This window comes from Petaurus breviceps, unplaced genomic scaffold (assembly GCF_028583685.1).
Source record: "Petaurus breviceps papuanus isolate PSGF00001 unplaced genomic scaffold, PetGlider_PUasm1.0 90808, whole genome shotgun sequence".
In the NCBI taxonomy this organism is placed as follows: domain Eukaryota; kingdom Metazoa; phylum Chordata; class Mammalia; order Diprotodontia; family Petauridae; genus Petaurus; species Petaurus breviceps.
This window is the reverse complement of record NW_027187349.1, coordinates 3,240,077-3,379,415: the sequence shown is the minus strand read 5'-3', so window position 1 is coordinate 3,379,415 and position 139,339 is coordinate 3,240,077. Positions and strand designations below refer to the sequence as shown.

Below are 139,339 nucleotides of genomic sequence, written 5' to 3'. Positions count from 1 at the left end.
GGGGAGGGATTATTTTTTTAACAGCTTATTAATACAGTATTAATTTGTCTTCCCTCTGTCAAACCCTGAGCCCATGGCTTTCCCCGGGGCTGCCTGGTAAGATGGAGGTGGAGGTGTACACAGGCTGGAAGGACCAGGAGGACAAGGAGGAACATTTAGAAATGTAGGAAGACAGAAATGGCTCCATCACATGGTGAAGAGGATGAGTTAGGCTACCAGCAAGCAAAAGAACCCGATGGCCTCAGACAGGGCAAAGTCCAGGATGGCACAGGAAAAAAGCTGCTGCTTCAGGGAGGGGTTCCTGGAATAACCCATGATGAGACTTCTAAACACAGCTCTAAACCCAATCCCCACTCCAGAGCCGGCCAGCCACAGTGGCAGCCCCAGCCCCAATGAATGAACTTGGCTGCTGTGTCAATGTCCCTTGAGACAGCACTAGTTTGGAATCCACATGTGGGGACAAGAGAGGTCAAGGGGACCTGAAGCTGCCAAAACTCTGAGGTTCTCATCTGTCTGAACCTCTGGCCATTTTAGCACCACTAAGCAGAGAGTAGTCTACTCAGCAGCTGAGAGTAGTCTACTCAGCAGCTGAGAGCTGCTCCTCACAAGGGCAGGGGTAGATATGAACTTGGAGCAGGCGTACATTCTCAGAGGGTGAGGAGGAAAGCTGAAGAGCTGCTGGCAGAGCAGAAGACACAAGGGGGGGTGGATTCTTTATGCACAAAAAAATATTGATACTAATGGTGGAATTCTAGGCATCGTGGCACCTGGGTAAGAGGGATGATTTTGGATTAGGGGAACCTTTTTGACCCCAAATAATATATAGTCAACTGACTTTTATGTATTAAGGCTGATTCTACTTAGGGCCTAATTCTACCTAGACCACAGAGCACATGTCCTTGTTTGGGTAACTTAGTCTTTCTCCCTGATAACATGAAGATAATACTTCTTAAGACATATTTCTCAGAATGGTTTTAGGAAAATACAAAGACACACTATGATGAGGGAATAACTAAATGAGATATATGACTATAATGTAATAATATTGGTCTCCAAGAAATAAATGAATATGAAGAATGCAGAAAAACATGGGAAGACTTGTATGCGCTGATACAGAGCAGAAGTAAACAAAGCCATGAGCATCATATGAGCAATGACTACAATAACATGAATGCAAACCACACAAAAAGGCAGCAGAACACAGATCAACTCCAACATTGAATTCTGATGAAACACACTTCCCTTCTTTGGGGAGACAGGTGGAGCAAAGTGTTGCATGAACTGTTAGACATGATTATTTTTTTTCAGGTGGATTGGAATAACTGATTTTATTACAAGGGAGTGTGTAATGGGGGGGGGGGGTAATCAGGAAATGACTGTACCATTAAAAAATCAATAAATTTCTGTCAAAAAGTGAAAACTTTCTGGGGCTGGTAGGTGGCACAGTGAATAGAGCACCGGCTCTGGTATCAGGAGAACCTAAGTTCAAATCTGACCTCAGACACTTAACACAAAAACTAGCCATGTGATCTTGGGCAAGTCACTTAACCCCAACTGCCCTCCAAAAAGCAAAAAAAAAAAATTTTAAGTGAAAACTTTCTTAAAAAGAAGAGACTATAGAGCACTTTGGCAATATCTTAGCCTTTTATATATATATATATATATATATATATAATGCCAGGTTATGAAAATTATTCGATATGCAAGGAAATGAGGTATAAATATTCCTTTTAAAACTGAAGTTTGATCAGATTGTATCCCAGTAGATGTGTAGGCTATATTTACTTTACTTTTCTTTTACAAAAATATATTGGGGTGAAGTGACTTGCCCAAGGTTACACGGCTAGTGTTAAGTATCTGAGGCTGGATTTGAACCCAGGTCCTTCTGACTCCAGGGCTGGTGCTCTATTCACTGTGCCATCTAGCTGCCCCATTTATTTACTTTTAAGTCAGAAAGAAACTAAAAGTGGAAAACAAGAAAGAGTAGAAAACAGAAAACTAGTGAAAATAATTCAAGTGAAAGTGTCTCTCAAGTTTGTTGTTGTTTTCTCTAGAGACTGAAGAAGCTAGCAACTCCCCTTCAATACTTCCATTCTACTGACCTCTCAAATTCCCAACCTGCTTCAGGGGCAGTCCAGAAATATAGCTCCTGTTTTTAGACCTAACCTTATAATGCTAACCTCTTATAGTACAATCCTAAAAAAAGGGACAAATTCTGTTGGGTTTCTCGAGGCAAGCATTAACACTTATTAACTATCTAAGGCTGGAGATAGAAGACACCTTTGAGATCATCCAGTTCAACCCATTCATTTTACAGATGAGGAAAATGACCCTGAGATAGTCAAAGCTAGAGCTAGTTACCAAGCCAAGATTAAAATTCAGCTCTTCTAACTTACAGTTCCCTTCAATGATACCAAGAAATGGGATTTCCATAGATAATGATATTATATAGGATAGGAGCATTTTACCTGCATTACATGACATATTAGCTGTACTTCTTTTCTTCACTGACTGCCCCTGCTACCCCCAAAAACACACACAAAACCTCTGTCATACCTACATGGAGAAGGCAGAACACTCTTTCCCAAAAGATAACAGAAAGATGAAATTTGTAATGATGCATTATAGCCTTCTTGCTGTACCAATTATTCCTAACCTAAATCAGCACCAGCACCTTGTTAAGTCAGTATCACTAAAATGCCTACATTCGAGATCAAGACTTAGGAAGAAATTTCTTTTATCAGAAACTTTGCCATCAATAATTGCTCTTCTGATTTTGTAAACCACAAAGCTAGTGCTAAAGACTTGTATCCAAGAGGAAAGGCAGAAGCCAAGTAAATTCCGCTCTTCTTTGATCATCCATTTGGAGCTGGAAGGAAGCCTAGAAATCACAGGTTCACATGGAGCTGGAAGAAACCTCAGAAGCCATTTAGTCCAATCCCCTCATTTTATAGGTAAAATGACTCACCCAAGGTAAAAGAGGCAGTGCATGAAACCATTCCCTAATCCAAAGTCAACACTCTTACTAACACATTACCCTCCCTCCCTGATATGTGCTATTGTATAATTTGTTCAAGTCAACACTCCAAAATTTTCCCTGGTAATATCATTGGGGGATGGGCAGGCAAAGAGAGCAACAATCCTCTCCCAACTCCCAACCTTGAATGGGTCCAAATACCTGGCCAGAAGGAAATTATTTAGAAAGTCACTTTTACAACTTGAGATTCCACCAACCAAGATTTGATCTTAAGAACTTCACCTTCTGATCTGAGTCAAGGAGAAGTTGCCTAATTGCAATTTGGGGAAGGTAATAAACATCTGACCAAAAACAACTAACACGGAAGGACAAAGCACTCCAAAATAACAGTGTGGAACTGAGAGGGCTTGTTAACCACACACACCCAACAAACATCTAATACATGACAGAGTGATCAGCACAGAAGCAGTTCTCTGAGTGATAGTTTTTTTTCTTTTTTCTCTGGATGAAAAGAAAAAGCTCAAATAATTAAAACAAGAGTAGAGACTTACCAGTATTATTATCATGGGAGGGTCCAGAGATGCTCATGGGAAAGATCCTCTTCAGCATTCTGGGGCATCCATGCAGAGGGTGTGGATTCCCCCTCCTCCCTCAGCCTTCAGTCAGAGGTTCTCCAACTTCAGCCTCCCCTTGAAGTGTGGCTGGAGCCTCCTTTCTCTACTGAAATAAAGGGCTGCTCTCCCACGACTGAAAATATTTGTGAAGTGCCAAGCAGATGGTCCCACGCTTATCAGCAGAAGCTATGCTTCCAATGGCATCATTCAGTGACACATCTGAGGGAAAATCTTCACACTGAACTGCAGTAGGTATGAAGGAGAGAGTGACATGAAAAAGGACCTGCTTCAAACCCCAGTGAGGGCCAGCAGGGGACCAATCCCATATGGTATGAAGGATGAAGGGATGAATGACCTAAAAACATGTTGATAGGAAGGGCAAAATTTGACAGGAGAAAAACAGGTCCTTCCCATCTCCCTTTTCAGGCTACCATATGCATAATTCAATCTTTAAGACCAAAGTGACCCACTGAACAAATACAAGAAAAACCACTTAGTTAGCCAGGAGGTTGGAGACAGCAGTGAAGGCTATATATCAGGGAGCTCTGAACATTCCCCTATCTACCTTATTCTGGAAACGTCTTCCTGGGAGCAAACACTAAAGTCAGAATTCAGATCTCTTCCTATACAATCAGAAACCTATGGTCTGTATTCACTTACATGTAAGTTTTTCTCCCTTTCCTATCACCTTCCCTTTGTCAATATAATGAATGGCAATTAGAACCAATCCAAACCCCTCTAGGGTGAGAGGAAAATATAAGAGCACTTTTGTCACAGAGCAAATAATAAGAAGGACCAGAATCACAATAAATGGCAAAAAGAAAGGTTATTTTCCCCTTTTCCTGATTATATCTTCAAGCCAGTCATATGCCGGTGGACAAAGTCAACAGCATGAGAAATCGCAAATGACCTAGAGAATGGATCAGATATAAAAAAGGAGAGAAATTAACTCCACATTCTATGGCAAACAAATAGCTTTGAAATCACATTTCTTCAGTTTGTTTTCCATAGTAATCAAGATCAAACACACACAAAAGAACGGGGGCCAAGACTGTCATGGGAAGACGGACCTGCTGTTCTGGTCTTCCTATAGAAAGAAAGAAATAAAAAAAGGAAAGGCAGTCCCTAAAATCACTCAATCCCAAACCCAAATTGGGGAACTCCAAATGCCTACCAACATGCCTGTGTCACATAGAAGCAAAATTAGCCAAGTCAGTCCCACAAACTCATGGAACACACTTCCATTACCTGATTCTTATTCCTCCAGGTAAGTGAGACTCCTGTTCACGGGAGCAGTTGGCATTTTTCATCAGAAACTGAACACAGGGAGCTATCAAAACAAGGCAAGCTACAAAAGGGAAGACTTCCGAATGCAGATAGGGATGAGACAGATACATATGACACTCACATACATACACAATGAAGATAGAATAAAAATAATAGGCCAATTGGGGGTGAGATGGGGGCGCAGTTACAAATGAGAGGAGACACTAAAAAACGAAGAGAGGGGTAATGAGAAAGAAAAACAGAAAGAACTTCCCTGCTTTCTTGTTTTTCATTCATTTTTTTTTCAGGGCATGAGAGACCATCCAGACTTGGTGAAAGATTCATTCTGTTCCTCTTGGGGCTGTGAAACCCTAGGCAGAGCTTACAACTGGAAGAGAGCCTATGATATCATTATTTAAGTCAACAGAACTGATTGACTTACCAGTTTGCTCTACCAACTCTTAAGAGAACAGAAGAGTCTGTCCATACTGGCAGCAGAGATTAGTAGTACAATCCTAGCCAGAGAGTGAAAGAGAAAAGGACCAGCTGGAAGCTGGAGTGGCAACCTGGTTAAGAGAAGAGAGTGACCAATTGTGAGCAATGGAAACTCTGGGTGAAATGAATCTTTTTTTTTCCTCCCTTCTTGAGTGGGTAGGAGAAGGTGACAATTGTTTTTGTGACTAATTGGCACCACTAGTTAGGCAGGAACTGTTACAGATGGGACTTGAGTTTCATTTGTGGTAGATAATGATTTATACTTAGGGAAAATACAGCAAGTCTGTAAAAATAACACTGCCAGCATTTAAGCTACAAATAGGTTGGCTATTTCTGTGCTTGAATTGTCTTTGTGAGTAATCATCTTTCTCACTGAGAGGTGGAAACGAGTGGTAGGAATGGGAGAGCAAAGAGAAAGGCCAAGAGAGGCAAGGAAAGTTTGTAGAGAAGAGCAATCTGTGTCCCCCTGCTTTCCAGCGTGATGGGACCAAAACCGTATCTAGGATAAGGTCACTGGAGCTTTGGCTCAGGACAATGAATTTAGCAGGTGTTCCCAAAATTTGAAGTATTTCAGCAGGTAGAAGTAACAGAGATCAGCATTTATTTAGCAGGAATGGACCAGACCCATGATTTTACTGGTTTAGGAATCTCCCATTGAAGAGCTTTCTATGCCAATACAGAATGGCACATCTCTGGCAATTTAGAGTCTTAGAAAATTGCTTGGGGCGGCCAGGTAGCACAGCGAGTAAGAGCACCGGCTCCAGTGTTGAGAAGACCTGGAGATCAAATCCCGGGCTCAGACACTTAGCACCCACCCAGAAAGAAACACCTGGCCGTGTAACCTTAAGCAAGTTACTTAACCCCAATTGCTTAGGGGCGGCCAGGTGGCTCAGCGAGTAAGAGCACTGGCTCCAGTGTCGGGATGACCTGGATCAAGTCTGGGCTCAGATACTCAGCACCACACCCAGAAATAACTGGCCGTGTAACCTTGAGAAAGTTACTTAACCCCGATTGCTTTAAAAAAAAAAAAAAACTTGCTTAGGAGTACTGAGATGTTAATTGACTTAGCCAAAGTTTTATGGACGGTACATGGCAGTAGTGAGACTTAAACCCAAGTCTTCTACCTCCAAGACCTGTTCACTCTCCCCACTGACACTCATTTAGCAGTTAAACTGGAATTAAACAAAAATAATTAGTCAAAATAAGAATCTAAAACATGTAGGACTAGGACCTGCTTTACTCTGCTCAATTGAGGGCATGCTTTATATCTCTTGCCCAGGTTACCATTTGTTTCACTTGCCCTGAAAATTTTCTAGATAGAGGTCTCTTTAGACATGGGACAGGACAGATGTTCTCTCTCTCTCTGTCACACACACACACACACACGCACACGCGCGCATATATTGTGAGCACTGCCTCAGATAAAGAGGATTATGGAAGTAGTCTTATTGTCAAGGTCATTCACAAATGGGCAACAGGAGGGCCATTTGCCCTAAGTCTCCAATTAGACTTTAAATTTAGCAAGTTAAGAACTATTACTGTTCAACTAAGGGCTCTGAATATTTGGATAGCCTCCTCAGGCTTCATAGGAATTTTGATATTGCACAACAGCTAAATTTTAATCTCGATAATTGTAGTAATACAATTGAATAAAGAAAAAGCATTTGATAAAAATTTTAGATAAATTCTTGGTATACCTAGATACAATTAAGTATCTTTTTCTCACTTATCTTTATTTTTAAATGAAATTTTATAGATATGTTTTGATTTTATCTTACCTTTCTTATAAAGAACAAAAACTGTAAAAATTTTTTGAGAAAATTAACCAGTATATTTTTTTAAATTGATATTACAGGCAGTGCTCCACATCTGCAGTCTCATGCCTCCCATTTGTCATTTTAAAATTAAATTTATTTTTTATTTTAAACATATACAAAAAGAACATTTTCATATATATACATTTGAACACAAAAGAGTAATTTTTATGAAACCATGAATCTCCATTTGATATTGATGCTTTTGTTTTTTTTAAGTATATAATAAACCATACATTATTTTCAAAGCTTTTCTGTCTGTTTTTCCTTTTAAAGTTCTTCTGATCTCTCCTGTCTATTTTAAAACAATGGCCCTAATTTGGGGGGGTGTCACTTTTACTAACCCTTTCCTCCCTCTCAATACTTTCCTCCAATGTAATTTTTAGAAAAGCAAGAGAGAAGAACAAAAAAATCTCAACCTTCTTAAAACAAATAAGAATAATTAAGGAATGGTAAACCACACAGTGGCCATATCCAATAACGTGTGTATCTTTCTGACTTTGAGTCCAACCCAGCTCTTGGAGGAGGTAGCTTCATCATAGGTCTTCTAAAGATAAAGTGGGTCACTGCATTGTCCAACATCCTTAAGTCTTTCACAGCTGCTCTCCTTGTAGGTTCTCCTGGCTTGTCTCATTTCATTTGGCCTCAGTTTATGCTATCCAGATCCACCTGAAATCATTTCTTTAATATTTTCTGACAGTGCAATAACATTCCATCATATCCATAGATACCCCTTAGGTTATGGTTCTTTTCTTTTTTCTTTTTATCTCTCCCCCTTGCCTTTAAGGATCAGGAAGTTTTTTGCTTGGGATTGTTACTTTTCCAGCTATATATATTTCTTGCTCCTTGCTCTGAGAGACTTTGTTGTTGGTGGTGAGTGATTTCATTTATGTCCAATTCTTCTTGACTCCTTTTGGGGTTTTCTTGTAAAAGATATTGGAGTGGTTTGCCGAATCCTTCTCCAGCTCATTTTACAGATGAGGAAACTGAGGCAAATAGGGCTAAGTGACTTGCCTTGGGTCACATAGTAAGTTTCTGAATCTGGATTTGAACTCAGGCTTTCCTGGCTCCTGGCATCCTCTATGCCACCTCAGCTGCCCTCTGAGAGGCTGCCAACCTATTGTCCTACTCTGCAGCTGTTTCTGCTCCTTACTTATGTCCATGGGCTTCTAGATGACTTACTGTACAATACTCAGGTGGACAAAGTCACTTAATGTATTTTCTCACTGGACTTCTTGACCAATATTTGGCCTGGTGTGAATGCCAGGTTCTTATTAGAATAAGCATGTAGGGGGAGCTGGCTAGGTTTAGACTGTGAGTTTCTCCATCAGAATGTGAACTCCTTGAAAGTAGGGATTTTTTTGGCCTTTCTCTGTATCCCTAATACAGAGATATTAGATGACAGATTGCATCCTGTTTAGACAATTAACTTAGCAAGCTCCTCAGAGAAATATCTTTTGGTCTCTTGGTTTTGGCTTTTTTTTTAAACTATCATGTCAGGTGGCCTCAAAGTCTGGAGGTGACCTAAGCTTCCAGAGACCTTCAAAAACCCTTAGTCAAGAGACAATAAAGAACCTTAATTTCCCAGAAGGATTAATGTAGATGAGGCTTTCCTCTCATTCTATCAGAGACAAAAATCCCAGTTTGGAACGTTCTCCATGCCATGGAGGTGCCACTGTCGGGCTATAAGCATGTTCTACTCACACCACGAAAATCCATTATCATCTGAAAGGAAAGATGACATCTGTTTTAGCTCTAGTGCTTAGAAACATAAAGATTTTGATGATGGCTGGCTAGCCAAAGGGTGGCACCCACTCAACGTACTTTGTTCTACAAAGGTTAGAGGGGTTAAACAGCTGAGAGTTTGACTCATAAAACAATAGTGACTAGTTTTCCATACTGGTGAGGACAATAACTAACAAGGGAAAGCTTATAGACTAATATGATAATAAAACAGAACTTAAGAGAGAGAAGGAACCTTACAAATCAGTATAATCTCTCCCAGAAAGGCAATTGTCTTCAGAGTCAATGTTAGACTGAATGTATGTAGCCTCATGTACCTGGTAACTAATTTAGTCATAACTTTGTATGATGGAAATATCACTGGATTAAGAGTCAGATGGCTTGAGTTCAAAACCTGAATTTGCCACTTATTGCCAGCTTAACATATCTGTAAAATTAAGGGGTTGAATTTGATGATTTCTAAGGTTGCTTCTAACACTAAATTTATGGCCTTATGAACTTGTGATTATATAAATTGTCTCAGGCTGCACTCTAACAACCTTTGTGTGTACTCCTTCAAGCAATGATTCTTTATCCTGTCCACTTATCTTAATATTAATTTAGAGTACTCATGGGTGCTATTGGTAAGGATCAAATACATACTAGTTCCTACTTGATGGCCAGCATTTTTTCCAGCCTGAGGCCTTCCAGTCTCCAAGATCCTAGCATCCCAGAATTTGAGGACTGGAAAAGACTTTAGCAGATATTTAGTCTAGTCAATAGTAGGAAAGATAACCCTCATATAAAATGCCTGACAAGCAGTCATCCAGCCTTGCTTGAAGACCTCCAATGAAGGGAAACCAGTTAGCTCCCAAAACAGTCTATTCCACTTTTGGTTTTCTCTAATTGATAGTTCCCCCCCCCCCCCATATCAAGCCTAAATTGATGTCTTTGTAACTTTCACACATTGCTCCAGGGTTTATTCTCTGGGAACAAACAAAATAAATTTATTCCTCTTTTCACATGAAAGTCCTTTAAACCTTTGCCTGACTGACCAACCCCCATCTATTTTTTTTTTGACACGTAGAACAGGGAAATCGCTTCATATTGCTTATATACATGTCAGCATCTGATAAAGTCATTCCGGCTATCCTTGTGGGGACAAAATGGAGCTATGGGAGCCAGACCAGTGGCATCCAAACTCTCTGATCATGTCTACTTGTCATACATATCTGCTGGACGGTGGAGGAAGGAAGCAGAATTTTCCCAGTGTCGCCTGTGCCGCTAATATGAATAGTAATTGTGTTTTAATTGCCCTAAGAAGCTGGACTCAGAAGAGGAGGCTGGAAGCTTTCATAGGAGTGAGAGGAGGTCAAATAGAGGACTATTGAGCTACAATGAGAAAAAAGGTAAATGTGATTATGATGGAGACAAGCCCCATGGCTGAATATCTCAGGAAGGGTAGGATGCAACCCATCTTTCCATATTCTGAATGGTTGATCACACATTCCTTGGGGTTATGCCTCCGCTTTGGAAACCACTAGGCTAGATAAAAGTATGATTGTAAAAGAATCCAGAAATGGTTCATTGATTTGCCTCAAGGAGTAACCACTCTTTTGGTCAGTCACCACTCATTCTGGGCACAAAATACTCAGAGCATTGAAAGTCTGACTCATAAAACAATAGTGACTGTAGTTTTCCCTACTGGTGAGGACAATAACTAACAAGGGAAAGTGTACAGACTAAGAGGTTAATAAAACAGAACTTGAGAGAGAGAATAAATAATGAATGAATAAAAATAAGTTCATGCAGAAGGCCAAACTGGCTAATTGGAATGAAAAGATATGGTGACATGGAAGCCCACATTTAGTGTCTACATAAGGAGCTGGATCATTCAATGAATCTTCTCTGCTGCTTACAAAAATGTAGGAGCCTAGAAGTCATATTGGAAGGTCACATCAAGTGTTAAGTCAGACATGGAAGATGCTGGAAAAAAAAAACAGCAGATGGGCATGAAAACACAGAGAGATAACTGAAACCAAACTAAGTGATCTGTAGCAATGTGCTGTCTCCATTGGCAAAGTTCTTAATTCCTAATGCTTTACAAGAAGGAAGCAAAGCTTTTTATCTGAAAAATGAAAGGAGACTACTAATACTTGGCTGAAGTTAGTACTAGATAAATCCTAAGTCTATTAAGAAGTATTTTAAATCAGCAAAAAGAAGATACAACCACTGCATCATATAAGATTGAGTCTGGCGCTTTGTTCTCTTCTAAAAGCCTGAACTTTCCATAGAAAGCTTGTTCCCCTGTGAAGATGCTTTTTGGCAAAGTCATTTCTGTACTTGATACATTAAAAGAAGAATCATACAAAGATAGCACTAGTACAATTCCTGAGAAACTACTTGACATTGTGGATTTCAAACATCCAAGGAAGATGAAATTGGAACAGAGGAAGGAAGGAACAATTAACCAGTCTTCCAACTTTTGTCTGCCTCATTCTAGAACTTACACAGTAGCCCATTTGCCATCCTTGTTGTCCCTGGGATAATTTTTGTTTATGATTCAGGACAGGTTTATGTTACTTCTATTTGGATTTCTATACTTCTATATTCCTGAAATGAAGGGAGAATTAATGAGTCTTCCAACTTTTTGACTCATTCTAGAATTTACATAGCAGTTCATCTGTCATCCTTGCCGTCCCCCCTAATCATTTTTTGTTTATGATTTAGGAAAGGTTTGTATTATTTCTATTTGGATTTCTACATTCCTAAATGTTATGCATATAGAAAAATGTTTATATTTGTATATATGAAAAACTATGTGGTTTTTATATTTAATATTAGCGGAATAAAGTCAGTTTAACATTTGGGAAATCTAAAATGGTCAATATAGGGAAGTTCTTAAACACATTTCAAATGTTTGATTTTCTGTCTGTGGAGAAAATCAAGAGAGTCTGGAAATTTCTGACCTATATTACCCAATTAATAAATGGTCAAAAGATATGAACAGACAGTTTTCAGAGGAAGAAATTAAATCTATCTATAGTCATATGAAAAAATCCTCCAAATCACTATTTATTAGAGAGATGCAAATCAAAACAACTTTGAGGTATCACATCACACCTATCAGATTGGCTAACATGACAAAACAGGAAAATGATAAATGTTGGAGAAAATGTGGGAAAGTTGGAATACTAATTCATTGTTGGTGTAGCTGTGAGCTGATCCAACCATTCTGGAGAGCAATTTGGAACTATGCCCAAAGAGCTATAAAAATGTGCATACCCTTTGACCCAGCAATACCACTTCTAGGGCTCTATCCCAAAGAGATCATAAAAATGGGAAAAGGACCCACATGTACAAAAATAGAGCAGCTGTTTTTATGGTGGCCAAGAACTGGAAATTGAGGGGATGACCATCAGTTGAGGAATGGCTGAACAAGCTGGGGTATATGAATGTAATTGAATACTATTGTGCTATAAGAAATGATGAACAGGCAGACTTCAGAAAAACCTGGAAAGGTTTATATGAACTGATGCTGAGTGAAGTGAACAGAACCAGGAGAACATTGTACACAATAACAGCCACAGTGTGTGTTAACTGACTTTTGATAGACTTAGCCTTTCTCAGCAATGCAAAGACCTAAAACATCTCCAAAGGACTCATGATGTAAAATGCCATTAACATCCAGAGAAAGAACTATGAAATCTGAATGCAGAGTGAAACAGACTATTTTCTTTTTTATTTTTTTTCCTTTCTCATGGTTTCTCCCATTCATTATAATTCTTCTATACAACATGACTAATGTGAAAATGTGTTTAATAAGAATGTATAGGTAAAGCCTGTATCAGATTACAAGTCATCTTGGAGAGGGAGGGGGAAAATATTTAAATCTTACGGAAGTAAATGTTGAAAACTAAAAATGAGTAACATTTTTTAAAAAAGAAAAAAGAGAAAACTCTGACTTACTATGCCATCTTCCCAGAATGCCTCTGGCATAGTCCTTTAGGTACACCATGATTTCACAAGACCATATCTAAGCAAATAAAACTGCCAACCTATTAAACACCTGAACTACAAGGGGTGGGGTGTGGGGGTGGGGAAACAGGAGGAAGAAATCATTGGTTCTAGTCACAGATGTCATTATCATGAGTATTTCAGGGTTGGAACACTCATAGAGGTAGAAAAAACAGGGGTCCTCTAGCTAAAGCATGTCACACTACGTTAATCTGCAAAATACATAATTTCAACCTGTACACTTTTATGATTACAGTTACAGAAGTGCTTTTCAATACAAAGTTTTAATCCAGTGTGATAGTAATGGCAATTAAAGATTCCCCTGTATTGGCTTGGTTTTCAAATTGATTGTGTTAAAACCCAGAGTTTGTTAATCCCACCTGTGGGATGGGCTTGTTGATGTGAAAAGAAAGTCCTGAACTGGGAGGAGCTGGTGATGTAGATTTGGAGAGACACTAGAGAGAGGCGGAAGATCTTTTTGGAAGCAGCACCTCATGGAGAGAGAGAGAGACTAAGAGAATTGCTGGTGGCCGCTTTGAATTGCCCTGGACTTTTGAGACCTGCCCCCTGAGCTGCCAAGGACTGAGGAGACATGGCTGTTTTGCTGGTACTTTGTCTGTCTGTTTTGATGTTGTTTTGCCAGATTTGTCCACTGGTGAAAGACAGTCCTTTTGTTGAAGAAGTCCTGGAACCTGGCTGTTCGCTAAGAAGCCCTGAGACTGTCCTGCAGACAGAGAGTGAATACTGTCCACTGGTGAGGGACAGTGCTGTTGTTGCAGGGGTCTGGAGACTGTCCTGCAGACAGAATGAATACTGTCCACTGGTGAAGGACAGTGCTGTTGTTGCAGGGGTCTGGGAGCCTTTCTGTTGGTTCAGAAGCCCTGAAGAAGGATTTTCTTGTTGTATGTTTACAGAAATCCTGGGAGAGGGCTTTGCTAATGTGTTCAGGGGTTCTAGGACTGTTCTACAGACAGAGGATAAATTCATGAAGGGACTGGCAATGTATCTTATGGCCTTGCTAAGCCTTGTCTCCCCAGGAACTAAGATTGCTGAGAACTTGCCTCATGTCAAGATGAAGAAAAGACCTCCATTTGGGTATTAAGTGCTGTGTTTAAACTTGATGTAACTCTGGGGTAGATTCAATTGTGATCCAGGGGTGGGGAACTTTTGACCTTATTGTGCTCTGTGATTGACAAATGAAGGTACTTTACCTATGTTTGGAAACTAATCTCCATTTGAGAAGAGGGGTTTTGTGGTGGACTTAATTAAGGTATAGCCTAGGGGTGGAGTAGTATTTAGAACAGGGACTTTGTAATTGATTGAATGATTGGAAGATCCTGGGGTGGGGTAGTACTTGGAGATTATTTAATCACACTTAGTAAATGCTGTATTTTGAATGATGTCATGTTTTAATCTTCTCTGTTCTTGGTTGGTCACTGAATAAAATGGAGAGCACCTATGCTGGTATTCTGAACCTTGGGAAGTTGCCTTTCCTTGGCATTACATTACATCCAGTCAATTTACTTTAGAGAGGTGTCTAACAAATAATGCCTAAACCACTATTTGTGACTACCCACTGCTCATATTCATTACTTTTGTTCCATTCATTTTCTTTGCATTTAAGTGACTTAGGTGACCTGAGAACAAATGTGCAAGTAAAGATACAGTAAAAATGAATTAATTGGGGCGGCCAGGTAGCACAGTAAGAGCACCGGCCCCAAAGTTGGGATGACCTGGGATTGAATCCGGGCTCAGACACTTAGCACCCACCCAGAAACACCTGGCTATGTAACCTTGAGTAAGTTACTTAACCCCAATTGCGTAGGGGCAGCCAGGTGGTGCAGTGAGTAAGAGCACTGGCCCCAGAGTTGGGATGACCTGGGATCGAATCTGGGCTCTGATACTTAGCACCACACCCAGAAATAACTGGCCGTGTAACCTTGAGCAAGTTACTTAACCCCAATTGCTTTTTTAAAAAATGAATTAATTGCTTGAAATTTATAGTCACTGCATATCAAGTACAGCAATGGAACAAAGATTCCGTGTTTTAAACTTTTAGTATTTTTTGGTGATTTTATAAAAATCATTGCTTAATATGTATGTACTATAAAAATATTTAACAGGGAAATAATTCAAAATGATGGTTAGATATGTCTAATATCTGATGAAATTTTTATGAAGAACCCACTCATAATTGTTGAGAATATATGTATTAAATTGATATAAATGGAAGAAACATTTTTGAATGGACTTTTCAACTACTTGTCTATAGCTTTTCACATAAATCAATCTTTAATTATATAAGTTCTCTAAGGGAAATTGTGAATTTGTCAAAAAAAATTGCCAAAATAAATTTTAAAGATTTACTTCCCACTTGATAGCTAATGAACTTTTAAAAAATGATTACATACAAAATTCATCATTTGTCAACAGTTCTGTATGGTTTCAAACATTGCTCCTCTCTCCATCGCCCCCTGATTTTCAGTTTCTCTTTGAAGTCAAAGGGTAAATAAAGTCGAATGTTCTATTTAAAATTTTTGGTATGGCATTTTTTTAACTTTTGAAAGCTACAATGCGTTATGGCCCATGGTGACACTGGACTATATCACATAATCAGAGTATGCAAGTAGACAAAGAAGAGAAATGGGGGAAACGTTTGATACATGAACGTCAGTTTCATTTGAACTGGTCAAATAAGGAAGAATATAAATACACCTAAATATAATGGAGTACAGAAATACATTCACTCAATGGGGAAGCAGGAGGGAAAGGAGAGAAGGAAGGAGATGGAATTAGAAGGAAGGTAGATTAAGGAAGAAATTAGTCCTAAGAAAAACCTCAGGAGCAGCTAGGTGGTGCAGTGAATAGAGCACCAGCCCTGGAGTCAGGAGGACCTGAGTTCAAATCTGGCCTCAGACCCTTAACACTTACTAGCCGTGTGACCTGGGGCAAGTCACTTAACCCCAACTGCCCTTCAAAAAGCAAAAAAAAAGAGAAAAAGAAAAGAAACCTCTAAGGATGTACAAAAATATTCTTTTTTAAGAGCAATGGTTCTTTCTAAAGTGGCAAAGAATGGGAATCTGAAGGGTACCCATAACTTGGGGAATGGACGAACAAGTTATATTCCATAAATACGATGAACTACTGTTGTGCAATAAGAAGGGATGGTTTCATGAAGACCTGTCTAAACTGACTCATAGTAAAGTGAACGGGACAAGGAGGACAATTCATATAATGATAACAATATGAAAAAGTCAAATAAACTCTAAAATAATTAGGAATTAGTAATAACCAACTAAGATTCCAGAGGATTAATAATGAAACATGCTACCCACCTCCTAATAAAGAAGGACTCAGTGCAGAATGAGAAAATACTACATGAAATTTGTTCTGATGTTTGTAATGTATATGTATGCACATATGTATATGTATTTGTCTTTCTTTTGTTCTCAGTTGGAGGTAGACTGGGAAGGGAGAAATTTGCCTTCTGGCAGATTTCTGCTGACTAAAGAAAAAAATTTAAGACAAAGTGGTCACTTCCCCACAAGATTTCTATCATTTCTACTCTGGCAACCAATTACTTCCTGCTGGTGAGAATCAGACCAGAATAGAACTTCCCCTTCTTGGCTTCTCCGCCCTTTAGCAGAGGAAATTAACATTAAGGCAAATCAAGAAATTATTAGCTGCTCTTCTTTTGGCAGAGAAAAAGAGAGAGAAAGAGATGCAGCAGATGTCTGGATGAACAGAACATTGCAGGCCACGAGCATTTCAGCTCTAAAAGAGGTTTCAAACCTCACTTGATGCAGACCTTACTAAGAATAAGCTCTTGAGAATAGAATGTTGACAAATCGCTATCAGCCTCAAAGGCTCTAAGAGCCCTTCTCAGTCACATGGGCTTTCTGCAGAATCCCAGAATTTAAGAGTTAGAAAGGATCCCATAGGTCATCTGGTCCAACTCATACGTGAAAGGAATGCCCACTATAACACACTGGACAAGAGATCGTCTGTCTGAAGATGTCCAAGGAGGGAGAACACACCATCTCTCAAGGAAAACCAGTCCACTTTTGGACAGCTCTCACCATTAGGAAGTATTTTCCTGACATCAAACCTAAATGAGCATTTTTCCAGGCATCGCTTTTGGTTCTGCCTGTTGGAACAAAACAAGTTCTAGGCCCCCCTTTACCTGTTAGCCCTTGAGAAGCAGCTATCATGTTCCTCCCCTCAGTCATTCCTTCTCCAGGGGAGAAGCAGTTCTTTCAAGCAAGTCTCATATAACACAGACCCCAAGTCCTTCACCATCACTGGCTGCTTTCCTCTGGACATTTATTTAGTGCTGTAAGTGTTGCAAAGTGCTTTACTAACAGCATTTCATTTTATGCTCACAACCTCCCTGAGAGGTAGGTGCTATTGCTATCCCTATTTTGCAAATGAGTAAACTGAGGTGGAGAGGTTAAATGATTTGCCTAGGGTCACAGTGAAGTATCTGAGTTTGGATTTGAACTCAGGTCTTCACGATCCCAGGTCCAACATTCTATCCACAGTGCCATCATTACTGAACACAGTCCTTGAGATGAGACAAAGACAGATAATCACCTGCTTATGTCTGAAGGCTATGCCCCTCTTAACATAGTCTGGGACCTCATTTGCTTTTTTTGGCTAACACATCATACTTCAAACTCATGTTAAGCTTGGAGTCTACTGACTCCAAGTGACAGATAGTAAATATTTTAGACTCTGTGAAGCAAAATCAAGGAAATTGTGTAGGTTCCTATATAACAAGAGAGAAAACAAATTTTCACAAATTTTTTATTGATGAAATTCAAAATATAATAGTAATAATTAATGACAATTTTTTTGTAACTCTAGTCTACTAATGAGAATAGAATTCTTTTGGGGGGATAACATTTCGTTTAATTATGTTCAAAGTGTTCCCTATCATTAAAACTGATTGCAAATGTTCATCTGTTTATGCTGATCTGTAATGAGATTTTACCTCTTTCATCTTTAAAAATCTCTTCACAAAAATGAATATTGCCAAATATGGATATCACTCCATGATCATATAATTTTAGTTGAATATATTCATTGCTTGGAAGGCATTTAGAAAATTCTATTAGATTCTTATCTTGATATTTGCCTTTTGGCACTATTGTTGAGTCATTTTGGTCATGTCTGACTCTTCATAACCCCATTTGGGGTTTTCTTGGTGAAGATACTGGAGTGGTTTACTATTTCCTTCTCCAGCTCATTTTACAGATGAGGAAACTGAGGTAAACAGGGTTAAGTGACTTGCCTAATGTCACACAGTTTGCAAGTGTTTGAAGCCAAATTTGAACTTAGGAAGAGAAGTCTTTCTGACTCCAAGCCCAGCATTTTATCCACTGCACCTTTCTGTCCATTTGGCATGTCATTATATTATAAATTAATCACTTCAGGGGCGGCTAGGTGGTGCAGTGAATAGAGCACCAGCCCAGAAGTCAGGAGAACCTGATTCCAAATCCAGCTTCAGACACTTAACACAAAAAAACTAGCCATGTGGCCTTGTGCAAGTCACTTAACACCAATTGCCCTCCAAAAAGCAAAAAATAAAAAAAATAAATTAATCACTTCCAATTGAAGTTTAGGTAGAAGATTCTTAATTGCACAGTTAAATAGATTCTAAAATATAGAAATTCCTTTAGCATTTGTATCAAGGTCCAAAAAACACTATAGGATATTCACCCCAAATTTGTGTAGGAATGGAGATTTCACTTCTTGTTTTAACTTTTGATAGCACAGGACATGTATAAAGCAGCTTGACATTTTGTGATTCAAACGATATTAGTTGTCAAATTGGCTTCACTGTGGCATATGTTGTATATCTAAGTGCTATTGTGCCTTATAATTTTAGTTGAATTCATTAAAAACATCATGTCTGCAGCTGGTTCTTTGTAATGACTTTTCCCTTTAAAGATGTTCTCTAGCTATCTGGTGAGTGATCAAAAACTTCCCAGAAATGGAAGTTAAGCTTGTTAGTTTATAGTTTGAAGGCATTCTTCTTCCTTTACTTAAAATTAGGAGAACATTTGACCTTCTCCCACTGTTACCTCTTTGATTTTCTGTGCTCTTTCAAATATCATTAGTGAGCTCAGCAATAATATCTTCTAGTTCTTTCATGATGAGAGGACGTAGCTCATTGGATCTAGGGACTTGAGTTCCTCAACGTCCTTATTTATCTTGGCCATCAACTCCCTTTTCGTCATTTTGTTCTCTTATTTCTGGTTTAAGGGTGTACAGTGTCATTTTTCATAATCCCAAACACTCCAACCAAGTGTCCAATCCCTTCTTTGATTCTCTTCTTTTTCTCAACAATGACCCTTTTTGTTGCCCTTAGTTTTTCTCATCAGACTTAGCTCTTTCTGAATTTTAACAGTCTTGACACCATTTTTTCAAGACTCTTTTACATTCATCTTCTGTAACTCATCCTTTCTTCTGTTCTTTTCTACACTTATTTAAAAATATAAGTTGGTTGGTCAATTTCTATGCATCCATATCAGTCTCCAGACAAGTATGATTTTTATTCCTCAATGGAATTGTGTCTTTATGGAACCGTGCCCAAAGGGCAACTAAACTATGCATACCCTTTGATCCAGCAATACCACTAGATCTACATCCCAAAGAGTTCATGAAAAAGAAAAAAGAACCTACATGTACAAAAATATTCATAGCAACTCTTTTTGTGGTGGCAAAGAATAGGAAATTGAGGGAAAGCCCATCAATTTGGGGGATGTCTGAACTAGGTGTAGTATATGAATGTAATTGATGAGCAGGTGGATTTCAGAAAAACCTGGAAAGACTTGAATGAACTGATGCTGAATGAACCGAGGAGAACCAGGAGAACATTGTACACAATAACAACAACACTGTGAGATGATCAACTATGACAGACTTAGCTATTCTAAGCAATAGTGATCCAAGACAGTACCAAAAGACACTTGATGGAAAATGGTATCCACATCCAAAGAAATAACTGATGGAGTCTGAATACAAGTTGAAGTATACTATTTTTGCTTTGTTTTTTTCATGGTTTCTTCCCTTTCTTCTGTTTCTCCTTTCACAATTTGACTAATGTGGAAATAGATTTTACATAATTTCACATATATAACCTAAAAGAAGGAATTGTGTCTAGAATTTTATCCTTCAGAATCTCCCATCCCTCTTGGACTGACTTCCCCTGAAGCATTTTACTCCATATACCATAGAAGTCTATCTATCTTTTCTGTGAACACTTTGAATTCTGCTTCCCTAAAGTCATTCCTAAATGCCAGATGATGCTCAGGTTTTATCTTCTTTATCATAAACTCTGACTGAATGGTCACTCCCCCCTCACTTTCCACCCCAACAACCAGTTCTTCCCTGTTAGTTAAAATCATCTCCAGAACAGAATTTCTTCTTTTTGATTTCTCTACTTTTTGGAGGATGCGATTATCACTAAGTCAAGTTAAGAAATTATTGGTCGCTCTACTTGTGGCATAAAGAGCTCTTTAGAACTTTAGAAGCTCTCGATAACTGAACTCCCATCACTACTATATCATGTCTCTGAGATAGACTTTGTGACCTGTTTCCCAAACTCTTCAACTATTTTCTTTGTCTAAATTGGTCAGTAGGACACTTAAATGACAAAACACTTCTGTTTCTAACTTCTTCTACCTTTACTCAAATACTCTCCATCATGCTTTTTACTTCATTTCTTTTTAGTTTAAAATCATTTTGATTAGATGACACCTAGCAATTATTCTTACCAACCTATTTTGGGTATACTCCATCTATGGCTAGGAATCCATCAACCCTAAACTAAAAACTGTGTTTCAGAAATCTAAATCCTTTTTGCAGACATCATCTTGTTGGTTAGCTGTTTATTTCCCAGATTAATTTTCTCTTCTATATACCATATTTTCAGTGAGCAAAAAACAGGGAAACAAAAACTACGCCCTTAGAATCTTCAAGTTTCTTGCCTAATATTTCATAATTATTTGTAATATTTTAGGGTCCTTCTATAAATGTCATTTGTGCTTATGTGAATCTTCAGACATGGGCAATTGTCATCTATTTCAATAACCCTTGGGAGCTTCTTTCTTATGTCTTATATACATGCCCCAAGAAGACAACAGAATTCTTGATGTCGGGGCCTGACTCTGGCTGGTTCCTTGGCAGTTTATCAGAAATTCACATTTTATATTATCAGAATGCAATGAGACACTTATAGGTCAACAAGAGAAGACATTTGTACAGAAATGACAAAAAGGATGTAGCACTCATCTTGATTAGACCTTTCTCCCTTCTATAGGAAAATACATCTGGCTAGCAAGTACCTTTCAGGTCCTTAGGACAACCACCAAGTCTGAAGGGCCCCAACTCCACATTGTCTGACATTTATATGCAAACTATGAGACTATGAACAGCAAACTATGAAAATAAGACATGATGTCACCAGGAAGCTGCATCACCAACAATATTTCTTGAGCCTGAAACCTCCCCACCTCCCACCCTCACTCCAATTACATCCTGGGAACACCTTCCTTGCTTGTTAGAGAAATAACCAGTCTAAACTGGGGTGGAGTGGAGGGCAGTAGATCCTGATCCTATCACATCTCTCTACTGTTACCAGAATGACAAGTGACTGCTTCATTATTCCTGGGCAGAGAGTCATCTACAACTCCTAATTTTCTCTTCTTCCTCTGCCCTTGCCTGGATTAGCTCTTACCTGGGAGCTTAAGTGGTTCTATTATATTATTCTTAGCAGGACAAGTAGCTTCCTCTTTCTCAAAGCATCCAGTTCTCTCTTTAGGAAGAGCCCCGACTCTGGTTTTAAGTTTTAATTGTACAAGAACCTTTTCCTTCCTTTTTATTCTGTGTAATATTCTTGTCACTTGACACTTTTGGCCAACTAGGCCAATCTTATTCACTGGAGCCTTTGAGCTCATCATTTCATTCTTCTCCTCTCTTCTTCATAAGACCATTCCTCAAAAGTATGATATTTGTTATCAGCCAACAAATTTAGGAACAAATTATGTTCAACCCCACTTAAGATTCTATATTTATTATGCGAAGGAGAACAGAAAGTAAGGGCTATTTGTGAAACCACTATTTTCTATTACATATAGCTTGCTATATAGCTATATATATACATACATACATTCATAGATAAACACACACAATTCAAGATGTTACTTTCAAAGCTATCCTATTTGTCTGTTTACTTCTGAACTTGTTTATCTTTCTTAATCAGAACCAAATCATTTTGAGGATTATTGCTTCGTAAGTAGAATATGAGAACTAGTACTAAGTCACATTTTTTCCATTATTTCCCTCCCTCTATATGAATTCTGTTATTAGTTTTCCTAGCTCCCTAAAGTAATATTTCAGTAGTTGGATTGGCATGGCACTGAATAAGTAAATTAATTTATGTGATGTTGTCACTTTAATTATGTTTGTTCAGCCTACCCAAGAGCAATTAATATACTTCCAATTATTTAGGTATGTCTTTATTTCTCATAAAGTGTTTTATGGTTGTGTTCACATAGTTCTCATGTGTCTTAGCAAATATTCTTGAGAATTTTGTAGTTATTTTGAATGAAATTTCTTTTTCTATCTCTTCCCAATGAGATCAGCACTGATCCAGGCCTTCACCCTCTGTGTCTCTCTTTAGCCCCAGGGTCTTCTCCAGTGCTTGGGATGGAGGCTGTTCCCTGACCGGATTTATCTCAAATTGCCAGTTCTTGCCTCCTGTCCATCTTTCTTATAGCCTATGTTGTCTCCTGCTCTCATCTGCTTTATTTTGGACCTTCTGGGCCTCACAGAACACTATGCCATCACCAGCCACAAAGCTGAACATTAAGGGAAGGCCTTGAGCATTCTAAATCATTTTCCTCCCTCAATGTACTTTTCTCTAACCATTGATAATCATCAGCACAGGCTCATCCTTGGGGGTTAGCAGATTGTTACCTGACAATACTCTCCCCATTCTAGTGGTTCCTAACTTCCAGATGCCATAATACAAATCCCATATTCCGTTCCCCACTGCCTGCTCCCTTATCCCCATCCTCTCAACCATACCACTCAAAGATCTCATTCCCTACCTATCCACTACTATCTGTACTTTCTGGAATACCTGTTCCATAGTTAACAAACAATTTCATCTTAAACATTTTCCTTTCCCATTCCTTCCTTATTCTGACTCTTGTTGGGACCTAGTTCCTTCCTGGTGACATAGCACCCTGGCCACCTTTTCTAGTACTGGTTGCACATTTATTCATATCCCTTTAATTCACTGATCTTGGGGCTCCCCAATGGCACTTCCAAACTTTCCCTCCACTACCATCAGTCAGTAACCTCTCCTCTTTTAAGACTCATTCAACCCAAATTTATCAATCAAGATTCTGTTATCTACTGACTCCTATGATATCCTCCATCTTTCTCAATGAAGACATTCCCCCTCTTCACTTCCATCTTCTGGCTTCTTAGATTTCCTTCAAGACTCCTCTCAAATATCAACTTCTATAAGAGGTCTTACCTGGTCTTTCCTTACCTAGTGCCTTCTCTTTGAGATGACCACCCTTTTACACTATATAATATCATGTAAGTACATAGTCATCTACATATTATCTAGTTCATCAGAATGTGAGCTCTTCTAGAGCAGGGATCATTCTTTACCCTTCTTTGATCACTTAGAAAAATGCCTAGAACATAGTAAGCAATAGTTTTTCTGGTTTTATAATTTTCATTAAGTAGCATGTCCAATTCATTGATCTGTTCTTTCTCATTTTCACTGACCAAAGTGTTTATAGATACAAATTTCCCCCTCAGAAATACTTCTCCTACATTCTCAAAATTAGGATATGTCATTTCATTGTCATTTTCTCTAATAAACTCTATTGTTTCTATGATTTATACTTGCTGAAAATCTTAAACAAAGGTAGAAACCCCTCCTTAACAACTGTATCTTTTTAAAATAGCTTTTTCTTGACATCTTTCTTACATTGCCTCAGTTTCTTCCTTTTATCCCTTCTTCTCCTTCCCAAAAAGCCCTCCCTTATATCAAAGAACTAACAACATTAGTATTGACAGGTATATTATACTAATTGACTAATCTGCCTACTCTTCATATAATAACTTTCTTTTATGTAACAATTCATAAGGTATCTCATTTGAACCACATAACAAGCTTATAAGGTAGGTAAAGGTGCTATCACCCCCATTTTACAGATGAAATACGTAAGGCTCATAAAAGCACAGTGCAGTGTATCAGCAGTATCCTAGAACCAACTGTACTGGCTCGAGCTGATTGTTAAATTTTTATTATAAGCACTTAGTCCTGGAAAATAGGTAACATGATGAATAAGGGCTTGATATATTGTAGTGATTGTCTAGACTTAAGAAAGTACTAATAATTCTCACTTAAACTTTTAAAAATATGTCTTACATACATTTCCCCCCTCTCTCAGAATGCCTATTACTAAACAATTATCAGCACACCCCAAGAACCAGGAAGACTTGATTGGGTCTAAATATGGCTTCAAATACTTACTAGTTGTGTGTCACTAAGCAAGTCATTTAACCATTCTTTTTTTTTTTAAAGCAATTGGGGTTAAGTAACTTGCTCAAGGTTATACAGCCAGGTGTTTCTGGGTGGGTGCTAAGTGTCTGAGCCCGGATTCAATCCCCAGGTCATCCCGACACTGGGGCCGGTGCTCTTACTTGCTGAGCCACCCGGCCACCCCTAATTTAACCATTCTGATCTGCAGTTTTTTCCATTTGTAAATTGGGATTAATAATAATACATGCTTCAAAGGCAATCTACTGGTGTTTGAGCATGGGAAAAGAAAAAGGTAGTGAGAGGAGACTCCAAAAGACAAATTGCCTGTTCACAGTTCTGCTAAGGCTTGGTCCACAGGCTAAGCCCAAACCTCCATCTTACTTTGGAACAATCCTCTGACCTTTCTCCTCTCAGGTCTTTTTGTGGGAGTGTCCCATGTAGCAGAGCAGTCTTGAAAACATCAGCCTAGGAGATGTTATTTTTATCTTAATCCTTCCTCTTCTCTGCCTCCCTCTCATCAGGTTTCCATTTTGAAATAAAGTTTTCCACATGTATGATCTAATGTCCAGTTTTCCCCAGGGCTACATACAAGAATTTTGTACTAATGGGATTTCAGAAAAAGTTATTGAGGACATAAAAATAGAAGGGCTGTCTGGCTGAGGACTGAGTTCTCATCTGCAAAGAGGGCAATGTCCCAGGGTGGTGAGGCCCTGCCTTTCTCCTATTCCACATGAGATATTGGGGAACATGAAAACTGCCCAATATGGTCATGGAATGTCAGAGTTGGAGAAGACCTAAAAGGCATCATCTGGTTCAAGTCTTTCATTTTATATGGAGGAAACCAAATCCCAGAAAGCAGTTAGTAGCTTACTCAGGGTCATCAAGAGGTCCCTGAACTCCTAAGTCAGTGTTCTTATCAAGCTGCTTTTTTCATCTACTGAAAAAATTCAGAGAAGTTTATCCCAACAATCATGTCTGTCATATAGCTAGGTTCAAAAAGAGAATTTTAGTTGGAAAAGGAGAATAAGGTTCTCCTAGAGGAAAGAAACACAAGTCAATTTTGAAGGCAAAGATGGTATACTCTGAAATAATAATAAATTTTTTTTTTGCCTTTTGGAGGGCAATTGGGGTTAAGTAACTTGCCCAAGGTTACATGGCTAGTTTGTGTGTGTGGGTGTGGGTGTTAAGTGTCTGAGGCCGGAACCGAACTCTGGTCCTCCTGACTCCAGGGACGGCACTTTACTCACTGCACCACCTAGCTGCCCAAAATAATAATAATATTACTGACTAGTAACTAAGGCTTAGAATGAACTGATGTTAAAGAAGCTTTTCTCCTCTTTATATCTAATTCTCCCTGAGGTGCCTCTCCTTTTTAAAGAAAGGAAAGAAATCCTAGAAAATAACTTATTTGTAGGGGTGGAAGGAGAAAAAGAAAGGGGTTTTATGTATTTTTCTGTCCACAGATGTTTTACAGAAACTGTCTTTTAAAATTAGTTGACATGTCATGGCATAATGAAGAGACATCTAGCCTTAATGTCACAAAGATATATAGGTAAGGTCTAGCTCTGCCACCTGTGTGACCTGAGGTAAGTCACTTGACATCTCTAGGCCTCAGCATCCTCATATAAAAGAAGGGATTCAGAATAAGGGAAAACAGCCCAACCACATAGACAGTTCAGGGTTCCCAAGCATTTACATATGTGTGTATGTGTAGACAAATATGCACATGTACATGTGTATAACTATTTACACAAACATCTATGTATGTATATACACATATATATTGTTTAGTCATTTCAGTCATGTCCAAGTCTTTGTGAACCCTTTTTGGGGGAGAACAGGAGCAATCTGCATTTTCCTTCTATAGCCCTTTTAACAGATGAGGAAACTAAAGTAAACAGGGTTAAGTGCCCAGGGACACACAAATAGTAAATGTCTGAGGCAGGATTCTAATTCAACTCTTCCTGACTCCAGTCTCAGCACTGCATTTACTGCATCACCTAGCTGTACATACAAATACACATATAGATAGGTAGATGGACAGACAGACAGATATGTTAGAATAAGGGTACAAGTATAAATGGAATCTTACCTATAAAATGTCCACACATGTTAGAGCGCTGTTCATGTGTATAATTAATTATTGTATATAATTAATGTATCTTGGGAATAATAATGCATGTTGATTTCCTTGAGAGATTTGATGGGACCAGGCTTTGGTGCTGGAATTCCTCTGATAGCAGACATGGCTAACAGCCACCTCAGCGATTTAGCAGCTTGCTGCCCCAGTTCAAGTGGGTGGGCTTCAAAAAGATTAAAGTCAAACCAACTACACCCTCAATAGTTGCTGTTCCAATACCTCAGGCTAAGCTTGGGGAGAAATGAAAGCCACAGAACCTAAATAACCTAACCCTAACCTTGCATTAGGATTTCCTATATCTGTGGGTCACATGTAAAGGAAAGGAATACACATATAATGTAGAATTAGAACACATGCATATGTCATTAAGATCTCCCACTTATGATGGGGTCTATGGGTGATAATAATAGTCCTGGATGTAATGATAAAAATATATAACATATAACCTCAATTATATGGGTTGATTTTTAAATTTATATATCATTTCTCTCCTTGGGGACTCAGGGGCCAGCTTCCCCACCACACCTTAGCCCACACCAATAAAAAATAGTATCCACATTCAATTAGGAAAATGGACAACACCTTAACTAATAAATAAATAAAATAAATGTAAATATAAAATAAAATGACTAAAAATGAATAAATAAAAGTATCTCTTTCTTCTTAAGAGCAAAAGAAGTTGTCTTTCTCCCCATTGCTATAATTAATCACCCACAGGATTGCTGGCTTTCAAATTTTTATTTAAAAATAATCAAGGTAAGGGGTGGCCTGGTAGCACAGCGAGTGGGAGCACCGGCTCCAGTGTTGAGAAGACCTGGAGATCGAATCTGGGCTCAGACACTTAGCACCCACCCAGAAACACCTGGCCATGTAACCTTGAGCAAGTTACTTAACCCCAATTGCTTAGGGGTGGCCAGGTGGCTCAGCGAGTAAGAGCACCGGCTCCAGTGTCAGGATGACCTGGATCAAATCCGGCCTCAGATACTCAGCACCACACCCAGAAATAACTGGCCGTGTAACCTTGAGCAAGTTACTTAACCCCAATTGCTTTAAAAAAAAATAATCAAGGTAGCATAGAAAATTAAAAAGTTATAGTCAATATAAAAAAGTATAAATACCAACTACATTTGGCTGGCAGCCTGGCTAGGACAGATTACCTGTGTGTCTCCATCTCTCTCTGTCTTTATATGCATGTCTCTGTCTCTCTGTGTCTCTATGTATGTGTCTCTGTCTCTATGTGCATGTTTGTGTATATTTCTGGATATCTCCATCTCTCTCTGTCTTTATGTGTATGTCTCTGTCCCTCTGTCTCTATATGTCTATCTCTGAATGTTTCTATGTCTCTCTTTGCATTTGTCTTTTCATAGCTTTCTCTCAGCTATCTCACTCCCTGTGGCAGAGCTCATTCATTCTGTGTGTTGCATGGTCTTATCTTGGTACTTTCTCTGATTTTTGTTTGCAAATGAGTTCATTTACTATTTGCCAAGTATGTTCATTGTGAAACTGGCATATAGTGGGAAGGGAGTCAAGTCATGGATATATATTTTGAGTCACTCCTTGCTCATTAAAGGACAGTGATCAGCAGCATAGCTTGAACCTAAAAATTATCTCACCTAGACTAATAAGTTTTGGAGGAGCAGGTATATATAATTCTAGCCTAGGAGCTTTCTTTGAAGGGAACAGAGGGTATCCAGCTTCTATCAACCAATCTCTTGCTTTCCCTCTGGCAAAAATCAATCTCCCTTGAAGAAGGGTACATGGAGGAGACTAAAGATGTATCTACTTATGCCTCCTTCAAGTCATATCTAGACAGACTCATGTGACTACCCCCCCACACACACACATCCCTATTTGGGCTCCACCAGGACAGCGTGGAAGGTTTGGAGCTCCAGTTCACTGCTTACAGAATTCTGCCAATACTCGGAACAGACTTGAGTTGTTCCCATCCCTTGCTGACACTAGAGATGTTCACTATTTCTGGACATACCAGATTCACGATAGCCACGTTCCTTGCACCATCCTCACCTGCCTGAAGAACTTTCAAGCCCACATTCAGAAAATAAAGGTAATTCTTCTCGCCTGAATCCTAGACAGTTTCTTTCTTTGCTCACCACAAGGAAGAGTGCTATATGTGAGCAACATGTGCACATGCTTATCTGAAACTTCGTAGGTTCTGCCATGTTCTGGGATTTGATGTTTGATGCTTGAGGCAGTCAGCACATCCCCAAACAGAAGCATACATATGGAGGATCTATTCTGCCCTGGACCTTTCCTAAGACAAACAGATGTTTCCCTGATTTGTCCCCTTGCCTCTGGGTGTGTATATACATATGCACACATATGTAGCTCTAGGAAGAATAAAGCAACTGGGCCAAAGTTGAAAGGAAACTCAGTTGTGAACATATTTGGTGATGAAAGGAAAGTCCAGTGCTGCAAAGACCAGTACTGCATGGGAACCTAGAATGTAAGATCTACGACCCAAGGGGATCTAGAGGTGGTCAGACAGGAGATGGAAACTTCAAACATCGACATCTTGGGTGTCAGTAAGCTTCAATGGACAAGAATGGGTGAATATACTACTGTGGGCAAGAATCCCTTAGAGGAAATGGGGTAGCCCTTATAATCAATAAGAGGGTGGAAAAAGCAGAACTGTGGTATAATCTAAAAAAATGAGATAATGATATACGCTCAAATCCAAGGCAAACCATTCAACATCATGGAAATACAAATCTATACTCCAATCACTGATGCCAAAGATACCAAAGTTGCTCAATTCTATGAAGATCTACAACATCTAGAAATAATGCCCCCCAAAAATGTCACATTCATTATAGGGGACTGTAATGCTAAAGTGGAAAACCCAAAGATAATTGGAACAACAGGCTAGTTTGGCCTTAGAGTACATAAAATAAAGCAGGGTAGAGACTAAACAGAATCTAATAGAGTTGTCAAGATAACTCACTGGTCATAGTAAACACTTGTTTTCAACAACCCTAAAGGTGACTGATTCTACCCCTGGGCATCAACAGATGATCAACACTGAAATCAGACTGATTATATATTTCACAACCAAATGTGGAGAAGCTCCACAGCCACTTAAAATAAGACCTAGAGCTGAGTGTGATCATGAGCTTCTTATTGCAAATTTCAGACTTAAATTGAACAAAGTAGGAAAATTATCAAACTGTATATAGGTATGACCTAAATAACATCCATTATGAATATGAAGTGGAGATGATGAGTAGACTTAAGGTATTAGATCTGGTAGACAGAGTGCCTGAAGAACAGTGGACAGAGGTTTGCAATGTTATAGAAAAGGTGACAACAAAAAAAACATTCCAAAGAAAAAGAAGAGCAAGAAAGTTAAATGGCCATCTGATGAGGTTTTACAAGTAGCTGAGGAAAGAAGAAAAGCAAAAGAGAAAAATATACCCACATGAATTCAGAAGTCCGGAGAATAGCAATCAGTACCTCATCCTTCTGACCCTTTCCACCTGTGTGACCTTGTCCAAGTCACTTAACTTTTCTGAACCTCAGTTTCTTCATCTGTCAAGTGGGGATAATAAGATATGCAGTAACTATACTTTGGCAGTTTTGAAATACTATATAAATGTAAACAATTATTATTATAGGTATCAGGAGATGTGGGTTTAAGATTACTGCCTCTGAGAGGCAGCAGATAGAGCACAATCCTGGAGTCAGGAGGAACTGAGTTCAAATTTGGCTTCAGATACTTGCCAACTGGGTTACCCTGGGCAAGTGACTCAACCCCAATTGTCTAAAAAAATTCTCCCTCTGCCAATAACTAGCTGTGGAAACAGGGGTGAGCCCCAACTTCTCTGAAACTCAAGCTCTTCATCTAAAAAAGGAAGTAGTTGGACTCTGTGATCTCTAAGCTCTCTTCCACTTATGATCCTTTAGCCTTGAGACTAAATTACTGCTTAGCACTGCACCTGGCACAAAGCACCTTAATAAACTCTTGTTCTCTTGGACTCTACTGCCAAAGAACTGGCTTCCGTCCTGTGCTGCTCTATGTCCAAGCCAAGGCTCTCCAAGGTCCATAATAGTGCAGACTGCTACAATTTCATCTGGAAAAGAGATTTCAAATCTCACTGGGCATAGATGCAAGCTAAGATAAGCTTCTGAGAGCAGAATGTTGCCAGACTGATATTAACCCTGAAAGTCTTCAAGAACCCTCCTTGGTTCCTCTAGTCCAAACTCTTACTTTCCTTCTAATTTCATCAGGTGCAATCTGAGGGTGATTGCAGGTTAGTGGTGGTCTCTTTATCATCAAGAGATGGTTATATTGTTCAGTTAGACCCCAAACCAACTTGCTGAAATGGTAATTACCGAGTCTTACTGGCTGCTTCCCCAAGAAGCATCTATGGAATGAAAACCAACCTGTCTGGCTGACAGTCCTGGATAACAAAGCTTGACCAGGATTCTTTACAGTAAGTTTATGCTCTATTCATCATCAGTTCAGAGCTGTTAGAGATCTGAGTCAACCCTTCAGTTTACAAAAGAGGAAATGGGGGGCTCAGGGAAGTGAGTAATCTGACCCAATACAGTCAATTCAAAACTGAGACAAGAGGCTGGGTCCTTGGCCCCCAGAGCAGGTCTCTTACTCCTCCATGGGAGAGCAGGTCCTATTCTCAGCAGTCATCTTAGCCTCTTGTGTGCTGGTATCAATAAAATAACTAGACCATTTTGGGCTTATTTGTGCTTATAAACCATTCTTAAAGTATCCAGTGTTACTCTAATAATTTCATTTTTTTCAACTCTCTGAGACTCAGATAACTCTTTAAGGTTAATTTAGCAGTCTAGAGAAGGGCTGGGATCTGCTTTGGGGTTCCATCAATGAAACTGTAGCTCCCTGATGTGTTTGTGTATTAATCTAATTTCCTACCTTCCACTTTTTCAACAGAACTGTTGCTTTTTTGCAAACTTCTCTTACTCAGCTCCCACTCAAGGTCTGGTTATTTTGGAGGCATGGGCAACCTTCTAGAGAAAATGTTATCTTTCCATGAAGACTTAGTATTTTAGAATTGTACATCTGGGGTAGGGAGGAGGTTGCATCTCAAGTAACTGACAGGTAAGTATCAATGTATTGATTCTGATGTCAATATTTTTAAGATCATAAGAAATTTGTTACTATCAGATTCTTATTGGATTGACAGTGCTTAGCACATAGTAGGTATTAAGTAAACTGACTGATTGACCAATGATCATGGGTATTTATAGCTATTGATGGAAGGTCTGCAAGGTTCATAGCATAAAAGAATTTTTAAAAATTCATTAATAATAATCTGATGTTTACTTCTACTGCCAAAGTATTTTTATTTTCCAAATTCTTTTTCTGCCTTGCCCTAAGGTATTATGACTTTAAGATATTTATAGGATCATGGGAATTGGAGCAGGAAGAGATCTTGATGATGGTCTAGTCCAAACTCCTAACTTTTTACACACTTAAAAACTGAGAAATGACTTTCCTCAAATTTTATAATAGCAAAGCTTGATGTGTGTTGGGCTTCCTGGTATCATATGGAGTTCAAATACATATATATGTACATGTATATGTGTATTTACATATATACATATGTATGCACAGATACCTGTGGAAATATAAGCATATTTTCATTTACTAATGGTCTTGAATAAAGGCATTAACCATTCTTTAATAATGTTGGTTTTGATGACTAATATGTAAATATGCTTTGCATTTTACATGTATAATTTATATTTCATTACTTGCCTTCTCAATGGGTGGGGGAGAGACTGGAGGAAGGGAGAGCATTTTTAAAAATAGTTTCGACAAGTATTCCACATCAACTGACTGATCCACTACTCTGCAAATGACACTGTAATTTCTGCAATATTCCATATATTGTTTCATTTAAGTCACAACAACTCTGAGGTAGGTGAGAGCATTATTGCTCCCATTTTTCAAATATGGAAACTGAGAGATATTGCAGCAAAGTTAATAGGATGCTATGCTTGGATTCAGGAAGACCAGATTCAAATACTGCTTCAGGTCTATGGTATTGGGCAAGACACAGTTTCTGTAATCCTCATTTTCTCATTTGTAAAATCAGAGTCATGTTAGCACCCCATGTCAGGCACTTTGTAAGGATCAAATGAGAGGATGTGTGCAAATTGTAGGGTGCTCTATAAATATGAGTTGCTATTATTATTGTTACAAACATGCTATGTTTGAGTTAAAGACTCAATTATTAAGTAATGTTCCAAGCTGAGAAAGATAAGTGAACTGAGTTTCTGCTTGTATACTTAAGCTCTCCTACCAAACTTACTAGTGACTGGAAATTAAAAGATGTAAAATAATAGTCTCTGCCCTGAAGGAAATTACAGTCTGACTAAAGATGATAAGACAAGTAGAAAGTGATAGGGTCGGGGGTGGCCAGGTAGCACAGCGAGTAAGAGTACCAGCCCCAGAGTTGGGATGACCTGGGATCGAATCCAGGCTCAGACACTTAGCAGCACACCCAGAAATAACTAGCTGTGTAACCTTGAGCAAGTTACTTAACCCCAGTTGCTTAAAAAAAAAAAATGATAGGGTCAAAGTAAGTAGCTAGACAAAGTGGTATTAAAAAAATTAAAGGGGCAGCTAGGTGGCGCAGTGAATAGAGCACCGGCCCTGGAGTCAGAAGGACCTGAGTTCAAATCTAACCTCAGACACTTAACACTTACTAGCCGTGTGACCTTGGGCAAGTCACAACCCCAACTGTCCTCCAAAAAAAAAATTAAAGAAGAAGAAATCATTTTCCCTGGGGGTATTAGGGAAGACTTCAGGGAAGAGGTAGCATCCAAGTTAGGCCTTGAAGGCTGAGAAGCATTTCAACAGTCAGAGGTCTGACAGAACTTTGATTTAGGCATGGTGAACAGCCTACATCATTGCTCAGAGGGTAGAAAGTACAGAAGATTCAATGTCAGTGAGTAATCTAGTTTTTCTAGAACAAAATCTCAGCAAAGAATTGCTCTAAGATAAAGTAATTTGGAGCTAAATGGTATATGACCAATCTAAGTAAAAAACCTTGCTCATAACCCCTCTGTAGTAAGTTCTATTTTCAGTTGTGAGACACAGTTTTATAACTTTATTATTTATTTAATATTCTTTTCTTTCTACATGTTTGAGTTCCAAATTCTCTCCCTCCCTTCCTACTCTCTCTCCCACCTACTGAAAAGGCAAGAGCAATATATCAATTATACATGTGAAACCGTGCAAAACATTTCTATATTAGCTATATTTTTTAAAAGAAACAAACTGAGAAAATTATACTCCAATTTGCTCTCATAGTTCACCAGTTCTCTCTCTGGAGAGGGATAGCATTTTTTCATCATGAGTCCTTTGGAATTATCTTGGATCATTTTGTGGATCAAAGTCTTTCACAGTTGATCATAATTACAACATTGCTTTTACTGTGTACAACGATTTGGTTCATCTCACTCCACTTTGTATCATCTTGCTATGGGTCTTGCAATAATTTTCTGAAACCACCCACCTCATCATTTCTTCTATCACAAGAGTACTATATCACAATCATATGCCACAACTTGTTTAGCCATTCCCCAATTGATGAGCATCCCCTTGAGAGCTGTTTTTATTTCCATTTCTCCAGCAATATTCTTTCAAATATCTGAAGGGTAGTCAGGTAAAGGAGAGGTTGGAATTGTTCTGTTTGGCCCCAGATAACAAAACCAAGAAAAATGAGTAGGAATTACCCAGAGGTAATTACATACTATGGAAGCATAATAGAAAGAAGAAAATGACAGCTGTGGGAAGAACAGGTTAAAGAGACCAATAGTAGGGCATTCTAATAGGCCAGGAGAAAGGAGATGAACGCCTGAACTAGGAAGGTGGAAGGGTGGAAATAAAGGAACAGGTGTGAAAGAATCAGCAGGTTTTGGTAACTGACTTGAGGAGCGGAGGATGAGGAAGAACGAGGGCAGACTCAAAGAGGGTTTGGGTCTTTCTAAAAGAAAAATATCCCTGGGGATATACCAATCATACTTTCAGATTTGCTATGAGCTTCCTTCTGACAGGAAAGACCCTGACTACTGAGAATCAGGACAGAGATAGGTAGGAAGGAGGAAGAAGATGAAGGGAGAAGTACTGACTCCTGAGAAAAGCCAAGGAAGGAAGAGGATGAGGGAAGATGGGCTAACCTCCCAAGGCCCCTCTCAGTTAGTCCCAAACTTCACCGTTCTTTGTAACAGTCTCAAATCCTCCCAATTTGTCTTCTCACAGGTAGGAAGGTCGTCCTGAAAACGCCAGCCATTTTTATCTAACTCTTTCCTTTTCCTCTCCTCCCCCATTCCAAATTTCTACTTTGGAATAAAGCTTTCCACAAGCCTGACCTAAAGCCCCTTTTCCCTGGAGCTACACACAGGAATTTTGTCCTAAGAGAGACACAGAAATAGTTATTGGCACACAAAAATGGAAGTTGCTGGAGAAAGCCATGTCTAGCTGAGGTCTAAGTGTCCATCTGCAAACAAGGCAATGCCCCCGAGTGTCCCAAGAGCCTCAGGGCTCTGCTTTCCTCCTAAGTCTGCACTCAATGCTGGAAAATAGTTTTTTGTCATGTGAAAACAAACCAACTTTGAGCTGTACAATCATGGGATGTCAGCACTGAAGGGTCACTGAGAGATCCTATGGTCTAACCCCCTCATTTTCTTGCTAAAGAAACTGAAACCCCCAAAGTTAAATAATGGTGACCCAGTGATTGCGCCAGGACCAGTCTCTCTCCTAGTCTAGCTCCTTTCAAAGAAGCTGTCGTAACAGAGATGTATGTCATCATATCTAAATGTGACTTTACTTTTAGATCACAGAGGGGTTTGTCATCACAGCTAGATGGGAAGTCACAGAATGGGAAGGACAATAGCATTTTCCTAGAGATCACCAGCAATCCTGTATCTAGCAACAGTATATTCTGAAATGTTAAAGTTACTGGACGTGATTCTGAGAAGGCTCTTCTCCTGCTAGATTTTCTCTTTGGCATTTCTCTCTTCGACAAGGAGGAGAGAAATCATAGTGGTGGCAGGGATAAACCAAAGAGATGTCAGGAGGGTGACTTGCTGTTGGAGTACAGCTGCTTTGCTGAAACAGAACAAAAGGTCAGTTGATAATGTGCTGTAGTGGAAAGAAACCTGACCTTAGTTCACAAAGGTTTAGGCTTAGACCCAGCTCTGCCCATAAGCTGCCAGTTTTGTGTCTTCAGAAAAGTAAGTTAACCTCTCTGGGCCTCAGTCTTCTCACCTGGAAAAAAAGAGAGAATCTGGCTAATGTGATAGCATTTTAATATGCACTATCCCATTTGATCCTCAAAACTACCCTATGAAAATAAGTGCTACAAACATTCTTCTCCCCCCCCCCATTTTACAGGTGAGAAAACTGAGATTAAAAGAAGTTAGTGAGGTTAGTATGCTCAAGGTCACACAGCAGAAAGTGTCAGGTAGAATTTAAATCCAATTTTATAAAAAACTGGCAAGACTTCCATGAACTAATAGAAACTAAAGTGAGAAGAACCAAGAGAACATTGTACACAGCACAGCAACATCTTCTGATGATCAGCTAAGAATGATTTAGCTCTTCTCAGCAATACAGTGATTCAAGACAATTCCAAAGGACTCGTGATGGAAAATGCCATCCACATCCAGAGAAATGATGGATGGAATCTGAATGCAGATCAAAGCATACCATTTTCACTTTATTTGGTCAGTTTCTTCTTTCACAACAAGACTAATATGGAAAAGTTTTACATGATTGCATATAGATAAAACCTACATTAAATTGCTTATTGTTTTGAGGAGGGGGAGGGAAAGGAGGAAGGGAGAAAATTTGGAACTCAAAAAAATTTTAAATGAAGGTTAAAAATTATCTTTCCATGTAATTGGAAAAATAAAATACTATTTAAAAAAGAATTTGAATTTAGAACTTCCTGACTGGTCTAACATTAATTACTATACTTCATCTCTCATAAATAATTTCTAAAGTCCCTTCAGGCTCTAAATCCTATGAATTTAAATTTTTTTTTCAAAATTGAGTGACATCTACATACACCATTTTCCATCTCTGCTGACAGGTTTATGGAAAAGAACTGATGATTTCTAGATAATGGAGCAGCCTCCAAATACTGTGAGTTCTCCAGAGCCCACATCAGATGCCCAGATCCAGGTGAATGGGTCCTTCCTAAAATTACCATCAACAGAAGATGTTTCAACCTATGTTTCTCTGCTTATCTCCATACTGGGAACAACTGGCAATGGACTTGTCATCTGGTATCTCTTGTTGCACTTCAAGAAGAACTCTTTTACTGTCTACATCCTCCACCTCTCAATGGCTGACTTAACCTTCCTACTTTGTACTTCTACCAATACCATAGTTCACATGGTTTATTCCAAGAATGACTCAACCAGACTACAATTATTTGACTTCATCTTCTGTGTGCTGATTCTGTTTGGCTATAACACTGGCTTCTATCTCCTGACAGCCATCAGTGTGGAGAGGTGTCTTTCAGTCCTTTACCCCATTTGGTACCACTGCCAACGCCCAAAGAACCAGTCTGTTGTGGTTTGCATCTTACTGTGGGTACTCTCCATTTTTGTGACCTGGTTAGAAGGCTTTTTCTGTTTTCGGGGTACACATCCCAGGTTCCCCATTAGACCATGTGCTGTTGTGGAAGTACTTTTGCTTATCTTGAACTTCGTCGTATTTGCCCCTCTCATGGTCTTCTCAAGTTTGACCCTCTTCATCAAGGTCTCCTGTAAAATGAAGCACCGCCAACCAGCCAAGCTTTACATCATCATCATAACCACAGTCATTCTGTTCCTTCTCTTTGCTATGCCTTTGAGAATCTTGCTGATGTTATTTGACTTCCAGAATGAAAACTATGAATTTCTACCAATAGTTTCTATATATTTGAATTTATTATCCTGTATTAATAGTACCGTCAACCCAATTGTCTATTTGGTGGTCGGCCGGTTCAAGGGGCAAAGATCCAAGAAGACCTTGAAAGACACATTACAAAGGATCTTTGAGGATAAGCCGTGCTCCCATGAGAGAGAGAAAAGAAGGCACCCTAATTTCAGTGCCATCCAATGGGACCATCATTAAAGAAACAAGTCATGTTCTGAAAATAGATTATCAACCACTGTAAAATAGATTAATGCCTACCTAGCTCATAAAAGTGTTCTGTACAAAACACATACAAAAGTGATTTTCCTTAAGCACAGATACAACTATGTCACACCCCTACTCAGTAAACTCCAATGGTTCTATTGCTTCTAGTATCATAAAAATATAAACTCCACTGGTTCAGCTTTTAAAACTCTTAACAACCTGGCTCCAACTTATCTTTCTGAACTTATTACACATTACTCTCTTCCTGAATGTGGAACACTGGGTGGAGTGCCAAGCCTGGCCAAATCTGGTTTCAGACACTTAGTAGTATGTGACCCTGGTCAAATCACTTAACCCTATTTGCCTCTGTGTCTCATCTGTAAAACGAGTGGGAGAAATGGCAAACCACTCCAGTATCTTTGCCAAGAAAACCTCAAATGGGGTCATGAAGAATCAGACTGAACAACAACTCCTACATTCTGTGATCCAGCTAAACTTGCCTTCACTTTGTTCCTCACACACCTTTACTACACATCTCTGTGACTTTGCATGTGAGCCCCCATTTCTGAAATGTATTCTTCACCTTTGCCTCATAGAAGCCCTCTCTTCCTTCAAGACCCAGCTCAATCACCATCTTCTACATGAAGCCTTTCCTGACTCCACTCCCTCATCCCCAACTGCTAGCACCCTCCCTCCCAATATACCTCGTATCTAACTACTCTGTATTTGTTTGTATTTATTTTCTTTATGTTTTTCCTGTACAGGGAATAGGGACAGGTACTGCCCCTATAATTTCCTTGGTGTAAGGAATTCTTAGTCAGAAAATTCCCTCTACCAAAGCAAGTTGGCATTTTTTTCTGAAGTTCAGGGTCTTAAGTGACTCATTCTGGTCCTGTAGCCAGGACTTGGCAGAGGCTGGGCTTGGATGACCATCTTCTTGGCTTCAAGGTTGTTCTGCTGTCCACCACACAAAACTGCTCCTCATTTTATTCTGAAAACACAATGCAGGTCAGGATTGTCTTCCCTGTTAGAATGCAGGTTCTTTGAAAGTCGGGATCATGTGACCTCAGACACAACACAAAAACTAGCCATATGACCTTGGACAAAAAAGGAAAAAAGAAAAAAAAGAAAGACTGAATCATGTCACTCATTGTATCTGTCTCCAGAACACCGAGCACAAGTCTGGCACGTTGGCTGTTCATCCATTTCAGTCACGTCTGACTCTTCGTGAGCCCATTTGGGGTTTTCTTGGCAAAGGTACTGGAGTGGTTTGCCATTTCCTTCTCCAGGTGTTGTATATAGTAGGTACTTAATAAATGTTGGGAGGATAAAATAAGATCACATTTGTCAAGTGCTTTTAAAGGCACAGTATAAATATGAGCTACGAGTACTACTACTATGCATAATGGAGCGAGGAGAGTGTACACAGCACAAGAGAACAAAATATACGAGGACAGCACTGGAAAGAAAAACAATTTTGGAAGGCTTAAGAACTCTGATCAAAGCACTGACACAGGGGACCTAGGGTGAAGCATGACAGCCACCTCCTGGGAGAGAGCTGACAGAAACAAAGGCACAGTGTCAAACGTGGTCAGAAACGGACACTATAGAGATTTGTTTTGCTTAACTGCACATATTTGTCACAATGGTTTCTTGTTTCTTTTTTTGTTCTTGGTACCTTGGGGAGGGTTATTGTATAAGAGGGAGGAGAGAATGGCAATAATGAGACCAACGGAAAGAAAGCCCTTATAACATTTTTTAATGCGGAAGAGAACAGAAGGAAGTTCAGAAGGAAACACAGACAAGCAGGCCAGTTTTGAAATTAACACAGAGAATTTATTATGTACATATTTTTTAAGCAGCCAGAGTGAAATGGGATCCTCTTTTCGCGTTCTACTGTATGTATATATGGAAAAGTTCTTTTTCTTTGGTGTTTAAGTTCAGAAAATTTTCAAAGTATTTTTTAAAAGAGTCAAAGGTTATTAGAAAAGGAGTCTGACCCCCTCTTCTATATAGTCAGGCTTCCACAGAATTGAACCTAGTCTGGACTACATATGTGGGTCCAGTGAGAGGGCTACCTTGTAGTGGAGAGAGAATAAATAATGTCACAGCCCTCTGCACCCAGCAGTTGTTCTAAATGTTCCATATTTATGATATACAGACCTATGTGTGTGTATATATACTCATATGCATACATACATGTGTATATATGTGCAGGTCTATAGATACATTATGCACATGTGTCTGTGCATGTGTGCATGGGTATATACACCTATATACCTGTACACATGTGTGCAGATATAAGGTACTGCTCTTTAATACGTGGTCAGTTTGGTTGCCCAAAAGGGCAGATAATGAACTTTTGCATAAATAAAAAAGATTAAATCACTTCATAAAGAATGTAGGGTGATGCTTCTTTCATATCAAGAGTTTGGTGTCTGAAGGAGACAGAAAAAGAACTTATTAAAATATTACAAAATATAAGTGTGAGAAAACACAGTTTTCAAAGACATAAAATATTAAAAGCACTACCTTGAGGCCTGAGAACCTTTTGCCTTTGATTGCTTAGAACCAGATTGCCAAACTGGACATCTCCACACCATGTGCAACTTAATACCACAAACCTCCTGTATGTTCTGTCTTCCTCCATTATTACATAAGCTCCTTGAGGTCAGGACAGTCTGATTTGTCTGTATTTGCATTCCTAGCACTTAGCAGTATCTGGCATATAGTAATATCTTAATAAATTATCTACCTACCTGTCCATCTATCTATCTTCCTATCTATCTACCTGTCTATTTTTTGTTGTCGCTGTTCAATTGCTTTAGTCGTGTCTAAATCTTTATGACCCCATTTCAGGTTTTATTGGCAAAGATACCTAGAGTAGTTTGCCATTTCCTTCTCTAGCTCATTTGACAGATAAGGAAACGGAAGCAAACAGGGTTAAGTGACTTGCCCAGGGTCATGTAGCTAGTCTCTGAGGCCAGATTTGAACTCAGGTCTTCCTGACTCCAGGCCTGGTACTCTATCCACTGAGTCACCTAGCTGTCTTACCTATCTATCTATCTGTCTGTCTGTCTGTCTACCTACCCATCTACCTATCTATATTCCTGTCCAGCTATCTGTCTTCATTTTGGAACTCTTCAAGAACAAAGGATAACAACCAACCATAAAGTATCTTAGGTTATACTGCTAAAGAACTGGCTTTTTGTTTATTTGTTTGTTTATTATATTTTTTAATATAACCATTCAAGTATTTCAGAGTCATTTTTCCAGGCAGTCATTCTATGCCCTGCCTACTTATACAGACTTTTTTTCCAAAGCAACAATTGTCCCCATAGCGTGGGGGTGTCGGACTGTTGGGGAGGAAGGAGGGAAGCAAAATGATGCCAGCTTCTTCCCCATGAGCAGCTATGTCCAATCCAAAGCCCTCCTATGTCCAGAATAGCACAGACCACTAGAATTTCAGCTGCAAAAGAGATTTCAAATCTCACATGATCTGTAAACACCAGGATTGTTGCCAGATTTAATATCAGCCCAGAAAGGCTTCAAAAACCTTCCTTAGTCATTCCATTTTAAGTTCTTGCTTCCACGGAGATTGTTTGCTCCATCAGGTGCACTTTTGGATAATATTGTCTTAAGAGTGAATGGGTGCTTTGTCCAGCTGCCAGTAAAAACGAACTATCTAAATTGGCAATTACTCAGTTACACTGGCATCCTACCTCTCAAGAAGCTGTCTGTAGAGAGAAAAGCAAGTGGTTGGAGGATAACTCAAGACTGGACAGGATTCTTGACAGTAAGTTCATCACTGTTTCAGAGCAAAAAGGGACCTGAGATCTCCCTCTAAATTTACTCTGAGGAGTGAACTGTGGCTAAGGGAAAGGGGATGGGGGAAAGAGGTGTGTATGTGTGTGTATGTGAAGTGTTTGACCCAACTGATGTCAACGAGAGGCAGAATTAGGATGAGAGGCTGGCCTCTTGATGCTCCTGCTAAGGCTCTCACTTCTCTCCTATGGGCAAACACCTACCTTACTCTTACCATAAAGGAGCCTCTTTACTGCACTTTCAATGATGCAACCATTGGCCTCTTGGGCTTATTTACATATATCAACTTCCTCTTCCTAGGATGCTGGTATTGTGTCAATTATCTCCCTTTTCCCACCTATACTTTCATTTCTTTTTCAAGGCTCTGAGATTCAGCCAAGTCTCTAAAGCTTAGCTACTAAGTTAGAAAAGAATTAGGATCTACTTCAGGGCTCCACTTATGATTTCATAGATCCTGGATGGGTTGGCATATTAATTTGATTTCTTATTTTTCATTTTCCTCACTGACTGATATTGTTTCCCTCATAGGCTCCTCTTTTTTTTTTTTAAAGCAATCGGGGTTAAGTAACTTGCTCAAGGTTACACGGCCAGGTGTTTCTGGGTGGGTGCTAAGTGTCTGAGCCCGGGATTCGATCTCCAGGTCAGTCTGACACTGGAGCCGGTGCTCTTACTCGCTGTGCTACCTGGTCGCCCCACCTCATAGGCTCCTCTTACTTAGCACATACTATCATTCTGTTTGCATTGGGGCATATAAGCAACCTTCTCAGTCGGTCAATAAGCATTTATTAAGTGCCTATTCCTCTATATAATATCCCCTAAGATATTGCCTGACAATATTTATGAAAAGTGCACCTGGAAGGGACCTTAGATATTGTTTACTTCAACACCCTAATTTTACGAATTTGGAAGTGGAGACTCAGGGAGGTAAAGGGACTCAGCCCCAATCAAAGATGTCCCAGATCCTTTGGGACTCCACGGTTGAGACTGCAGATAATTGACATGTTAGTATGTTAATTTCACTTCTTATTTTTCAGCTCCCTAACAATACTGTTGCTATATGAGTCTCCTCTTACTCATCACAGGCTCTCAGTCTATTTTATTTGGAACAAGTCATGAGCAACCTTCTTAAGAATATTTTTATTTCTCACAGTCTTTCCATTTTTAAATATCTGTCTGGGGAGAAGGAGTTGTATCTCAGGTAAATACAATAAATATAAACATGTTGAATATCCTTCACTTCTCTAACATGGCCATCTTTTTTCTACAAAATTCTAGGAATCATTCAGTCTCTTTTCCTTTCCATCCTGACCAGCCAGGACTCCTGTCTAGCATCTCTCTTCTCTATTGCAGAATGGAACTATAAATTCAAGTCACTTATTAAATTAATTGCAAGTTTCTTAAAACACCCTAAGAAAGATGTAAGTATGAAATCAGGCTTGACCCTGCCCTCAAAGAACTTACAATCTGTTAGGGGAATGTAGCCTATGTTTCTATTCTTGTTTCTGTCAAGACTTCCAGAATGAAAACTGTTCTTATCAATATTATTTATATATCTGAATTTTATCTTATATCTATATACACATAATTTAATCTTATATATAATACCAATATATTAGTACCATTAATCTGATTGTCTATTTGATGGGTGTTTGGTTCAGAGGGGCAGAGAGCCAGAAAATCCTTGAAAGACACAATGGAAAAGGTCTTTGAGGATAACCCATGTCATGTGGCAGAGAAAAACTTAGGCACTCCAAAATCAGTGCCCTCCTTAGGGGCACTGACAGAAAAACAAGCAGTCTTCAGTATTAAACACCAGCAACCCAGAAAATAAATTCTTAGCCAGGAAAAGAAAAGATTGCTGCCCACCTATGAAGACAATTTAAAAAATTCCTTCTGCACCTCTTAGGGAAAGGACAGGCTTACTAAAGTACTATAAACATATGTGCTGATGGGGCTGTTCTTACTGCTCCTAGTCCATTCCATTCACCACCTTCTAATCCTGTCCTCTATAATAGATACTGGAAAATTATGTTACTTATTCCCAAAAAGCCCTGAATCTACCACTAACCCCATCTACCAATCAACATTGTCTCATAAATGATTAAGCTCCTAGCTAGGCATTATAAAATGACTGATGATTGACAGTCCCTTTTAGCACTAAATCCAATTAATGTATGATTTAGTAATTAAATAGCATTAAATACAATCTATATAGACACTATTTTCTATCTCTGCTGACAGGTGTGATGAGAAGAAATGATGGTTTTCTAGATAATGGTGCTGTCCTCAACCAGCAGACCTTCTATGGAGTCCACGCCAGATGCCCTGAATCATACGAATGGGTCTTTTCTTAATTTACAATCAGCTGAAATTATCTCAATTTATGTCTCTCTGCTCATCACCGTGTTGGGAACAGCTGGCAATGGACTTGTCATCTGGTTTCTCCTCTTCCACTTCAAGAAGAACCCTTTTACTGTTTATATCCTACACCTCTCAATTGCTGACTTGACTTTCCTTCTTTGTATATCTACTGTAAATACAGTAATAATAATTTCCTATAATTTTAATATTCAATCATTTGGGCTACAGTTATTTATGATCATTTTTTATGTGCTGATTATGTTTGGCTATAACACTGGCCTCTTCCTCCTGACAGCCATCAGTGTGGAGAGGTGTCTTTCAGTCCTTTACCCCATTTGGTACAAATGCCAACGCCTGAAGCACCAATCTGCAATCGTCTGTACTTTGCTATGGATACTCTCTGTTTTTGTGAGCTGGCTAGAATGTTTTCTGTGTTTGTGGACAGCAGAACCTTTTAGACCATGCAAGGTTGTGGAAGTATTTTTGCTTATCTTGAACTTCCTCGTGTTTGCCTCTCTCATGGTCTTCTCAAACTTGACCCTCTTCATCAAGGTCTTCTGTAATCTAAAGCACCACCAATCAGCCAAGCTTTACATCATCATCATAACCACAGTCCTTCTATTCCTTTTCTTTGCTATGCCTTCAAGAATCTTGGTGATGATATATAACTTTGAAGATGAAAACTATGAGCCTCTGAGATTATTACATCCATATTTGAACATATTATCCTGTATCAATAGTACTGTCAACCCATTTGTCTACTTGGTGGTTGGTCGGATCAGGAGAAAGAGAACCAGCAAGTCTTTGAAAGATATACTGCAAAGGGTCTTTGAGGATAAGCCACACCCAAGAATGAGATCATAGGCTCATACCGTGTTTCCCCGATAATAAGACACTGTCTTATATTTTTTTTTTGGACAGAAAAACACCAGAGGGCTTATTTTCAGGGGAGGGCTTATTTTAATGAACATTGACAGCAATTTTAATAAACAGGTAATAAACACGCAGCTCATAGCGCAGCGTGCGTTTCACCCGGGGAGGGCGGTACATACAGAGGGTACCGTAATGTAGCGTGTAGTGCAGGGGATCACCTTCACTACAGTAGCAATCTCAATAGGGCTTATTTTAGAGGAATCTTACACAGTAAGGGAAGGGCTTATTTTCGGGATAGGTCTTATTATCGGGGAAACACGGTAGGCTCACTCCAAATTCAGTGCCCCTCACTGGAAACAAATGCTATTCTGTATTAAACTAAGATTACCTAGAAAGTGTATTCTCAGTCAGGGTAAGAAACGATTGCTGCCTATCTGAGTAGACAACTTTTAAAATTCCTCTTGCATTTTCTAGGGAAGGTGTGATAAAGCTATCTTTACTGTTCTTAACCCATTCCACTTCCTCCTAACCTTATTCTCCACACTAAACACTGGGAAATAATTTTAGTTATTTTCAAAAGATCTGTCCTGGAAACCCTTCTCTTTCTGTCTCTCTTTTCTGATTAGGGTGTTATTTACTTTTAGGCCGAGATTGACTTTTTTGTATTTTAATCCCCATTTTTTCTTTTGATGATATCATCTACTTCCATAGATTCAATGATTATACAGCAGCAGAAAATTCTCAAATTTACATATCTAGCTCTCATCTCTCTTCTGACCTCAAGTCCCATGCCACCAACTGCCATCCAGACTTCTCCACCTGTATGTCCCATAAGCATCTCAAATTTAATATCGTCAAACAGATCTCACTGTCTTTTCCCTTAAATTCATTATATCTTTTTCCTCCCAATTTCTGTGGATATCAGCCTTTAAATTGCCCAAGTTCCCATCCTTGAAGAGAGTCTTCCTTCTTCCCTCTTCCACCTTCCTTCTCCTCTCACAGAAAGGTAATGTGATATGGCTGATAGGCCACTGGACTTGGAATTAGGAAGAGATAGATTCAAATCTCACCTTTAACAGTTAAGAAGGGTCACTTCACTTGTCCATCTTCATCTATAGAAAGACAGTGCTGGACTCAATGGCCCATAAGAACCCTTAACATTAAATCTATTGATGGAATCCTAATACAGCTGCTCCCAAACCCCAATATTCTAACTTCCTCATGGGCCTCACTAAACAGTAGGCATGTCCTGATCTAACCACACAGCCTGGTTGTCACCACACCACAGACCCCCAGACCCAATATCCCAAATATGCCTCACTAGAACATCAGGCACGTCCATTGATGGAATTCTAGCCATTGCCTCTAGCCAGCCACTGCCCCCAGACTCAATATTCTAACTTCCTCATATGCCCCACTGAGCAGCAGGCATTACCTGACCACATCATCCATTTAGACAATCAGAAAGCAGTACCACCAGGATGTTGACCACCAAACTTGTAGAATGGGCTTTCCCTAAAATGGCACCTGCACAGTAATAGTAAAGAACTGCCCTAAAGTGAATTTATGATGCAGAGAGAGGTTTATTATAATATCATTATCAAACATACATGCCTGCCCACCAGTGGGCTTTTCTGTATGCATTATGGGTAATCGAATGTACAGTGCCACCAAGGCTGGGACCCCTCCCTTATTGCCTAATCCTTAACAACCCCCTCCTATATTTTAATATTCTGTTATATAATTACATCTTTTGCTCTATAAAAAACCCTGTCTTGTTTTCACTAAGCTGCCAGTTCCTTCTTGGAGCTCAGCCTACTTTCTGAGAGGTGCAACTCTCAATAAATGATTTTACTTGGTTTGAAGATGGTCTCAGTCTGTGAATTCTTTCAAGATGACCCCAAAACACACCTTGAAACCACAACAGATACAATGACTATCCATGATATCCATCATCTAATGATGAATTACGCTATGTACTTCCTGTCAGAGAGGTGACAGCCTCAGAAAGCAAAATGAGATTATATTCTCTGGACACAGCCAACAAGGGAATATATTTTGCATGACTATGAATTTGTTGCAAGGATTTTGTTTTTCTTTTTTTACGTTTTATAAGGTACTCTCTGTCACAGACCTCTCTCTTAGAAATCAGTTTTTTTCTCAAATAATTATCTTGTATCCAGCAGTTTTATTCTATCTAATTTACTATTTTACTCTTTCAAGTTCCACTTATGCATACTTGTGGCAATCATTGACCATTCATTATCTATCATGCCAATGCTTATTTTAGAGAGACATCACTGCCTTCACCTAGAAGAGAAAAGAACAAAGGAAAAGGCCAGGAGCTAAGAGCCACATGGACACAAAGGAAAGAAGGCCCATCCCCCTCGCTACACCAGTCACTAAGGTATCCCGAGAGCAACTGAAACCAAAGAAGAAATAGCTTTTCAGCTATCAGGCCACCTCTCCGATTCAGGCTTCACCCACTGGAATGTGTCACAGGCTATCCACACATGCTCCATCTCCAAAGGCACCTCCTTCCATGTTGCCAGGATTCTTGCTTCCCAAAGTAGGGAGACAATAACATGTGCCAGATCCCCATTACACCACTGTTTTCCAAAAGTTCTTCTGTAGAGAGGCCATGTGATATGGTATAAAGAGCACTGGATTAGACATCAGAGGATCAGAGCATGAATCTGGACTCTGCTAATTATTCCCTGTGTGATTTTGGGTAAACTGTTTAAATTATCTAGGTCCAAGTTCACTCATCTGTCAAGTGAGGGCACTGAACTAGAAAGAGTTCTATAGATATGCACAAGATTCTTTCCAGTTCTCATATGCTATGATCTAGTGAAGTCAGCTATTTGGAACTCAAAAGACATTGTCCCATAGGAAAAACATTACACAAGGCAGTTAGTTTCCCAGGCCAGCACACAAAAGTCTATTTAATCCATAAAATAGTTGAACATGGAAACTAATGACCACTTACAACTATATTCCAATGAGAAAATGCATTCAGAATGACAACTTTGGATGCTAGGAACACATCTCCTTTGGGTGGTCCCCTCCCCAAGAACAGAATCTGACATCCACTCCCTACTTATTGCTAGCTCTGGAGTGGGGGAACCTGTGGCTTTATGCGTCACATGTGGCCTTCTAGGTCCTTGGGTGCAGCCTTTTGATTGAGTCCAACTTTTACAGAACAAATTCTTTTATTAAGGGGATTTGTTCTATGAAGCCTGGATTCTGTCAAAGGGCCCCACTTGAGAACCTAGAAGACCACAGTGGTTTCAAAGCTGCAGTTTCCCCACTCCTGTGCTAGATAATGGAAATGGAGTCACTCAGTTCTACTCCCCATATGGAATAGGGACTTTAACACAGGAAGAGACTGAAGGGGGCTTGAGAATCAGAGATGGGGTTTCCAAGAAAATCTCAGAGTTAGGAACTGAGGTGAAGTCTTTGAAATGAGGAGCAGGTTGGGGAGACGGTGGGCATGGAGTTGGAAGATGGTTGGGAGTGAGGAACAAAGAGGTAGAGGAGGGGAGGAGAGTACTGGACACACTCCCACAACAAAAACTTGGGGTTCTTTCTACTGTTTCTTCTATTGGGGTTCACAAAAGCCCTACCTAATAATCACATAATCAAAAAGATTGAGGGATGGTTTGTCTATATTACAGAGACCAAACCAGCTCCCCTCCAATCCCTTTTTAATCACCTAATTTTGGGGGCGGCTAGTGGCACAGAGCACCGGCCCTGGAGTCAGGAGGACCTGAGTTCAAATCTGACCTTAGACACTTAACACAAAAACTAGCCATGTGACCTTGGGCAAGTCACTTAACCCCAATTGCCCTACCTTCTCCTCTCCAAAAAAAAAAAAACCAACAAAAAATCACCTAATTTCTTTAAACGCTTATCTATCCCACTTACACTTCCTTCTGTCGCCTTTCTTCTCACCACCTTTGCCTCTGTGGCAGATGCCATTCCCAGACACTTAAGGGTACAAAAGCAAGGTGAGAAGTTGAGGAGGGGCTAAGTAGGTGGAGAGGCCCTTTAGGGATGGGTGCTATTCCTTAAGGAATAGCAGAGATGGAAAGAGGGAAATTTTTCTTTGGCTGCTGTTACATTTAATTGTAGTAGACTATGTAAGCAGGTAACCCAGGGTATGTATATTTGTGTAGATACACTGATACATATGTTCTGTTAGACCTAAAGACCGAAGTGTTGGATGATTGTCAAAGTAGAGAAATTAATGAACTTTGTTTTCTGCTGACTTGCCAAATCTCTTATACCATACCTACTAAATGCCAGGAACCAAGAATAAAAAACCTGTCTCTATCCTCAAGGATGGGCAGCTAAGCAGTACGGTGAATAGAGTGCTGGGCCTGGAATCAGGAGGACCTGAGTTCAAAGGCAGCTTTAGATACTTACTATCAGGATGACCCTGGGCAAGTCACTTAACCCTGTTTGCCTCAGTTTCCTCATCTGTAAAGGGCTAGAAAAAGAAATGGCAAGCCAACCTTTGCCAAGAAAACCCTATATAGGGTCACAAAGAATCAGACAATACTGGAATGACTGAACAACAACAACAAAAAAAAAAAAACCCACCATCAAGGAAGTCACAATCTAATAAGGGAAATGCATAATAGGAAAAGCACAAAGTACTACCTCCCCCCCCAAAAAAAAAACTACTTAAGGGAGAAGTCACTTTTGGGTGGGGGTATCAAGCAAGATTCACTGAGGAGGCAGTTGTCCCTAACCTGAGTCTTGAAGGCAAGGTTTATAAAAGACAAAGATGTGGAAAGAATGTGATCTAATTGTGGGGGGATAGACTACATCAGTGCATGGACTGGGAAAGTTTAGAAGACTGAGCATCAAGTAGTTTTAGTTTCTGTGGAACATAGTGTGTTAAGGAGAGTAATTCAAGAAAGGTAAAGTAATTTGGAGTCAGACTGTGAGGATCATTAAGTATAAGGATAAGTAAAAAGTTAACAGTTTATCTTATAAGCAATAGGGAGCCAAGGAAAATTTTTGAGAAGAGGTGGGACCACGTAAGAAGCAGCATAGTATGATAAGAAAATCAATAGACTTGGAGTTCTGACCTGGATTCAAATCCTGACTCTAAAAGTAATTCCGTACTGGGCCTTGGGCACTTTGCTGATCCTGGAGCCTAAACGTCTTCATCTGTAAAATGAGATGTTGCACTAGAGGATAGCTGACGACCTTTCTGCTCTACATTATGGTATAATTCCACGACCTGTATATTAGGAAGAACAATGTGGGCTGTGTGAAGGAGGAGTAAGAGAGGAGAGAGCCTGGAAGCCAGGAGGTCGGTTAGTAAGCTACTGGAATGGGCCAGGAGAAGGGGATGAGGCCTGACCCACAATGGTGGCCGTGAGTACAAACGAAGAGCAGCTGGTGAGAGATGGTCTGATCCTAGAACCAGGCAACTGATTGGATGAGAAGTTGAGGGGTGAGTCAGAGGTCCTGTATGTGCTCTGGGTCTTCTTTTTTAAATGCTGATGCCCTTGGAAGAAGCAGTAAGGACACTTAAGTGTGGCTGACTACATCCACTACTTTCTTCTAACAAGAGCCCATCTGCTGAGTCACAGGAGAGAACTTGAAAGGGAAGGAACGTAGAAAGAGAAGTGGTGACCAGTCATATCCTAGCATCTGCACGACAACCCTGTAAAGTAAGTAGGTGTTATTATTATCCTATTTTACAGATGAAGAAATTAAGGTTGAGAAAAATTAAGTATCTGAGGCAGGATTTGAATTTGGAACTTCCTCACTACTAGTCTAATGCTCTATTTACTGGACCACCTGGCTGCCCTGGGGAGGGAAAAGCCAGGAAGGAGAAAGGCAATGACTGGTGGGTGCCAAAAACAACTTTTGCCTGTTAACTGTGAGATTAGCCCCAAACTTGCATTTTACTTTGTAACAATCCCGAGTTCTCCTTTCATGTGCTTTTGTGGGAATGTCCCAGGTAGCAGAGAGGTCCTAAGCCTAGGAGATGCTATTTTTACCTAAAAAAAAAAACCCTTAACCTTTCCCTCCTTCCCCTACTTGAAGTTCCATTTTGGAACAAAGATTTCCACATGTCTGAACTAAAGGTCATTTTTTCCCAGGTCTACATACAGACATTTTGGACTAATGGAACCCCAGAAATAGTAGTTGGCCACATAAAAAAGTCAGTTCCTGGAAAGAGGCCCATATAGCTGGGGTCTGAATGTCTGTCCCACCATGGAATGCCCCCCAAATGTCCCAGGGTGCTTAAGGGACCCTCCTTTCCCATAGGTCTGCAGTAGATATTGGAGAACATTTTTTGCCACATGAAAGCTACAGAACTTGGCATATGTTGCACATAGTCACAAAATGTCAGAGTTGGAAGGACCCTGATGGAGCCTTTTGTTCAAACATCTCATTTTATCACTAAGGAAATTGAAGACCAAAGAAGTGACTTTCTCAAGTTGCATAGTGACTCCTGGTCCAATTTTCTTTCAAGATAATGGGATCACAAATTTAGGGCTAGAAAATACCTTAGAGGTCATCTCCCCCCCCCATTTTACAAATGAGGAAACTGAGACCAAGGAAACCAAAGTGATTTATCTGCCCCAAACCACACAGTAACTAGTTTCAAAGGCAGGATTTTAACCCAAATCTTCTGATTCCAAAGTCAATGTCATTTCCACTTAACTGTCTCAGAAAAAAAAAAATCAATGCTGTATGCTATGTTTTAGGTACAAGTTTTCCAGAAACAATTTTTTATTAATTTAACATTATTCTAAATTCAAGCTTTCTAACTTAGAAAGAAAAATGTCCAAAATGACACAGGCCAGCCACTTAGTCTTTCTGGGCCTGGATTTCTCCATCTAGAACATCGTGGAAGCATTAGCATTTTTAGGGGTTGCAAAGCACAGTGTTCCAAAAGTCTTAGTGCAGTTTTAAGCTTTCATGGTCACCTTTGGGACACCCAGTATACACTCTCTCATTTGATCCTCACAACTACCATGTAATAATATGCTACAAATATTATTATGCCCATTTTACAAATGACAAAGAAATTGAAGTTGAAAGAGTGATTTATGCAAGATCAAATATCTAGAAGGGGTCAAGGTGAGATCAGGATCCAGGGTTTCCTGGCTCTAGGTAGAGCCATCTCTCTACTCTGCTATGTTCCCTCTCACATGGTATTTCTAAGATTCCTTCCAGTTCCTTAAGGGCAAGGACTGGGCTTTTTTGGTCTTTGTATCCTGAACAACCTAGGTCAGTATATCACTAGCATTTAGTACACGGTAGGTACTTAGTAAATGCTTAAGTGAATTATTGAATTGGTCAGGACTTATTATTAGTTTCCAAAGTATTTGGTATATTGTTAGGAGTAAAGGAATAGGAAGTCACAATGACAGAGAAGGAAGAAGTATAAGCCAGGTCTTAAAACATACTTCCTTCACAAAGATCTAGAAAATATACCAGCCCAAGGTCTGGTGGGGAAATACAAGAAAAAAAAATCATAATGAGGCATTTTCCTAGCCAAGGTCAACAGAGAGAGATAGAAAGAGAGATCTATGCACACTGGGGATAAGATATGGCCAAGAGCACCACACAAGCTTCTAGCGCCCAGGGACTGAAAGAGGATGGAGACCATACACCAACAGGAAGAACCAAGACAGGAAGGGGTCTCAGGTCAACCCCGATCTGGTGCAGGTTACAGGACCTGCTGCCATATAACATCTCTGTCACTCACTACCCAGTTCTGGGTCACAGATGCAGGGTGGACTGGGGAGGTGACTTGGTCCTAGGTGTGGCAGTGAGGAGCAGTCACAGTCCACTCTAGGCTAGGTACTGAACAAAGAACAAAGTTAAAAACAAACCAGTAGCTCTGTGGTTCTGAATCTAGAATCAGAGCAAGGACTCAATTTTATTCTCCAGAATAGGCTAAAACCTGCAGTATAATAACAAAGACAGGAACCCAGGAGAAAGGGCAGCCTGAACTTTGTCACACTGAGCTTGCAGAGTTTCCAAGCAGGCTAAGTCTAGCATCAGCCTACTGGAATGCCCAACCAGTGACAAGCCAACAGACATTCTGCTAAGACTCAAACCTGGAACTTGTAAAATCTTAGAACAGAAAGATAGCGAACATTTCACCTGAGGTCACATTGCTCTGGGAACACAAAGTTTGCAGGTCTCCAAATTAAACTGTTTCTGAGATCCTTGAATAATATAACTCTCAGTGACCCCAGAAAGCAGCAGAAGGGTACAAAAAGACAAAAACCCAGCCCAGACATTGCCCCCCAAAGAGTGGCAGAGCCTGGCCATAAAATAAAGTCTAAAATAAGAAATAGTTTGGGATAATGAGCAAACAAAAAATATCATTGGAAAGTGCCATTATAGTAATACAGATGCCCAAGGCATAACCAGAAGAAGAGAATTACACCCAACAAAGCACCAAAGAAAAATACAGCTTAGGCAAAGACCCAACCAGAATTCTGGAAGAAATAAAGTGTAAACTATCACTTTCTGTAGATGATACAATGATATACTTAGAGAATTAACTAAAAAACTAGTTGAAATAATTAACAAATTCAGCAGAGTTGCAGAAAATAAAATAAATTCACATAAATCATCATAAGCATTTCTATATATTATCAATAAAGTCCAGCAGCAAGAGATAAAAGAGAAATTACATTTAAAACAATGGTAGATAATATAAAAATACTTGAGAGTCTACCTGCCAATACAAACCCAGCAATTATATGAACACGATTACAAAATACTTTTCACACAAATAAAGTTCGATCTAAACAATTGGAAAAATGTTCATTGCCCATGGATAAGCCAAGCCAATATAATAAAAATGACAATTCTATCTAAATTAGTTTATTTATTCAGTGCCATACCAATCAGACTACCAAAAAAGTTATTTTATAAAGCTAGAAAAAATAATAACAAAATTCATCTTAAAGAACAAAAGGTCAAGAATATCAAGGGAATTAGTGGGGAAAAAATGTGAAGGAAAGTGACCTGTCTATACCAGATCTCAAACTGTATCATATGGCAGTAATCATCAAAACAATCTGGTACTGCCTAAGAAGTAGAGTGGTGGATCAGTGGGATAGATTAGCATACACAGTACGAAACACCTATAGTAATCTAGTATATGATTAACGCAAAGATCCAAGCTTTGGGGATAAGAACTCATTATTTAAAAAAAAAACTGCTGGGAAAACAGTTTGACAGAAACTAGGCATATACCAAGATCTCACACTGTATATCAAGATGAGGTCAAAATAGGTATGTGATTTAGACATAAGGAGTAATACCATGGGCAAATCAGGGGAGCATGAAATAGTTCACCTATCAGATCTATGAAGAAGGGAAAAATTTATGACCAAACAAGATAAAGAGAGCATTATGAGATGTAAAATGGATAATTTTGATTATGTTAAATTTAAAAGGTTTTGCACAAATAAAACCAATGCAGTCAAAATTGGAAAGGAAGCAAAAAGCTGGGAAACAAATTTTAAAGCAAGTGTCTCTGATAAAGGCCTCATTTCTCAAATACATAGAAGACTGAGTCAAAAGTATAAAAATAGAAGCCATTCCCCAATTGGTAAGTGGTCAAAAGATATGAACAGGCAGTTTTCAGATAAAGAAATCAAAATTATCTAAAGGCATATGAAAAAATGCCCTAAATCACTATTGATTATAGAAGTAGAAATTAAAATAACTCTGAAGTACCACCTATAAGATTGGCTAATATGATAGAAAAGTAAAGTTATAAATATTGGAGGGGATGTGGGAAAATTGGAGCACTAGTGCACTACTGGTAGAGTTATGAACTGATCCAACCAATCTGGAGAGTAATTTGGAGAATTATAAGACCGTGTATACCCTTTGATCCAGCAATATCACTACTAGGTCTGTATTCCAAAGAGATAAAAAATTTGGCACAGGGGAATGAAACATATCTGTACAATAATACTTATAGCATCTCTCTTTGTGGTGACAGAACTGGAAATTGAAGATATGCCCATAAATTGGGGAATAACTGAACAAGCTGTGATATATAATTGTAATGGAATGCAACTGTACTATAAGAAATGATGAGCAGGGGGGTGGCTAGGTGGCACAGTGAATAGAGCGCCAGTCCTGGAGTCAGGAGGACCTGAGTTCAAAATCCAGACTCAGACACTTAACACTTACTAGTCGTGTGACCTTGGGCAAGTCGCTTACCCCCAACTGCCCTGCCTTCCCCCCTAAAAAAAAAAAAGTATAAAGGAATACCTAATGGGACAAGCCCAACAGAGCTCAATGTTTAAACCAAGCTTGAGAAGAAACAAGGATCTTTGCATATTGATTTTGCTTCGAATACATATCCAAAAGCTTAGGAAGTAAGGAAGAGGTCTCAAAACCATCCAATAAGGACGTTTCCATATATAGGGGACAGAACACTCATTCAAAAAGAAAGATCATGGCCCACCTTAGTCACTCAACTCTTCACATCTTTTTTCCTTGATTACACTGGAAAGTGGCATGTTCCTAAACTGCAAAAGGAATATTATAACAAATTTAAAGGAATCTCTTTTCAAGTAATATGAAGAGACCAAAATATAGATAGCCCCCACCCCCAGATAAAGCTGGAAAAAGATTTTCATGCTGAAGTTGTCTAACATCTTTTTCCCAATCAATTTTTAAGTAACTTATTTTGTCATATATCTATAACATTACTGAGGGGGCTAGTATGTTATCTTAACTAAAATGTATAACAGTGTTCAATAATATTAATGACCATTGTGAAGAAAATTCAATACTCCATGTTTTAAGTATAAGTCTACTTAGAAACAATTTTTATTAATTTATTCTAATCTAAACATTTCTGATTAGAGAGACCAAAGACAGCCACAGTCACCCTATGGCCCTGAAAAATCACACTCTGAAAAGCTATCATTGAGTTTCCATGTATGATATTCTCAAAACAATAGGCCATCTTCCACAGTAAGGTAAAACATAATTTCAAGTCTCCAAATAAAGTTCAGTTAACATTTTGTTCATCAAACAAGAACCATTTAACTTCCTGCATGTCCTTGGAGAATCATTTTCCTGAAATCATTCAATCCTTCTTTGAGGATTCCCTTTAAGCAGAAATTCTTAACCTAGAATTTGTAAATTTTTAATTTGTTTGTTTTATATTTTGATAATTGTTTTTCAATATAATGTAACCCTATGCATTTAAAAATTTAAAAGGTCCATAGGCTTCACCAGACTGCTAAAGGGTCCATGACACACAAAAAATTTAAGGATTTCTGCTTTAAGGATTCTTTCTTGGTCAAAGGTGAAGTCAGAAGAAAATACTTCTACTAAATGAAATAACCAAAACTTTTTCCTTCTCTTAGGTGAATCTTTACCCTAATCCTTTCACAGCGTGGGGACAGAGATCTAAACCAGACAGCAGGAGGGCTAACCGAGAAGTTTGCCTCCTGAGATAGAAGATTACAGAGATAAGTATCCTAGGCATGGATGTGCTAGTAAATGGTTAACAACCAGTTCTCTGGGAGGCGAGGGGGTCGGGGGAATACGCTCAACCACTTTTAAATTTAATCTGCATTAATTATGTTTTCTCCATGACTTTCTTAAGTCTAGACAACCAAAAAAACCCAATAAATTCAGCCCTGATTTTCACCACATAAATAGTTTGAGCTGGCCCTAGCACACCCCTGATTATAGTTGCCTTGATGAGGCATTTTATGTGATATTTTATTCTTTTTGAAGAAGTGATAGTTTTCCTTCTACCTACATAGACTTGTAGAATTAGAAAGAATTTTGAAAGTCACCAGTCCAATCCCATTATTTTATATTTAGGGAGACAGAGAGCTTGTTTACTGGCCAAGATAAAGCTTCCCAGACAGATACCTTGGTTATGTTCTTGTCACTGCCTCATCAACATTGATCTCCAGTAACCTAAGTACCAAAGATGGAAGTACAGGCTTTGTTGGAACCCTTTCTTCTAGGCCATGTTAAAGTAATAGCCCAACTATCTGGGGAATAGCTAAGTCTAAATAAAACAACAGTCTGTAACAGAGGACTTTAATACCCTCCTAATCGTAGGGAAATAAAAAGGGGTATGTTGGTGCCAGTTCAAACCATGAAGGCAAGTTTTGAATTTTCAATGTGAACATTTACACCTGGGAAATCAGCAGATGCTATCCATCAGGGTTTGGGCTTAAGAAAGGGATAGAGAAAACATAAATAAGGCAGCTTAAGCTTAAAAGTGTGTTATATATAATTTGGGGGAAGAGACAAACTAGTTGTTAAACATTTACCAACATATCCCTGGATAGAAAAGTCTTAATTTTAGCCCGAGAACACTCTGCCAAGCTTGTGTTAGTTGACTGTGGTAGCAATGATTAAAAATTCTGTTGACCTGATTTTCTAAGGAAAAAGATCTAGCCTACCCTAGCCAATTATAGCCGACCAACGGGTGACCCTAAAGAGGTGAGTCTAAAATGCTGGTAACAGGGAACTACTCCTTGACACTCCAGCAGTTACCACAAAACCAGTGGAGCAACTCCCAACAGAGAATGTGTGCCCTATAGACACCAGGAGACTTGGCTAAGTCTAGCAGAAAATTCTCCCAGTAGAGATGCCACACCCAACAGGGATCTAGCCCAGAGAGCAGAGTTTATTAAACATTTATTAAAATTGTATTTTGTGCCAGGAACTATGCTAAGTGCTTGGGATAGAAAGGTAAAAATAGTCCCTGCCCTCAGGGAGCTCACATTCTAATAGGAGAGACAGGTAAATAATAAGGTACATAGAAAATATAGAGTAAGATAAAAGGTAATCTCAGAAGGGAAGTATTAGCAGCTGGGAGGACTGGGAAAGGTCTCAAGAAAGTGGAATTTGAGCTGAATCTCAAAATCTCCAAGATGGAATGCACCAACTTGTTCCTTACTAAGGTCCATTCTGCCCAGATGTTTAAGGGCACAGGCTGTTTCCATGCCACTCACTCTCTAAGAAGGACCATAGTCCTACCACAGCTGTGAACTATGCACAGATTTGTGTTACCATTGGCAAAGATACCCCTTCATTGCCATGGAAAGAAGTAGGCAATGTGGAACAGTGGAGAAAGCACTGTATTTGCATTCCAGAGACATGTTTGAATCTCATTTCTGCCTCTTAATTACCTGTGTGACTTCTAGGCAAGTGACTTCAACTGTCGAGTCTATTTCCTCATCTGAAAAACAGAGGGCTTAGACTATACGACCACTATTCATTTCAGTTCTAAAATCTTAATTATGCGGAAGGAGAGGAAATATTTGCAGGAAATCAGGACAATCCTATAGCTCCATCCTGTTATCTCTACTCTTACTAACTGAAAATCCAGGGAAATATGCTTGGACCTATGGCTAGTTATGAGGGTCATGACACAAACTGAAAGACATTTACTCAGCTTAACACAAATATCAGACTAGAGTGGGGAAGCTGCCTCTTAAAAGGAAGCAAAGATTTGTCTTGAAGGACTCATTATTCAGGGAAGAGTGGGGGGGAGGAGGTATATGTGAAAGCTTGACTTGCAAGAAAACTGCCAAAGCCCTATGAAGCTATGGGCTTTCTTCCCAAAGACTTGTCCTCACTTCCCCATGAAGAGAATGTATATTAGCTGCCACTCAATGGAGAACCAAAGTGACAATAGCAACTGCTCAGTGGAGAACCAAAAGACAGCAGCCTAGAAGAGGAAAGTCTAGGTGACATCAGCAACTCTTCGTGGACACACCAAGCAGCAGCTTCAGAGGCAGAGGACTGCTCCAAGTGGGATACAACCCAAGAAACACGAGAGTGCCAAGCTACATGTGTGTCCTCCTTCCCCACTGGTAACTTGAGAATCTGTGAGAGAGTGTGCCCCTGCACATACAGGGCAGGGGAGAGAACAGATTTCCCCCATTATTTATCTTACTATAATATTTAATTAAATGCCTTTGCTTTGAGTTTATAGGTGTTTCTTTTGGTTTAGGAACACTGGATAGGGGCCACAAGTGTGGCTTTGACTACAGAGTAACTCAAAACATGCTTTGAACCTGGGCATAGCTTTCATGGGCTAACATTGAGAAGTGCCCTGATATTTATACAAGGCTACAAAATTCACAAAGTATTTCATCCAGGCTCTGCCCATTGACCATGGGTGTCCCTCAGGACTATGGCTTGGGCCTACTTATCTTCTTCCTCAATTCTACTGGACTTGGTGATTTCATCAGCTCCTAGGGATTCAATTACCCTCTCTATGCAAATGATTCTCAGATTAGTTCATCCATCCCTAACCTCTCACCTGACCTCTCAAGTTTTACCTATTCTGGAGAATCAAAAGGTCAAGAATATCAATAGAATTAACAGAAAAAAAAAGTGGGAAGAAAGGAAACCTAAGAGTACCAGATCTCAAACTATACTATGAAGCAGGAATCATCAAATCAATTTGGTATTGGGGTAAGAAATAGAGAAACTGATCTGGGAAGCAGATTAAATACCCAGTATACAGAAGCAAATGGGCACAACAGTCTAGTGTTTGATAAACCTCCAAATCCCAGCTATTGGCTCAAGAACTCACTATTTGACAAAAACTGTTGAGAAAATTGGATAGCACTCTGGCAGAAACTAGGTATAGAACATCTCACAGCGTATACCAAGGCAAGCTCCAAATTGGTAAGTGATTTAGATATAAAGGGTGATATAAACAAATTAGAAGAGCAAGGAAGATGTTACCCATCCAATCTATGGATAAGGGAAGAGTTTTTGACCAAATGAGATAGAGGGGATCACCAGAGGGGAAAAAAATTTTGATTACATAAAACCAGGGGGGGGGGGATTTTTGCCCTCAAAGAGCTTATATTCTATAAAGTAGGGAGGTGCCATTTAGTGAGATTGCATTAGGACAAGGAAGTTACCAGAAAAGGGAAGGGATGCCAGGTAGCAGAAACCTGTCTCCCCTTCCCCCAAAAATAAATTCAGAAAACCAGCTAATAATTTTGAAAATAAGGCTAAGTATATAAGAAGTCAGTTGTTAGACTTACATATGATGCACCAGGTAAATCTGTAAAGGCTTATATATAGCTCAATACCATTCTTTAATAGGTGATAGGTTTGTATACAATTGCCATTTGATGCTTTATTTTATTCCATTTGTTTATATGTATGTTTTATTGGTTGAAATGGTAATATATGTGTATTATTGCTAATTTATATGTACATAATCTTATGTAATTTGTACATTTAGTTGCCTATCTGCTCATATGATTGTGTGTATATATGCATATAGATATAGATATACAAACACATTGTCTCTCAAGATTATTTTTGCCCATATATGTTGATTGCCTGGAATGAGAAAAAAATGTTGATATAATATAAAATATTATGTAAACTATTTGGCTTTTTTTGTTAGCTGATGCTGTACACTCCCCTCCCCATTTTTGAATTTTAATTTGCAGAGGAGTAAAAATTCACAGGAAGGAAGATGTAAGGTATGCTGTTTCTATAAGACCATTTTCATATAAAACAATTTAGCGATGAAAATGGCAAAATAAGCATTTTTGAGTAACAGAAAAGATGTATATCAACTGACAAAAAAAAGAAAAAATATCATCACCAATGAATATTTTGATTTCTACATAGAGCAGGAAAACAATTTTGTTTTTAATAAAAGCTAATACTTGCACATGAAGAAACATCTTTCAGGTGGGATTTGAGCAGTTTTAGAGAGAAAGTTAATTGTAGGGCAGTATAAAAATTCTCAAATGTGAATAATGCAGAATAATTTTCCTCTGTGGGAACAATTTGATGTTTTATTTATTTTATTTTTTTGGAGAAGGAAAGGCAGGGAAATTGGGGTTGACTTGCCCAAGGTCACACAACTAGTGTCAAGTGTCTAGGGCTGGATTTGAAGTCAGGTCCCCCTGACTCCAGGGCTGGTGCTCCATTCACTACACACCTTGTTGCCCCAACATTTTGATATTTTAAAAAAAATGAATAAAGAGCTTATATTGATTAAAAACTGGAGAAAAGGTAGTGTAAAGAGATAGTTTCAAGAACACCAACAATTTAGAGCTTTCAGAGCATTATGGTCCCTCACACCATCTGTATATGTTTTACGATTAAAGAGGGTGAAACTAACAATGAGGTATCATATAAACAGTTGGATAATAAGGTAAGATTTTTAAAGGATTATTGATTGGAAAAGGGAAATTTGGGGTTACTCCTTTATAAGTGAAATGTGGGTCACTGAAAGATAGGAGCCTATCTTTTAAGCTACTAAAGTAGGCAGAAATGGGCATGGGATGCAGAAGAAGGAATCCGTGAGGACACACAGCAGGGGGCCTAAACCATGTGCTGTCAAAGCTGAGTCAGTTAAGGATCTGTCAGCTGATAGATTTCAGCTAAGTGATCCCTGGTTGGTAGAAGAGACTCGACTTAATAGGCCTAGGGCTTCCTGACATCTCTTGCCCTTCAGTGCCACCTACAGTTGGAAAGAGGTGAAGAGTCTCATAAGGGCTTATTGCTCTCTACTGCCATCTCTGGCTTGAGAAAGAAAAGCAGAGAAGGCTTTATAGTTGCTTTCCATAGCCTGGGTAATCAGGTCAGGTCAATTTGCCTGGCTTAAAGAGATAATTTAAACTGTGTTGCTATGAGGTTGATTACACAATGCAACATCTGGGTGAGGGAATCCCAGAGATAACCACTCAGATGAGCTTAGCAGTTCTCAGGCTTAAAGGGAATTGCTATTCATGTTAGTAGGTTAGCACTTTCTAAACACCTTTCTAACGGTGATTATAAATTGAAGGAGTTTGCAAATGCTCTATTTGAGTAAAGAAAAGGACTTCCCTAGCTGAAGTGTGGTGAGGACTAAGAAAGGAGCAGAAAAACAGTTTCCTGTGGTGCATGTTGGAGGATGACTAAAGCATGTCTAGAGCAGTCTTAAAGCAAGATAATTTCCAGTCTAATTGAGGTGGATACAGAATAATGCAACTGATGATGGATGCTCCCAGAGCACCTAGACTGGCTTAACTCAGTTATTCTCAACTTTTTTTTTTTGGTCCTAGCTCAGTATTCATGGCACACTGAATGTTTAAATTGCCACCCCCTCCCCCCAAAAAATATTCCTCCAATAAATGCAAATCACTATCTTCTCCACAACTTTTAATCTCAGAGAATTGCCTGATTTACCCAGGGACACATACCCAGTACGTGTCAAGAGGGAGGACTTGAATCCAGGTCCTCAATCTCTATTCACCATGCTGCTTCTCATTTTCAGGTCCAGGGATAGATAGATAGATAGATAGATAGATAGATAGATAGATAGATAGATGGATGGATGGATGGATGGATGGATGGATGGATGGATGGATGGATGGATGGATGGATGGACGGACGGATGGATGGATGATGGACGGATGGAAGGATGGAAGGAAGGATAGAGATGTATGGATGGATGCAGGCCAGTAATTATTAGTATGAAAGTTAGTAGACTACAGTTTTAATGTAATGCCTCTCTCACTAACTGTGTGACCTTGGCAAAGTCATAAACCTTTCTGGGTCTTAAATCCCTCATCTATATTTGTTGTTATTTGTCCTTTATTATTGAAAAAGACCGATGACATCAGGAGGGTGATATCTAAACTTAAAGCTGAATTGGATTTAAGTGAGGCAGAGCTGTGCAAAGTCATTAGCCTCACTCTCTCCTCCAGTCATCAGAGTTCAGTGGCAAGCTCTAAGTCAAAACCACTGACAATGGCCCAGGATACAGTGGGAGACCTTGGCCTGTTTAGGCTAAAGTCTTTCCCAGGTCTCAGTTTGTCTGAAGCAGCAATGACTCAGGTAAGGATTCTTCTATACACTGAGAGTGTTTGCTGGCCTTTTGCAAAAATGGACAAGGCTGTAAATTCTATGTCCAACCCTACAGACAAAATTCATAAAAGGAAAAAAATCCATTTGTGAACATCAGGATCACATTACTCACCAGTCAGTATTTAGTGAGCACTCAGCATGCAGGATGCTGTAAGACTAATGCAAAACAAATGGCTTCATAGGTATAATGGGTATTGTTTTTCTTGCCTTTACAATGGAGGGAGGGGGAAAGAATTTGGCACTAAAAACAAAAATTAATTTTAAAAAAGACTAATATAAAACAACATACAACATATTTTCCAAATCATCCTGGTTCAAAGAAGCATACTCAAAGGAATCTTTGATCTCCTTAATGTGCATGTTTCCTCTAACAAAACTTGTTCATTATCTCAAACTCTTGTCCATATCCTTCCAAGGAAGCCATCTCCAGTCCCTGGTTTACATGTTGCCACTGCATCCAGATTCCTCTGGAGACTAAAGTGTGGCTGGTGACTTTGCACAGCCCTGCCTCACTTAAATCCAACTGATTTGCAAGTGGGGGCAAAATCTTACAGATGCCACAGTCCTTGAGAACAAAGGACAAACAACAAGGTCCTTCCATAGATATGCCACAGGGTGAAAACTGTCTCTTGCCCAGATTCTGACACAGCTGGAGGAGTGCCCTAGCAGGCCGGTCCACCAGCACACAGATCTGCGGAAAGCAGGACCAAAGGGCACATGGGGCTCAGAACTGGGCAGGGGGAGGAGAGGGTCCTGGGCTGCTTTCAGGATCCTGCAAAGCTTAGGCACTCAAAAAGCCAGGGAGGAAGAAACAGGAAGCCTAGGAAGGAGCCAGAGCCAGTCTGCACTGGGCCGGTCCCTCCAGCCCTCCTGCTGAGGCTCCGGCCTCACGCGGGGCCGCAGCTCCCAGCCCACAATAGGGCTCCCGGTTAAGGGCGGACACTTTCGGGCCGGCAGGGGAAGCCTTAAACCAAACCCCGGGAGGGCGCAGGTCGGGACGGGAAGAAGGAGACCACCGAGCAGCAGTGAGCTCGGATCCTGCCTCTGCCACTGACCAGCCGGGCTTCCCACTCTGCGCCCTCCGTGTCGGGCCGGTCCTCGGGGACGATCCACGGCCCCGCCCTCTCCCTCCCTCCCTCCCCCCAAGTTACAAAAGAGGAAGCCGGGCAGGAGCAGCCGCGGCTCCCCGGAGGCCCCGAGGGGCCAAGCCGGGCTCCGAGCCGGGTCTCCCGCCCCTCCAGCCCGGCGTTCCCGGAAGCAGCGCACAGCTGGGCCGGCCTGCCTCGACGCCACAGGCCCCCGCCCCGTCGAGGCCCGCAAAGGAGCAGGTGGAGCCGGGGCGCCGCGGCCCTGAGCGGCGGCGCGGGGGCTTCTTTACCCAGAAAGTCGGAGCCCAAGATGAGCTCCTCCAGCAGGGGCAGCTTCTGCTCAAAGCCGTCGGCGCCCAGCTCCATGGCCGACCACGTGCGCACTGAGACCTGCCCCGCGGCCGAGGTCGGAGACCCTCGGCTTCTTAAAGGGGAAGCGCCCCCCGCCCCCCGGCCGAGGCCGGAGACCCTCGGCTTCTTAAAGGGGAAGCGCCCCCCCGCCCCGCGCCCGCCCCCACCCGCCGGCCCCGCCAGGCCGGGGCAGGGCCCCCTTCCCGCAGCGCTGCCCCAGGGGCACGTGGGGCTATGGGAGAGGGGAGGGGAAAGGCACTGGAGGAGGGGGGACGCGGGGGAGGGGGAGAGGGGGGGGAAGGACGAGAGGGTAGAGGGGGAGGGAGGATGTGGAGGAGGGGGAAGAGGGAGAGGAGGGGGAAGAAGGGGAGGGGGAGAGGAAGATGCAGGAGGGGGGAAGATGAAAGGAAGGAGGGGGGAGGGGGAAGAAGAAGGGAGAGGGGAGGAAAAGGAAAGGAGGAAGAAGTAGGAGGAGGAATATGGAAGAGGGGGAGAGGAAAGGAAGATTAAAGGATGAAAAAAGGGGGAAAAGAGAGAAGGAAGAGGAAAGGAAAGAGGAGAGGGGAAAACAGGGAGGAGGGAGAGGATGAGAAGAACAGGAAGAGAAGAGGAAGATGCAGGAGGGAGTATGATTGAAGGAAGGAAGGAGGGGGATAGGGGAAGAGAAAAGGGAGAGAGGAGGAAGAGGAAAGGAGGAAGAAGCAGGAGGAGAGAGATGGAAGAGGGGGAGAAGAGGGGAAGATAGAAGGAGGAAGGAGGGGGAAGAGGGGAAGAAGGAAGAGAGGGGAGGAGGAAGAGGAAAGGAAGCTGCAGGAAGAGGGAGGAGGAGGAGGAGGAGAGGAAGAGGCTCGTCTATGGAATGAATAGGTGGCACTCTAGAATTGGTAACATTCCCTTCAGCTCTGGAGACCTAATAATCTTGTGATTCTCAGGTGGAGAATGAGACTCCTCAGCAGAAAGCAGACAGAGTGGCTGGACAAAGGAATGGTTAAATGAGTTGTTTCTCTAAAGACCCAAGTGCAGCTTGGGTTGTCCAAGGATAAGTTGCTGGTGGGGAGAAGGAGGCCAGCTAAATTTAGAGCAAACATTTTATTTTGGACTGGGCCTCCCTGAGAACACTAACTTTTCCCATTTCCACTTTCCCAGGTTATGGGCAGAGACCCTGGTACAGGGAATGCCTGCTCTGGAGTTGGGGGGGGGGGGAGGTTCTGCAAGAGAGATTTCCCCAACTACCCCTGTACATTTTACCACTTAGCTCCCACTTCATTACAGCTGTCACAGCCCATCCTGGAAAGGTGGGTGGAGCAAATTACTTAACCTCTCTGGTTCTGACTTCCTTCATCCATAATATAAGAGGTCTGGCAAGTCAGAGCCAAGCTGTCGGAGTAAAAGCACAAACTTGGCTTAGGCTCCAGCTTCAACCATCTCCAATACCTGTAAAAAAAAATGACTCTAAACAAATTTTAAAGCTACAGAACCCACAGAGTGACAGAGAGAAACAAATCTCCTGCTGAAGGCAGCCTGGCAGGCCGGCAGGAAGGTTCTGTCAGGGCAGGCTGGGAGCCAAACTCTGTCCCCATGAGCTGTGGTTACAGCCCCAGGGCGGCCCAGACCAACCAGAGTAGACTTCAGGAGAGTGAATCACTAGCGGCTGTGGTGGTTTACAGATTTCTCAACCCATAAATGCCAACAAGAAAATAAAAGGTCAGTGCAGAACTCTGTTGGAAAGGTGAAGTAAGATTGTGGTCCAGCCCCTACCCCAGAGGAGAGAAGTAGCTGAGGTGCAGCAGGTGCAATGCTGCCTCATGGCTGCTTCCAGAGCTCCTGGCCTGCAGATTGTAGAGGGACCAAGTGACCATTCACAGGGTGATCATTCTTGCTTTGACCTGCTTGGTTCTGGATTTAGGTCTTTGGTGGTGGTCCTGGGTGTGTGACCAGTGAGCCAGAGTGTGTGGGGGCCGTAGAGAGTGCGCCCATCTAATAGCTCCAGTAGCTGCGAAAACCCCAGCAATTTGGAACAAAGCTCTCTCCATTCTAGAAGCAGAGTTCCACCATGGCAAAGAGCTCAAAAGTCAAGTAATTGGTGGGCAATATAAGCAAGCAAAGGAAGCACAAACAGACCATACAGTCCTTTTTTGGGGACAAAAAGGATCAAAGCATGGAAATGGAGGAGGACAGCAAAGTCCGAATTCCTGCATCAAAAGCTTCCAAGAAAAATATGAACTGGTCACAGGCCATGGAGATACTCAAGAAGGATTCTTAAAATCAAGTAAGAGAAGTGGAGGAAAAATTGGGAAGAGAAATGAGAATGATGCAAGAAAATCATGAAAGGTGAGTCAACAGCCTGCTAAAGGAGACCCAAAAAAATACTGAAGAAAATAACACCTTAAAAAGTAGACTAACTCAAGGGGGCTAGGTGGCACTGACTAGAGCATTGGCCCTGGAGTCAGAAGGACCTGAGTTCAAATTGGGCCTCAGACACCTAACACTTACTAGCCATGTGACCTTGGGCAAGTCACTTAACCCCAAATGCCCTGCTTTCCCCCCCTCCAAAAAGCAAAAAATAAACAAAGAGACTAACTCAAATGGCAAAAGAGGCCCAAAAAGCTAATGAGGAGAAGAATGCCTTAGAAAGCCAAATTTGCCAGATGGAAAAGGAATTTCAAAAACTCACTGAAGAGAATAATCCCTTCAAAATTAGATAGGAGCAATTGGAAGCTAATGACTTTATAAGAAATCAAGATACTATAAAACAGATCCAAACAAATGAAAAAATAGAAGGCAATGTGAAATATCTCATTGGAAAAACTACCAACCTGGAAAATAGATCCAGGAGAGATAATTTAAAAATTATTGGACTATCTTACAGCCATGATCAAAAAAAAGAGCCAAGACACCATCTTTCAAGAAATTATCAAGCACAATTGCCCTGATATTCTAGAACCAGAGGGCAAAATAGAAACTGAAAGAATTCACCAATCACTTCTTGAAAAAGATCCCCGAAAGAAAACTCCTAGGAATATTATAGCCAAATTCCAGAGTTCCCAGGTCAAGGAGAAAATACTTCAAGCAGTCAGGAAGAAACAATTTGAGTACTGTGGAAACACAATCAGGATAACACAAGACCTAGCAGCTTCTTTCTACATTAAGGTATCAAAGGGCTTGGAATATGATATTCCGGAGGCGAAAAGAGCTAGGATTAAAAACAAGAATCACCTGCCCAGCAAAACTGAGTATAATGCTTCAGGGAAAATATGGTCATTCAATGAAGTAGAGGATTTTCAAGCATTATTGATGAAAAAACCAGAGTTGAACAGAAAATTTGACTTTCAAATGCAAGAAGCAAGAGAAGCATGAGAAGGTAAATAGGAAAAAGAAATCATAAGGAACTTATTAAAGTTGAACTATTTACATTCCTACATGGAAAAATGGTTATTGCAGCACATGAAACTTTTCTCAATATGAGGATAGTTGAAGGGAATATATATGTATGTGTGTATATATATATGTATGTATGTATGTATGTGTATGTATAGGAGGGCATATGTGTGTACGTGTGTGTGGACGGAGGGCACAGGATGAGTTGAATATGAAGGGATGATATCTAAAAACAGAATAAAGAGGTGAGGGGGAAATGTATTGGGAGAAGGAGAAAGGGAGAGATAGATTAGGGTAAATTATCTCATGAAAAGAGGCAAGAGAACACTGTTACAATGGAGGGGAGGAGCAGGAAAGTGAAGGGGAATGGGTCAACCTTACTCTCACTGAATTTGGCTCAAGGACGGAATAACATCATTCAGTTGGGTATCTTACCCTACAGGAAATCAGGGGGGAAGGGGATAAGAGGGGAACTGGACAGGACAAACTGAGTTCCAAGCACCTCTTGTCTCAGAGGAAATCAGGAACTGCCTCGGGGCCTCTTGGTTCAGCCGCTCCATGCCTGTGGGAGATAAGGAGGTGCTAAGGGCCACAGTCCAGTTGCCAGCTCACAAGGACGTCTTCACAAGGACTGTCTCTCACGAGACTGCTTGCTTGATGAGCCACAGCTGACATGCCTGGTTCCCCTGGTTCACCCCCCCCCTCCATTGGTTCACCTTCCCCAAGACACAAGGAATTCATGCCTGAATCGTGCTCTCTCTAAAAGTATATAAGGTAGGGGCAGCCAGGTGGCTCAGCAAGTAAGAGCACCAGCTCCAGTGTCGGGACGACCTGGGGATCAAATCCAGGCTCTGATACTTAGCACCACACCCAGAAATAACTGGCCGTGTAACCTTGAGCAAGTTACTTAACCCCGATTGCTTAAAAAAAAAAAAAGTATATAAGGAGCCAGCTTTCTTTCTCCTTGTTGCCGCCCCTGTGCCCCGCCATCTTAGAATAAACTGTAAGTTGTTTCTCTCCCTCGTCTCTGATCTCTTCAATCCCTCCTGAGAAGACAACCTAGGGCTGGCCCTTAGGTTGGGAAAGGTAGCAGCCGCTTACAAGGGAAGATCAAACGGAAGGCAGATTGGGGTAGAGGGTAGTTAGAAGCAAACACTTTTGAAAAGGGACAGGGTCAAAGGAGAAAATATAATGGGTGGAGGGTGGGATAGGATGGAGGGAAATAGTCTTTCACAACATAACTGCTATGAAAATGTTTTGCATAACTACACATGTACAACCTATGTTGAATTGCTTGTCTTTCCAGTGGGGGTAGGTCAGGAGGGAAGAAGGGAAAAAAAATCAGGAACTAATAGTTTGAAAAACAAATGTTTAATAATTTTTTTACATGAAACTGGGAAATAAGATATACAGGCACTGGGGTATAGAAACCCACATTGCCCTACTAGAAAGTTGGGGCCGGGGAAGGAAGAGGATATAAGAGAGAACAGATTGGGCCAAGGGATATTCAGTAGGCTTGCTATTTTGGGGTGGGGTAGGGGAAATAAGGGGAGAAAAATGTGCAAACTCAAAAATCTTGTGGAAACTAAAAATAAATAAATAAATTGGGGAAAAAAAAAAAGAGGTCTGGATTTAAATGATCTGTAAGGCTCTTCCAGTTATGATCCTGGCACTCTCCAATCCATTAGGGACCTTCCTCTAACAGCATGTAATCAGTTCAACTGGAGGCAACTCAGGTACTCAGTGAGGAGAGATCTGGACCCAAAGTCAGCAAGATTTGACTTCAGACACACTTAGCTGGCTGCCTCAGTTTCCTCAACTGTAAAATGGGGTCAATAATAGCACCTACCTCCCAGAGCTATTATGAGGATTAAAAGAGTTATTTATAAAGCACTTAGCACAGTGCCCAGAATGTGGTTAAGTGCTTAATAAATGCTCATTCCCTCTTTTCCTTCCTGTTTCCCCCAGGCCCTGGGAAGCTTAGGTGGTGAAGTGGATAGTGAGTGCTGGGTCTGTTGTCAGTAAGACCAGAGGTTAAATTCCACCTCAGTCTAGCTTTGTGACCCTTGGCCAAGTCACTTAGCCCTATTTGCCCCAGTTTCCTCATCTGTCAAATGAGCTAGAGAAAAAAATGGCAACCCACTCCAGTATCTTTGCCCCCCCCCCAAAAAAAACCCAGATGGGGTCACAAAGGGTCAGACACAACTGAAAATGACTTGACAAGTAAATCCCTTACTCTGACATCTTTATTTCTTTCTAGGCTGCACTCCTGACTCTCCTGGTCTTTCTCTACCACACTCCAGAAACCTTCTCACCCTGAACTTCACACATTAGAAGTACCTTCTCCCAACTTTGGCCTTTTCCTCTGAAAAATCTAGTTCCTCCCAGGATCTCCATCTTAAGGAGGAGACCCCAGCCAGCCATGTCTTCATTTCTCTGCAAACTGCACCCCTAACTCCCCTGGACTTTCTCTACATTCTAAACCCCACTATATTGGCCGTTTTCAATACCCTTTCATGGGTTGTCTTCCACCATTAGAATACACCATGTGCCAGGCACTGTGCTAAGTGTTTAATAAATGTTGTTAACTTGACATAGCCAGCCGACTTCATTTTTAGGTCACGTTGTTCAATCATTTCAGTCACGTCCAACTCTTTATAACCACATTTGGTGTTTTCTTGGCAAAGATACTGGAGTGGTTGGCCATTTCCTTCTCCAGCTCATTTTACAGATGTGGAAATTGAAGAAAACAGCAGTTAAGTGACTTGTCCAGGGTCACATAGCTAGTAAGGGCCTGAGACCAGATTTGAACTTAGGAAGATGTTTTCTTGACTTCAGGCCTGCACCACCCCTCTTTAATTATATCTTTTATACGGCAACCTGTGTGTAACATTAGATGTATAAATCTTTGCAGAGACAAATAGCATGCAGTGTAAATAACTGGAATGAGGGGCAGCAAAAAGTATCATATAAATCACAAGTATAACTCTTATTTTCTCTTACCTAAAATAGCTCTTAATAAGAATAACTTATTCTCTACATTTTCTTGTTTATATGTTTAGACAAGTGCCCACACGTCCCCTACGAAGGGAACTCAAAAATGTACTATGCAGACTTAGGATCTGACCTCGCTGGTCCTCATCCTTCTTTCTCCTATTTACGGTTAACAAGAAAGCAAAAGACAAAAACAAACAAAAAAACCCTTTAGGAAATACAAATAAAATTAAGTCAAATGGGGGTGGGCAGAAAGGGAAAGAAAAGAAGGGAAGAAAAACAAAAGGGTCATCCCCAGTATCATTTACAAGCTTCAAGGACTAAGCCCTGGATATTTTAGGATATGGGGCAGCTAGGTGGTGCAGTGGAGAGAGTACCAGGCCTGAAATCAAGAAGACTCATCTTTCTGAGTTCAAATCTAGCCTTAGACACTAGCTGTGTGACCCTGGGCAAGTCATTTAACCCTGTCTGTCCCAACTTCCTCTTCTGTAAAATGACCTGGAGAAGGAAATGGCAAACAAAAAACTGTAGGTTAGGTCCTATGGTATATTTGTCAAGAAAATCCCGAATGGGTTATGTATACAACTGAACAATATTATTTTAGGATATCTTCCTAAAGATACAAAGAACAGAAAAAAAAATTAGTTGGAATGGCTAGGTGGTGCAGTGAATAGAGCACTGACCCTGGAGTCAGGAGGACCTGAGTTCAAATCTGGCCTCAGACACTTGACACATGAGCCATGTGACTTTGGGCAAGTCAATCCCAATTACCCTCCAAAAAGCAAAAGAATAGTCCTTACCCTCCAAGGGCTACCAACCTATCTGCCACCCAGAAAAATAAAGTGTTTTTAATATCTAGTTTCCCATTATGACTTCCCATTATACAAAAATATATTAGAGTGGGAAGAAAGTAAAGGGGAAGATTGGTACCTTTATTTCTAAGAAGAGTACTATAGATTCTTAAGGTTAGAAAGGGCAGCTTCTCCCCAGTTAAAAAGAGGCCCCAAAGTCTAACTTCTACCATACAAACTGCCCACAGTGATTATTTTCTATCATTACTAGTATTCTGTAAACATAGCATGAAAAAATAAATTTTCTCTGGGGAAGGTAAGTGGCATGAATTATAAATTATATATTTATAAAAAAAGATTCATCTCAAACAGATCAAAGAAACAGAAGGACCCATTTGCACAAAAAATATAACAGTTCTTTGAGTCATTAAAGAAACTAAGGAGGTGCCCATTAACTAGGGAATGACAATGAATGTACATTGCAATGTACAATAAGTGTAATAAACAAATATAATGAAATACAAATCCCCCATTGAAATGACAAAAGGAGCAGTTTCAGAGAAATCTGGTTAGACTTGTATAAACCAATGCAGAACGAAGTGAGCAGAGGCAATAATAGAACAATTTGTACTATAACACTATAAAGACAAACAACGCTGAAAGACTTCAAAACTCTAATTAATGTAATGACCAACTATAATTACAGGGGACCAATGATAAAACATGTTACCCACCTCCTGACAAGAGAGGTGACAGACTCAAGATGCAGAATGAGACATTTCTGGATGTGGTCAATGTGGACATTTATTTTGATTAATCATGCACATTTGTTATAAAGATTTTACTTTTTTTTCCAGTGGGGGGAGGTGAAAAAGAAAATAAATACAAATTAAAAATAAACAAAAACCGATTGAAAGATAAGAAAAAGAGCACAAAGGTTATTTTAAGATGGAATCTACGCCACTACTTTTATTCATTATTTTTCTCATATATTAAAAGTTCCAGAGACATTTTCTAAAATGTTTTAACTTGTCCTTGTTTGAAGTGCATTCAATCCAAATTAAAATTCTTGTAGTTGTAACCTAACTGCCCTCACGTTATTTTTCCTTCTTCCCTCAATGAGGCTATTGCCTGGCTTAATCTTTCTATCCCATCCCAACTCCTGCTCTCATACTAGAGGATACCTACATCTAATATATCTATTTCTATCTATCTAGATACACACATACATACATACATCCACACACACTGAGGAACTGGGAAGTCAAAACCCAGACTTCTCAGTTCCTCAGTCTACTCAGTTTCCATGACCTATTCCTCCTTTCTTTCTCAGCTACAGAGATGATCATATTCCTTGCCAGTGCCCACAGTGGAGACACCACCACTGGAGATAGTGGACCAAGACAGCACAGGAATGACTTCCTCCAGTACCATTGAGCAGCATGGGAGTGAAAGCAGACAAGGTGATGGTGGAAATAATCTAGGTTTGAGGTTTGAAAAGGGATGGGTGACAATTGGATAAAAGGGGCAAAATATTCAATGAAAAAAAAACAGTTCAAGTGGAACTGATTTTATAGGATCGAGATTCTGAAGAGGAACAGTGAGTGATTTATGTAGTTATGTCCCTTTAGAAATTAAAAATATATATAACTGAAGGACTTATGATGAAAAATGCCATCCATCCCCAAAGAACTGATGGTGTTTGAATGCAAATTGAAGCATACCTTTTTTTAACTTTATTTTTCTTGAGATTTGTTTTCTTGTCTATGTTTTCTTTCACAATGTGACTGTTATGGAAGCATTTTCATGACTACATATGCATATCTATACACAATATAACCAATATCAAATTGTTTACCTTCTTAGTGGGAGATGGGGCGGGGATGGAAGAAAGAAAAGAATTTGGAGCTCACAAGTTTTAAAAATGAATGTTAAAAATTTTTACGTGTAATTGGGAGGAAAATACTATTAAATAAATTTAAAAGGAAGATATTTTTAAAATACCCCAAATAATGTATTTCTAGCAGTGAAGGAATTATTGTAAAAGATAGGAGAAATTCAGCTAAATTACAAACAGTTTAAGTGCCCTAGGCCCTGCCCCTCTATGCTTACTTTCTACCACATGGAGATTAAGTGGGAGAGAAGAATCTAGGCAGTTAAAGAAAAACTCCAAAAGAATAACGGCTGTTTGGGGCGGCCAGGTGGCTCAGAGAGTAAAAGCACCGGGTCCAGTGTTGGGATGACCTACAGATCGAATCCTGGGCTCAGACACTCAGCACCACACCCAGAAATAACTGGCCGTGTAACCTTGAGCAAGTTACTTAACCCCGATTGCTTAAAAAAAAAAAAAAGAATAACGACTGTTCAAAAGCTATTCATATGTAGTATGAACCAAGGATTACTGTCTCGTTTTGTTATTTTGCACCATTTTCAGTCCCAAGTTCATAAAAGACTCACTGAGATTCTCTAACACAGAATCAAACCAGCCAAAAAGTACAATAAAAGATAAAATCACAGATCTAGAGCTGGGACATCTGAGATCATTTAGTCCAACCTCCTTGGGTTAGATTGAGTTTGATATGAAAACATTAAGACCCAGAGAGATGATTAAGTGACTTGCCTTGTATAAATAACCCAAACAGGATTTGAACTCTGATTCCAAATCTAGAGGTCTTTCCACTACATCATGAAAAGAAGCCTTGCTGAAAACGTACACTCTATAGTGACAGAAACATAAGGAAACACGGCACTCATCCATTCAACAAATATTTATTGATTCTCTATTTGCTAGATACAAAGAGATATTAATCAATCAATATTTATTGAGCACCTCCTGTGTGCCTGGCACAGTGATAAGAGCTGAGGAATACAAACAAAGGCAAAAGACGGCCCTGCCCTAAATCCACTCACAAATAACACATGGGTTGTTGCCCACCATCTAGACAAGAGGTCAGGAATCTAGCCTGATTTTGTAATAGCCCTCCCAGCTGAGAATTTTTTACATTTTAAAATAAGTGTTACTATATTTTAAAAATGTAAAAGTCGTTCTTAGCTGTACAAAAACAAACTTGCTGGATGGCCAACTATAGTTTGCAGGCCCCTGGTGTTCAAAACTCCAAAGCTTTACTTCAAGTGCAATTTTTAAAATGGGTAGACAACTGTAGTGGCCTTTTGATAGGGAAAGTTTCTCTAAAAAGATGGGATTTTAACAGATTCCCAAGGGGTGTTAGATTTGGATAAGGGGCACATCTGTGAGGGCATTCTGACATTCCAATTTTTTTCACTGAGATTAGGGGGAACTAGAAAACAGCATGAACAACCAAAATTCTGTGGTTTCCTTGGATCAAATACATCTGAATGCTATTTTCAACTCTTTTCCCCCGTTGATCTATCCCTCTTCTTCGACCAAAGCAATAGGGATTTTAATAAGAATACTGAACTTAAAATGTTTCTGAAAAGTGTAAATTCAGTTTCTACAAACCAAATCCATTGTACACTGAGAGTCTACACTATTTTATTTTGATTTGTGCTTATTAGGCCAGTCTATAAGATCAACTACTGAAAAGTTGACTGTTTCAACTCTTCCAGTCACTAATGACTATAAATCCTGACTGTTGAAGTAAAAATGGGACATGAATGCCCCATCCAGAGTCGAAAGACCTTTCCCACCACCTTTTAGGATTGATATGTCTTTTGTCCTGGTATAGGCAATCTGTGCAATAACTTAAAATGTCACTTCTATTTTTCCCAAGGATTGGTGGGGGAGTATGGGGGGTGGGGTGGTGGGAGAAATAGTATCAACATGCAAAGGAAGTTCCCGGAGTTAGGTAAACAGCCCATCTAACGTGAGAGTTTTATAAAGATTTCTGTGAAGCTAAGTATGGATTAATTAACTTAGAGGAAGTCTAAATAAACTTCCTTGACTGTACCCTGAGTTTTTGAGATGTAAGATGCCAGTGGTGCAGATCATGCCTTCTGGATATTTTATTCAAAGTCTAAAATAGTAAGTTTTGCAATTAAAAACATTGATCAAAAAACATTCAGGCATTGTTCCAAGGCAAAGTCTAGGCTGTTACTTTTTCCCCCCAAAAGAACAGACAAGTTATTTTTCCCAATTAAACTTTTTCTTTATTAAATCTACTTAGAAAAGTAGTCTTCAACAAAACCAAAATTACCCTAAACCCATCAGTCATTTACTCTTCTCATGATGTTGAAAAGTATTTAAAAAAAAGTTAGCATAGCCTTTTATCTATGCAACTTGTATCTCTTCTCACAAGATATTTTTACCAACCACCCTGGAATCTGATTAATAAATTCACTGACAAATACAGTCATCAAAATGATTTGGGCTTCTGTCCCAGTAGTACATTTCTTCCCATTTACTTCTGGGAAGGAATTTTCTCCCATGAGCTAATTCTATTGAATCCACAATTTTGTGGCACCAGAGCTCTAGAGAAGAACATGCTCAAGAGATTTGGGGTAGGAAAAGAAACCTAGTAAAGATTTCACAAGCCCATCTTAAAATACTCTTAAGAGCCAAGTCATAGAGAATGGCATTCCAAGGACAAAGTTGAGATGGGGCAACAGTTCCTGAAGACTTCACTGTATGTTTGATGGAGATCCTCCAAGAAAAAATGCCAGAAAGGCCCAAGCCGTAACAACGCCACAGATTCTGCGGGGAAATGATGGAAGGTAGATGGCCATCAAACCAAGGATCACTTGGTTTTTTGGGCTACACGTGAGTTTGACTGAATATTTTTCTTATCACTTCCTGAGTCTTGTTCATCTAGAAGGGAATTCTTTACCACCCAAGGTCCAGTGCTAGCACACTAAACTCATACATACATACATCCCTTAAGATGGTGCCCTTGTGTTCTGAAAATCAATTTTACTAGTAAATTTATAGATGCTCATAGAAATTAAAAGTTGGTTTCCTTGGCATCCACGGGGGCAATTTTTATAGAAACATATAATATAAAAGTTTTGTTCAGATGCCATGATCCTCATTTAGCATTTATGTAGCTCAAAGACATTTAATTAGCCGTTCTCTTAAATTATAAATCAACTAGTGAACATTCCATGATTCAACAAGCTGACACCTTCTGTCTGCAAGCAGAGAATGCCACCGAAATGACACTTGATGACCCTGGCACTTACTGTAGTATGCAGTTGATATTAGGTGAATGCCTCCAGAACCGGTACAGGGTCACTTGCAGGTCAGGGTGATACCTGTATTCTTGCAACACGATCCTGACACTTGATAGAGGTAAAGAAAGGCATTTCTTCAGTTATTTAGTGATTGGCAGTACACTACACAAGTGAGGAAATAATACTGTATCCATCAAGCTAGAAGCAGGGGAAGCAAGTAAAAGATGCTATTTCAAGGTAGGGGGAAATGAACCCATTAGCCACCTACTCCTTGAACTTGCTGGTCATAAGCAGAAACTGGTTGTGGGTGAATCGTCGGACATCAAATTTGCAGAGGTCTTTAAATTCATAATAGATCTGCTCTTCATCTACCCCAGGCCACCTCCTGACTTTGAGGATAAGGGTGGGTGGCCGGCTGCTGGGGGAATCTGGGCCAGAGAAATTCTGGAAAACATGGGAAACGTTATATATGGACTGTCCACAGAAATAAATGCTTTAAATTTCAAATCTGATATTGCTGTTATCTCTACAAACTCAGAGACTATAAGCTACATTTAATCAGTACTTTTTTTATTTTGGAGATCCTTAAGACAACCACCAGTCCCCAGGTTTCACAACTGAAAGGTCATAGGATCATGGACTTAGAGCTGGAGAGAAACAGTGAGGTAATCTGTAAACTACTTCATGTCACAAATAAGGAGACTCAGGACAAGACAAATTAAGTGACTTGCCCAGCTAGAAAATGGCAGAACCAAGATGGACTGGGCCTTAAGAAAATACTGAGATATCTTATATGCTTGAGAAAACTTTAAAAAGACTAGAGCCAGCAACAAATACATAGGCTCAGTTTTTACAGATCTGTCAGGATAAAATACACAAGCTGTCACTCTTTTCTACCATCAGTTTTGTTTCTGAATAGGTATGGAGAGGCAGTTTGATGACACTGACAAGCATTTGCTAAGTGCTGCCTGAAAATCTAGACAGTCATTGCCCTCAAGGCACTTATGATCTACTGGGGGAAAATATATGCACAGATATAAAGTAAATACAGTGTGTGTATATATGTGTGTACACACAAAAGTAAATATAAAGTATATACACAGTAAACACAAGATGCTCAGACCTTAACGATTTAGGACAATCAAGATGGAGACTAAGGAATTAGGGACTGGACTCATGTCTGTACAAGTAACTTACCAGAGGGTGGTTCCTGCTCTCTGGCCCTGAGGGAACATCCATCCCACCCAGCTTACATAGAATGAGCACGCAGGGGCCTATATCCAGGACTGCCCTTATGCTGAAGACAGGGAGAAGCCGCTGGGATCCCTATGCCCGGCACCCCACCCTTTCTCCAACCCCAACCACCAACAAGTGACTTCCCACTGGGTACCCCCAAATAAAGCAAAGGGTTAGACACACACAACTACTCACAATTTTAGAGATATATGCTCGGATAAGGTTCACCTGATTCACATAGGGAGCCAGCACATCAAGATATTGAGGGAAAGTGGGCTCCAATCTTATGCCACTGTCAGGTGGGAAAGAGAAAGCTCCCAGTCATCTCTGATATACACATTTAATCACAGCCTCCACTGCACTGGATAAAGATTACAATATAAGGTGGTCACAGATTAAGAGCTGGGCATATCTTGAGAGATCTCCTCATTTTGCAGAGGCCCAGACAGATTAACTAATTTGCTCAAGGTCACATCAGTAATAAGCAGCTGAGCCAAGATTTGAAGCCAGGTCCCTCGACCCCAAACCCAGGACACACTGCCTCCCATGTGGGGATGGGCTTGGTCTTGGGAAAGGCTGCTCTATCCATTTCTAGGAACTCTCTCCTCACATTTAAACCTTGCTCCGCTTTTTTCTCCTCAGTAAAATAAGGTCACTACTATTCATGCTACTTATTTCACAAGGTTATATCATGAAAAAATTAATTTTTTTAAAATCACTAACTTCCCTCAAGTCAGCAAAAATGCTCCTTCTACATAAGGCCCCTCCTGGTCCCACCAGGAGCTAATGCCTTCCCCTATGAGCTACCATCCACCTTCTCTGTGTGGATCTGGAAGGTCCTGGTTTTATTTACATAATGCTGTAAACTGCTCCATAAGAGCAGGGATTATGGTGGCTTTTTCTCCAAAAATTAGCAGTGCCTGACACATAATATTCACTTGCTGATATAAACACTTACTGATTGAAAATGCTTCCCAGTTTCAAAATGCTAAATAAATCTTAAGTTTTTAGTAGCATTCATCATGGGCTATGTTGTAGCAAATAATAAAATTTAAAAAATTTTTATTATCACCTCCACTGAAGTCCAACTTTGGTACTTTACTGTGGCATGGGGGTGACCTGGGTTCCTCAAAATTATTCTAGCCCTGGTTGATACTAGTCAGTACAGGCCCAGTCAAGCTAAGTCCCAAGAGTCTAATCACCAAGTTTGGCCTTGGTGATAAATATCTGGGCCACAACAACTCACTGACTTAAAAAAATCTATGTCAGTGAAAGAAGTACCAAGACCAACAAAGTCACAGGTCTTTGAAGTACTCATCAACTCCATAGGAAAATTTCTGCTCCCCTAGCTCCATACTACCAGTGATGACTCTCTTGGCCTGGGACTTGTCCTCTTGGGATAAGGGTCACTAAGGCTCAGAAGGCAAACAGGAGGATAGAAGCAGTGAAGAGTTAGAGCTTTGGAGTCAAGACTCAAAACAAGGGTTAGGAGCTGAAATGAAAGCTCCAGCAACATTATGTTCCTCTCACTCACTGTCTGCATTGGACTGGATTAGACTGAGCAGTAGTAGCCAGCAGACAGGTCAGTAAGCAGGAGGAAAGAAGAAAGGGAGAGAAATCCTCGGTAGCGGTATTGTGAGAAAAGGAGGGAAGTTCTGGTCTGTCTAACCAAAGAGGTCCTTCGAGAAAGAAAAGGACATTTGTCAGATCTTGCCAAGTCAGGGGTTCCCATACTTGTGATGACTCTGTCCTCATTATTCTCCCACAGCCAAGACCATGCTGGGTACACAGTAAATGTTCAGAAAGTATTTGTTGATCAACTATTAAAAGTACAAGATGAAAAGAAATACTCACCCAGTTGATCTATATAGTAGTAAGTGTGCCACCTTCAAGAGAACTGGAAGGAAAGAAAATATGAAAAGTAATCCCTTTCTCCAATTTATCCTCTGCCCAAAAGCCAAAATTATTTTCCTGAAATATGGATCTAATGATGTCACTCCCCTATTCAATAAACACCAGTGGCTCCCTATAGCCTCCAAGAACAAATACAAATTCCTCTGTTGGGTATTTAAAGCCCTTCACAACCTGGACCCAACCTATCTCCTCAGCCTTCTTACTCATCACTCCATTTCTCAAACTCAAAGGCCCAGCCAGACTAGCCTTCTTGTAATTTCTCTCTCTGTGCCCCAGGCCTGGAAATACCCTTTCCTTCAAATCTCAGCACAAGTACCACTTTCTACATGAAACCTGTCCTGATCCCCACTCCCCAAATTGCCTTGTACTTACTTTATATAAAATATGTTCATACATTTTCTCCATCATCAGAATGTAAGTGTCTTAAGGGCAGAGATTGTTTCCCTTTGGACTCTGAATTCCCAATACCCAGCATAGTGCCTCTCACGGAGCAGGCATCTAATAAATATTAACTGACTCCAAGATTCATTTTTGTCCCCCATCAACTTCAAACTGCCATCAAATCATGTTTGTCATCACTCTGGAAGATGCAAATTCCGATGAATGTAAATACAAATGTTTCTGCTCATGGTACCACCATCTTCCCAGTCATTCAAGTTCAAAACCTCCCAAGCTTTTGTTGACTTCCATCTATTCTCTATCCCCAGCCCCAATCAACTGTCAGGTCTTTTATTTTAATTCCACATTATATCCTGTTTCTATTCGCTCCTTTCTATGCCCATATAGTCATTCTCATTAGGGCTCCAGCTGTTTCTGCCCTGTACTACTGTTTTTTGTTTTGAATTTTTTTTTAGTCTGAATCTCCCTATCTTTCCCAGGCTTTAGCCTTACTACAGCTCAGAATCCCAAAACTTAAGCAATTTACCAACCTCAGCCTCCTCACAAGCCGCCAACACCAACGCCTCCACCACCACCTTTCCCTGGTCTATTTTTCCAAACTCTTCATTGGCCTCCCTCCCTGACTCCAGTCTCTCCTTTCTTTTATAGCTCCTCCCACCAGAATAATTTCCTAATGCAGGATCTGAACATGTCACTCCCCTCTTCTAAAACCTCCCCTAAGTTTACCAAATATAAAAGTCTTAGCTGGGATTCAAGGCTTCAATAACCTGGCTCCAAATTGCCTTTCCAGACTTATTTTGGACTTTTCTCCTTCATATACTCCATAGTCTGCCAAGTCCACATGAATAAAATAGACTCTTACCCATACCACCAACAGAAAGCCTTCCTTTTCCTCAATCTCTCCGGCTATAAGTGATCTCTCCCTTCTAGAGTCTCTCAGACATCATTCCCTTTGGACCTCTCTTATGCACTGATCAACTATAATGAGTATTCTATTACTTGTATATCTCTCTGACACACACAGACACAAAGTAAGTTCACTGAGGGGAGGAGTTGTATCTTTTACCTTCAGCTCCCTAACAGAGTATATATACCTTGCACACAGTAAGTATCTTATAACTATATGAATGAAAATTTTTCAAAAATAAGTTCCTTTTTTACCTGACCCACAAAGGAAGGCGTCATAAGCTGCTTCATGAGGGTATTTGGTCTCCACTGAAACATTTTCCCCACAAGGTAGAAAAACAAAGAATTGAGCTATGATTAGAAACCAAATTTGGACCAGGAACTACATCCTCTTGATCCCAATCCAACCAACTTTCTATCTCCTTTGGCATTTAGGACTACAAATACCTAGCCTATACCTGTCCTTCCCCAAAAATTATGTCTAACATTTTTCTCCTAATTGTGAAAGGAATAAAAAGTAAACATACAGGAGAAAGGATACAGGAAAGAGCTTACTGAAAAAAACTGAGGATGTTATCACAAGACCAATCAAAATTTCCCTAGTACCTAGAATACTGTAGGTACTTAATAATTGCTTCTTGAATTAAATTTGAATCAGACAACTTAGGTGAGAAACACTGAGTGAGAATGAGCCCATCCATTCAACATTTGCTGGGGTAAGGCACATTTCAGGGAAATACAGCTCCCCAATCAGTAGGCCTGGAAGAAGGCCTCACTTTAATTGAAGCCTACCATATTTGATACACTCGCTTGCATGGATGATCACTGGACAAGAATTCTTAGTAGGATTCAGGTCACTATTAGAGAAGAAGCAAAAGGTCAGGGTTTTTTCCTTACTTGCAAATCTTCACTCTTCACAACAGTGAGTATACTCACACATCCTTTTTTCCCTTTGACTAAACTAAACAATCTGAGTCCAAAGGGAGAGCTCAATTCGAGGGACAGGACAAACTACAGGACACTGTCGATGACCAAACCATACAGCTCTGAGGGGCTTGCAGAATTCCTCTGTCATCCCTGAGCTCTGACCAACATTCTCCACCTTCTGCCCCAGCCATGGACAGAAGTTCAGGGTGTATCTAGATCATTACTCCCCAGCTAATTGATAGAAGCATTAATCACAGATCAAGAAGCTTTACCTGTTGAGCCTCTAAACCAGCAGCAGCTGCCATGCCTTTCTCATTTTCCCACCCCTCCCCCCACTTGCTGAGCTTCCTAACAGGGAACTGAATACAGCTGATGCCTCCCTTCTTTGAAAGGAGGGCTTTTCTGTCATTCTACAAACCCATACCAACTCAAGGCTTGGTGCAAAGAGAAGGCAACTCCTCCTCCTAAAAAAAAAAAAAAAAGGTTGGGTCTCTACAAAACCACATTTACAGAGTATATTCTGCTTCTTGGTATTTTGGCCTGTAATATTCAAATCAGAAAATAGCCTAAAGGTCAAAAGTAAAAAATAAAAACCCTACTGCTCATAGACACTTCCAATAAACCAAGGTGCTGGGCCTGAGATACCACAGTTCCTGCCTTCAAGGACCAACTTCAAAGACATCTTGCTTGCCTGTTTAGAACTTCATAAACTTCCAAAAGGTTTGAAGCTCTCGGGAAACTTAGTTCCTGTGGGGGAGAAAAAAAAAAAAGGAAAAAAAACTGGGGCATGAGAGATGAGGTTGGCTCAGATTTTATAAATTTTTCACCTTGTATATACCCCAAAGGATCTGTATAATAGCCCTTTTATCCACTCTAATGCCATCCAACAACATAACCATCCCTGTTCCCTCCTATCAAGACTGAATGAACATGCAGCCTCCTTGGGGGTCAGCAAGTAACTCTAATGACAGGTCATAGAAAGCCTGACCCCAGAGACACAGAGCAGACTGATACACCTCTTTGCCAGGGGGTGATCTGAGTCTCAAGTTAAGAAGTCCAGGACACACCCCAAGTTTCCCAGGTCTCAACAGGGCCAAATAACTTCAGAACCAAGAAGGGAATTTTGGTCCACCAGTGTCTGAGGAGTCAAGCTTCATCTTGCATCCTCATCCCTACCACCACCATTATAACTGACACTGATATGGCCCTCTAGGGTTTTGCAAAGCCTTTACATATACTGCTCATCTGAGTCCCACCACAGCCCTGTAAGGTAGCTGCTATTGTTATTTCTATTTTAGGGTTGAGGAATTTGAGGCTCTGAATGACTACTGACTTGCCCAGGGTTGCCAGACAACCGCCAAGTGCCTAAGGGGGGATCTGAACACAGGTCTTCCTGACTCTGGGCACAGCACCCTACTCACTAGAATAGTCATGATACTTCTTAGGGAAAAATGTTTCTCTTTGGGAAGTAGACTGCCATTCTGCCTGAATAGCTGTGGTCTGTTTCAGGACCTAGTAATTCTATTTTGACATTTTTGTCAGCTCCTAAATCATGTAAATTTTGTTTGGTCCCTTCTTCATTTTCCAACTCCAACATGGATAAGATTTCTGCCTAAGTTCTAAATCACTTTTTCTAAAAGTGATTCAACTCTGATACCCACGCTGAAAGCATTTCCCTGGAAGGTTGTGCAGATAGTTATGGAATTCAAATAACATGTGGAATACTAATAAAGACTAAAGAAAGTACCTGGAGTGGCTAGGTGGCACAGTGAATAGAACACTGGCCCTGGAGTCAGGAGGACCTGAGTTCAAATCCGGCCTCAGACACTTGACACACTTACTAGCCATGTGACTTTGGGCAAGTCACTTAACTCCAACTGCCCTTCCTACCCCTCCAAAAAGAAAAAGAAAAAGAAAAAAAAGTTCCTGCCCTGATGATCTCAACAAATAAAACAGACCAAACATAAACAGGGAAAAGCACAGAAGTTTCAATAAAAGACAGAATCAATTTTGTTACCATTCATAACCTTGCACAGGGCAAAATGATGACACGTTAGAGCCTGAACTGTATTAGGAAACTGAAGGCAGAAGAAAAACATACACTGAAACTAACAAAGCCTTCCCTTTTCAAATGCAGTTTGTTCATTTACCTTCCAGATCTCTTTCGTCACATTCTTGGTGTCTATGAGGACAGGAAACAAGCCATGGATGTTCAGCTTAAACTGCTCATAGGATTCTGAGGAGAAACTCGACCAATCAGCATTTATTAAGTTATTTTACCATGTGCCAGGGATTGTGCCTGGGGGCGGGAATATAAGACAAGAGGGAAATCTCTGTCCTCCAGAAAGGTAGTGTTGGGTCGGCTAGGTGTCGATGTAAATAAAGTGCCGGCCCTGGAGGGGTCAGGAGGACCTTAGTTCAAATCCGACCTCACACTTAACACAAAAGCTAGCCGTGTGACCTTGGGAAAGTCACTTAGCCCCAACTGCCCCTCCAAAAAAAGAAAAGGAAAGAGGCAAAGACAACTCCTTCCCTACCTGGGAGAGGTCTGTAGAACTTTTCATGAAGATGCAGAAGATCCATCATCATATTATGTCCCACCAAAGGCTAGAAAGAATAGGGCCATGAGACATAGAAGAAATGAGTCAAAGTCACCAAATGCCATCAGTATTTTCTTACAAAGAAGTCAGTATATCAGTAGCTGTAAGGAACCTCTTCAAACCCTCTTTCCCATAGAATTCTCTCTCTCCCTTTTAAGAAAAGGGGCTCTTAACCACACAACTACCAGGGAGGATCAGGTATTCAACAAGTAAGGCTATTATGCACCAGATGCTCTGAAAAGCTCCCAGGAAAACAAAGACAAAAAGAAAATGGGCCATGTCCTCGAGAAACATTAAGAAAAAAAATTTTCAAGAGAAGGGGAGAAAGTAGTAAAAGAACTCAAGGTAAGGAAAGCTTCAGGAATTTCTTTTTTTTTTTTTTGGAGGGGGAAGGTAGGGCAATTGGGGTTAAGTGACTTGCCCAAGGTCACACAGCTAGTTTTTGTGTTAAGTTTCTGAGGCCAAATTTGAATTGAGGTCCTGCTGATTCCACTGTGCCACCTAGCCATCCCAGGAATTTCTTAACCATAAAATCCATCACAAGATGGAGGGGAGAGAGCCTGCTTTGCTAATAATTTAATTCAAAACTCAGTACAAAAGCACCCTGCTTCAAAACAAACACAGAGCTTCATAACCCAAAGAACAAGGCAATGCTGGAGTGCTTTGCTTAAGGGGCAGTCCTCTTCTAAAGTCATCTGTCATCACATTGTTAAGAGGAATAATGGCCAGAAGTCCAGCAAGAGACAACAGGTCAGAACTCCGAGGATCAGTCTGGCTTAGCTAAGAGACACCTCATCAATGAAAAAGCAGCCACAAGGAAATTAATTTTTTTTTTTGGTACAGTAACTTGTGAAGACTGATTACCACAGCATGGGAGGATTACAATCTGCCTTAGAAATCGAAGGACTTATACTGATGAAGCCATCATTAAAGTAACAAATAATAATGATGATAGCTGATATGTATGTAGCAGTTTAAGGTTTGGAATGTGTTTTACAATATGATTTCATTCAATCTTCGTAACAACCCTGTGAGGAAGGGTTATCATCAACTGTTATCATCACTTTACAGATGGGGAAAATGAGCCTTAGGGTGGCTAAGATCACACAGCAAGTGTTCAAAGGAGGATTCAAACTCAGGTCTTTCTGACAGAGTCCACTCTATTTACTACACCTCCTAGCTGCCCAAAGTAAAATAATAACAAGAAGAGGGAGCTAGCTCTCATGTCCAGAGGCATCACTGGCCATGGTCATAAACCTAAACACTGTCAAAAAGCATGTGATATAAGTGTGGGTCTACCTTCTTGGCTTTTACCAGCATCTGGAAAAAGACAGCAAAACCTCGGGCAGAGAGGAGAATCTTCTCCCTCCTGCAGTCATCGTGGTCACGAGAGGAGTTCTCTAGACACCAGCGGTACTGTCTGCTCACTTTCTTTACTAACACCTGCCAGGAGAAATCAAGGACAAGTTATCCTTGGCCTTAGACTCTGGGCAAGGAAGAGAATACTCCAGCTTAAGGAAAAAGGAAGGGAGGAAGGGAAGGGAAGGAAATCTCAAAGTCGGGCTGTAATAATTTGGCAGTTAGTCCAACATCCCCAAAACAATCTTTTTTCCAGACTTTCACTGAGGAACCCTGGCATCTGGCCCACAGAGATGGGCCTTTCACAGAGGACAAATTTAAGCGAGGCTTGGCTGGGTGACAAATATTAATAAGTTAAGAGGCTACCAAGGGCTCCTTCTGAACAAGGCAGAAAATATCCTTTAGTCTAGAAGCACAGAATTCCTAACTCACCCCTTTGTCTTTCATCAGGGTCCACACTGTAGGGAGAGCCTGCCTCAGTACCAACTGTACCTCAAAAGCCTGGAACCCTGAGGCAAAGGAGGGGAAAGCAAGATGGAAAACAAGGATTGAAATGCATGGATGACATATTCAGATTTGAGAAAGCATTCCATGTTCCCTCCTAAATCTACAACCTCCAAGCATTTAGACCACAGTAAGAATAAATGGAAAACTATTTCCATACAACCATGTGACACGTTATGGTCATGGTCAATACAATCCAGAGCTAGCACTATCTTCTGTTCACATTACACGAGAGATGTTTTAGACAAAGAGGGAATGAAGGAGGAAAAATTAAGCACATCGATATGAAAAGTACTCAGGATTATGCTTAGGAAAAGGGCCCTGAACGCCTATGCATTTATGAATCCCAATCCTATGACAGAGGTCACCTGTACATCATGACCCTAAGTTACCCAAAGAGAAGGTGCCAGCATCAGAAGTCCTACTGTCTAGGACCCACCCTTCACCAAAAGGCAGGATCTCAAGTATAAAGACAAAATACTTTTTTAATCTGGCTAGCAGCTTTGTGGGTGGGTGTCACTGACCTGGTCAAATACCCCTTTCATACTCCCCTATCTACAAAAAAGGAGTCCTCTTGCCTACCAGTTATATCAGGAAGGGTCATCCAATCTCCTTCTTGCGCCATCTCCAACCACCTAGTTACCTCATCAATCACCACCTTCATTTGGTCTTTGTCCAATGTACTGTAAATGAAATTCCAAGAAGAAAAGGAGATGAGAATACAACCAAAACTAAGTTACTGTTTCCTGTGTCCCAATGTCTAGCACTACAATTTAATGAAGAAAAAGGGCCACAGAAAAGAGATTACCACTCTTGCTATACAAGTAAAAATAAATTTTTTTAAAAGATCTACGTTTCCCCTTTTAAGAGACATAAGTTTCCTGATTCCCTCCTGCTTCACAAAGACATTAGGAGGAAAAAAATAATTGTGTTTTCTTCAATGCTAAGCATCCTTATTAGTACCACATTCAAAGGACAAGAACTGTATGATTTTTTTTTTAAAGCTAGCAACAGAGATCCTAGTAAATACAGGCTAATCTATGTTAAAAATACTACCACCTCCCCTCTAATCCCTGGGGACAGCATAGGACTCTGTTCCCAAAGGCCCTCGGAATACCACTACTCTATCCCCTCACCCTATCAAGTACCAGCATTGCTTCCTACCCAGGTTCACAGCCAATATCTAGGGGAATTATCCTATGTAGAGATGACTTGGTACCTGCCTCGAAGATGGTACACACACTGCCTCCACAACAACTATAGCTACTGAAAACTGAAAAAAGAAAGTTCTTGACGCTGAAGTCCTTGGTATTCTCAAATGGTTCAACATCAGAAAGAAATGTAGGATTACCTAAGGAAATGATACTAAAAAGAAAAGATTATGGGCGGCCAGGTAGCACAGGCGAGTAAGAGCACCAGCTCCAGTGTTGGGATGACCTGGAGATCGAATCCCGGGCTCAGACACTCAGCACCACACCCAGAAATAACTGGCCATGTAACCTTGAGCAAGTTACTTAACCCTGATTGCTTAAAAAAAAAAAATAGATTACCATCTGTTTTGCACTGTACCTTAAGCACCACAGGGCCTTTCTATGAGCACTGCAACTGAACCCTCCTCTACATGTTGTCTCCCACTATTAGAATATAAACTCCTTGAGAACAGACTGTTTTGCTTTTCTACATGTGAGCCAAGTGCTTTTTGTACACAAAACGTGCATATTAAATGCCTTTTTTATTTATTTCTTCATTTGGGTCAAAAAAAAAAATGGAATTGCTTTTTGGGAAATAAGGGCAATGACCTGCCTCTGATGTTTAAAAAAATGGGAAAAGGCTGAAATTTCAGGCTTTTTCCTTAAGAGGGAATGCTTTTTAATTAGGGAAATAAAAACAAGCAAAATTTGAGGGGAAACTTCAACACTCCTGAAATTTCAAGGTCCCTTCAGGTTTTCTGATTCTATGAAACTGATATCACACATGCACTACTTTCACCAATAGCTAATAACTAACATTTATATAGTAAGGACTGTTCTCCCAAATGCTAGTGAATACCTCTCTCTGGCACATTAGTACCAAATATATAACTACAAAAGCTCAGCTTATACATACTTTTAGAGAATGCTATAAACTGAGGGAAAAACACTTTACCTACGAACTTTCCAATTCCCTGTTAGAAGGTCTTGCTTAATTTTCTTCTCCTGTTCTTCATTCATATATGGGATCCCATTTTTGAGGAACTAAAGAAAACAGGGGAAAAATGGGTCATGGATGTGCCAGGCACCATAAAGTTAAAAAGAGATGTTAGTTTGAAGGATGTGAATCAGAGACAGGTAAAGGCCTTATTCCTTCATCCTTAGAAATATATACTATTGAGACTATACTGTCCCCACCTACTGAACTAGCCAAAGTTGAGCAAAGGAAAAAAAAAAAAACATACCTTATTATAATCAAAACCGTATTGATTCAAAAATAGAATACTAGAGGCCTGGAAGGAGAACTCTGAATCCATAATCCCAAGTGTGGTAGGGAAGAGGAAGAAGTTATATGAATGGGCTATATACCTATTTTTAAAAAAAGGAAAGAAAGAAAAGAAACATAAAGGAAAATTTTTTTTAAATACTGGACACTTGTAAACTGCAGTACCTTTCAGTATCCTACACTCAAATGTGACTTATACCAAAATAAAATAAAATAAAGATAAGATCAAGGTCAGTGGCCTAGCAGAATGCCTCATATATAATAATGGATACATACTTAAAGATTTAGAGGGGCGGCTAGGTGGAGAAATGAATAAAGCACTGGCCCTGGAGTCAGGAGGACCTGAGTTCAAATCCGGCCTCAGACACTTAACACACAAAAAAAAAAAAACTAGCCATGTGACCTTGGGCAAGTCGCTTAACCCCAATTGCCCTCCAAGAAAAAGCAAAAAAAAAAAAAAAACGATTTAAGAGGGAAAGGGTTAGTTATGTTTTAGTGATAGCTTTTTTTTCCCTTTTTTAACTAATTTTTTTCTTTTTCATTTCTTCCTAACAATTTTTAGGGGGGCTGTCATTTCACTGGGACAAGCAGCTCTCAATAAGGAAATGCTCTCTACCAAAGCAGCTCCACAGCTAGACCCTCCTCTGCAACTTACCAAGAATTTCCTGGGATATTGAGAGGTTAAGTGAAATTGCCCAGGGTCACAAAGCCAGCATTTGTCAGAGACGGAGCTTGAAACTGGCCCTCCTAACTCTGCAGCCACTGTATCGTGCTGCCTCCAGTTGCTTTATTTTTACACTGCTGACATTTCCCAGTCCCACCTCTGAAAAAAGGACCCTCTTTTTTCATAACAGAAAAGTTAATTTCATTCAAAACAAACCAAACTATGGATGTCTGAAAGAATATGCTACATTCTATACCTGTTGCATATGAAATATATCTCGTCCATACTTAGCTGTTGAACTTTATTGAAAAAAGTCCTTGTACTTACTTGTTTGATTTTCTTCCCATACTTGAAAACATTGACAATCCTAAAAGAACAATGGGAGGGGGAGGGGGAGGGAGGCTGAGGTTATAAAAAACTTTATTTCCATTCTCCTTCCCTCAAACCACAAATTAAGTCACATTTTTTATAATGCTTTGTCTATCTACACTTCCAAGAAAAGTTATTAAATATGATCCTGCTATACAACAGGCGACCCCTACAGGCTGTTCTCCTCTACTTACATCAGAGTTAAAGCTTATTTAATTAAGTCTGGGAAGACAAAAGTAAGTCTTGTCTTAGGCAGGGAAATGCATATTCAAGACAAAGGCTTCACAGGTAAATTGAACCAGAGATGCTAAAGAATCAGGAATGTCAAGCTTCAATGATCTCTCTGTGAATATTTCAGGGCACAAAAGGAGACAGGCAGACTAACAATAGTTTTAGGACAGATACTATCCTTGAGCTCAGCCAAGTTCTACAGAATAAATCCTTTTATTAAGGGGATTTGTTGGGGGAAGTTTGGATTCAATCAAAGGGCTGCCTTTGAGGACCTAAAGGGCCACATGTGGCTTCAAGGCTGAAGGTTCCCCACCCCTGGTAGAACATAATCTGGTGGTCTGACCAAGAAGAAGCTGTTCCATATTGCTAGACTTCACACTTCCACCGAGGCTGAATGTCTCTTGTTTAAAAATTAAGATTGCATCAATAGAAGAGATCAACTGCACAAAGTTTACAATTGAGAAAATTTTGCCTCTTGCTAGACATGAAGGTACTTCATCTCCCCATTGTGCATTTTCATTGACTGTCTCCATTGTCTGCAATTTTCTCTCTCTTCATCTTTGCCCCCTGGCTCTCTTAAAGTCTCAGTTAAAAATCTTACCTCCCACCCCCACCCCACTTCCATCTTCCTCCCCCTTAAAGCTGATACCTTCTCTTTGAGATTGCCACCCATTTACCCTGTATATACCTTGTATGTATGTAATTGTTTCCATGTTCTATTTTCCCTGCTAAATTGCAAGCCTCTTGAAGGCAGCAATTATTTTTGGCCTTTCTTTCTATTCCTAGCATTTGGCACAGTCCCCAGCACAAAACAAACACTTAATAAATGCTTGCTGACTTAGGGAAGTCTAAAAAGAAAATATATCAAGATCACAGGAAACATAAAGTATGATATACATTTACATTATTCAACTTTGGTTTGGTGATAATCTAAAAATGTGGGAATCCTTTATCAAGCTTTAAAATTAATGAGTTAAACATAATTTTAAAGATTCTTCCAGATTTATCAAAGGATGGCAAGCAACTTGAAAATATTAATCTCAAAGCAATAAACAACATGATGATCAATAGGTCATAGGTGTATGTCAAAGTGAAACTAATGCTTCTACCTACATAAAGATTATTCCAAAGAAATGGCTCTGTTCAGGGAGGGAAGCCCTAATCTAGGGAACTAGAATAACATGGCCTTGAGCACAACCTCACCTTCCCTTCTATTGATCTGTAAGCAGGCATTTTAGCATAACTTTTACCCCTCCCTTCCCTCTCCAAATTGATCTGGGTGAGGGTTTCAGCCTAGGGTAAAATCCCTGCTCCATTCTTCCCTGCCCTGCCTCCACCCATTCTGGGTTCCCCATACCTCAGCCTAGGAAAAACTAGAGGGAAAATTCAAATATACACTGACCAATCATTGATTGTAGTTTCAGTTTACATAACCTGACTATTGTAATATCTTTAAAAACTGGCAATTTACTGTCTGATTTGGGTATGTAACCCCGGCAGTCCAGAGGCAATAAAATCCACTTCCAATTTTAATCTTGGGGATCTTCTGTCTCACTTCTTTTATGCCCAACAATGGCACCGAAAACCATCACCAGTTCAATTGAACAACAAACCTATAGGATAAACCAACCTTCCAATACTCCTAAGTTCACCTAAAGATAATAGGATCACAGATTTAAAACTGGACTAGCTGGTCTTACAAAAATGAAGTGATTTGCTCAGGGTGACAGGGAATTAAGTGGCAAAACAAAGTTTCTAACCTAGTACTTTCTCCACTAAACTTACCCCCCACCCATATACCTAATAGCTTAAACAGCAGGGAATTTTAAGAGATATTAAAGTTACCAGCATCTTTAACCAATGAACTCACCAATTTGACATACTGTAAACTGCTGAATGCTTTGCTTGGTCTTTAGATACCACTCTGCTGGTGAGTCAAAGAGACTGTTAAAAGAGAACAGGTATTTTACAAATACTGACAAAATATCTCCAAATAAAATGGTTTCATTTTCATTATTAAGAGAGTTATTGGGTAGTAGAAAGAGCTTAAGAAGTTAAGAAGATCTGAGTTTTGGCTCCCATATTCATTAGATCTGTGATAATGAAATTTTTACATTGGTTAGATTCAGTTTCCTTATAAAAAATTATATTTTCTCTATCTACCTCCTAGGGTTATGAAGAAAACCTTGGAAATTTTACTTTAAGAAAATCTCAAACCTTAAAGCACTATGTGACTTTGAAAAACCTTAAAGCACTATGTGACTGTTATTTTCATTATTAGTACAAATCCAGGTAAATGCTAGAGGACCAATATGTAGAAAGAATTCCTGTTCAAGTATAGATTCCACTTGACTAGATTAATCTCCACCCTGAGAGGAAGAAGATAATAAACATTTATTCAGCACCTATTATGTGCTGGGCACTGTGCTAAACACTTTACAAATTTGTCTCATTTAATCTTCACAACAACCCTTACAGATAGATACTGCTACTATTCCTATTTTTCAGTTAAGGAAACTGAGGCAAACAGAGGTTAAATAATTTGCCCAGGATAACACAGTTATGGGTCTGAGGCCAAATCTGAATTTAGGTCTTCTTTTCTGCTGGCCCTGTGCTCTATGGCTCAAGTTCCAACAGGATTCTTCTATACACTCATAGTAAAGGATTTTCCCACTTTACCTTGTTTGCTGGCCTTTTGGAAAGATGGACCTCAAGCCTGTAAATTCTATATCCAAACCTACAAGTGAAAATTCACAAAAGGAAAGAAAACCCATTTGTGAACACCAGGATCACATTACTCACTAGTCAGTATTTAGTGAGCACTCAGCATGCAGGATGCTGTTAAGATTAATGCAAAACAAATGGCTTCCTATCTATAATGGGTATTTGTATTTCTTGCCTTTACAAGGGATGGTGGAAGGAAGGAGAGAATTAGCATCTAAAAACAAAAATTAATTTTAAAAAGATTAATGCAAAACACTGTTTAGGAGCAAAAATGGATTTGTGATCTCATCAATTTGTATGTTTCCTCTAACAAAGCCTGCTCATCTCCTCTAATTCTTGTCCGTTCTTCCACAGATTTGCCACAGGGTGAAAACTGTCTCTTGCCCAGATTCTGACACAGCTGGAGGAGTGCCCTAGCAGGCCGGTCCACCAGCACACAGATCTGCGGAAAGCAGGACCAAAGGGCACATGGGGCTCAGAACTGGGCAGGGGGAGGAGAGGGTCCTGGGCTGCTTTCAGGATCCTGCAAAGCTTAGGCACTCAAAAAGCCAGGGAGGAAGAAACAGGAAGCCTAGGAAGGAGCCAGAGCCAGTCTGCACTGGGCCGGTCCCTCCAGCCCTCCTGCTGAGGCTCCGGCCTCACGCGGGGCCGCAGCTCCCAGCCCACAATAGGGCTCCCGGTTAAGGGCGGACACTTTCGGGCCGGCAGGGGACGCCTTAAACCAAACCCCGGGAGGGCGCAGGTCGGGACGGGAAGAAGGAGACCACCGAGCAGCAGTGAGCTCGGATCCTGCCTCTGCCACTGACCAGCCGGGCTTCCCACTCTGCGCCCTCCGTGTCGGGCCGGTCCTCGGGGACGATCCACGGCCCCGCCCTCTCCCTCCCTTCCTCCCTCCCTCCCCCCAAGTTACAAAAGAGGAAGCCGGGCAGGAGCAGCCGCGGCTCCCCGGAGGCCCCGAGGGGCCAAGCCGGGCTCCGAGCCGGGTCTCCCGCCCCTCCAGCCCGGCGTTCCCGGAAGCAGCGCACAGCTGGGCCGGCCTGCCTCGACGCCACAGGCCCCCGCCCCGTCGAGGCCCGCAAAGGAGCAGGTGGAGCCGGGGCGCCGCGGCCCTGAGCGGCGGCGCGGGGGCTTCTTTACCCAGAAAGTCGGAGCCCAAGATGAGCTCCTCCAGCAGGGGCAGCTTCTGCTCAAAGCCGTCGGCGCCCAGCTCCATGGCCGACCACGTGCGCACTGAGACCTGCCCCGCGGCCGAGGTCGGAGACCCTCGGCTTCTTAAAAGGGAAGCGCCCCCCGCCCCCCGGCCGAGGCCGGAGACCCTCGGCTTCTTAAAGGGGAAGCGCCCCGCGCCCGCCCCCACCCGCCGGCCCCGCCAGGCCGGGGCAGGGCTCCCTTCCCGCAGCGCTGCCCCAGGGGCACATGGGGCGACTGGAGAAGGGAGGGGAAAGGCACTGGAGGAGGGGGGACGCGGGGGAGGGAGAGAGAGGGGGGGAAGAAGGGGAAGGGAAGCGGAAGATGCTGGAGGGGGAAGATTGAAGGAAGGAAGGATGGGGGTATGGGGAAGAGAAAAGGGAGAGGGGAGGAAGACGTAGGAGGAGAGAGATGGAAGAGGGGGAGAGGAGGGGAACATTAAAGTCTGGAAAAGGAGGGGGGAAAAGAGAAGGAAGAGGAAAGGAAGGAGGAGGGGAAGAGGGGGGATGGAAGAGACAAAAAAGGAAGGGAAGAGGAGGAGAAAGAAAGGAGAGGAGGGGAGAGAGGAAAAGGGTGAAGGAGGAGGAGCAGGAGTTGTCTTTGTGTGTCCTTTTGTGTGATCTTCAGCTTGAAAGAGGTCTGAAAGTACAGAAGGTCAATTCAGATCCCAGGTTCTGTAACCCACCATCCCTTTCCAAATTCTCCACCAGCCTCAACATTACAGCTATTTTCTTTGCATGCGCAGTCTGCTGGAAAAGTGGGGAGTCACAAAGTAAATCTGATTGTCTCCAGTCTCCTCTCATTTGCTCTTTGTAACACGAGTCCAGAGCCAGTACTTTCCCAACATGCTCACATTCTGTTTTAGATTTGTCCATGAACTTGCTTTAACAGGGTGTTAATGTTCTGCTTATAACATCTTCCCATCAAATCTATCCTAGCACAGTAGCTAGAAACTTTAATTTGGAACAAGTCTTGTTTTCCTTGTCAAGTTACAGTGGTTCCTAATTGCTTCCTATATATCAAATTAAAATTCCTAGTATATGCTTCAGTACTATTCTAATGAGGCCAAAGAAACAATTACAGATCGTAACCTGGGATTAAACCTAGGTTTTCTATTTATCTTTGTGATACATAACCTCTTTAAGCCTGTTTCCTCAGCATGCAGCATGGTGCATAGAATATAGGGCTCTCAGAAGTCCAGAAGGCCTGAGCCCAAAGGCTTCTGACCTTACTACCTCTGTGATCCTGAGGGGCCTGTGCTTCAGTTAACTCATCTGTAAAGTGCCTGGATTCAGTAATCTTTAAGGTCTCTTCCAGCTCTAAATCCATCTAGCCTCTGAAAAAAAAATCCACTAGGCTGTTAGATTTTTAAAGCCCTTTATTTTAAAGCCCTTATTGTCCCAGCTCTTCCTATCTTTCCAGTCTTCTCACATTTTACTACTCTTCAAGTAGTTACAATTCAGTGCCTCTGGCCTCTTGGCTGTTGCTATCATGAAACTCCATCTCTCAATTCCAACCCTTCTCTCTGGCTTTCCCACATCTGGTAATGTTCTTCCTCTTCATCTGTTTCCTGACTTCTTTCAAGTCTCTATTAAGATCTCACATTCTTTTCCTAGTTCCCTTAATGACAGTGACTTCCCTTTGAGATTAACATCCATCTACCATATGTACATCATTGTTTGCACATTGCCCTCCCCTTTAGACTATGATCGCCTTTCCGTGCAGGACGTGTTTTTCATTCTTTCTATCTTCAGTGCTTAGCTGTGTCTGGCACATAGTATGTGCTTAATGAATGTTTGTTAACTGATTCCCACTGAACTAATCAGTTAACATTAAACTAGCCAGTAATACAAAGTTCAACAATTACCTTCTCCTAGTCTTCCTAAATTAAAGGTCAGAGGAATAGTAGAGAATGGGAAGGCAGTGTGTCCTGCTGGACCTGAAGTCAGGAAGAGAGGTTCAAATTCCCCAGACTTGCTAGCTGTGTGACCCTGAGCAAGCCACAATCTCTATGAGCTGCTTTCCTTGGCTATAAAATGAGGATATTAAGACCTTTCTCACAGGGTTGTTGTGAGGATCAAATGAGATTACGTATGTGTATGCATATTAAAAATATAAATGTATATATAAAATATATAATGTATATATAAGCTCTCTGTGAATCTTAAAGATCTCTATAAATGTGAGCTATTTTTAAATTTCCCAAAGGAGTTAGCAGTAATAGACATTAATGAGGCCTTACCATGCAGCTTAGATAGCCAAGTGGCCCTGGAAAGAATGCTAGGCCTGGAGGCAGGAAGACCTGAGTTTGAATCTGACCTGACACTTTGTAACTGTAACTGAGACAGTTGACTTCTGCCTCAGTTTCCTCAACTGTAAAATGGGGATAATAATAGCACCTTCCTCAGGGTTGTTGAGATGATCAAATGAGATATCTATAAAGCCCTTGGCATGCCTGGTACACATCAGGCACTTAATAAATGGGAAGGAATGAAGCCAGGGGACTATTTCCAGTTAGAGCTCCTAATATATCCAAATGGAGGAAAGTCATAGTGTGGTAATGACTCTAAGGCCTTCCATTATTTTCTCCCAAATTTTTTAATCTAATCACCTTGCATTTCAGATCCAGTTTGGATTTGCACATCCAGGCAAACTTACTTTGTGACCCAGTAGATGCTCTCACCTTCCCATGTGCCTTTCCTCCTTCAGAAAAAGCCTCTTCTCTGATCATATCCATATCCCTACCCTCCTCAAAAATGAGATCTCTTACATAATTACTTTATGTGGTCTCTAAAATCTAGTCCATTCTGTTCAATTTTTTGAACATATAATTCCCTCAATACTCCATCCATAGTTTGAACCTGTTTTTCTTCGCCTATGTTTCTAAATATTCTTTCTCATTTTCCCCTATATACTTAAGAGAAAACACCATACTACCAGTGTGTCTTGGTATCAACCCCAGAATTTAGTAAATTAGGTGCACAGTATTTAACATTGGTATATGTCATTGTGAAAAATATAAAATGTTTCACACAAATTCACATGTGATACAAAAATCCTGAGTCTGGCAGAGTATTATTCCCATGTTTAAAGATAAAGTAACTAGTTGACAAAAATGTCTTTAAAATATTTAACAATCTTCTAATATTTTTCAATGTGTTAATTACAGTATTTAACTTATACTTTAAAATCAGCCATATTTCATGCTTGAAAGAGAATGTGTCTGAAAGATAACTAAAATTAGATTCAGAAGAGAGCTGGATTTATCTTGAATAAAATAGTCAAAAAAGAAAAAAACCTTTAAAAAACTCGTCACATTTATTATACAGTAAAACAACAAGATGATTATCCCTCAAGTTCCTGTATCTTGATAAAAGGTTAACAAGTGATTTTTTTAAAAATTAAAAGTCCAACAGAAATTAAATTTCTCATTTATAGATTCTTCGGGGTTCCTGTAGCACCACTCCACCTTCCTTCATGGCATTCTGTAGTCGCTGTATCTGGTTTTTAGACAAGGAAAGAGAAAAATAGATTCAGTTAGCACTACACTGAGGTTCAAAAAGAAAATGACAGCATAAAGAAAATATATCTGCCTATTACTGTCCCAAAATAAAACCAGCCCTTGGGGTAATTTTCTCCACTACAAAGAATAATGTTATTTTTCAAGGAATATATGATTAGCACCTAGAATGTATAAGACCAACTTATATTGGACTAGCATAAGTGTGCCAAAGACCTTTAGTACCTTGCTATATAGAAGACAAAGTGGCTATCAAAGATAAATCCCAAAGTCCCAAATAACTGGGACTGCTGCAGGGAAAGGAATTCACTATGGAGCTCCTCAACCTTATCCAAAAGCAATTCACTTCCATCTAAATAACTTCAAAACTGAACATGCCGTTTCTGAGGAAGATTCCCAAGAAGTGGGGTAGAAGGCCATGAAGTTGATTCCTGCCTCCAGGCACCGCTGGGCCAGAACCCTTCCAATATTCTCACTGGCATTAACACTTCGAGTTCTGTAGAGGTGCTTCTTAATAGCCCATTCTCGAGTGGATGCCGAAACCACAACATCACCGTTATGATGCTCCACAAAGGCTTCTATGTGGTGCTGGGTCCGATGAACTCGCAACCTAGAGTAAGGAGGGAAAAGAGGAGGTGATGAAACAGACCCTTTACCAAAAAACCATCAACTATAATTTCATTTCAGAATACCTGCCTTAAAGGGTTGTTGTTTTAGGAATGATGTATATTGTCATCTATTGCAATATGTTTGACTTAGATTTCTAAGGGAATGATAAAATCATAGATTTTGAGCAGGGAGAATTTTTTTTAAAAGAACATTCTGAGGATTGGGATCCAAATAAATTATTTCAGCTCAGAAATTTGTCATTAGAGCCACAGATTTGGAAGAGACCTGAAAAGATTATCTTGTCTGGCCCCCTTCCTTTAAGGATAGAGCAAAAAAGGATGCTCAGAGAGCCAGACTTGGCATTTGGTCGTAACTAGAATGAAGCTGCTAACCAGGTCAAGAGGACACTTTCTACGATCCCATATTCAGGCTGACAAATACAAAAGAAGAAAGCTTGCTTGGGGCCTGGTGTCTTTGGGTACCACCTGGAACCTAAAGGGAGCAGGGCTCAAAGAAAAGAAAGAGCTCGGGGGAGCTGTCCAGGAGCCTCCTGGGCCGTCCTTCGGGCTCGTTTCAGCTGCAGGTGCGCTGTGCCCTAGGCCACCTCTCTTCACGCCTCACTGAGGGGTGGGGGGAAGGCCGCCCGAGCTCACCTGTGCCAATAGGCCCGGGGCGGCCACACCGTGGTCCAGCCCCGCTCCTTCCGGGCCAGGGCCAAGCGCTCCAGATTGCGGGGGTTCCGGTTCGTGAATTCTGGCGCGATCGCCTCGTTTTCCTTCGTGTCCCCGTCAGGCGCCGGGTCCGGTTTGGGGCTGGTGGTGAGGGGCACAGACAGAAATCCTGCAGGACCCGGAACGAAGTGGGGGTTAAGGAGGCAGGGGTGGTTAAAGGACCCGACCACGCCCACAGAACCCAAAGCCCGGCAGCTCGGGGACCGAGAGGGGCAATAGATGTTACTCGCCCTCCTGCTCCCTCCCCCAGCCTGCGGGCCTGTCCCGGGAACTGCAGAAGCAAGAGCGTAGGACTCCGCTCCCGTGGCCCTTCCACCCTCACCCCCGCCGAGGGCGACGGATTTCCTAGCGCTACACATTTAATTTAAAACGCTAGCTGCTTGGGCCATTCCCGAGAGGGTTACCTCGGGGTCATCCTGAGGATCGAGGCCTCGGTTCTTACCGGGCTTCCTGCATACAACCAACAGGTCCCTGCTCCGCACCCTCAGCGCCATCGTGCCGACAACCGCCGGGGAAGCGGCCTCGGCGATCTGTTCTGTATAGATCAAAGCAGCAGAGAAGACTGCTTGGGCGCAGCCATGTTGATTCAGGGCAAAAAGCCTTGGGAATGGGACGCATGCTCAATACCCGAAATGAGCGCACGACGCAGGCCAGAACAAAGACGGCCACTTTCCCTGAGCCAATCAAAAGCAACCTGCTGTTTCTCCTTGACTCTTAGTGATGTGTGACCCTGGACTAATGGGCCTGCCAGCGTCCCAGGCGACTGTTTAAGACCATAAGAGTGGGTAAATGGTCAGTGCTACACCAATGAGAATATCAAAGAGATACTTTACAAAAACCGACAAAATAATAACTTCTCTAGAGAAACCAAAAAATTAAGACTATCCAGAGAAATAATGAACATAGGCATGTAGGGGGAAATAGCATTTTCAGGTTTCCAGCTATGTTATAAAGTGGCAGTCATCAAAACTTTCTGATATTGGTTAGAGAAGACTTCCCTATATGACAAGAACTGGAAATCAGCCTGGCAGAATCTGGGCTTCATCATTACAGTATTAAAGATGAGACCACAAAAAATTAGAAGAGAAGCAGGTGGGACACATCTCACAGCTGTGTGTAGGAGATGTATTCTTTTTTTTTTTTTTTCTTAAAGCAATTGGGATTAAGTAACTTGCTCAAGGTTACACGGCCAGGTGTTTCAGGGTGGGTGCTAAGTGTCTGAGCTGTGATTCGATCCCCAGGTCATCCCAACACTGGGGCAGGTGATTTTACTCGCTGTGCTACCTGGCTGCCCCAGGAGATGTATTCTTAACTAAATGAGAGATAGCAGCAATTATAGAAGATGAAATAATTTTGATTACACTAGTCAATCAGTCAAGAGTCAATAAACATTGAATAAACACTGGCTTATAAGAAATAATAATATAAACTAATATGCTGCTCTGTGCTAAGAGCTAGGGATACCAAGGTCAAAAAACAGTATCTCCTCTCAAAAAGTTCACAGTCTAATGTGGGGAAGACAACTTGTAAACAACTATGTACAAACAAGCTACATATAAAGGAGAAATTGGAAGCAATTAACAGACAAAGCAATTAAACCAAGGGGAGCAGCCAAGTCTTCATGTAGAAAGTAGGATTTTAGTCAAAACTTGAAGGAAGCCAGGGAAGCCAGGAGGCAGAGGTGAGGAGGGAAGAGAATTCCAGGCATGGAAGAGGACAGCTGGTAAAAATACCCAGAGGCAGTGTCTGTCTTGTTTGAGGACCTGCTAGGAAGCAAATAAATAGAAAGGTAGAGCATGTGGTGGGGATACACTATGTAAGACGACTGGAAAAGCAGAAGGGGGGCAAGGGTTATAAAGGCCTTGAATGCAAAGCAGAGGGTTTTATATTCAATCCTGGAGATGACAGGGAGCCGCTGGACTTCATTAAGTAGGGAGGTGACATGGTCAGATCTGTGCTTTAGGAAGACCACTTTGTATTTGACAGAAACTGCTGAAAAAACTGGAATATAGTATGACAGAAACTGGGCATAGACCATTATCTAACACCATACACCAAAATTAAGTCTAAATGGGTGAATGATCTAGATATAAAGGTTGATACTGTAAGCAATCTGAGAAAGCAAGGTAAATTTTACCTGTCAAATTTCTGGAGAAGGGAAGACTTTATGACCAAACAAGAGTTAGAAAGCATTATAAAATGCAAAATGGACAATTTTGATTACATTAAATTGAAAAGTTTCTGTACATACAAATCCAATGTAACCAAGATTAAGAGGGAAATGGGAAACTGGGAAAGAATTTTTACAACCAGTGTCTCTGATAAAGGCTTCATTTCTAACATATACAGAGAACTGAGTCAAATCTATAAGAATATAAGTCATTCTCCAATTGACAAATAGTAAAAGGATATGAAAAGACAGTTTTCAGAGGAAGAAATTAAAGATATCTATAAGCATATGAAAAAATGCTCTAAATCACTATTGATTAGAGAAATGCAAATCAAAACAACTCTAAGGCACCACATCTCACCAGTCAGATTGGCTAGGATGACAAAACAAGAAAATGACAAATGCTGGAGAGGATGTGGAAAAATTGGAACACTAATGCATTGTTGGTAGAGTTGTGAACTGATTCAGCCATTTTGGAGAGCAATCTGGAACTATGCCCAAAGGGCTATAAATAAGTGCATACCCTTTGACCCAGCAATACCACTTCTAGGGTTGTATACCAAAGAGATCATAGAAGTGGGAGGAAGACCCATTTGTACAAAAATATTTATAGCAGCTCTTTTTGTGGTGGCAAAGAATTGGAAATTAAGGGGATGCCCATCAATTGGGGAATGGTTAAACAAATTGTGGTATATGAATGTAATGGAATACTATTGTGCTATAAGAAATGAAGAGCAGATGGACTTCATATTTACCTGGAGAGACTTGTACAAACTGATGAGGAATGAGAAGAGTAGAACCAGGAGAAATTTGTACACAATTACAGACACAATGTGTGTGTGACAACCAGCTTTGATAGATTGGACTCTTCTCAGCAATGCAAGGTTATAAGACAACTCCAAGAGACTCTGATGGAAAGAGATGTCTACATTCAGAGAAAGAACTATAAAGAACAGAGTTTGAATGAAGATTGAAGCAAACTACCTGCTCTCCTCTTTCTTGTTTGGTTTTGTTTCCTCTTTCCCATTGTTCATTCCATAGGTTACAATCCTTCTTTACAACCTGAGGTATGTCTAATGTGAAAGTATTTTCAGATTCTATACTAGATTGAATGCCACCATTGGGGGAGGGTGGGGGGAGAGAGGGGAAAGGAAATTTGAAATTCAAGGGATTGTGAAACTGAATCTTGTAAACTAAAAGTAAACAAACAAATTAATAAAGACAAAAAAAAAAGAAAAAGAAAAAAAGACCACTTTGGCAGGAGGTCAATAAAACCAAATTCATTTGTGATACTGAACTATTTGATATTGCTAAGGACTTTCTTTTCTGGGTCCTCAGGATCTCTATCTGCTACCTGCAAAGAACCTGTAGCCAGGTCTGCATTTTCACATGGATTAGGCTCCTGAATGACAGCTTTCCCAGCTAGATGCAAGCAGGATCTATGGGGGAGAGGGGAAAGAAGGGTGGGAACAATGCTATTCTTTGAGTTCATAATTTCAGAATCCTGGTCTACCTCCACTGAGATAAAATTAAATCTGGTGATTTGTTCTGTAAAAACACAGGAGGTAGAACTAGGAGCAATGAGAAGAAGCTATAGAGAGGCATATTTAGGCTTGACATAAAGAATAAACCTCCTAATAATAAACCTCCTAATAATTAAAGCTATCCAAGAGTATAACAGGCTTTCTTGGGGGATAATGGGTTCTCACTCACTAGAAGTCTTCAAGCAACATATCCCTCATCCAGGATATTGTAGAGGGAATTCTTGTTCAACCACAATTAGATTACAAGTCTTCTGATGTCTCTTCCAACCAAAGTGAACTACAAACCTTAACACAAGTAGACAATTTATGATCTTAACAGGTATCAGAGACTTGGGATGAAACATCATGGAGATATGGCACAACAGTTTAGGTAAAGGAGGGCAAGGTAGTGGAATCACATTATATATTAAGTAGAATTATCTGTGTGAAGAAATTCAGGAATGAGAACAAGGAGGCGTGATGGAGAACACAAGACTAACGGACAACAAAGATAAAAACAGTTTTGAGAGAAATGATTGTTAACCAATTCTTGGGGAGATTCAGGTTTTTTTCCCCTTCCTATTTCCTCATTCTCTACTAGGTCAAACTAGTGTTTGAAAGACTTTGCTGACAATGATATTAGATTAACTTTCTCTTCAGTCCTGTTCAGATCCCACCTAAGTGAGGGAGCCCACTGTGTTCTACTCAGTCTTGGGTGGGGATGGCAGTGGGAAAAAAGGAGGGGTAAGAGCCTTCGTCTAGATTGCCTGGGTGGTCTGGGAGCAAGGGTGATCAGAGTCACGTCCCCCAGCCCCTCATTAGAATAGGCCCACCTCTTATTATAATATTCATTTTCTCTTTGTTAACCAATTAAGTTGGTTCCCCACTGTTGGTAACACTGACACTTCCAAGGGAATATTTTTATTTAATATTTTTTTGCTTTTTTGAAAGGGGAAGGCAGGGCAATTGGGGTTAAGTGACTTGCTCCAGGCCACACGGCTAGTAAGTCAGATTTGAAGTCAGGTCTTCCTGTCTCCAGTATGGATGCTCTATTCACTGCATCACCTAGCCTCCCTTCCAAGGGCATATAAGTATCTAAAAGCCACCGGGATGGTCGCTGGCATTTGAGAGTACTATTGACCCTTTTATTATCTTCTAGCAATAATTAATAAAATGATTAATTACCCAGAAATTGTCTCTCAAACTTTTTGTCACAGTATTATAAGCAGAGTGTAATAAATAGTTGTTGAATAGAGTTTAACTCATCAATCAACTAGATTTTTAAAAGATGTACATAAGTATCAAATTGTCAGTGATAAAAAGAAAAATAATGTTGAACTGTGAAAAGACTAGTATACTCATACTATTGTTGGAGCTGTGCAATGGTTCAAACTTTCTGGAAAACAATTTGGAACTATGACAGAAAAAGGCACTAAATTATTCATATCCTTTAACCTAGAGATACCACTATTGGGTATATATTATAAGGAAGTCAATGATAGAAACAAAAATCCTATATATAACAAAATACTCATAGCAGCACTGTCTGTGGAAAGAAAACAAAACAAAACCTGGAAACAAAATGGGAACTGAATAAATCACTGAATACCATATTATCATAGGCTCAGATTTTGATCTGAAAGGAACTTTAGGGTCTAGTCCAACCTTCTTATTAGATAAATGAGGAAACAGAGGTTAAGTGACTTGCCCAAGATCATGTAGCGTTTTGAACCCAGGAACACCAAAATCTGTTGTGGTAAGGGCTCTTCCCACCCAAAAACTGTTGCAATTTCATGATGTGGTGTGGTGGAACCATCTCAAAGAATTCAGCATCAAACTACCTCTAATCCAAGTATAGGCATTTATTGAGATTCACGCCTCTCATGAAGCGGACTAAGTTCCAAGAGGAACTAGCAACTTTAGAGAAAGCAAGATGGATTTTTAAAAGATATTGATGCAATTACATAACAGAAATTTATATAGAATAGAGGAATATTATTAATATTACAAAGACAGGAGGAGTTTGTTAAGGGATTAGGTAACGGAGGAAGGGTCCCATCTATGGTTCAATGCTTAAACATTCTGGTCATTCTGCCCTCCAACTGGTTAGCTATTGTGGTCCTGTCTGGTCTAGATGGATGATGTGATTGTGATTGAATACAAAAATACACCAGTTTGTGTAGGAATGGGTCTGGGGACAGTGACCAGGTAGAGGTAGTAGCTAGGTTCCCATCATATGGACATACCTGCTGTTTCTATGGGAACTAGGAGTTCTGGGACATACCTGTTGTTCCAGTGAGCAGTGAGGCATATATAAAGAAGTTAAGACATTGGGGCTAGCGGGGGGGGGGCGGCAATAGGTAGGTACAGTGGGTTGCTGTTCAGTGAGGCTGGGCCCACAGTGAAGTTAGATTATTGGGGCTGGGGGCAGCTTTATTAGGATTCCATCAATCACACAAGGTACTATTAAGTGGAGGAGGCAGGATTTGAATACAGCTCCTCTGACTCCAAATACAGTGCTTTTTCCACTGCCCTATGTGATGGAGTACTGCTGTGGCTTATGTTCAGAGAAACCTAGTTGAAGAACCAAGAGAATATTAAGTATAGTATAGTTATGTAAACCAGGATAACTGAGTCTAAGAAAATTTTGTGCGGTAGCAATGCAAAAGATGGATGGGGAGTGGGATATTGGGAAAGGTGATGAGAAATCCTGTATAATCAATTTGGAGGTCAAGCAAGAGGTAATAAGGGTGAGCCAGCAATACCATTATTAGATGTTTACTAAGGTAATCAGAAAAAAAGGGAAAGAACATATATGTTCTAAAACATTTATAGCTGTTCTCTTTGGGGTGGTGTAATGGGAATGCAAATTTGGAAGATCTTCCCTTCTTCCAGGCTAAAGTGCACCTGAAGCCTGGGGTGGGAGGCTTGTTTTTCAGTAGATACTTTTTGATTGGCCAGTGGGTCAATAAGGTTGTTACATTCTCTGAGCCAGGAGAAGGCTATATAAGCCCTGATGTGAGGCTTTGTTTTGGGGGCTCACTTTGAGAAGTGTTCTGTGATTTGATCTGTATTCTGGGAAGCTGTTGTCCAGAGCCGCCCCCCCCACCTTTGAAAAACCCAGATGTGGAAACCCAGATGTTGACTGGGTATGGATGTGATGGTTGGACAGTTTGGAAATCTGTCTACTTGATCTGTTTCTGTCTTGATAATTCTGAAGTTCGGGGTGCTGACCTTTTTCCCCTGAACAAGGTAAATGATATATGTCTGACTGATTAATGTAAGCTTGTTAACCCATTTTGAGTTGCTTTCCTTTAACAAAGCAGATCCAAGAACCTGTGCTGGCAGCAAACCCTGAGGACACCGGGGTGCTTGCTGCTACAGGTGGTAGAGAAATAGAGATTGCAGGGAAGCCCATCAAATGGGGGATGGCTGAACAAATTGTGGTATATGATTGTGATAGAATACTATTGTGCTATGAGAAATGATGAGAAGGTTGGTTTTAGAAAAACACAAAGACTTGACTGAAATGCAGAGTGAAATGAGCAGAACCAAGACAACATTGTAATAGTAATATTATTTGAACATTAGCTGCAAATGACTAAGCTATTCTGAGTAATATGATCGTTCAAATCAGCTTCAAATGACCTATGAAAGAAGATACTATCCACCTCCAGAGAAAGAACTGATGTATGGAAGTATGTATATATAAAAATAATGTTGACGTCTCATGGAGGGTTGGGAAGGAGGGAGAGAGACTACTTGGAACTCAAATGTAACAAAAAAAATTTTTTTTAATGCAAGGGCTCTTAAAAAAAAAAGAAGGGATAAGGGCCTTATCTAGGGTGATAGCCATGTGTATGAGTAGATGCTGGAGATGTAGAAATAGAATCAATAAGAGTTGGCATGACTGTGAGGTGAGGGAAAGTTGTGAACAAAGGTGACCAGGAGGATAGTGAAGCCTTCCACAGAAATAGAGAAGTTCAAAAGAGGAGTAGGTCTTGGGGGAAAAACCAATAATTTTTGTTTTAGACATGTTGAGTTTTGAGAAGCTTACAAGAACAACCGTTTCAAAATGTTCATTAGGCAGTCGGTGATAACAGACAGGAATTCAGTAGATACTAGGGCTGGACTATAGATGACTTTTAAAAATGAACTTTGGATATCTTTGGGGTTTGTATAACCTACATTTCCCATTACATTCTTCCCTCTTCCTCTTCCCAGAGTGCCATCCCTTATAACAAAGAAAAGGAGAAAAAAGTTTAGCAAAATTAACCAACATAATGAAAAAGTCTGACATGTATGTAATGTTCCACATACATAGTCCTCTAACTCTACAAAGAAAGTAGGGAGGTATTTTCTCATATGGATTCTTTGGGGCTAAGTTTGATCATCATAACATCACAATATTTGGTTTCAATTGTTTTGTTGTTCTATTTACAATGATGTCATTCTGTATATTCTTTTCTTAGTTCTGTTTACTTCACTTTTAATCAATTCACATATCTTTCTATATTTCTCTAGTCATCATATTCACATTTTCTTTTAACACAGTAAGATCATATTAACATGCCATAATTTGTTTAGCCTTTTTCCAATCAATGAGCATTTGCTTTATTCAGGTTCTTTGCTGTTACCAAAAGAACTGACATACACATTTTGGGGCCTTTTTAAAAAAATCACTGACTTTTGTTTTTCCTACTACCTGATTCAATTCTTAGTCTCCTTTGCTGAATCTTCATCTAAGTCTTCATCTGGGCCTAATTATCATCTCAATCTTGGTGATTTTCAGATCTATTTATACCACTCTAAGCTCTCTCCTGAACAATTGCTTACAGAATGTCTCTCACTGGATATTGCATAGACATCTTAAACTGACCATGTATAGAAATTAACTCATAATTTTCTTCTTCCCCTCCCACCCCTCCTTCCTAGTTTCCCTCTCAGGAGGGAGGGCACCATCATTCTCCCAGTCACTGAGGCTCACTCACAACCTAGGTGCCATTTTAATGACTCCTCATTCTCACTTACCTTACATAATCATCTACCAGCATGATTCCTAAAGTAAGGTCTGACCAGATGACCTCCCTACTGAATAAAAGTCCAGTGGCTCCTGATCACCTCCAGGACCCAATATAAAACCCTCTGCTTGACCTTCAAGGCCATTTGCAACTTTGGCCCTTCTACTTTTTCAGTCTTCTTACATCACTTACGTCATCATATGTCTCTTTGATTTTTGACGTTGGCTTCCTAGCTTTTTCTCAAACAAGCTGCATCTCCCAACTCTGGACATTTGTTTTCTTCCATGCCTGGAATTCTCTTCCCTCTTCATCTCTGCCTCTTGGCTTCCTTCAAGTCTCTACTAAAACCCCATCTTCTGCAGGGAGCCTTGACTGCTCCTCCGGAATTCTAGTGCCTTCTCTCTGTGATTATCTTCATTTTATCCTGTATATGGCTTGTCTGTACATAGTTATTTGCATATTGTGTCCCCCTTTGGATTACCGTAAGCTCCTTGAGAGAAGGTACTGCTTTTGATTTTCTTTGTACTCCAGCTCTTGGCACAGTGCCTGCCACATAGTAGGGCTTAATAAATGATTGACTTGATTTGACTTGTGTCTAGCAGTAGGATTCCTGGGTCAAAGGCTGTGACCATTTTAGTCACTTTTTAGCATGTTTCCAGAGGACTAGGTGACCTCTGAGGTTGCTTCCTGCTCCAGAACTACATTATAATCCTAAAATTACCTGAAAGGTGAGATTGATCATAGGAAAGCCTTTTGGGAAGAGGTGGCATATGACACCAACTCTTTCAGAACACAGACACCTTCCTAAACTCTATATACATCCCAACCCACTCCCTCTAGCACTTCATACACAGGAAGTCTTAAAATAATATGATCTCCTTTAATTCAAGGGTAAGAAATAAAAAGCTGTTGGTCCTCTGGAAGGTCTTGGAGAGACTCCTCAGCTTTTGCTTGCTGACTTCATACCAGGTATTGTGTTAAGAGTCGGGGATACAAAGAAAAAACAGTCCCTCAAGGAGCTCACCTTCTACCCAGTTGCAAAACACACAACTTACTGTAGTACAGTTATGCTGTAAGATATATATCGCAAGATATGTATCGGGTTCCCCCAGAGGGAGGGTACTAGCAATTGTGGGAAAGAGCGGGGAGGGCTTGTAAAGTCTTCCTTCGGAGATGAGACTTAAAGGAAGCTAAGAGCTAAAGAGGAGGGAGCCAGGCAAAAGATAATGAAATGGGCAGATTATTGTAGCTGCAAGAAGGCCAGAGTCTCTGAAGGATGACATGGGGCTGCAGAGTATAGCAAGGGGACTAAACTATCCTGAGGCCAGAGACAGGAATTGGTCGATACTGTACCACCTTCCTCTGCATAACCCCTCCCCCCAAAGCATGGGAGTGGTCAAACCACGACTTGGATCCCGGCAGAATTTGAACCCAACTCCTCCAAATCCAGGGGTCTTTCCACTACATCTCGGACTGGAATACTGCTAATTTAGTAACTAGAGGCAAGACTCTTCAGGGCCCCATGGCTCCCAAGTTCTAACATAGAGCCAAGCCTCCTCTCTCCATTTAGGCAGCATGCACCTGCTGGTCACATAGAAGGGGCACACTTCTTGCCCTCTGTGAGTTTTTACGTAGTGCTGGAATGTGCTCCCGTAAACCTAAAATTGAAAACGCTGAAAATCCCAAAATACCGGGCACAATTAGAGACAGCAGCATCTTTAACCTTAGGCTTATGTGCTCCACCCAGCAACGGCTTTCTAGAAACCACTAGAATTTCCTAGCCCGCATGCGCGCCGCGGCCCCAGCCCAACTGATCTTCCTTCTTCCGCTAGCACTGGAAACCAATTCATCCCAACCCCGTGCGCGTTCCCTCCCATCCTTTCTCTGATTGGACCAGAACATAGTTACCTCACTAGTTGGCTTTCCCCGCCCCTTCTCTCTTCCCGTAGTTAATTTCCCTGGGCTTGGTTATTTCGCACTCTTCCTTTCCCCCCTCCCCTCTCCTGAAGCCGGAGAAAGGAGGGGGCGGGGAAAAAAGGGTTACCCAGCAGCTCCCGCGGCGCCTTTCCCCGTTCCTTCCCCGCTCCCTCTCTCCACGCTGTTGCAGCTTCTCTGCTCTTCGCGGGCGTGTGTGGCTGGCAGGGAAGATGGAGGGGCCCTTGTCCGTGTTTGGGGAACGGACCACCGGGGAGTCTATCCGCTCCCAAAACGGTGAGGGCGAGCTGGGCGGGCGGTGTGGGAGGCCTAGTCTGCCGGCGCGCCGCCGCCTGAGGCCTAGGTTGCGGCGCCGGGCCCCACCTCCATCCCCCCCAACCCCGTAGGCCCAGCCGGGGTCCGTCAGCGTGGCGTCGGGGAAGGGAGGGAGCGAGTTCCATTCTCAAGGGAAAGCTTCCAGGGGCGGGCTGGGCCTGGCGGGGCGGGTGGCCTTGGAGCCGCCGGCGGCCACGCTTTCTTGGCGAGGCTTTGAGCTCCTGCCAGCGGAAGATGTGCTCACGGCCTTCGGGGCGCGCACGTTTTTTTAGCGAATTAGGCCGGGCCTCTTTTGATAGATACCTGAGATGCAAAGCGAATCTGCAACTGTCCTTTTGCGGGGAGGTGGTGCATGTCCGACCCTGCCCTCCACCCATCTTGCCAGCTTCTTGTGTGTTACTCCCCAATGTTGAGAGGAAAGCGTGGCGTTAACTTTAAAGAACTTGACCGGATCAAACAGCCAGTTCTAGGAGTGTGTACCCGGGTGTCTTTTACCCCTAGGCCGTGGCTGATTCCATATTTACTCTTAAAAAAAAAAGAGTACTACCAGAGTTAAAGCCGGATGGTAGTTTTTCTGATTTCCAAGAGGTATGGTGAAGGTGATGGCAACTGGGAGGCCTTATCCCTTACCCCCTCACCCATTTTCAGCTTCTTGTGGCTACCCCCCCCCCCCCAGGGGAGGAGACCCCGGGGTAAAAAAAAAGCACGGCTAGAGTCTTAACTCCACAAAAGCCTTAGAAATCCCCATATCCAAAGCCTCCGTTACATTTAAGAAAATCACGGAATAAGAGTGGGATTCTTAGAGCTACTTAATTGACTGTGGAGCCATCGGCCTTGCTTTCTCATAGCCTTGCAAGCTTTTCACAAAAACATGGGACCAAAATTAAGCCGGGTGACAGTTTTTCTGATTTCCAAGAGTTCTGGAAAAAGGAATTGGTTTTAGTTAATTGGATGGCTTTTAGTGTTGATAAAGTGTTAACATCTTTCTCTTGCACTTTGGACTTTTAAAGTCTCTTACCACATACTTCATTTTAGCTGGAGTTGCTTTTAGAGTTGAAGATGTTTGATTAGGACTTAAGATAAATTTTGATTGGTTATGGGGTGATTAAAAAATACCTCCCACCTCTTTAAGAGGGACTACTAGGGCAGTTGCAGTCGCTGACATGGTATCTTTTGTTTTTGTCTGGCTTTTGTTGTTAGAAACTAGGGTTCAGGGGCAGCTAGGTGGCACCGTGAATAGAGCACCAGCCTTGGAGTCAGGAGGACCTCAGTTCAAGTGATCTCAACACTTACTATCCCTGTGACAGTGGGCAAGTCATTTAATCCCAATTGCCCTGCCCACTCCACTCTCCAAAAATAAAATTTTTTAAAAAAAGAAGCTACGTTTCAATTTGGAATGCTGAAGAAATGTATTTAGAGAAGTGACTAGTAGAAAATGAAAAGACATCACTGAAACTTTTTCAAAAAGGTTTTTCAAGATTGAGGATAATGGTACGGAGAAGGAATTGCCAAAGTCTGGAGGAGAAAGCTAATTGTTTATTTTTTTTCAGTGTGAAATTGGAGAATATAAATGCTTAGCTAAATATTAACCAAAGCTTCAAATAGGAAATATATTTTGAGTAAATGAAGATTTAACATTTTTTCTTCAGAGAATAGATTTAAGGTAATATTAAGTGATAATTAGTTAACAGTAACTGCCCACCTGATTAGACTACAGGATATGAGAGGAAAGGCACAAGCATTTATTAAGTGTATGCTATGTGCTAGGCACTATGCTAACTATCTCGCAAGGATTCTAAGAGGTAGGTCTATTTGTTCCCATTTTACAGTTAAGGAAACAGGCCCATTTCCCCAAGGTCACAGAGCTAGGCAGTGTCTAAGGCTAAATATGAACTCAGGTCTTATTGACTCTAAGTTCAGCATTCCATTCACTGAAACACCAAGCTACTTCCAGTAGAAAATAATTGTATCCTAATTCCAGCTATACATGGGAGCTTATGTCTGACATTATTAAAACTTTCTTTCTCATAGGTATTCTGTTCCTTATGAGAAGGCTTCTTGAAGCTAGTACTATACTAGCAACAAATAACATTTGAAATAATCAAGGTACCTCATTTAATTATCTTATTTTTATATTTTTACAGTTATGGCTGCAGCTTCTATTGCTAATATTGTGAAAAGTTCTCTTGGCCCAGTTGGCTTGGATAAGATGTTGGTGGATGATATTGGTGTAAGTACAGATGTAGCTTTTATTTTTTTAAAGACAACCTAAGGGTTTTAAGGATAAGGTATTTTGTTTAATAGTTTGTCATGTAAATGCTTGCTTTTGTTAGTATTGTGGAACTGTATAACATGTTTATAGAAAATTCCTTAAAGTTTTAAAAATATTCTCTCATGGAAATATAAAATGCTAATTTATTCTGATATTTTTTTGCTCTATTCCCAAAACAGGATGTGACTATTACTAATGATGGGGCAACCATTCTGAAATTACTAGAGGTAGAGCATCCTGCAGCCAAAGTGCTCTGTGAATTGGCTGATCTACAAGACAAAGAAGTTGGGGATGGGACCACATCTGTGGTAGGTAGACACATGAAAAATAAATGTTGAACTTGATTAGAAAGGTGTAGTATATGCAAATTAAATGAATACATCATCTTGATATATTAAGTCTGAAATAAAAGTTGGGAGGAGAGAGAAGTAGCACTTACATAGTACATAAATGAAATGGAAAAACCAATGTGATTTGATTACTGGAATGCTGGTCAGGAAGTCTTGGTGTCAAATTTCTCCGGTATCACTAGATGCCATTTGAGTAATTTCATGGACTTTCAAATGGTTAGTTTCTCAGATGTGATAATTGGATTAGCACATAGGAAGGCTATTTTGGATTCTAATTTTCTAGTTGGATTGTAATTTTCAAATGCCAGTGTTGAAAGCTTTGCCTTTTTTTTTTCTTTGTGGAGTCTTAAGAATTCATGGAATTTTTGGACAAAACAACTTTATATTAGAGATTGCAGTTTACATATTTTTCTTAGTCCCTTTGTTTTTACCACCTTCACTATGATAGTTTGAAGCTTATTAGATGTGGATTAGAATTTAGGCCCAATTTAAGGAGCTGGATAAGTTCAAAGCGGAAAAAAGATGTTGGTAGGGTATTAGTTTTCAGTCTCAGGCCAGCCTAAAATTAGGGTCATCTAGATTCTTCCTGGAGCCATGGTACTTCCTGGGCATGTACCATGTGAGTGAAAGCCCTGATGATGAATTCTTTCACAAATTGATCTTCCCTAAGGAGTGAGAAGGAATCAAAACCAGAACTGAAGGCAACATCTGTTATGTTGGCAGTTGAACAACTCAGAGGGAGATAGATTGGTACCTTCCCATTTGACTACCACTTTTTCACTTCATAGATTCAGTGGCTATGCTTATGGGATAAAATATAGCTGCCATGGTCTGATGGAGAAAGAGTGGCCATGTTTTCTTTTTCCTATATGAAATGGCAGAACAATTTAGCTTTGTTGAATGTTGTATTTGATATAAAAATGATGGTTTAAACTATAACTACTGTAATATTCTTGTCAAACTTGATAATAGCAGGCAACCTCTTGAATCAAAGATTTAAGAGAAATGCGTTAATGGCATAGAATGAAAACTTCCCATGTTTGTGGAACACTATGCCCTTTTTCTTAGGGACCTTAGCAGTTATTCTGCCTTGTATGTATAATGAACATTGGTATTAAAAGGTGTGCTACCTATGAACGTTTCTTCTCTCAACAGGTTATTATTGCAGCAGAACTTCTGAAAAATGCAGATGAATTAGTCAAGCAGAAAATTCATCCCACATCAATTATTGGTGGCTATCGACTTGCTTGCAAGTATGATGAATCCACAAGAAAATTTATGTTAATTGAAATGTCTTCTCTTAAATCACTTAATCTCTCTTAGTCTCAGTTTCCTTGTCTATAAAATAGATGTTATAATCCTTATACCACCTTATACATTGTAGTATCTTGAACTCCTCCGGAGGCTGATTGTGAGGAAAGTTTTATATAGATGGGGGGTGGGGAAGAACCAACATTTTCATACATTGCAGGCTGGAGTTATTCTCTAGTTAATTTCAGTTTGGATAAAATGAAAAAGTTATGTTGGCAGTTGTCACATTTGAGCAACTCAAAAGGAGACCAATTCAGTATCTTCCCATTTGACTACCACTTTTTCACTTCAAAGATTCAGTGGCTATGCTTATGGGATAAAATATAGCTGCCATGGTCTGATGGAGAAAGAGTAGCTATGTCTTTTTTTCCTATATGAAATGGCAGAACAATCTAGCTTTGTTGTATGTCATATTTGATATAAAAATGATAGTTAAGTTAACCATGACTACTGTAATATCCTTGTCAATAAGTATTGATTTCTATATTTTTAAAATGTTATTAATAGGGAAGCAGTGCGCTATATCAACGAAAATCTCATCATTAACACAGATGAACTCGGAAAAGATTGTCTCATCAATGCTGCAAAAACATCCATGTCTTCTAAGATCATTGGAATGTATCCTCTTGTGTTGATTGCAGTCTATAACTATTTAAATTAATTGAGCCTTTGTAGTCTATTAGTTTTAATGCTTCAGTTATGTGGTCCTAGCATATGGAAGTTATATTTGGAAATACTGAGTTCAACAGGTAATTCCCAAGGAACAGTTCTGTCTTGAAAATGAGATCTGACATAGAGTGAGGTGGTTTCCTAATACCTGAGGTTTTTCAGCTTGTTGAGGGTGATTGAATTCAATATAATATTTGTTACACGAGATTAATTGTGGCAAGTGTCCCTGGAATAGTTATTTGTATTTTTGGAAGAGGAAATTTGCAGGAAAGTGAACTTATTTGTTGATATTCTTCTTAGATTAAGAAATCTAGGAATTTTTTCTGTCCTTTTGAGGTGCTTAAAAATGGGGGAGGATACCTAAGGTATTTTAGATGGGCATAGATATTAGTTGTAGGATTATATTGATATACACTTAAAACATCACTAGTAAAGACTCCAACATATCTGGGTGTAAATAAGAAATACAATTTTAAGACTAAAGAGCCTGTTTTTGGATGTACAGTATTAAATGAATATTTTGTCTAAAAGGAGAGATTTCATTAATACCCAAATAGAATTCTACCTACCACTAACTTTGTGGGCATTACCAGTTGGAATGAGGAAAAATGCTTCTCAGGGACTGAAAAAGGTCAATTTTCTTAAAAGATGTTTCCAAGGGAGAACTAGAAATGCTAATAATTGCCTGTGAAGTGAGTATAGTAATACTTTAAAAATTTCTCATAAGCATTGTTTTTGCCACTGTTAGATCATTGGTTATAAGGTTTCTACAAGTGGAAGATAGTGAGTAAAGTAGTTGAGCCATAGGCTTGTCTCATGGTGTGGAGTTGTGCCAAAAGTGTTCAGAAGAGGGAATGTAGGTATGGTGAAGACAAGAAGCACAATCTTTAACTGTGAAGCTTGGTATAGGTATAAGCTTTCTTTGGATTTCAGAAATGTGAAGACAAAAAACTTCAACTTTTTTCTGATTTCTATAAGTAAATAAATAGTAAATTTCTATAAATAGTAAATTAGAGGTGGAGAAGACATTTTTTTGTCTTTTTATTATTTAATATTTTATTTTTCCCCAATTGTCAAAACAATTCTTAATGCTCCTTTTTTAAAAGTTTGGGTTCCAAATTCTTTCCCTCCTCCCTCCCCTTTCATTGAGAAGGCACGCAATTTGTTATAGGATATCCCCATTTGCAGTCACACAAAACATTTCCATATTAGTCATGTTGTGGAAGAAAACGAAACAAAAAGGAAAAAAGCCAAGAAAAATTAAGAAAATTTAAATATGTTTCAATCTGCATTCAGACTCCATCAGTTTTTCCTCTGGAGGTAGAGCATTTTTCATCACTAATCCATTTGAATTGTCTAGGATTGTTGTAATAGGGAGAATAGCTAAGTCATTGAGTTGATCATCATACAATATTCCTGTTACTGTGTACAGTGTGTAAGAAGTAATTTCTTAAGCTATTGTAGTGGTGTGGGCACTGAACTTGGAGTCAGAGAATAGGGGTTCTGATTGCTAGTCTTGTAACTTCTGGAAAGCTCGTTTAATCTTTGCAAGTTGATAGTACTTGATAGTTTGAATTACTCTAAGGTCATGTCAAGTGATTTTGAATTACTCTAAGGTTATGTCAAGTGATTTCTAAATTGCAAAGCACTGTATCAATGGAAAACACTTTTAATTGGTTTATAGTGCTTGTTGCTTTTAGGAGTTTGAGATTGCTGGAAAGCTGAACAATAAAGACCTGTTTAAAACAATTCCTTTTTATAGTTGCTCTATTGCAATTCTTTTTATCCTTGACATTGTTGACTTAGTGATGGTGACTTCTTTGCCAATATGGTGGTAGATGCAGTACTTGCAGTTAAATATACAGATGTGAAAGGCCAGCCTCGCTTTCCAATAAATTCTATTAATGTTTTGAAGGCCCATGGGCGAAGTCAGAAGGAGAGTATGCTTATAAATGGTTATGCATTGAATTGTGTGGTGGCATCACAGGGTAAGTAAACTTCAAGGAGTTTGCTCTCTTAACTCTTCACACTTTTCTACTTCTCTTGTAGCTACCACCAGCCACCCAAGTTTGCAATCTGAGTCTGTTGTTTCTTTCTGCTTCTTCAGTATCACATGCCCCCTTGTCTCGTTCCCACGGCTACCACCCTAGTTGAGGCTATCACCTCTTAATTGTTAGCATTCCTTCTGTTTCTCTTCTGTACCATTCATTGCCAAAGTGATTTTCTGAAAGCCTAAGTCTTACCGTGTCACTGCCTTGCTCAAGAAAGTCTAGTGGCTTTGTGTTGCCTTCAGGATAAGAAAGAAAAGCTATTGTTTAAAGCCCCTGGAAGTCTGGCTGGTGTTTGCTGTTATCACACCATGTTGCATTTCTGTGCTTTTGACTGCTTAGGAGTGCAGCTACCCCCTCGCCTGAGATGTTCTGTCCTCCTGTTGCCTCTTCTACACTTGTGCTAACTTCTTCCTGACCCCCGTAGCTATTTTGTACTGCATATATTTTGTTTTTACTTATCTGTCTAAATGTTTTTACTCCAGGAAAATGAAAACTTGAGGGCCTGACCCACAATAGGTACTAGATATTTGTTGAATGAATGGTTCATGCAAGGGATGTTGGCAGTCATTATTCTTTATCACCCCCCCCCCTTTTTCTTTAACAAGTTCCCATTGAGTCAAACTATTCTTAATAGAGTACGGTAATATGAATCATAACACATACTTAGGTCATTTCTATAGTATTTGCAAGTCTCTTTTACTGTTTAAAAAGTATAGGGAAGGGGGGTGGCTAGGTGGCACAGTGAGTAAAGCACTGGCCCTGCAGTCTGGAGGACCTGAGTTTGGTTCTGGCCTCAGACACTTAACACAAAAAAACTAGCTGTGTAACCTTGGGCAAGTTACTTAATCCCAATTGCCTTCCAAAAGGGAAAAAAAAAAAGTATAGGGAAAATAGAAACATAATGGATATTTTGAATGTATATTCCAGTGCCTGGTCACCACTTAGCTATTTATATTTATTAACTAGTTACAATTTAAGCTAATATGTCAGTTGTGATTAATTTATTTTTCAGAACTGGTGAGAATTCAATTCAGAAAGTGACTTCTTTATTTAACAATAAAGAGCTTTAATAAATTAGAGAAACTCTGGATGGAGGGTAGGAGCCTAATTTATTCTTTTTATCCTTCCCCACAATTAAAAGACATGCGTCTTTTTCTTCCTCTTCTTTAGGAAATCTATACTTTTACAAATTAAGGTTGAAAGGCGAGTAAATGTTTAAAATCTTATTTTTAAAAAATATGATTTTCCATTTTGTTTTCAGGCATGCCCAAAAGAATAGTCAATGCAAAAATTGCTTGCCTGGACTTTAGCCTACAGAAAACAAAAATGAAGCTTGGTGTGCAAGTGGTAATTACAGACCCAGAGAAACTTGATCAAATTAGAAAGAGGTAGGTTGGGCTTCTGTCTCCTGTAATCTCTGTCACTCTCCTCCCTCTGAGTCCCTCTGACCCTCTCTTTTCTTCTCTTTTTTCTATATGTCTAAGACAAGGATGCAAATAATTCATGTTTTTATCTGAGCAGGATAATATTAGAATTGTTTACGAAACTGAACTGAATATTGAGTTTATACAAATTAACTGTAGAATAGATTTCAAGGAAGTAAGCATTTTAAAATTAACTAAAATCAAAACCATTTTACAAAAATTTCTTGGAAACTAGAATAGTACAAATTACAATACACATTCCAAAAGATTTTTCCATTTTTTTTTTAAGCAATTGGGGTTAAGTAACTTGCTCAAGGTTACACAGCCAGTTATTTTTGTGTGGGTGCCAAGTATCTGAGGCTGGAACCAATCCCGGGTCCCCCAACGCCGGGGCCAGCGGTCTTACTCACTGCGCCACCTGGCTGCCCCCATTTTTTTTTTTTTACTATATACTAGGCCTTTATAATCGAGGTTGAAATGGTTTTATAGCATGTATAGATTGTTACTATGATGTTTGCTTAATATGTAACTTTTCGTTGAATTTTGTTGTGCTATGAGTATATTTGTGCAAATGACAATCACAAGTAGGAAGCATCTAGTCCTAGCTGTAGAAGCTAGGAGTATAAAAGCAAGGAGTGTGTGTACAGCAAGTAAGACACTGGGATTGATCTTAAATGTCAGACTTGCTTAAGATTAGTCCTAAAGGCGTGGTAACCCTTCTTACTTATTCCTGCTACCACAAATGTTTATAAAGCATAACATTTCTGCCTTAAGCATGCTTTTCTGTTTCTTCACACTTGGCTGTGCTGACATGATTATTAAAGCTGTTGTGGAGAATTACATTGTAATAAATGAAGCACTTGATGAAGTAATAACCAAACTTGTTGGAGGAATACCATTGTCTATAATTTTTGAGCTATATTTTTACAGTGCATTGTGTATGTGTATACACATACATATGGGTGTATATGTACACTTTGTGTCAAGTATCTTAAGTAGTACATAAACAGAATGTTTTGTACTAAGTATAAAATCATATTGACATTTTAAATTAAAATGTGGAAAAGACTAACATTTTTAGAGTATTTTAAATCTTTGAAATTTTCATAATTTAATCCATAGCCTTGCAAAAATTAATGTGACTCTTTATCATTAGAAATATCAGTAATGTTGGTAAATTTGTATGCAATACCTTAGTGAAATTTTTGAAGTGTGAAAAATAACTAGGGCCTTTTTAAACCTACAAAGGAGGTTGATTTAGGTAGATAACATAATCTTAAATGTTATAAAAGAATAATTTTGTTGAATGATGTTAGAAAATAAAATCAAGTAGCCTGTATTTCTGTTGAACACTTTTATTTCAAGATGCTCAAAACCCTCCTGTATTGAAAAATCCAGATTAATAGTGATTATCATCTCTTTAGAGAATCTGATATTACTAAGGAGAGAATTCAAAAAATACTGGCCACTGGTGCTAATGTTATTCTAACCACTGGAGGAATTGATGATATGTGTCTAAAGTACTTTGTTGAGTCTTCTACTATTGCAGTCCGAAGAGTTTTAAAAAGGGACCTTAAGCGAATTGCTAAAGCATCTGGAGGTAAGTCTGAATGTTTAGGAGTTAGTTATTCTCTGTGGGAATTAGAATGGTTAAAGTAGATAAGCTTTTTCCATAGGTATGCCTTAAAATAAAAAGTACTTAGTGATCTCGAAAACTTTTAATGAGGAGCTTAATGTTTGCTGTATATAAGCTTTATCACTTAAGAAAAAAATCATAAAATAGCTATTTTCACATAGTTGGTTACTGCTAACCAAATTTTTAATGTTTTTTTTTTTTTTTTGCAAATAAAAATAATACTGACATTACAAAATTTTTTGCAGTTCGGCTCAGTTTTCTTTTTGATTCACTTTGGAAAGTGTTAAACTAATTTCTTAGCAGTCACTTTGGAGGGGGATATAAATAATCTTAATGTGATGTATAGTTGGTCCTTTTTCTTGATATGTTGAGGTGTTTGTGGAGAATATGTATCCTTTTAGGTCCTAGCAAGCCAACATCTTTCCCTTGTTACTGTGTAGGAAAGTAAGCAGTTCACGTGGTAACAAAATTGGTCATCTTTAAACTATTTTTGTACAAGAGAAATTGGAAGAAAATGCATATAAAATTTTCTAATTCTTTTTCACTTAGCAACAATTTTGTCAACCCTGGCTAATCTGGAAGGTGAAGAAAGTTTTGAAGCTTCAATGTTGGGACAAGCAGAAGAGGTCGTACAAGAGAGGATTTGTGATGATGAGCTAATTTTAATAAAAAAGTAAGCCATACTATAGAGTACCAGAGCTTATATAAATTTTTCTATTCTCATTAAATTGGAGTCACATAACTCCCATTTATTTGCTGCCATTCTTTCAGTAGTATGAGCAGTTATACGCATGGGAGACATTAAGATTAGTCCTGTAAATTAAGATGAAAACATTTCATCTGTGTTACAGGTCTATTACATTGTTTTTGCTAATACACATAGGAGACATTGGGAAAGGGGTAACTATGAGGATCAGCAGCAGTTACCAAAAAGGGTAGGGGCGTGTTCCAAGAGGGATCAGACTTGTTCTCCTCGGCCCCAGAGCAGCAAAGATTTGTTTTTGCTTAATAGACAGGCTGGTCCCTTTGTAGAGAACTTCAAGTGAAGGCTAAATGACTTTTCATTAGGCCCATTGTATTTGTAGGTGGGATTAGTGTTCTGATATGGGTTAGGCTAGTAGTCACTTTTTTTTTTTTTCAAAAGCCTAACTAAAAAATAAACCTTGTTTATACCTAGAGATATTGAGGCAAAAGTTTTATAGTTTTACCTCAGTAAGTTTGAAGAAAGTATTGATCAGCTGCCCTGTAAAATATTAAGATTTTAGACTTTTAAATTCTATAATTATGGTGTATTACAAAGAATTGGTTAATCAAGCCTGTTTGTTACAGCACTAGAGCTCGGACATCTGCCTCTATTATCTTACGTGGAGCAAATGACTTTATGTGTGATGAGATGGAGCGCTCTTTACATGATGCTCTCTGTGTGGTTAAGAGAGTCCTGGAGTCAAAGTCTGTGGTGCCAGGTGGTGGTGCTGTAGAAGCAGCCCTTTCCATTTATCTGGAGAACTATGCAACCAGCATGGTAAGAGATGTTCAGAGGCTGAGGAGGGTGGAGGAGGGGAACCAATTGCCATTGCTCACTAGATTCCGGTTTTTTTCCTTCAGGGATCTCGGGAACAACTTGCTATTGCAGAATTTGCCAGATCTCTTCTCATTATTCCCAACACATTGGCAGTTAATGCTGCTCAGGACTCTACAGATTTGGTTGCCAAGTTAAGAGCTTTTCATAATGAGGCTCAAGTTAATCCAGAACGCAAGAACCTAAAATGGCAAGTACAAATTTTTCTGCTTTTATTGTTGTCTTGCACATAACAAAAAGGGCAGAATTTTAATACCTTTTTTTTTTTTCAATTCCAGGATTGGTCTTGATTTAATCAATGGCAAACCTCGAGATAACAGGCAGAGTGGTGTGTTTGAACCTACCATGGTTAAAGTTAAGAGTTTGAAATTTGCCACAGAAGCTGCAATTACCATTCTTCGAATTGATGATCTCATTAAGTTACATCCAGAAAGCAAAGATGATAAAAGAGGAGGAGGAAGTTATGAAGATGCAGTTCACTCTGGGGCTATTGAAGACTGATCTGATTTTATTTATAACAATGTTACTGATTAGTTTCCTGTACCATTTTGTCTGGCATTCAGTGTATAGACATAAAAATTCAACCACCTGTCATGATGACTTGGGTTTTTATAAGGGAGATGAAAGAAAATAAAACCTCTTTCCTCTGCTGTTTTTTGGTCCCTGAAACGTGTTTTCACAGTTACTAGTTCATTTTTAAGACTTGAAGAGTTAAAATGTGGTTAAATTTTACTTGAGATCAAGTTATTAGAATTTTTCCTTTCATCCTCTTTGAACACACATTGCTATTCCCATCCCTCCCCCAATGCAGAGAGCAGCGACTCCACGGGTTCCACCAATTCGCTCCAGTGTATGTAATAGAGTAACAAGAATTCGACATCCTGAGGACCCAATGGGATGCCCCAAAGCTATGGCTCCACCTTGAATGTTGACCTTTAAAAAAAAAACCAAGATATATTTAAAACCTTTATATTTGCTTTAAATGAATATAATTTTCTTTGGAGGGATAGAATATCTAGCTTATTCCTGTGATATAATGGAAACTTACTTTTCCCCTCTGATAGATCAGCTATTTTGTCACCTGTGAAGCAGGCAAGGAAACAAATTTGCATTTCTGTGCCAGGCACTGTGCTGAGGGCTTTTCCTAATACTGTCATCTGACCCTGTAAAAGTATCAAACAATAGACTCACCTTTTCTGGATTCAATCCAAGTTCCTTTGACACTGCTACACAAAGAGATGCAAAGGCCTCATTGATTTCAAATATATCAACATCCTCTAGTGTCCAATTTGCTTTGGCAACCTAAGTGAAACGGTAACGTTAAATCTATTGGTATTAAAATCTCCCTGTCCCTCACCCCCTTGAAAATTCTCTTCCTCCCAACAGTGAGCTAAACCCTTCACTACCCATGCAAAACTATAAATTGCAGGATAAGTGTGCTAGCAGACTGTCCAGTGGAAGTTCCTAACCATGGATCTTATCCAAAAAGGAGAATGAGTGGTTGTATGGCATAATAAAATGGGTTTGGAACTTAAGGATCTGGGTTCCAAAACCAGGTATACCATCTTGGGTAAGTCATTTGACCTCTGTGGGCCCTGAATTCACCTATAAAATGAAGGGTTAAGACTATGTGATTACCCTCTAAGGTCCCTTCTGTCCATAAAATCCCGATTTTACTATTTAAAATTCAGTACTTACAGCCTGCTTTATTGCTGGAATTGGTCCTACTCCCATAATGGCAGGATCTACACCAACCTGTGACCAGGATACAATTTGTGCTAAGGGTGTAAGACCTCGTCTTTCTGCTTCTGACTTCTTCATGAGAACCACAGCTGCAGCTCCATCATTTATTCCTACATAAGTGTTTTAAGATACACATTATTTCTCAACCGATGCCAAATCTTTCCCTGTCACCTAATAATTTATACTATATAGCATTTATTGTGGGTAGTAAGTATAAAGTTACATAAAAATTTTGGTTGATCTACCAGATTCTACTCCGGGTGAAATATTCACATTGCACATAATTTATCTTATAATTTACAAATGTGGAAGATAACTGACAATTGTAATTATACCTTAAGTATAATGGCTCTTTTTTAAAAAGGCTAGAATGGGGGGCAGCTAGGTGGTGAAATGAATATAACACCAGCCCTGGAGTCAGGAGGACCTGAAGTTCAAATCTAGCCTGACACTAGACATACTAGCTTGTGTGACCTTGGGCAAGTCACTTAACCCCATTTGCCTTGCTTTCCCCCTTCAAAAAAAAAAAAGGCTAGAATGAAATTATTTGGAGCAGGAGGGATGCCTACTTTATACCACCATTTTATTCCGAGTATCCAGATAACCCTGACATCCTTTTAACTCTACACCTTGAGTGAACCCTAGAAATTTTCAACTGAGAAAAATGAAGTTATAGGTGGAAGGGAATAAGCATTTGCATAGCACCTACAATGTTCCAGGCACTGGGCTAAACTTTTATTCTCACAACAACCCTTTGAGGTAGGTGCTATTATCTGTTGTAAAGCTGAGGAAACAGGCACACAGGTTTCCCAAGGCTTCCACACAACCACCAGATGCCTAGAAAAATGTCGCTGGTGTGCTGGCTGACTGGTTAAATCCCAGAGATCCAGCAAGATTAAAGCAATGGAATTTGTAAAAAAAGAAAAAATTGAAAGAAGCCAACAAAATATTAATAGCACTCTGTAGTAACAAAGGATTAGAAATAATGGATGCCTATCAACTGGGCAACAGTTGAGCAAACATATGAAGGTGGTAGAATACATAACTAAGAAATTATAGAGGTGGCTAGGTGGCGCAGTGAGTATAACCCCGGCCCGGGAGTCAGGAGGACCTGAGTTCGGTTCCAGCCTCAGACACTTAACACCCACACAAAAAACTAGCCGTGTAACCTTGGGCAAGTTACTTAACCTCAATTGCCCTCCAAAAGGCAAAAAAAAATTATAACATGAGGCATTCAGAGAAACAGGGGAAGTTCTTCATAAACTTATGGAAAGAAAGAGAACTACAATAAAAACACATTAAAACGACTGGAACAAATGTAAATAAAAAATAAAAGTTGAAATGAAATAATGGTCACTGAGAAGAAAAGTCCCTCCTATTAGCAGACAGGCAGGGGTCTTTAGGATATTATAAATACTCTCAGTTACTATCTCATTTCTTGCTTCACTTTGTTCACAAGGGTTCAGTTTTAGAACTGGGTGAAGAACATATAATGACTTGACATTTTAAAAAGGCACTGATAATGACATTACAAGCAACTTAGTCACCTGAAAGAAACCAAAAAGGTGATAACTCTCAATTATGAAATGCTTTTAGTTTACCAAATGTTTTCTCTTAATTCGAAGAAGGTAGGTATGGCCTGTTTAACTATCCCCATTTTTAAACTGAGCCTCAAAAGTAACTAGCCAAGACACAAGCCCAAGTTTCTCATGACTCCAAAACCACAGAAAAGATGACAGTCTATGGCCATAAAGATCAGTGAACTTGGGATCTTTCCCTCCACCCTCCCAAAAAAACCCACCTGAAGCATTAGCAGCAGTTACTGTTCCTGATCCATCTGTCAGAAAGCAAGGCTTCACTTTGGCCATTGCTTCTAACGTGCTTCCATGGCGAGGAAATTCATCTACTTTAACTTCCACAGATCCTGAAAAGAGAAAAGCAACTCCTGAGGGTGGTTACATTGCAGACATGGCAATGGGTTTTAGCAGAAACTCCGGATCACATTCCCAGTGACCTTCAGGGAACATGTGTATGAAGCAGTGTTCTTACCAGTCCACACTAGAGGGGGTTCAGGCTTTTGTGGAAGGGAGGTATCACGTAAACCTAAAGTACTTATTAGTAATACTGTCAATAGACACTAATGTAATTTAAAGAATAAGAGAAAGGGATAAAACAAAGAATTATCATTTTAAACTGGAACAACCACAGAACAAGTCTTTTAAATTAAATCAACATTTACTTAAAGGAACACAGGTTTGGGTTTTACCTGCCATGAAAACTAGACTTCTTAAAGAAGAAAACATGGTATAAATGGAGGGTATTAGCAAGGAGTATGCAACTTTTCCAATGAGTTCTGTTTTAAGGGATGTTCCTTTTTAAAAAATGACCATAAGGCTGTTATAAGAATATCTCATTCCTTTCTGCCAGATCCACCATATTCCAGGGAGTTGCCAAAATGACAAACACAAAAGGAAAATGGGGAGGAACGTGATACACGTCTTCTAGGCCCTTTCAAAAACATGGGTGTTGGCCCTTTGCCTACATATACTGGAATATACAAGAGGTGATATTGTAGATATCAAGGGTATGGGCACAGTTCAGCAAGGAATGCCCCAAGAAATGTTACTATGGCAAGACTGGACAGGTCTATGTTACTCAACATGCTATAGGTACTGTTCTAAACAAGATACTAGCCAAGAGAATTAATGTTTGTACTGAGCATATATTAAGCATTCTAAGGGCAGAAAAAGCTTCCTGAAGCGGGTAAACAAAAATGATCAGAAGGAGGAGGAAGCCAAAGAAAAAGGCACTTAGGTTCAACTGAAATGCCATCCTGCTCTACCCAGGGAAGCATACTTTGTGAGGACTAATGGCAAGGAGCCTGAACTGCTGGAATCAATCCCCTATGAATTCATGGCCTAAATGACGATAAAAAAAAAAAAAACTAAAAAATCTTGGATTATGGAAAAAAAAATCTATGCATTTTTTTGCAGTGGGAGGCAACTTAGGGTGAAAAGGGAGACTGGTCTCCCTAGCTAGACCAGGTTGGAAACACTAGATCCCAATCGTGGGAGCTTGAAGCTGCTCCTTATGTACCCTGCAACAGCGGAGCACTTCAGGATTGAGGGCCTTTTCATGTTGCAAGCTGAAGGCTCTGGCCAAACTGTGCCCATTGCATAGGCATCAAAATGCCAATGAACTGATCTCAAAGTTACTAAGTGAGAGGTGAATTTCACCTCAGAATGCTCTAGGAGGTCAGGAGATCTGAATTTCGGGAGAAAATCATACTTTCTCTCTGGGCCTACTTTCTCACCTGATAAACTGGGAGACTTAGATAAGGTGTCTTAACTCCCTTATGACTCTAAGGTAGCAGGACAAATGAAAACAGCATGATCCCCAGTGGATCTTGGTCTTCATTTCAACTGGCAAATAAGAGAATTTTCAAAAGTCTCCTTACCACAATGAGACTATAGAATATAATCCTTCACAATCCATTTTGAAGTTCTCATAAAAACTGTTGCCTTTTCCTAATCAAAAAGATCACCAATACTAAATGCATTCAATAACACTGATGGGACCTTTAGATGAAAAGCCACCAGGGGCCGCTTTTCAAAAGTACATTCTTCTGCCAGAAAATGGAAGAAAAAAAACAACAACCAGCAGCTGCTTCAGATGATGAAAATACTGAGCCTGGTAAAAAGCACGATGTTGAGACAAAAAGACAGGTAGGCAGACAGGTAGCCTTAGGGCTGAGTCTTCTACTCGAGAGCTGTCACTCTGAGATCAGACATTTAATGTCCAAGCTTCTGTTTTCTCATTGGCAAAACAAAGGCTGGACAGCATTCTATGTGTACCAAGCCCTTCTGTAGGAGGTAAATTCCTAAAGGACTGGGGCTATCTTTTGCTTTTGTAGTAGGTGTGTAACAAATGCTTGTCTAACTTAGTGATTTCTGAGATCCTTTTAGGTTTTGAGATGCTAATATTCTCTACAAGCCACCTTCCACTAGTCTCTGATTTAAGGTATACCTCTGGAGGCCCCTTACTTAGCTTCCCTAGAACCTTCTAAAACATTTCTATATAAGCATGGCCCCAAAAAAGAGCTATGAGAAGGCACCTCCTACCACTTTTCTGCACAGATGAAACTTTGCAAATACTTTCAGATTACCTTAATTTTTCTGGTTGTTTTTCCCCCACCTTCCACTTCTTATTTAAAAAAACATTATTATTTTATATCGTAATTACCTAGAAGGAGAGGGGAAATGATACAGAGGGAAATTTGGATGATAAAAAAACAAAAGCTATTAACAAACAAATATTTTTAGAAATTCTAGTACATCTTTGTTATATGGTTTTCTTCTAGTGTTTTATGTACTGCAATGCACACCTACCTTTCCTGGAAGGCACAGAAACAGGTACAATCTCTTTGTCAAAATAGCCCGCTTTCTGAGCATTCTCTGTCTTGTGCTGTGACAACAGAGCATATCCATCTTGTTCTTCTCTGCTCACTTTCCATTTTTGTGCCACATTTTCGGCTGTCGAAGGACAAGGCAACAAATACATTGGTGTATACATGGCTGGATTCTAAAAATAGAAATATCTTCTGCTAAAAATAATCATTTGCCTTCAACATCAGCATTTACACTGGCTGATCTAAATAATTTCTCTCAATCTTTGTTCTAGATTGTTCTTTAGTGGACATTGTGGCTGGAAGTTGTGATGGGACTTTTAAGAAACTATTTTCTTCCCACACAATTTATATCATCTCCGACAAAAATGAAAAAAGTAATGATGGGAACATATAGGAGACTTGTTGGCCAGTCCTGTCTGAGCCCAGACAGGGACATTTAGTAAAGTCAGGTGGCATCATTTATTTTTGCCTATTGAGTTCTGTACATCCCAGCAGAGGCCAACATCTGACTCCCTGCTCATCAGGAAAGGAGAAATCCCTCTCTGTGAGATCCTGTCATTCTTTCCTTGCCCCCATCCCCAACTTCCTGCTTGTGACCTTCACTAAACCCCAAGTAACTAGACATGCTTAATTCAGGGTGAATTAACATCAAAGTCCAGCTTTGAACAAAAGTTTCAGGGACGCTGAGTATAGATAACTTGCTGTAACCTACGAATTCTCCTTTTAAAAGGGAATTAGATATTCAGGACCTTAAAACCATCCCGTACCAGTCTAACACAATTTTGGGAAGGTGCAAAGGATGCCCACAAAGGTCTAGTTAACTTCATCTGGCTAATAAACAGAAAGAGACAAAGACAGGGTAAGCAGACAGGTAAAGATTTTCCTAAAGAAGCACTAGCTGACTGACCTATGGTAAATTCTGTAAGCTTCCTAGGCCTCACTTTCCTCACTTATAAAATGAGAGGGTTGGCCATCATTTTTAAGGCTGCTCCCATCTCTGATACTCTACAATGATAGGGGCATAATCATAATTGATTCACAGCAATCATATATTTCTATAATTTTTTTTTAACCCAAACTGTGTTACTACCTTACCTGTAATACCCATGTGATAGTTGTGGAATGCATCTGTAAGACCATCACAGAGCACACTGTCCTTCAAAGGGGTCTCTCCCATTTTCAATCCTGTTCTCAAGTGAACAAAATGAGGAGCCTGGAAACAAGAAATATGCCAATGATTTAGATAAGGTGGGCAAGTCCAACTGAGTCCTTTTCTCAGTCAGGGTGCTAGGCAAAAAAAAAAAAAAAAGGCTAAATAGGTTTCCCTTTTTGAAACTTTGATTTGAAGACAAACAGAAAAGGCAGTATAAGAAAGAACTTGAGAGGATGAGCTGATCTTAATAAAAATTTAAGTGATATTCTGCAGCTTACCTAGTTTGAGAGAAATACAGAGGGAATAATGTGTGAGTTAAGGATGTGGTTACAGCAGTGAATCTAATAACTACAGTAAGCAGTGATAAGCATAAATGAGATTTCAAGATAACGAGACACTAAAATATCTGTGATTTCTGTTGAGGGCTAAATCAGAGGTATCAATGTTACTGTGGCTTTGTTGCCTACATCCATAATTGAAAGAAATGCTTAATTTCAGTTCAAGACAGTGAAAATAAAGATGTGCTGGTTTGTTTTTCTTTCTTCCCATCCAAGTTTAAGGGCCCCCTGAAATCTAGCCACACACTCCTTAGTTGATCCGTTGATTTGATGAATGTCATGATCTAAGTCCTGTATGTGTGCTTAGGTTAAACTCTAGTGTACAGTTACAGACCTTCCCCCAGAAGGCTCTATCAGAGCTCCAGGGCTTGATGCTACCAACATAAGGACATGCAAAAAGACTTCTTTTTTTTGGAAGATCAGGCAATCCATGGGAAAGAACACTCCTTTAATTTAGCCCTCACAGTGGGAAAGACCTTCAGCAAGTATTCATCTCCCTGTTTTATGTTTCATCTGGTTCTTAGGACTGGAGGGTCACTGAACCAGATTATTTTTTTTACCTGTTTTAAGGATTCTTAAATAATTTTGATGTATACATGAGAGACACCTTGTTGGGAAAACTCCTAAAGAGGCATTTTAATCTACCAAATCAAATGCTATTCTATAATCAACAAACAATAAGCAGTTTGTGTTTTCTTTGGCAACATGACTAATATGAAATTATGTTTTCTATCTTCACATGTATAATAAATATCAAACTGCTTGCCTTCTAAAAAAAGGAGCATGGGCAGGAGAGAGAATTTGGAATTCAACATTTTAAAAAATGATTAAAAAAAAAAAAAGCACTATGGGACCTGTATTCTCTAAATCAGAGGTTCTTTAAACTTTTTTTGTGTCTGGAGAAGCCTGTGGTTACCGTCTCAAAATAAAGTTTTTAAATGCATAAAACATAAAATACATAGGATTACAACCAATTATATGAAAATCCAGATACTGAAATGTATTTTAAAAATTGTGGACCCCAAGATAAGAACCTAGTCTAAATAAGACAATTGTGTGATTGTAAAAATGTGGTCTACGAATATAATTTGCAAAATTCTGCCTATTCCTTAATATCCTCATCAAAACTCTTTGTCTGTCTGTTTCTCTCTCTCTCTCATCCCATAACAGTTTTTAAATCACATGCCAGAGGGCCAGCCAGGTGGCAGAGTGAATGGAGTGCCAGTCCTGGAGTCAGGAGGATCTCACTTCAAATCTAACTTCACACAATTAACACAAAAAAAAACTTGCCCTGTGACCTTCCAAGTCACTTACCCCCAACTGCCCTACAAAAAGCAAAATAAATAAATAAATAACATGCCACAGTAGGCATTCAAGTCAGTAGTTGCTGTTGTTCTCTTGGTCAGTTGTTGTTTTTTTTGGTATTTTAAGGTCTGAGGTGTTCTGTTTTTTTTTGACCATACCTTTGCTACCTTTTCCTTTTTCAGGTATCTTGTGAATGGACACCCATTCCTCAGGGTTCACTACATTAATGCCAAACTTAGTTCCAGGACCTGATTAGCTTAAACCCACTGCAGATCAGAATTAAGCTCAAGATATCCACAGCCTCAGCCTCCCCAGTAGCAGGGATTACAAGCATTCACCACCACACCTGGCCCTCTCTTTGCTCTCTGTCCCATTTCCATCTCATCTAAAAGCACATTGGGGACTATAATATTAAGAGTCCAAGTGTGGCGGTTGTATTATCCTGGATGGTGAATTAAGTCTGTGATAAAATTATTTGCAAATATCTTCCAATTCTCTTTTGTTTCTCCTTCCCATTTTCAACTTTAAGTCATTCTTAACTCATGACTTAAATGCACTCTGGATGACTTTTTGATGTTTCTTTCCAAGATTTCTTTAAACTGGTTTTACAATTCATTACTTCCCTCTGCTTTGTTCGGTGCTATTGTTCATAATCTTTATCATCCTGTCCTCTGTAAAATTTTACGAACAAGTTTATATTTTAAACTGGTGTTGTCTTTGGCTACCATTTCAATCTGCCTGGCAATTAAGTCACCTGTTTGTTACTTAACTAGCTACTTTGGTCTTCTGGTTATAGCTATTTCTTTCTTTCTTTCTTTTTTAAAGCAATTGGGGTTAAGTAACTTGCTCAAGGTTACACGGCAAGGTGTTTCTGGGTGGGTGCTAAGTATCTGAACCCAGATTCGATCCCCAGGTCATCCTGACACTGGAGCCAGTGCTCTTACTTGCTGTGCTACCTGGCAGCCCCTATTTCTTTCTTTCTTTTTTTTTTTTTTGCTTTTTAAATGAATAAGATTAATATTACTAAAACTTCTTCAAATAAAATGTTTTTGCATGTAACTGATGACAAGCTGTGTGTGGACTCTTACAGAATACATTTTCCTACAAATTATCTCCTTTGATTTCATAGTAATTTTTGACATCTTGAACCTTTGCCCCATTTCTACATAGAATTATGCCAAATTTATGCTAATTGATCATATTAATCAGTCAACTTTGGTGTCTGTTCTGAAATTTTGCAGCTGCAGGGGTATACATTAATATTCTCACTAAGTAAACAATTTTGAGCACCAGATTTCATGGTATTCTTTCTCCACATTTATTTATTTTTTTTAATGCATTATTAACTTCTGATTTACATCAATTGTTTCCACCAGATTTGGGGTTACAAATTTTCTCCCCGTTTTTTCCCTACCCACCGCCCCAAAATAGCAGTCCCACAGGATATCCCCTCCTCCAATCTGCTCTCTCCCATATTTTCTCCCATACCCCTTTCGACTTTTCCAGTGGGTCTCTATGCCCTATTTATTTATTTCAATCACACCTCTAAGATGATTATAGTTTCTGTACTTTCTTCTGACTGTAACTCATTTTTCATTACCAATAACAGGTTAGAACAGAACTGTTTCAAGAAAGGAACTTGTGGAGTTAGTTTTGCCATGCAAACAAAAGCAACAATGATTACAGATTCATGGACCCAGAGGCAAGCTAGTCCAGTCCCCTCATTTTACAGATGAGGAAACTGAGGCTAAAAGAAGCCAATGACTTGCCTAAGGTCACAAAAGTAGTAAAATGGCAGAGCTGATATACAGATACATTTCACACCATTTGACAAAGTGTTGAACACTAAGATAAAGGAAATACTATTGCAGCTTTTCTCCCTGCAGTCTTCTTTCCAAAAAGAAAGGAAGACATAAGTGTGTATCTATCCTCTTGACCTTCAAGTCAAGTCATTGTTACTCAAAAACTAATTAAACAAATGGGCTGAGTTCAAGGGTCATCAAATTAGGGCAGATCATTTTCTCCCCTTAATTCACTGTTTTTAGTTCATAACCCTTCTTAAAAGAAGTCTGGGCAAAGTTTATCTTGTTGTTGATTAAGCAGTATTTTTTTTATGTTAAGGAAAGGGTCATGGAGACTCATTCATTTCTATGGAGGCCATACCTTGCTCATGCTTTCCATGCCTCCTGCCACAACAATGTTGGACTCTCCAATCAAAACGGACTGGGCCCCAAGGCACACAGCTTTGAGGCCTGACCCACAGATCATCTGACAGCTCCAAGCTGGCACAGGGTAGGGGATGCCAGCCCCCATGCTGGCCTGTCGAGCAGGATTCTGACCACAACCTAAAAGAAGGAGGGATTGCCAGAGTTAAGAGTTTGAACTAGAAAGAGTACAAATACTCCAAGAGATTAGTGAAGACCCAGGGTTAGCACAAGTGAGAAGAAGCAGGAAGTGAATGGGAGTTTCTCTAACGTGACTGAGTAGAGTCCTCCCAAGAAGTGTGGCTGACAGAGAGCCAAGAAGACATAGGTTTAAATCCTGGCTGTGACATACACTGGCTGTGAGACTTTGAGCAAGTCAGTGTTCAAAGCATCCCCTAAGCTTCTAAGTTGCAGAGAAGGTGCCTACCTGCAAAGGTAGAAGGAATTTCCTCACCTCGAAATTCCCTTTTTAACCAATGATATCACAGATCTAGCCCTTATACTTATTCCTGTTTGATTCAATCAACTATGGAACAACTAAAGAACAAAGAGAAATGCAAGAAAATAGGACAGTAGGGTTAGCTATGATCAAACTTTAGACTCTACTTCTTTTTCTTTATGCTTATCAGGCAGCTCCATTGCAAAATAGCTAAACAGAGCACCAGGTCTGGAGTCAAGAAGACTCAAGTTCGAGTCCAGCCTCAGAGGCTGTGTGACCCTGGGCAATTCCCTTAACCTCTGCCTGCTTCACTTTCTTCAACTGTAACTTGGGGATAATAACAGCACTTGCCTTCCTTGTAGGATCAAATGAGATGTTTTTAAAGCACTTAGCATGTTACTTGGTATAGTGTAGAGGCACTTAATAAATGCTGTTTCCATCCTTCCTTCCCTCCCCAAGGTAAGGGGAGGGTAGTGGGGTCAAGTACCTTTATGTATCTCAGATTCTGTCCTAGCACTTGAGAAAAGTAATTTACTAATTTTATTCACATGAAGATGTTAAGGATTACTGTGTTAGCCTCTCAAAGGGTAGCTATATTTTAAAGAGGATCCTGGAAAGAAAATAATGTTTTAACACAAAAGAATAAATCCCTAATGGTAAAAATTCATGCACCTGTAAAGAGAGGTATATGTGGGGTGGGGGGGGAGGGAGAAGGGGGAGGCTCTGTGGCTCCTGAACGTTAACGGGAAAGGGGCAATCAGTGAATCTGCCCTAATTCAGAGAAGGCTTCCTGCAAGTCTTGAAGCAGAATGTACAAGAGCAGGTAGGTACTGAAAGGTCTAAATCTCTAACAAATCCCAAAATCTGAAGTTTGGCGTTAGGCTTACCTGCTGACAAAACATGCCCAAAAATGACTTCGGACACATCTTCGGGAGTAACACCAGCCCTTTTTAGGACCTCTTTAATGACAGTGGTGCCGAGCTCATGGACAGGGACAGTAGATAAAGCACCATTAAGGGACCCTGAAAGAAAATGTTCAAACTTTAATTCCGGGACTTTAATTGAGCTCTTCACAGGGAACCAGTGGTTTGGGGAAAAATCACTATTAAGGCACTGTCATCTCCTCCAACCCCAGCCCACTGTTCTCCAATGAACCTTCCATTCATTTCCCGATTAAAGACTTCCACCCTTAACTTAGACAAACACCCCTCCCCCCAGAAAACAAGTGATGAGCCGGTGGCTCTACCGGGTGCTGGCCAATCAGAGGCTGACCCGGAGAGGGTATCTCTTCCCCAGCCAATGGTGGGGTTAGCATTCGAGGTGGTCCTACCACGGGCAAGCCAATCACCGCCAGATAAGTCGGAGTCGGCCGGGGGCGGGGCCACCCCCTACTGCGGGAGAACGAATGCGGCGTCTGCTCGCCAGCCCCTGGCCCCAGCCCCTCACGGGGGTCTCCCCACTTCTAGCTTCCCCGTCCCGGACCACGCGAGGCCGCAGTCACGCAGGGCAGGGGGTCCCAAAGAGAATCCCCTGCCCCACGACCCCCCAAGCCAGCAGCGCCAGGGGGCCGCTCCGCCCGGCGCGGGGGCGGCCGCTCACCTATCGGAGTTCTGGCCGCGGACACAATGGCCACGGAATCCGAGCTTGCGCTCATCCTGCAGCTGGCGTCGGGCTGCGGCGGTGGCTGGAGCTGCTGGGCTGCACGGCTTCACGGAGCGTGCTCGGCTCTCGTCTGTCTGTGGCAGAGTGGGGCGCTGGCACCGCACCTTGAGAGGAGGGGTCCGGGAGAGAGACTCCCCCTGCTCCTCCTGCCTTCCCCACCCCTTCCTTCTCGGCACGCCTCCAGGGCCAGTGCGCACTTCCTGGTGGGCGGTGCCCATCCTGACCAAGCGGAGACTGAGGGAGGGGCGCGGCCCTCCGGGGCTACACCCCACTCTCCGAACGCACTCGCTGAGCGAACCGAGACCCGCATCGAACCCCACCTCCGCTACCCGGTGCTGCGGCGCTGCTGGGAAGCCTTGGGCCTCCCGGTGCCGCCATCTCCTCCTTATTCTTTAACCGGGAAATTCCCTCCGCACTGAGGCAGGAAATTGAGGAGAACTGGACGCCGAGGAGATGGAGTTTCACGTTCTCTTTTTAAATTTTGAGTTCCAAATTCTCTTCCTCCCGCCTCTGCCCTCCCTGCTGAGAAGGCAAGCAGTATGATATCGATTATACATGTGAATCATGCAGAAAATTTGAAAGAGGGTATCCGGTGGATTGCGAATTCCGGAGCGAGGACTTTGTCTTGAGATCCCTGGTCTTTCCTAGATGGCCAGATTTGCACACTTGCCAGTGTTCCCTCCATTCAACATACCTTCAGCGGAGACTCTTCCCCACTCGAAAGTTTCTTAAAATGCAGGTCTGGTCATCTGCTCCCTGTTACCTCCAGGATCGAGTGTAAAATTTCAATTAAATAAACATTAAGCACCTACAGCCCTCCGGGCACTCTGCTAAGCGCTAGAGATACAAAAAGAGGCAAAAGAACAGTTTCTGTCTTCGAGGAGTAATCTAATGGGGGAAACAAAATACAAATAGGAAGCAAGCCATATACAGGATACATAGGAAATAACTGACAGAGGGAAAGTACTGGAATTAAAAGGGGTTGGGGAAGGTTTCCTGTCGGAGATGGGATTTTTGTTGGTACTTGGAGGAAAGCCAGGGAGATCAGGAGACAAAACAGAAGAGGCACGGAGAATAAATAGCCAGAGACACTGCCCGGAGCATAGATGTCCATAGATGGAGGGGCTCACCTGGTTTGTGAAACACCCTGGAGGCAGTGTCACAGGATCGAATAACACATGTTGGAAAGTAGGGTGTAAGAAGACTGGAAAGGTGGGAGGGGGCTAGGTTATGAAGGGCATTGAATACCAAACAGCATTTTGCATTTACTTCTGATAACAAAAGCAAAAAATCTATCTTGTCTTCCTAACTTGATCGGTCCCTACCTTTTCAGACATTTTATTCCTCTTGCTTATTTACACCGCCCCCCCCCCCCCGCTTTTTTGTTGTTGAGGTGGCAAGAAGTGTTTATTATAAAGAAGTTTAAATGCTGTACTACAACATTATTGGATTCAGTATGATGCTACTCTCCTCACTGGAGGACCTGGCTTAAAATCCCATCTCTAGAGACTCTTTTTGCTTGGTTCGATCCAGTGATCCTGGCTTCTGCTATTCCTTGTATAAGAAACTGTCTCCCAACTCTGTGGGCTCTCACTGGCTATCCCCTGGCTTAGAATGCTCTCTCTTCAACTCCATATCTGGGCTTCTTTGATTTCCTTCTACCTCCTAAAATCCCACCTTCTACAAGAAATTTTTCTGGATGCCCCGTAATGCTAGTGCCTTCCCTCTGGTCTTACCTCCCAGTTATCTTTTAGGAGTCTTTTTTTTGTATGTGGCTAGAGCAAGTTTCCTCTGCTTAGAATTCAAACTCTTGAAGATAGGGGTTATTTTTTACATTTCTTTCATCCCTAGTGAAAGAAACTTTATATAGGATCAGATATATAGCTAATTAATTATTACTTAATGTTGATTTGACTTGCTGACTGGGTAAACATAGTGATGCCCCTGCCAAGGATAACATGAACAGACCTTAATGTCCTCACAAGAGTAAAAGGCAGAGGGTATTTCTTAATTATATCTATACCAGTCTGACATTTATATTCTTGAGTATTTCTTCTGCTTCTCAATTTGAATTTTCCTGGAAAATGAGCTAGGAATTAGTTGAAAAAGTGTTGAATCTGGTATTAGAAGACCTAGATTCAAATCCTACCACTTACTATCTGTTTAACCATGGACAGTTTACTTCATTTCTCTGAGCCTAAATTTCCTTATCTAAAATGATGGGATTAGATTAGATGATCTCTAAGGTCCTTTACATCTGGAAGCTTTTGAGCCTATGAGTCATTCTTATTTTCATTACTCTAAAACAAAATCCTTTCACAGTTCCTGAGTTCTTTACTAGGCTCTGTACCCAGTGAATCAGGCTCAGTTCCTGTCTCCTGGTAGTTTACTGTGTATCAAAGACATTGGACACAAGTAAACATGTAAAGTGAGGTGCAGATAATTTTTACAAATTATTGAATAAAAGGAAATTGGTAGGGCAGTGAGTTGCTCAAACTCAACATGTCCCCAACTGAGTTAATAAATTCTTCCAACAGCATCCTTTCCTCAAAACTTGACCCTTCTGAATTCTCCATTTCTGTCCTTGTGAGTACCACGTATCCTCTCTTTCATGTTGGAAACTTTGGTGCTTTCTTTGACTTTTTTCCTCTTATTCACTTCTCATATACAAACTGTTAGCTCATAATCCTACTGAATGTCTATCCATTCCTAATAACTAAATATACCTACCTAGATGATTGAAGTAGCATCCTAACCATTCTTTCTCTTTCCTTTCTCTCACCCTTCCAATTCATCATCCACATTAGTCAGGATCATTCTTTTTATATGGATGTGTTATATCTTTGTTCAAAGCCTTCAGAGGCTCTCCATTGAAAAGTTCAAATGTTAGCTATCATTATATTAGACTACAGGGAAGCTGCCAGGAGTTTGGGATGCTGTTGTGTGACTCAGGTTACTTTGTGTCTCCTAGAGACAGGAGACCTGCACCCTATCAGTGATAATTGGCAGACATGCAGAGTCATTTCAAAGGTAGCCCTTCACGTCATTGTTAATTTGGAAGTAAATTGAGTGGTCACAACAAGGCTACTTCTGGGAGGCCTATAGCAACACACACTGGAGTCCAACCACAATCTCATGCCTATGTAGACCTTAAAATCCTGAGGCTAGTATGTTATGGAGTTCAGGCACAGGGACTGAGGTGGGGGAACATAAAGAGGAAAGAGAAATGCAAAATCAAATTTACCTTTAAAATTCTCTGCTTTTCAGAGATTCAGCTATCTTTTTGTCATGTCCTAAAAGTATTTTATTTTTTTCTTTTTTGGAGGGCAGTTGGGGTTGTGACTTGCCCAAGGTCACATGGCTAGTTTTTGTGTTAAGTGTCTGAGGCTGGATTTGAACTCAGGTTCTCCTAACTCCAGGGCTGGTGCTCTACTTACTGTGCTACCTAGCCACCCCTAAAGGTATTTTATGTACTACTGAAAGATTTCTTTTGGTGTTTTCCTAGAAACTTCTAGAAGCTACATGGGAAATGTTCTCATCTACATCAAGGAAACAAGGACTGACCTATAACTTCATGGAAACTGTCCTGTGCTCTTCTAGTTAAAATTATAACCAGTGGAGCTCCAGTAAAATTCAACAATTGACTCTCTGGAAAAAAAATGTACACAGGGCACACTTTTGAGTTTAACCTGCATTATTAGCAAGTTGTTCATCAGTTTGTTAAATCTAGACAATCAGCAAAAACAAAACACTGATTTGTCATGTTTGATTGTTTCTGAGGTGTATATGCTTAACAATCCTCTAGGCAGCAGATCCAAGCTGGTTCCAGCATACCCTTGATTATGTTCCAGACATACAGAGTCAATTGGTTGATTAAGAAAATTATCTGGACAATTCAATCCATAAAATACTTGCCTAAATTATTTTTGGATCTCTTTTTAAGGGAACGAAGAGGGCAGGTTTGATTATCCAAATTATGGTTCCAATTCTCTTTACCTTTTGTACTGAGACAAGCTGAGAGTACTGATGGCAGCTAGGTGGTGAAGTGGATAGAATGCCCCAGGTCTGGAGGCAGGAGGACTGGAATTCAAATTTGACCTCAGACACTTATTAGCTCTGTGCCAATGTACAAGTCACAACACTGTTTGCCTCAGGTTCCTCATCTGTAAAAAGGAGCTGGAGAAGGAAATGGCCAGCCAACCAGTATCTCTGCCAAGAAAACCTCAGATAGGGTCATGAAGAGTCAGGCACAACTAATTGACTAGACATTGACAAATGACATTTATACACCAACTTAAACATGGCTAAATAAACTGGTTGATCATATGTGTGGTGATTTTAACCACATGTGTTGCAGTTTTCTTCAAGATAAGTATCAAAGGTAAGATTCATCAGTGTTTTAATTATATTTGCACTCAGGCTATTTGCATATGTACTCACCTGTCTTCTTATAGGTATACCAGTTCTGCCCAAACTGCAAAAGCATAAAGATGATTCTAAGCCAACTGGATTAGCAACATATTTTGAAAGAAGATTGTAAATAATAAGAAGGTTGGTATTTATAGGACATATAAATATTTAGAAATTGATTTGTGATTCAGCTCAACAAATGTAAGTAACCTGGAGCTCAAGCCCAGTTGTTTATACTCTCCTCATTGGTGGATATTGATTACTCCACGATTCATATCTGCATGAGTGTGGAGTTTAAGAAAGCTTGGGAGAAGAGAAATCCTGGTCTTTTGGCTTCCAGCTTCAAGAGAGGAGATTAGAAATCCAAATTCTCTTCAGGGAGAGAAAAACTCTGGGAAGAAGCTGATATGTAGAGGGGCAACACCTCAGTCATGTTCCCACATGTAAGGGTATGACTAAGTGGAAAGAAGGAATGTATATGAGAAATGCTATGAAGGTAGAACTGGAAAGATTTGGCAACAGATTGGATATTGAGGGTGAATGAGAGGGAAAAGTTGAGGATGTGTATCAGCAATGCCATATTCACAATGCCTATAGAGATTATAAATAT

The 139,339-nt window shown here is 40.3% G+C and overlaps 6 protein-coding genes and 3 non-coding genes across 12 annotated transcripts; 6 read left to right on the top strand and 3 right to left on the bottom strand.

Annotated features, from left to right (window-relative positions):
• The first annotated feature begins 36,749 nt into the window (after positions 1–36,749).
• On the top strand, positions 36,750–37,748 carry LOC138147882 (mas-related G-protein coupled receptor member H-like). The gene has a single exon (XM_069070546.1). The coding sequence runs from the start codon at positions 36,750–36,752 to the stop codon at positions 37,746–37,748; it is 999 nt and encodes a 332-aa protein (XP_068926647.1).
• Positions 37,749–41,261: 3,513 nt separating this feature from the next.
• On the top strand, positions 41,262–44,804 carry LOC138147900 (mas-related G-protein coupled receptor member H-like). Of its 2 annotated transcripts, none has more exons than XM_069070557.1 (2): positions 41,262–41,550; positions 43,821–44,804. In XM_069070557.1, the coding sequence occupies exon 2, from the start codon at positions 43,854–43,856 to the stop codon at positions 44,802–44,804; it is 951 nt and encodes a 316-aa protein (XP_068926658.1). In that variant the 5' UTR covers positions 41,262–41,550; positions 43,821–43,853. The 2 variants fall into 2 exon arrangements, with proteins under 2 accessions (XP_068926658.1, XP_068926659.1); XM_069070558.1 differs by lacking the exon at positions 41,262–41,550 and adding an exon at positions 42,880–42,997.
• Positions 44,805–74,062: 29,258 nt separating this feature from the next.
• Positions 74,063–94,091, bottom strand: PNLDC1 (PARN like ribonuclease domain containing exonuclease 1). Of its 3 annotated transcripts, none has more exons than XM_069070361.1 (19): positions 93,901–94,091; positions 92,719–92,776; positions 91,910–91,983; positions 89,767–89,806; positions 88,735–88,858; positions 88,446–88,534; positions 86,883–86,983; positions 86,229–86,305; positions 85,737–85,880; positions 84,375–84,444; positions 83,988–84,073; positions 82,529–82,584; positions 81,703–81,767; positions 81,166–81,219; positions 79,546–79,588; positions 77,887–77,983; positions 76,724–76,899; positions 76,465–76,563; positions 74,063–75,979 (listed from the first exon to the last, which is right to left on the bottom strand). In XM_069070361.1, the coding sequence occupies exons 1-19, from the start codon at positions 93,974–93,976 to the stop codon at positions 75,907–75,909; spliced, it is 1,602 nt and encodes a 533-aa protein (XP_068926462.1). In that variant the 5' UTR covers positions 93,977–94,091; the 3' UTR covers positions 74,063–75,906. The 3 variants fall into 3 exon arrangements, with proteins under 3 accessions (XP_068926462.1, XP_068926463.1, XP_068926464.1); XM_069070362.1 differs by lacking the exon at positions 93,901–94,091 and adding an exon at positions 93,570–93,775; XM_069070363.1 differs by lacking the exon at positions 92,719–92,776 and having other exon boundaries at positions 93,901–94,025.
• A 3,155-nt stretch (positions 94,092–97,246) lies between these two features.
• On the bottom strand, positions 97,247–99,449 carry MRPL18 (mitochondrial ribosomal protein L18). Its single transcript, XM_069070360.1, has 4 exons — positions 99,254–99,449; positions 98,734–98,920; positions 97,850–98,081; positions 97,247–97,451 (listed from the first exon to the last, which is right to left on the bottom strand). Exons 1-4 carry the CDS (start codon positions 99,303–99,305, stop codon positions 97,380–97,382), a joined length of 543 nt encoding a protein of 180 aa, XP_068926461.1. The 5' UTR covers positions 99,306–99,449; the 3' UTR covers positions 97,247–97,379.
• Positions 99,450–109,518: 10,069 nt separating this feature from the next.
• Positions 109,519–121,718, top strand: TCP1 (t-complex 1). The gene is made up of 12 exons (XM_069070358.1): positions 109,519–109,736; positions 111,920–112,005; positions 112,227–112,355; positions 113,553–113,650; positions 114,216–114,326; positions 116,184–116,365; positions 117,690–117,816; positions 119,277–119,452; positions 120,038–120,161; positions 120,818–121,010; positions 121,094–121,257; positions 121,346–121,718. The coding sequence occupies exons 1-12, from the start codon at positions 109,673–109,675 to the stop codon at positions 121,566–121,568; spliced, it is 1,677 nt and encodes a 558-aa protein (XP_068926459.1). The 5' UTR covers positions 109,519–109,672; the 3' UTR covers positions 121,569–121,718.
• On the top strand, positions 113,152–113,289 carry LOC138147955 (small nucleolar RNA SNORA29). Its single transcript, XR_011164945.1, has one exon. It is a non-coding gene; the product is annotated as a small nucleolar RNA SNORA29 (small nucleolar RNA).
• LOC138147959 (small nucleolar RNA SNORA29) lies at positions 113,969–114,105 on the top strand. Its single transcript, XR_011164949.1, has one exon. It is a non-coding gene; the product is annotated as a small nucleolar RNA SNORA29 (small nucleolar RNA).
• LOC138147958 (small nucleolar RNA SNORA20) lies at positions 120,230–120,352 on the top strand. Its single transcript, XR_011164948.1, has one exon. It is a non-coding gene; the product is annotated as a small nucleolar RNA SNORA20 (small nucleolar RNA).
• Positions 121,556–134,491, bottom strand: ACAT2 (acetyl-CoA acetyltransferase 2). The gene is made up of 9 exons (XM_069070359.1): positions 134,257–134,491; positions 133,545–133,679; positions 132,178–132,359; positions 128,314–128,431; positions 127,199–127,342; positions 124,612–124,734; positions 122,766–122,920; positions 122,259–122,369; positions 121,556–122,000 (listed from the first exon to the last, which is right to left on the bottom strand). Exons 1-9 carry the CDS (start codon positions 134,309–134,311, stop codon positions 121,830–121,832), a joined length of 1,194 nt encoding a protein of 397 aa, XP_068926460.1. The 5' UTR covers positions 134,312–134,491; the 3' UTR covers positions 121,556–121,829.
• Between the last annotated feature and the right edge of the window lie 4,848 nt (positions 134,492–139,339).

Excerpts from the sequence above, each read along its gene's own strand:
- LOC138147882 (XM_069070546.1), top strand. The coding sequence starts at position 36,750 with ATGGAGCAGCCTCCAAATACTGTGAGTTCTCCAGAGCCCACATCAGAT.
- LOC138147900 (XM_069070557.1), top strand. The coding sequence starts at position 43,854 with ATGGTGCTGTCCTCAACCAGCAGACCTTCTATGGAGTCCACGCCAGAT.
- PNLDC1 (XM_069070361.1), bottom strand. The coding sequence starts at position 93,976 with ATGGAGCTGGGCGCCGACGGCTTTGAGCAGAAGCTGCCCCTGCTGGAG. Across the intron at positions 88,859-89,766 it reads ATGGGAAGAAAATCAAACAA|GTATATAGCCCATTCATATA; the intron begins GTAAGTACAAGG and ends TTTTAAAAATAG. Across the intron at positions 84,445-85,736 it reads TGCTGGTAAAAGCCAAGAAG|CCTTTGGTGGGACATAATAT; the intron begins GTAGACCCACAC and ends TATTCTTTCTAG.
- MRPL18 (XM_069070360.1), bottom strand. The coding sequence starts at position 99,305 with ATGGCGCTGAGGGTGCGGAGCAGGGACCTGTTGGTTGTATGCAGGAAG. Across the intron at positions 98,082-98,733 it reads CCCCGGGCCTATTGGCACAG|GTTGCGAGTTCATCGGACCC; the intron begins GTGAGCTCGGGC and ends TCCTTACTCTAG. Across the intron at positions 97,452-97,849 it reads GGGAATCTTCCTCAGAAACG|ATACAGCGACTACAGAATGC; the intron begins GCATGTTCAGTT and ends TCTAAAAACCAG.
- TCP1 (XM_069070358.1), top strand. The coding sequence starts at position 109,673 with ATGGAGGGGCCCTTGTCCGTGTTTGGGGAACGGACCACCGGGGAGTCT. Across the intron at positions 112,356-113,552 it reads GGGATGGGACCACATCTGTG|GTTATTATTGCAGCAGAACT; the intron begins GTAGGTAGACAC and ends TTCTCTCAACAG. Across the intron at positions 113,651-114,215 it reads GGCTATCGACTTGCTTGCAA|GGAAGCAGTGCGCTATATCA; the intron begins GTATGATGAATC and ends TGTTATTAATAG.
- ACAT2 (XM_069070359.1), bottom strand. The coding sequence starts at position 134,311 with ATGAGCGCAAGCTCGGATTCCGTGGCCATTGTGTCCGCGGCCAGAACT. Across the intron at positions 127,343-128,313 it reads CTATCACATGGGTATTACAG|CCGAAAATGTGGCACAAAAA; the intron begins GTAAGGTAGTAA and ends GTCCTTCGACAG. Across the intron at positions 122,370-122,765 it reads TTCCAGCAATAAAGCAGGCT|GTTGCCAAAGCAAATTGGAC; the intron begins GTAAGTACTGAA and ends CGTTTCACTTAG.